This window comes from Calypte anna, chromosome 5, assembly GCF_003957555.1.
Source record: "Calypte anna isolate BGI_N300 chromosome 5, bCalAnn1_v1.p, whole genome shotgun sequence".
Classification (NCBI taxonomy): Eukaryota; Metazoa; Chordata; class Aves; order Apodiformes; family Trochilidae; genus Calypte; species Calypte anna.
This window is the reverse complement of record NC_044250.1, coordinates 3264027-3405981: the sequence shown is the minus strand read 5'-3', so window position 1 is coordinate 3405981 and position 141955 is coordinate 3264027. Positions and strand designations below refer to the sequence as shown.

Genomic DNA, 141955 nt, shown 5'->3' with positions numbered 1-141955 from the left:
TGGAAGTTCCTGTGCATTCAGTGTTACAGCTGTGCGTTTACTTACGGTGTTACAACTGTGGCTGGAATTAACACTCTTGGGTAAAACATGTAAGTTTCTACTTGTGTATAGTAATTAGTTTATGTCTGTAACCTTAGAGCAGGCATTACTGAGTATTTTGTATCAATGCATGAGTTGTTATATTTATGTAATAGAAATATCTATATATTCTAGCAACAGCAACAAAACCTGAAGAGCGAAAAACAACTGCATTCAAATCAGCCACAAAACAAAACATTAATTATCTATATTGACTTCCTTTTTTCCCCTCCAACAAAAAGAAGTTTCACTTTTTATCTCTGCACATACCTAATGGCAGAGATGGATTTGTTAAGAGTAAATTGGCATGAAAGCAAAACAGGAACAGGAATGGTAAGAAGGAAAAAAAGGAAAGTTTGCTGGGGAAGTCACCAAGTAGCCATCAGAGATGCTAAAACAAACAAAATGCCAAGTGACAAAAAAATCTCTGTTCTCTCATTTTTCTGGACCCTTTTGAGCTCTATACTATCCAAGATGGACAACATGAACAATCTAAATGAACCTCAGCTGAATTGATATTCTTGGATTTAAGCCCTAAGGGCTGTAAAGTGGATGTGTCCTACCAAGGTCTATCCTCACCCACAGCCTCAGGAGGACCCACACCTGCACAAAATGCCATTCAGAAAGATCTCACTGGGTAACCAGATCCCCAGCAACACCTCCTGACCGCTGTTCTTGCCTTGAAAGCAAAGCAGAAAGCACTTTTTTTTTCCCCCCTAAGAGGAAAAGAAAAAAAAGCACCCTTATTGCATCGGGAAATTTTTCATCCCCGCAGTTGAATATGTTTGGGAACAATCATGATCGCGGGTTTACCTCCACAAGTTTTTTGTTTGTTTGGTTATACGTGGCACATAAAAACAAAAGGTTCAAGTTTTCCCCGGTGAAAGACAAACCCCGGCAGGGTTTTTCCTCAGGGGAAAGACACCTCCACCAGTGCCTGGCCTCGGCTCCCCACCAGCCCCTGGAGAGGCGCGCACCCCTCTGTCCCAAAGACAATAATAAAATAAAATAAAATAATAATAACCAAGACCAGCAGCAGCAAAATCCACCCACCCCCTGGCTAAGCGCAGGCGGGGAGCAGGGGACGACTCCCGCCTCCCGCCTACCCCCGGGGTCTCAGCCCGCCCAAACCCACCGGGCCCTTCGGACCCACAGCCCTCACAGACACCCACGGGCCCCCGCACGCTCCCCAGAACCCACAGACATTCCCCCAGCCCCTCACAAACACCCACGGGCCCCTACAGGACCCCTGCACCCCACAGACACCCCCCAGCCCCTTACACGGATATCCACACCCCCCCCCCCCCCCCCCCTTGCACCCCACGGAGCCCCTCACAGACACCCACGGTTCTTCACAGACACTCCTCGCACCCCACAGACACCCAAACCCCCTCACAGAAACCGCCCTCGCACCCACAGACACCCACAGTGCCTCACACGGATCCACAGCCCCTCACAGACACCACTCGCACCCCACGGACAACCCCAGCTCCTCCTCGCGCCCCACAGACACCCCCCAGCCTCACAGACACCCCTCAAACCCTTCACAGACACCCCCCGGACACGCACCGTCTGTCACGGACACTCCTCGTACCCCACGGACACCTTCAGCCCCTCACAGACACCCCCAGCTCCTCACGGACACCCCTCAGACACCCCCCAAGTCCCTTACACACTCCTCAAGCCCCTCACAGACACTCCCAGCTCCTCCTCGCGCCCCTCAGACACCCCCCCCCCAGCCCCTCACAGGCCCCTCACAGACACCCACGGTGCTTCACAGACACTCCTCGCACCTCACACACACAGACCCACAGCCCCTCCTCTCGCACCTCACAGACACTCCCAGCTCCTCCTCGCACCCCTCAGACACCCCCCAAGCCCCTCACAGATACCCCTAAGCCCCTCACAAAAACCCCCCAAGCCCTTCACACAGATCCCACTCCTCGCACCCCACGGACACCTCCATCCCCTCAAAGACATCCCCCCCCCGCACCCCACAGACACCCCCAGCTCCTCACAGAACCCCCAGACACTCTTCGCACCCCTCAGGTACCCCCCAAGCCCCTCACAGGCCCCTCACAGACACCCCTCAGCCCCTCTCACAGACCCCCCCCCCTCACACCCCACAGACATCCTCGCATCCCACGGACACCCCCAGCCCTTCACAGACACCCCCATCCCATCACGCAGACCCGTCCCCAGCTTCGCACAACCCCCGTTTCTCATCCCCTACCCTAAGAAGTTGCGGCCCCGCCACCGGTAACCCCCCCACCGCGCTCCACGCCGGCGACCGGCGTGAGAGTGAGCGCGGAGAAGCCGCTCCCGCCTCAGCAGGGCGGGCGGGCGGGCGGAGCCGGCCCCGCCGAGGCGCGGTGCGGATCGGGACACAGCCCCTCTGGTAACCCCCCCACCCCGGAGCGGGACACGACTCGCTACTGCCGGCCCCTCACCGCCGGCAGAACGCGGAGTTCCGCCCGCTTCGGGGCCGCGGTTCTCCCGCTGCCGGGACAAACTTTCGCATCCCTCCAGCCAGGCGCTTGGCAGGTCCCCGCCGGTACCTGATACAACTGCTGCTGCGGCGGGGCTGGCGGCTTTTTGCGCGCTGCTGCTGCTGCTGCTGCTCCTCCCGCGGACCGGCGGCCCATGTGCCCGGGGCAGTGCAAGGGCCGCCCCGCACTCCCGGCTCCACCGCTCCGCGCTGCCGCCGCCGCCACCACTCACTCTCCCGTTACCCGGGAAACTGCCGCCCGCCCGCCCCTTCCCCGTTCCCCCTCCCTCCTCACATCGCCGCCCGCCCCGGCCAACCACAAGGGCGCCCACGTGGGGCCGGGGGCCCAATGGGAGGGTGGGGGCTGCGGCCGGGAAAGGCACCGAGGAGCCGCTTTGCAGGCGGGATCGGGAGCGGTGGGAGATCGCGGTCATTCCCCGGCCTCCGTTCCGGTGCCGCCCCGGCGGGATGCGGCTCCCAGCGGGGAGCTCCGCCTCAGAGCCCCGCGGCGGAAGATGGCGGTGGGCGGTACCTCAGACACCTGCCTGAGGCGGGACGGGACGGGACGGTGGCGGCGGAGGTGTCTGCCGGGGTTATCTGCCCTGTCCCGCTGAGGGGAGGTGATCAAATACAGCTTGATTAGGGATTTATGAAAAAAAAGCAAGACAAATAAAAACAAAAACCAACCAACCAACCAAAAAAACCCACCAAAAAACAGCCCCCCCCCCTCCAAAATAACAAAAAACCCACCCAAAACCAGAATAAAACAAATAAAAACTAACAAACAAAAAAACAAAACAGCCCCCCCAGTCCCCCGAAACAAAAAACAAAACAAAAACCAAAACACAAAAAACCAGAACAAAACAAAAAAACCCGCCCCAAAATAGTCCCCCAAAAAGACTAAAAAAAAAACAACAAAAAACCCACCCAAACCCAGAACAAAACAACAAAAAAAAAACAAACCCACAAACCCCTAAGAGTCCCCCACCCCCAAAATAAAAAAACAAAATAACAAAAACCCACCCAAAACCAGAAAACAAAACAAAACAAGAAAAAAAAACCCAAAACAGCCCCCCCCAAAAAACAACCCAAAACCAAACCAAAAAACAAACAAAAAAATCAACCAAAACCAGAACAAAACAAGCAAAATAACAACCCAAAACCACAAAACAACAACAAAAAAAAAAAGGCAGAAAAAGCCCCAGTCTGTGAACTTAGGTTGCCTGAAGTTTTGTTTAAACTTACTTGCAAAGTAAGAGGCCACAAACACCTGGGCAACTGGGGATCTTGGGACCTTAAAGTGTCCTGTCTAAATGCCACCTCTTGTGGAAAATGCCATTTCTGTCACCCCTTAAGTCCCCTGCCATTTCTCCTATCTGATCAATGTTTCACATGCAGACAACAGGAATGAGAAATTCAGGCAAATTCATTCTTTGCCAAATCCAGGTGGCTTTTTAGTGCAGAAAGAGATGGTTTGTAAGACACTGAAGAAGTTCTGCTTCTACTGCAAGATTTTTATATTTAAAAATGCCTTTAAAATACGTGGCTAGAGGTAGAAAAGAAGATTATTACAGCCTAGCCTGTCATAAAGGAAATTTCAATTCAATGGGACTGCTGTAAAGGCCCTTATTTATTTTTCTCAGCAGTTGCATTTTGCTTTTCACTGCCTTGCCTGCAGCTTTGGTTGCTGTGGAGGTTTTCTTCTGTAAATTCTTCAAAGTGATGGATTTTCCCTTTGAAAGGATGCTTGACTGTAGAGAACCACAGAAGTGTAACATTTTTTTTATTTTCTTCCAGTGTAAGTGTGATGCTGTGAGCTTTGAAAAGACAGGTGTAGTGCCAGCTCTTGCTAATCTGCATGCCAAGAGCCTGAAAAATTGCATTACTGGTTTCATACTCCTCAACTGAAAGCCAGAGGACTCTTTCCATTTAAAGGCCATCTGCAAATGCAGTTCAGAATAATGAGACAATCAGGATTTTACGAATCAAAGAAGTATTTTTATTAATTAAATGTTAAGGTTGTAGCAAGAAGCACCAACAAGTTGTTGCACTTGTTTCCCCTCACCAGTGCTTATGATCTAAAGAGATAAAAGTCAAGAGAAAAATCATCCTAATCTCTGTTTTAGGAACAGAAAGCTGTGGCACAGAGCTGAGGAGGAGGATTTGCCAAAACCAAGTCTCTCAACCAACATCAGCATCTTAACCACAAGCTACTCCACTTCTTGTGGGTTCTCCCCCTTTGATGTGTTCCAGCCTGCTTGATACATAAAAGTAATCATCTGTTAAGTTACAGGCTTGGACTATAAAAAGATAACCATCAAAGCCCAGGTTCTCATCTCAGTGATGAGAACTGAAACCAGGAGTGATCTGATTACTCCATTGGACATTAACACAGCAATAATTCTCTTATTTCAGGGTCCTTAGGAACAACAGGAAGCAGTCATTGCCCTATAAAAATCAGTAACCAAACACTTTAAATGCACAGCTTCAGTATGGGGATATCAGTCAAATCCCAATACAATTCCTATAAGAAAGCCTTTAGCATGTCTGCAGAACTCACCTGATGCTGGGGTAGGAGCATCAGCCTGGCACTCAGGACTCCTGAATCTGTCAGCTTTCTGTCCCCTAAGCCCACAACGGGCTCCTCTAAGCACACTGGGCTCCCACAGGATAAAATCAAAATGCCAGCCATGCATTCTAAGTGCTTTACATCAGAGATGGCCTTTTACTATGTATTCTATAGAAACTCTGACAAAAGGACAGGAAGGATATCGAGGTCCTGGAGCAGGTCCAAAGGAGGGCAACTAAGCTGGTGAAGGGACTCGAACACAGATCCTGTGAAGAGAGGCTGAGGGAGCTGGGGGTGTTCAGCCTGGAGAAGAGGAGGCTCAGGGGAGACCTCATCACTCTCTACAACTCCCTGAAAGGAGGTTGGAGCCAGGGGGGGTTGGGCTCTTTTCCCAGATGACTTTCAACAAGACAAGAGGGCATGGTCTCAAGTTGTGCCAGGGGAGGTTTAGGTTGGAGATTAGAAAGAATTTCTTTATGGAGAGAGTGATCAGACATTGGAATGGGCTGCCCAGGGAAGTAGTGGATTCTCTGTGTCTGGAGATATTTAAAAAGAGACTGGATGTGGCACTCAGTGCCATGGGCTGGGAACTGCAACGGGTTCAAGGGTTGGACTTGATCTCTGAGGTCCCTTCCAACCCAGTCAATTCTATAATATAATATAATATAATATAATATAATATAATATAATATAATATAATATAAGCAAAACGAGGCCTTGATCTTAGCTGGGACTTCTAGGTCGGTACCAAGTCCACAATAATTAAGCCCACACTAATACTGAGGGTGTTTTGGAGCTGTGAACTCAGCAAGGACAGCAGGATCTGCCCCACTGCATTTTAATTCCTCCTGCAAGATGAGGCTGAATAAATGCTGTGAAACTGCAGTGCCATAATCACAGTGCTCACCAGAAGCTGAGGTTTCCTTTGCAAGTGCCTATTTCATAGTGCTACAACATGTCATGGGGAGTTTAGTTCTAAAATAGTAAAAGACGCCTGAAAATAATGAATGTTATTATTAATATTTGGAAGAAATCTATTTTAGAGTGAGTGAAAAATAATTTTCATAATTAGAAAACAAAACACTCATAAACAGCTACATGCATCATCTAAGGAATTTAAATCACTTAATTTCAAATAACTCAGCTTTGATCCTGAGACTGTAACAGCCAACATTTCCTGAGGTGTTTTCACAGACTTTTCAGGACACTCTTGAGTTCATTTGTTTGTCTGTCTGCTTCAGGGTCTGGTAAAATATTGTGTTATGGAACTGGAGGCTGCAATGGAAAGGGTGGTTAGAGAACAAAAAATTGGGATGTTAAACTAAAATATCAAGGTTTCATGACTCTTTAAGGCTTTTTTATGTACCTTTTAGCTTTTGGCTGCAGCTAATCAAATTGAGTGTTCATATAACTACTGACTTAAGGCAATGAATTCTTAAAAATGTCTTATTTTGCATTTTTAAGATGTTATTGTGTAATGCATGTGCATTAAGAAAAGTTGTTGCTTTTGGGGACAGAATGCATCTTGAGAATTTATTTATCTCTATGAAATCCAATACAATCCTTGAAAGATTTACTCCTTAGGTAGCTAATATGTTTCCTCTAGGACAGCCAGAGGCTGTCATTCTTTGTTGTATGGATGGAAAATTGTTTTGTTTTTAAATATTAAAGATTTCTTTAAATAGAATTTCGTATTGGAAAACTGCATTAACTGCCCATTTGATCAATGGCACAAGACAAGTAGATAAAGTCCTAAAAGCTGCTTTACTTCTTCTGTGATCTGAAAACCATCAGACTAAAGGGGAAGTTCATATGCTAATAACAGTTAAAATTACAGTTTTGAAGGAGAAGGACAGCTGTTCTCTAACAATTATCTCCCCCCCTGTACCCCTACCTCTTCTTATAAGAAATCCATGATTCCTCACTCTCAGCTCATAAGGATGGAGTAAAAATAAAATTAAAAAAAACAAAAAAACAAAACACAAAAATGTCTCTGCAGCAGTTTTCCTGAGGTCAGACTTTGCTTCCCAGTTATTTACAGTGTAAATAAGCCCCTCTGTCAGCTCTGGTTACTTTTAGCTGGCATCTTTTTCATCCTCAGAGCTGTCACTCTATTTCCATGGCTATAACATGCATCTCCTCAGCTAACTTCATGCACAGGTTGTATCCAGGGCCAGCCAGCACCTTCCATGGCCACTCACTATGGCAATAAAAACCTTTGCAATGGTTTTTTTAGGCTTGTGGTGAGACATTGCCCTGAGGTTTTACAAGAACTCCACCTTGCCAAAGCAACCTGCTCTCTCCTTTAAGCTGTCTCCATGTACTCTCAGGATACCAGAATTTTTTAGGAAGCAGCAGCTTGCTACACTGTGCTTCTGTCACTAGCACTACTCACTTTGCACAGTGGCATCAAAATCTTGGGGTTGGCAAATGTGCTTTAAGATAAAGCAGAAGTAGAGAGAAGCAGCTGGGTGACACCAGTTCAATCCTTGCTTTGGGAGGTGAGGCTGAGAGCAGACCTCAGTTGTTGCCCTGCATTCCCAAGGTCTTCCTTCCCTTGCCATAATTCAAGGTTTCATCCCAAAATCCAAGATTTGAGGTGGTTGTTTTGTTTGAAGAGGACACACTGAGAGGGGGTTTGAGAGATCTGCATTCAAGGAAGTTCTCCAAAACACATTTTCCATGTCTTCTTTTATCTGAGTGGAGTCTGTCGTGCAAGTTAGTCCTGTACACTGCCAAATGCTGCAGACTGCATAGAAAGATCTTTAATGAAGCTGAATACTGCACACATAAGCAGCAAAAAAATATTCTGTTTACTTAACATTTATACACACTCATGTAAAAGCTTGTTAAGTGTGCTTGGCTAAGCTTGTTTTCAGACCTAGAAGGTTGCAAAAAATTAAATAAATCAACATATGCATAACAACACCATCATTCATGTTAGCATTCTAGTTAAGTCAGTGATTAATTCTCCTTTGAGGAAGAAGTGGTGGTAAAATACCTCTAGTCTAATATCTGGTAGCAATATTACCATCAACTCAAAATTCCAGATTGTATCAACACATTCATATGTACTAGAGGAGAAACTTTCAGAGACCAAACTTTGAAGAGAAATATGAATAAATATATGGTTACTTGGATATTTAAATATAGATTCAAACTCACTGCTCTCCACAATTGGCTTGGAGATATCTGCTCTGTCTGGAAAATAAAGAGGTCACTTGAGTTTCCTACTGACTTGAAACAGCTAAACCAGACAAGCAGGATAATGGCACAGCAGCAGCAGAAGGGACTAATTCTGAAATAAATTGTTTGTTGTCAGAAAAGTTCATATGAACTCCAGTATAATGGTATATTTTTAAAAAACATGACTGGCTGCTCTTTCTTGAACAATCTGGGCATCCTGAATGCTGTAACTGAGCTTTGGATGCAGGTTTGTTAGGGGGTTGCCCCTAACAGATAGGGTTTTCTGTCCTGTTTGTCAGTAAAGATTGCAAAAATACAAAGTATTACACAGGTGGGAGCCACAAAACTGGAGAGAAAATTGAAACCTACAAAAGGTTGGCCTTTCCACACTGAATCAGAAGGCAGGAAGCTGATGGGGATGCCCAGGATGGATTAAGAGGGCAATCACAAATGCCTGAGAAAAGCAACTTTCTATGGTTTTTAATTAGGAGCTACAGCAGAAAGGGAATTTCCTCTCTTAGTAGGTCAGGAGAGGAGGACTTTCAATCTCTGAACCAAGAAGGTGAGGAGCAGCCCTTATTTCCTCACCCTAACCCTCTCCTTAAATATGGAATACTCACAAAGTCATGGGCTTATCTCTCACAGGCTCATGACCAGCTCTTACCCTCTCTCTGATTTTCTTTGCAGGGAAAGTGACTTTGGAAGGTCCATGAACCATCTTGTGGCTACAGAGATAAATTGTTGAGATGGAAAACCCAAAAATTCCTGGGGTCCCAATAGTAACATCTGCAGCAGGTTTTGTGAAGGTTGTTCTGAGGTGTTGGGGGTATTAATTTCAGTAATTTTACTCAAAGCTTCCACAGGTTTTAGACTGTAATGGAAACAGAAGCAGCTGGGTTCATGGATAATCTAGAAGCTTCAGGTAGAAGTTGATAAGCTAAAATATTATCTGGATGAAGCCCTAAGAAATCTGATCTGACCTCATAGCTGACCTTGCTTTGAGAAGAAGGTTGGACTAGAGATCTCCTGAGATAATTTTAAGCTGAATTATCCTATCTTCCTGTGAAAATAGAGACTACATTTTACAGAAGCCAATGAAGATGTTAGGATGGAGAAGATGGTTCCCATCTAGAAAATCATGCATTTTGAAAAGACTGCATTATGCCAGTTATCTGACAGTTTCAAGTTACATAAATCTGATGGAGCAGCTTCTGTTTTCCTCCTAGAAGCCTGAGGAGAGAGCAGAAGGACTGTTTCAACACTGATGTAATCCTGCAAGATTCAGCTGGATTTAACCAGGACCACATTTTAATTGGGGAGCACAAAGACCATGAATGAAGATTAAAAACATTGCTAAGAAGTTTTTACATTAACTTTGTTAACATGAAAAAGATTCCTTAAAAAATGGGCATTTACAACATCACATTATCTGTAGATCAAAGGAAAAAGTGTTTGCCTCGATTCTCAGGTACAAAGATTTCATAAACAGGTGAGCTAAGGGAGAGAGGGTTGAGAGGTTATGGGTTCACATTTTTGCTTTAATATTAATATTTTGCACTTCTATAATCTCTTTCATCTAAAGATTTCAAAGCATTCTAAGGACATTAATGAATTAAGCCTCACAGCAGTCCTGAGAGAAAAGTTAATGATTTAAAGATTGAAATTCAAGGAGATGAATGATTATAAATGGGAAATAGCATGCTTAAAACTTCATGTAATACTTATACCATATGGAAAATCTCCTATTGTCCTCTTCATCCTATATCCTATGTGCCTTCAAAGAATCCACAACACTGGAAAAATTGTTAGGAAGTGTTTACAACTGCTTACATGCAGGCAGTTGTTTGGATACAATGAGAGGAGAATAAATGGGAAACGAATCAGACTGCAAAATAAGAGAATTGTTTTGAACATGCTAAACTTAATTTCAACCTCTAGAGGTGAAAGATTTTACAGAAGACTTCTGTATTGAAGTGGATTTGCTTTACAAATTACAAGTTAGGACTGTATGAAATAACCAAGAGAGTAAAGAAATGCTCTCCTGCTCAGACTCAAACCCAGTCCCTTAACCCAGAGGCCAAAGCAGGAGGAGGAATCTTGGCACTCCCTGGAATGAAGGTAAGGAAAACACCCAGGATACTGTATGTTAGAATGCACTTCAATTTTTAATAACCACCCAAACTCCTCTGCCTTTGCTAATCTGACAAGTTTTGTACACAAATAATGCTATTGCTTATCAGAAGTCATCTCAAAGGATGGATTATCATGTGCAATGACACAAACAGAATGTTTAGAAAGCAAGTGAAGCCTTTGATGTGTTGGGGACATAGCATTCCAGGAAGTGAGCAGGTAGTCTGTGAAGTCTTGCAAGTTTTCTTGCCCTTTTATGTTTCCATTGGTCACAGATGCATTTTCTTCTCAAGCATATTTGCAGTTTTCCAAGCTGTGAAAATTCATAAGCAAGACCCAAAAGGGAAGTGCCTTGTATCTTCCAAGGAGAATATGTCCTGTGATCATATAAAAAGAGATCTCTCTTGATGTACAGCTTTCATTCAATGCAAGAGTCAACAGTCATGCTAAGGGCATGTAATTTCCTAGCTCAGAAGTTCTTGCTTGTCCTGGGGCATTAGGAAATGAACCTTTTTGCAATTCGATTTCTTTTTCCAAGTTTTTTTTTTCCCTAATTGATTATTCGTACTTTGAACAGAGCTAGAAACTGCTTACAGTGAAAATAGCTTCACTTCAATCAAGAAAACTTGCAATTACAAATGGAAGCTCATTTCACACTCTATAAAAAGCAAACAAGACTCGAGTTATAATATATGCACATTAGACTTTATTTACAATTATGATAATGAAGCTTCAAGATAGACATCTAGAAGCAAATTTTTCTTCCTGCAAGAGGGCACTGTTCCAAGTCTTCAATTCCAAGAGCTCCTGAGTTGCTTTGGTAAGCAACCACTTGGTTCAAAAGAAGAGCATAATTTAAAGGGCATCCTCCCCTTTGCTTTGTGCTGCTACATGTCCCTGTCTTTCAGAGGGTCTGGCAAGCTGGAGAAATATCCAACCTCAAAACCAACATCACTATTCAGATTAACCAGGAATAGCAGCATTGTAGCAAATCCAGCTGCATCTCTCCCTCCAAAGCTACTCTAAGGTCTTACACAAAGTAAAAGCAGATGCACCAAGTCATGCCAAAAATCAGTTTTGTTCAGTGTCCTATCCTTAACAGAGCTTGGTAACCAAAATCACTGAAAAGATGTAAGAAGCAACCAAGCACAGAATTACATTTCAGCACTGTATACTCCCAGCTTCCAGCAATTTGTGGCTCATATCCTAAGCCAGGCAATGCCTTCTAGTTCTTGTGTTAGGAGAGTAAATGAATACTCTGTCTTCTGACAGGGGTAAGAGGAGCAGAACTGGGTAATCACAGTTTGTTTGGTCTTAGATGTGGAAATGCCTTTGGAGTCTTTAATGCTAAATTCTTACTTTTTGACAAGCTGTTTCCTTATCTGTGGTTTTTCACCTTCAAAATCTCTCCTCTAAAGCACTGAGGCAAAGGTGTATATATACATATATATATATTTACACTATGCATCTAAACTGAACAACGTTTGTTAAAAAAGAGACATGTAAGGAAGCCTAAGGACAGCCAAATCTGTCTTCCTTGACAGAAGCTACTTACATCCAAGTCAGTCTTCCCTTTGACAAAGTGCAATGTGTTCTTCCTATATTATTTGTTATTAAAAACAGTTTCAGCCAAATATCCAAATCCAAACATTTAGACACTGGGAAGATGAGATTTCCAGATTAAAACCAGTAAATAACAATTTATCTTGAGTAACACAAGTTCTAACTCCATATTTAATGTTTCTGTTCATTTATTCTTGAGACTGGCTTCACTTTGGACCAACACCTTTAGGGAGCTGCTGAACATAAGTTGGCTTTGCTTATATGATGGACTGATAACTAATGTTATCTTGTCATCTAATTATTTCCAAAACACTGACACGACCCAGTACAAATTTGAATACTGGTTCCTCTATGGTTTGGGTGCTCCAAACTGGCCAAGCAAACTCAGAAAATAAGAATAAGGCTAAAATCAGAAGTCATGTGGTTAATTCAGCATCTCAGCAAGGCAATCAGCTTGGCCACCCTGCTAACTGCATGCCCCTCCAGTGGCACATACAACTACCACCACCATTAGATGGAGGCCAAAGAGCATTTTAATCAGATTCACAAAAATCCCATGAGGAATAAAGGAAGCCTGTTTGCTCCTAAGACAGGTTTGCACAATATTGAGTTTCTTCTTGTTCATTTCTGCTGTTCTCAAATCAACCTGTTATGGTCTCTCCCTATTTGGCATCCTGTAAAACTCTACTTGCTAGTTATGGCATAGTGTCCTGTTTAAACACTGCACAGATTTTCATTGCAGTTAACAGGAGCTATCTTTACCTTTGTTTGCAAGTATCTGCTTCCATGCTAACTTAATCAGTTCAAGCAGTTAAAGGAGACTGAAATCCATCCTGATTATGGGCAAAATTTACTGGAGCACAGAATAAACCTGATAAATTCATTTCTTATTGGTAGTCCTAAACTGACAGCTGTAAAGACTAAATATTTTCAGAGGGAGGGGGACGTGGGGAGGAAAAAGAGCTGCAGATGAACCACAGCTGCAAAATCTGCACCTCTCACCTTTCTGTATAGCCCAAATTTTACCACAAACCAGGCAAGAAATATGCTGAGAAATCCCCCAGCTCTGCACTGCTCAGCTGCTGTGGATGAGCCAAGAGGCATCAGGTTGGGGGCAGCACTCACCTCAGCTGAACATCCTTCTGCTTTTTATACACCTCAAATTAAGCCAAAGAGCAGAAACAAGACCTGAAGACCCAATATCCAAGGTAACCACAGCTGGATAATATTAGTTTTGGCTAATTTCTTCTTTGCATTCAATGGCTGTTACACTGGTAATCTTCATTTTGTTTTTCTATTGCAATAGAAATAATACCAATGAAAAGTCTGGTTGGTTTTTTTTTTGTAATTTTACTTGAAACCTTCCAGCTGCTGCAAGTGCCTTGTAGGAGAAATTTCTCTATGGAAATTGTGTACAAAGAGCAGGTACTTGTAAAGAAAAATGTTCTATACCAAAAATACTGTGGATCAATCATGCAAATAAAAACGTGCTTCCCTTTCCTACTTCCCAATTGTGTGTGTGTATCTATATATATATATATATAGATATATTATTTTTTTTTTATCTGGGTAGGAAAAAGAGAGTTGAGCAAAGAATATTTTGGCTATTGACCTGACACAGTCTCCTGGAAATAATCTAACAGCAGGGAAGAGCAAGTCCTTTTCAAACCCAATGAAGCAAGAAAATGCTGTTGACCAAGCTATTGTGTGAGATTTGAGGGAGGGGAGAAAGGAAAAGTGAATGGAGAAGGAAGAGAAAAGATGGAACTATGCCTTGGACTCAATATTTCCTTGGGAAAAAACCAACCACATCTTTTCAAAGCCATCACTTTTCTGCCACGTCAACTGTAACTAACCCTTGTTCCAAAAAAGATGCTTGTTTTTAACAGCAGTCAGCCAGCATGGGTAAGCTTCTGACTGCAGGAGTTTTGCTCACAGCATGCAGTGCTAAACATCCTTGGAACATCCCTGATCTGTCTCTCCTTAGGATGCCCTGCAGTAGCTTTGAAAAACAACACAGCATTTCTGGAAACTTACTATCAGTTTACATCCTTCATCAGAGGGTTTATCTTTGCAGGAAAAGGTCACAGAGACAGGAATTCTGACATGTCCATATTAATTAGGAAAAAAAAAAAGCTAGAGAAAAACAAATAGTAAAAAAAAAAACCCACAAACAACCCCAAAACATATTGCCAGTCCTGATGAGATCAGCAGCAGCCAGCATTACCAGGGCCACTTTCACTGTGAAATGATGAGCCCAAAGAGAGCTGAGGATGAGGAGGATCTTGGGGTATGTTTTGTGTGTTACTCCAAGATGCTCCTACCAGCAGCTGTAGTAAAGCTCTCCCTAGGAACACAGACTTTGCACATACTAACTATTTACTTTCTGCAGATGCCTTTTCTCTGCAAACCCCCTTTTGTTTCTGAATTCCAATGGACAATATAGATGTATTTTTTCATCTAATATCTAATTATATTTAAAAACATAATAAAGTGCCCATGTGCTCTCAAGTTAACAATGTTCACCATCTCCAATAACTTAAGAAATAATGAGGATGAGACATGGTGTTAGAGAAACACCCCACTAAGGGTTTGGGTCTGGTTTTTGTGATCTTTAGTTCTTTTTGCTGATCTTTCATTCTTATTTCATTTACCTATATATTGATCTCTCAATCTTTTATATCATATACAGGCACACCAAGTATTTTCTCACTGAAATACAAACCCCTTAATGTTAATTCTTCTTTTGATTTAATCCATTTATATGAAAGCCAAGAGAGGGAAATTATTATTGCTGTGGACTGACAGTGAGGAGCTCTTCCTCAGGAAGCTGGAGCAGTGGATTTGACTTCTCTGGTTCCTCACCATTTTCCCACATCCAGTCTGCTAAGCTGAAGTGTGCATAAACAAGGGGGGGATATTGTCTGGGAATGTTTGGGAAGTCAAAACTGAAGATGTGGATGAACTCTGCGTTGTATTGATGGCATTTGGTGGTGAAATGGACACTTTTTTCCCATCACATCATAAAATGAGAGAGAAATCCTGCTCTAAACCCTCAGAAATCATCTGTTCTTATTACTCAGATGTGTGTAGCCACTGTTCACATGGGGCAATTTAATGAAGAAGTAAGTATTTACCTTTTTAACCATGATAGGATTCTTTTCACTTTCTCTTCACTTTAGGGTTCTTTTTTAAGAATTTAATTTTTTAGGAATTCCTTAGTTATTTCAAGTGAAAACTAAAACAGAGCAGGTGGGTTTTAAGAACTCTACATAGTTATCTTTATAGATTTATAAATTTATAACTACAGAAAATTCCTCTACTCTATATCAAAGACAGAAGCACAAACACAGACATGCAGAAAAAAACTCTAAACTATTGATGAAATAATGAAGACACTTTTCCACGTATTTAGATACCAAACAATTATCCAAGAAAAATAATGAAAGAATAAGGAAAAAACCTAAATAAAACCCACAGAAACCACCTTTGGGATGAAAGCAAGCATGTGTAATGCCTGGAAATGAAGGCTTAGAATGAAAGCACCTCTTCAGCCATAACTCCAGTGTCACTAACATGAAGCTATCATCTTTTTTCCTGTGTTCTGACTATTATCCAGGCACTGGGTGTCAGTTAAGAAGATGTAAGAGAGCAGAAATTATCAGTGGGGTGGAACTCTTCTGTCACCTGTTTTCTCATACATAGAAATGATAAGAAAATTGCAATTTTGTCATGGCTTTTAACTAATCTTTGGTTTACTGCTGCCGTGACAACCTTTTAAGGAGGTAGACTGTGAAATGAAATGATACTTGAGCACTCTCCTAGACTGGAATTATCTATATTTATTTATTTTTAAACCAAAAATAGCAGTTTCAATATTAACAGCAGAAAGGTTAAAGCCTGGATCTACAATGACAGTGGAAAAGAAGCAGCTATGTTAGCAAGAGAGAAAAGGCAGCAGTTCAAGCTTCTGATTTCCTTTTTTTAATTATTTTTTTTTAATTTTATTTTGACAGCTGGTGGGTAGTATGGAACTGGCTGGAGTCAATTCCTTTGCTTTATAAATTTTCTTATTAGAACCAGGAAAAATAAGCTGCTTGTTCAAGCAGGGAAGCTATAAATTGTCTTTAGGGACAACTTCTTCCCAAGTTGCTGCTATACTCAGGGTCTTCCACCTTGAATAACTCAAAGATCAGGTGCAACCCAGCTCAGCCATGCCTCATCTTCATTCTCTCCCTCTTCTGGCATGCTGACATACAGGCTGCTCAGCTGAGTTTCCCCAGTTAGAAAAGGTTCTACATACCCAGACATTTTCAAGAAACACAGTTCTCATTTTTCAAGCTATTATATCAGCAAATTACTAACACAAGTCAGTCTATTGCCCTTTAATACAGGCACTAGATTTCTCATCATGTACTTAAGAACCCAGTGCACAACAAGTAATCTCTCATCGACAGGACTGCTTATGGAGCAAAGTCATTTAGTGCTATTTTACATGGCTTTTCAAGGAACAAGGGTCTTGTCCTTTTCCATCTCTCTCCCTACAACTGGAGAGGTGATTAATGCAGGAAACAATTTTCCCTGTGTGTGGAGATCTCTTCAGCAACAGCTTACATAAGCTGAAGGACCAAACAAACCAATCCTCATTTGAGCACAACCATTTTCTCAAGGAATAGTCTGAATCATTGTTTTCCAGTTTTCAATCCGTGTAAGTCCTCACTCATCAGCACTCTACACCTCTTCCAGAGAAAAGAAATTTAAAATATCATCACTACAGTTTCAGCTCTTCTGATAGCAAGACCTAACTGCTTGTTATGCTATTGATCAGCCCTCAAAAGGCTTGTTGGGGTTTTTTTTTAGCTAACAGTAAAACAGAACAGTGAAGTTTAGGACCCCAAGTGTTCTCCTCCCAGTGTTTCTGTACTTTTTTTTGAGTTAACTAGAGAATAAAACACTCCAGGAAATCACTCAAGCTACAGTCATGCTGCCATGCATTTGGGTATCAGTTTCTGGTGCCTCAATTTCACACTTTGCTAGAAGCATGCACGAGCAGCAAGTTTCAATTACTCACCTCTAAACCACTTCTGAGCCTGGACTGGGGCATTTGGATCCCTGCTTCTGAAACAGACAGGATGGCAGTATCCTCAGAATTTTCTAATGGTGCCTGGTTATTATTTTAAACATGGCTTTCTGCATCCTAAAGAGATATTAAAGCAAGAATATGGCAGCTGACACATTACTTATTACAACTCACGTCAGTGTGGCAGCTTTTCTTACCAAAGAAAAAACATTTTTTTCCTTTAAACCCAGAAGAAATGAAATGCATCCCCTGCTGCCATAAGTAATGTCAGAAAGCAACCTTTTAAAATATTAAGTGGTTGCTCTATTTATTCATTCCAACAGAAATTACATGTTAGCTTGCCATGTGCACAAATGGTTTCTCATCTATAAATTGCAAGTAATTCAGTAAAGTTTACTGCAGTTCTGTTAACTCTTTGGTTTTTTTGGCTTGTCAGTTCCATTCCCATCACACCCATTGCCTCAGAAGAGGATGGGGATTGTCCTAAAGGACCATCTGAGGAAGCACAGTCACTTCAGGTATTACTACAGCAGCTCCTCAGTTGTTGCAGCAGCAGCAAACTAGTACAGATTTCCACCCTCAGGGCATTCCTATGTAAATATGGGTCTGAATTATTCCAGTCTTAGTTAAACTTCCTCTCTTATCTCACCCAGAAAGAGGTAGCATCCAGGAAGTCTTAAATCCAGGAAGCTTTTCTTTTACTTTATGTTCAGGAAAAAGAATAGCCATACTCAGTGTTTAGCAATCATCTATTTTCTCCCATTTGCCTCCATAATCCAGGAAAACAAAGAAACAATGAAACATATTTGCTGCTGGAGTTCACTCAACATTTATATAATTATCCCTGCTGGGGAACTCATTTTAGAGGAGGTTGTTTTTGTTGTTTGGTTGTTGGTATTTTTAATATTTTTCTTTTTTTCCACAGGGAAAACAGATTAATTCCTTGGCAACAAAATTCTAATTAATCAAAAACGTGGCTCTATTCATTCTTAGCTTCATCATGACAATAAAAATATCAGATGTTTGCTGCTGAAATTATAATTTTGATTCAATACAAAAATCAGGTGGCTCTTAAGATTTAATTATAAAAATAAAAATCAGGTTTATTGCCTCTGCACCAGTGTTTATCTTGATCTGTGATTCACTGATTGCAGAGATAAATGATCCAACATGAGGCAGGACTTTGCAGAAACAGCTGGAGGAACAGCCTTACCTCCAACCCAAGAGCTTGTCAGCCAGCCCAGCAAATTGTCCCCATGTCAACAGCAGAGAAGTGGCTTTTTACCTCTGAGCTTCATTCAAGCAATTACTAGAGAGAAAACAAAATATTCAAGAGCAATCTGGCCCATACATAAAGGCCACTTAAGGCACCACTTGTGCTGTCACCAAGGTCATTGCAAAGAAGTCCACTTTCCAGCATCTCAAGCTTCCATCTTATCTTTTCTGACATAAACAGGAGCTTTCCAAGCCAATCCCTCATCCATCATCTGACTCTCCTTCCTTTGTGAGCCACACCTCTCCTCTATTAAACTCCCAGAACTGGGAGTTTTGGTCTTTTCATAATTGAATGAACCTGACCCTGCCTTTTGAGTCCACCCAAATCTCCCATTCAAATCAAACCTTAACCCTGGTTTTGATTGATTTCCTTAAAACTCTTCTGTCAGTGCTACTTTGTGCACACTGTAATTTCTAAAGGGAAAATATTGAATCTTAACTTACTTGATATTGTGTCTCTTTAATCATGCTGCCATATGAAATCCAGCTGTTGAGAACTGAAATAAAAAGCAGCAGCAGTGCTGGCTTTCATTATTTTTCCATACATTTCTTGGATGTGGGGTCATGGAGATGAGGGATATATCTGAACCTTGCTTTTTTTTCCCCCCTGAGATCACCTTCACTTAATGTAAAGATAATAATTTGCAGAGACTAAGACAGTGATGGATATGCTGGCTAAATGCATCAAAGGGAAATATCCTTGTACCTACAAACTCCAGAGAGTGAAAAGCTGAGCAGCTAACGTGTTCAACAAGCTTCACCTTCATCCCTCCCAGGCCTCTGTAATTTTGGTTAGTAGCACCTTCCTCCCCCTCAGGATTTTTTCAGTCTACACCCTCTTCCAGAATTAAATATCTATGTCTGCTCTGTCCCACAGAATTCATCTTGAAACCCTTCCTAGTATAATGCTTGGAGTTCTTACCAAAAAATCCTTCTTTGTGTCTTTTGTGATTGTGAACAGAATATCAAAACAGAATCCTTCTTTCAGCTGATGCTGCTTGATCCTTCTGTAATGCAGATGAGAAAAAGCAAAAGCAAATTGGTGTAAAACCAACTGGATGCTGTCCCACTCTGGTGACAAACCTTCACTTCCAGTCTCCCACCACCAGGGAGGAGCTGGACTGGACATCATTTCACATGCCAAAGCTTTTTCAAGGAGTCTTGCCTTTTTTTTTTTGTTTAAACTCTCAAGGAAAAGGCATCCCTACCTGGAGAGGATGCACAGCAAGCTGCCTTGAGGATAAATGGCCCTTGGAAAAGGTACCTGCATCACTATTTACAGATTATTATGCTTCATCTCAGGAGTGCAGCCTGCTGAGTGTCTGCCCGGGTCCCTGTCAGGTTAATGGACAACTCAGCATTGTGGCTGAATGCTGCACCAGTCCCTCCAGGGGAAAAAAGGAGCAAACTCTGCAAATTGCCTACACCTGACTGACAGGCCAGCTTTTGGAGCACAGCCAGGAAGGGACTCCCAGCCAAAACCCCCAGTTCATCCTCATCTTCACTGGGTGTAAAAAATTTTCCCCACGTCTGATTATTCAGGAGGAAAAAAAAAAAAAAGGCTCTTTGTTAGAGCAACACACATTTTCCTGCATGCTCTGAGGGGGGAGAAACAAAACAGAACAAGATAGCTAAGAAATGAATATTCAAACGTATTTAAGTTCCTTTTTTTCTTCTTTGTGTCTTCACAAGAAAATCTCCTCAGAGAATAATCATCTCTGTGAAGAGCTGGCGAGCCTGCCAAGCAAAGCAAACTGGATTTTATTTTGATGGGCAGACTGCAATGTGTATTTATTATCCTGGGTCTCCTTGGAGCAGGAGTATTACTGATTTATATTGTCTATGCCAAGGATCTCATCTGGAATATTGTAATACCCAGAGAGTACCCTAAACGTATTTGCCTAGTTATTAGCCTTAATTACCAGGATTTCAGCAGGAATACAGTGAAAAAGTAATAATCACACGTTTCCTTTTATAACAGAGAACTAAAAGATATTTTCCCTCATATAGTTAATGTACGGTTGACTTCATATTTTTCTTCCCAATAAAAATATTTCAAAAGAGTGAGACCTGGGTTTAATCTTCTAGGAAAAAAAAACAAACAAGAAACCCCACTTCTGTTCTTAAGAATTTCATATTAACAGTTTTTCATCTCTTGGCCTCTGTGATATTTTAATCAAAACCTTCCTTGTAAGGGTTTGGTAAATGACATTTTACTGTCATTTTAGCTCACAAAAATTGTTAAATAACCACAAGGTTAAATTAAACCTCTTTGTACAATGAGAACTACAAATCAGTTTTAAAAAACAGCAGTTGAAGTATTTTGTCTACAAATTATCATATAACAGTTTGGGTTGGAAAGGACCTAAAAGACCACCAAGTTCCAACCATGTGCAAGGGACACTTCCCAGTAGATCAGGTTGCTCCAAGCCTCATCCAACCTGAATTCATTACTGCTAAGGACTGTGCAGCCACAATTTCCCTGGGCAAACTCTTATTTTTCAGTTATTTTATAAACTGAAACACAAATGGCTCAGGAGCCCATTGCTAGGGGGTGGCATATGTTTGAAAAGTCTGAGTCTTAGGCATCAATTTAGTAACTCTGTTTGCTTGCTCTCTTCACTCACCTCTGCCAGTTCTTCTAGTTAAAAGAACAGAAGAATTTAAACCAGAATTTTAAGCATTAAATGTTTTCTATCAATAAGACAAAGCTTGACAAAAAAGTCTTAGTCTTTTCATAGGTTATAATCACTTTCTAGCAGCAGGCTTCCAAGCAGAGGGGAAGCTCCTCTGGGATTTTAACTAGAAAATCAGACTAAAATTTATGAGTAAAGCCCCCCTGACCATCTTCTGCTTGCAAGACTGGACACGTGTCAGCACTTGCTATGCCAGCAAATGATACCTTGATATATTTATACAACAAGAGATTTAGTGAGAAAGTTATAATGAACCTCTAAGCTTATTTAAGGAAAAGCAACTGCCAGAGAATAAGGCCAGGATAATTACTGTTGACATGTTTAATCCCTTTGTGGCAGGTGAAAAAACTCAGCTTGGTTAAGACACTATATACAGAATATAGGGGGGTGTTTCAATAGAGATGGCATTTGGAAGAGAAGATGGCAGGTGCAAGGAAAGTTTATTTCAGGTATTATGGGCTTTGTGCTAGATTTACTGCATTCAAGCAGCATTCTCTTAGGAAAAAAAAAAGAGAAAGAGAGAGAAAGGTTATTTGTGCTGTGCTAAAAGACACAGGAAAAGTAGCTAGTGGAAAGAAAAGGCTGTTTTCAACTCATGACAGAATTTTGCTTTTAATTGCACATAGAAGAAACTCAGAATCCCCTATTCCCTTTATGCCATTCTAATGCTTGCCATTTCCAAGAAGGAAATTTTTATTAGCTATTCCACAATAGAGAATCCACAGCACAGACAAACCAACAGTCTGACTTGCAGATGTGCTTAGGAGGAAGATTGGATACAGAGCATTTGGTGCTGAGTACCTTGGAAAAAAAACCAGATTTCTCAGATTGCAGAAGGCCATTCAGTCAGTAATCCTTCCAGCTAAAAAACAGCAGAAAGAAGGAAAGAAGAATGCTGAATGTTCAATGCCCTCATCAGTACATCACAAACTTAGAAATAATTATGATGCATACACACATGCATCATGTGTGATGCAGCCCAGGTACCCATCAGACCTTTGCTTCAACCCACACTTTAGAGCTGGATCAGGAGATAACATCTCAGTGAAAAACACCTCCATGTTTCTCTTCAGCAAGCAGAATCCCTTTCCATTTTTCAATAAAAAATTGAATTCATTTAAATGGCTGAGTCTCAGCTCTTAGTAAAGATGTTGAAATGCTGAAAGACCAAAATTTCCATTAAATCCATGAAAATAACTCAGCTGCTATTAGCTGTAAAATTTTGGACTACAAAGAACAGAATGTATTTGAAGTAGAAATGGGCTTTGTACTGAGTACTCCAAACCTTAACTCTGTGTGCTCTGCACCAGTGCCCTGCTGAACCTCAGCAGTGTTTGATGGTGGGTATACCCACCTTTCTGTGCTGTTATCTTCTAATAACTCATCTAAACAGAAAGCCTGTACCCACAGAACTGAAGCACTGAAATACTGTCTCTCTATTTCTTTGCACTATGCTATTAATATTTTCCCAGTGTAGTTGCTGGTGCATGCATTAGTTTTTAATTAGCATTCTCTGAAATTACCATGCCTGAAAAAGGCATTTGTTTGTTTAGCAATCCAGGTTTCCACAATATTTTTTTTGTTTGTTGCCTCCCCAGATTTCACCTCAGAGTCCAACCAGCTAATTTGATTTACCTAATTTTAAAAGATAATGTAACAACCCAAAGCAAATCACTTGGAGTTAAATTCAATCAAGTCATTCAATAATTTGCCTTTCGTGTGATTTAATTTCATGCAGACTAATGAATACAAAATTAGGCAAGATTGAAGAAAGGACTCTGCAGTGCCTTCTGGAGCAGGCACTGCCACCTCCTGACCCAGCCACTGTGCCCTGCACCCACCCCACTGCTGCAGACACCAAGAGCTGCTTCAGCACCCAGGTTTTGGGGCTCCCCACCAGTTCTCCCTGCAGCCTCACCAGTTCCCAGGCAGGAGAGAGGCAGCAGTGACTCCCTGGGAGATCTGCATCCAGCAAAGGCTGTGTGTGACTCCTGCACAGCTGATCTCTCCGACCACCAGGGCTCTGTGGACTGCACACTGCTGTCTGCAGAGATATTGGGTGGAAAAAACACCTGAGATCACTTGTAGATGTTGTGGGGTTTTAGTTTACTGAATACTAACTTATTTGCTATTATTTCCCTATGGTGTATATTTAATTTGTTATTTTTTCTTTTTAATTTAAAAGCCACTTAGTGCTGTTATACACTGTAAAGAAAAAGGAAATTACACACCTAGCTTTGCTGGGTAAATAACAGGACATGAATACAGCAGCCTGCATGCAGACCTCCAGGATCTTAACAGCAATCTTGTAGACACAGTGGAGTAAAATAAGCCTGACCTCTAGTGAACCCAAGTGCTCACACCACTTCTGCCAGAGGCAGAGTCTCCAGTGATCTTCACACTCTGGAAAACTTTATTCTCAGTTCTGAGGTGAAGATACATTTTTGTTAGGACATAAACCAAAGTGAAGATGAGGACAACAAAAGGAGAAGGATTATAATCCTAATTATTACACAACTTGGAAGTGATTGGAGAGATGAACACTACAGAAGCATCTGAATAAGGAAAAAGCTGTGGGTTCTGACTGCTGAGCTGTACTTCTGAATCTACTCTGCCTTATTTTCATTTTTATGGAAGTAAAAATTTCATTACCTATGCTTAAAATTGAAGTATATTAAATATTGCAGCCAACTCTGAGAGATTTCTGAGGTATTTCAGGGTCTGCTTAGGTCATTAACTTCTTGGCTAGAAGTACACAGCTGCAGAGGGCTGCAGTTTCTCCTAGATACCCATCAGATATTAGAATTAAGGTATAATAAAAAAAGAGATATCTACTACTTTTTGAAACAACTTGAATAACAAAAACATTACAAGAAAACACAGCAGTGGAAAGTGAAGTATGCAATAAATAGCAGCACTTGCAATGTTTCCCACAAGCAGAGTTTCAACCATGGAACCAGGTACCTAACCTAAGGCATTTTCCTGCAAAGCTCCCCCAGGCCACTGTTGCTTTCAAATTCACAGCTCCAGTCATAGAAGGAGTACTCACAAACCAGTGAGGAAAGCAGCATAAAAGAGTCTGAACAAACAGGCAGCAGGGCCAAAAGCTGTGGCAAATTCAGTTTCCAAAGGCTGGAGATTCCACCACCTTCCTGAGCAGCCTGTAGGTGATAGAAATACCTGGGAAGAATTATTTCTGTAAAATTCTTCATGCATTTGAGCACTGATTGCAACTGCACTTGAGAGAAATACTGCATCACACCTCTGGAGCACACAAGCACAAGATGTTGAACCTTGATGCTTTGTGCTCCTGCTAAAACAAATCCCTTATTGACAACATTTCATTCAACAAGTACAACTCTGAACAGAGAGTGCAAAGCAAACCAGAATAGTGCTTTCTTTAGCATTTTCTTTAGCATAGTACATAGCTAATGATGCTGCATGAAGAGGAAAATATCAATGGATAAAATAAGGAGGCATGTTTAGCTAGAATGCAGACATGAGTTGATGTATTCTTGATGTATTTACCACCTTGCATTTAGTTGGAGATTATCAGCCACTGAATTTGACTAAACCACCAGGATATATCACACACACTTTTTTCATCCACTCAACGAACCTTCAAGTAACTCCTGAGCTGAGACAGCATAGATAAAATTACAGATCACTCTCCAGCACTGATTTCTGGCACCAGGTGATACCTTGATCCAGCACACTACTCAAAACTAGCAAATATCCCCCATGGGAACCATCATGTAAAAAGGCTCCAAGGTTATACATTAAAAGACCTATTGTTAACTTGGTGCCTCTGCTTCCCAGGCAAGGACATGCAATTTTTTAATCCTTATCCTTTCCTCTTTAAAAGGTGCCTAGCAGAGAATGTAAGGAGAGCTTCTTAGACCTGGGGCTACAGAAAGCAACTCAGGCAAGAGCAGAATGAAGCACAGCTTAAACTGATGGCTGCAACCCAGCACACCAAGGAATTGCTCCAGGTCTTTGTCATCTCAAAAAGGCAAAGGCAGCTAAAGACAACCACACAGGTTACCAACAGAATAATTATTTCAGTATCTGTAATGTTCTTAGCGATTCTTTTAACCTTTGCTTTAAAAGCCCTGATAGTGTCAAGAGGGACAGATAGGAGGGCTCACTTCCAGTCTAGCAAAATCTGCCCTGAGCAAAGGGCACAGGAGATACTTAGATGTGTTTGAACAAAGATAATGGCTTCTTGACTGGGGGATAAGGGTAATTTCCAAAGCTCAGCATAAGAAGTAACAGTTCGGAGGAAAAAGATTTTCTTTTTCCCCCCAATTTGACTGCTGAAATACATTAATGCATTTGCTCCTCATTTAATTAACCCCAATGAAAGGAAAATAGAAACACACCATTTTTTAGTGTTTACAATTGGGCCTCTTAAGACTCACACACCAACTGTGTTACAGAACCTTTCCATTACACCTCACAACTGTGAAAGAAAAACCAGAAGTCTCACCCAGCTATTGTAACAAAGCACAAACAAGGAATAAACATCCACCCAACCCTAAACCTCAATTATTTAAGGTGAGGCATGGAGATACTGCAAGAGAAATAACCTTTGGCTGTTGGGTGGTTGGTGGTGTCCAGGAGTGAAGTTTTCCTGGAATTCAGGGTGAAGAATTAACAGGTTTCCAGGTTACACTGTTGCACTGAGCAGTCTTGCCTGCACACCAATCCTACCTCTCGGATTAAGTAAAGCAGACCCAAAAAAACCACTTTTGAACCTCAAATCTTCCTACCTGCAACCAGCAGTGTCGCAACACCCGCGATAAGCAGCAGCACAGCCCCTCCTGCCCCGCACCTTATCTCGGGGGCACCCACACCCCCCGCCAGGTCAGGGCTCAGGCATCCCGCCCCGCAGCGAGCCACGCAATCGGTGAGTTAATAAACCGCCTCTTTTTGTTGTTTTTGCCTCCCTTTTTGATAAGGTTTTCCTCACAGCGAGGAGCACACGATTTGGGAATTTCCAGCAGTCCCAGCCCACGGCGGGTGATGAGAGAAGGGGCGGGTGGGTGCGGGAGGGACGGCGGCTTGCGGCGTTTTCCAGAGTTTAAAGGCCACGGGGCGATACGAACGGGGGAGCGGGCGGCGGCCCGTGAGGGACAGCGGGGGAGCGGGTAGGCGGCTTCTGACAGAAAAGGCTTCTCCAGACAATGAGCCCCGCTAAAGCAATTACCGCCTCTGGCCCGGGACCCCCCCTGCTGATCCCCTCTGAGGCGAAGGCGGGGATGTGAGGGGTGTGAGGGGTGTGCGGGGGGTTGCGGAGTGGAGAGGCGTCACGCGCCCTGCCCCGCGCGCCCCGGTTCCCGCGCCTCCAACCCGCCAAACCCCCCGGCCCGGCTCGAGCCCGCGGCGGGAGGAGGGGAACGGCCCGGGAACGCCGCTCTCCGATTGGCTGCGAGGCGCGGGGGGGTGAGATCTGATTGGCTGAGCAGATCCCCCCCCCTCCCTACCCCCCCCTCCCGCTTCTCCTCCACACCCCCCCCATCTTCTCTCGGCCGCTCCGAGGGTTGAATTCAAATCGCACCGGGAGCGGCCGCGCAGAGGGGCGGGAACCGGACCGGACCGAGCGGAGACGGTACCGATCCCGGTGTTCCCCGGCTCCCACGTCTCCTGAGGTGAGCGCCGGACGAAGGGCGGGAGGGAAAAGCAGCTCGCTGAGTGTAGCGGTGGCGCCAAATGTTTAAACCGGATCCCGGAAGGGCCCCGCCCGCCGGTGTCGCCCAATCGGCGGCACGGAGCCCTCAGAGCCCGGGGCGGGGCCCGAGCCGTTGGGCGGCGGGCGCGGGCCGGGCCCAGAGGCGGGAGGAGGCGATCGGACCCCGGCGGCGGCGGGGAGAGCGGCGGGAACCGGGCAAGGAGAAAAGGGGGGGGGATCCGCGCCGCCTGCCCGGTTTGCTGCTCGTCACGGGGAGAGAAGAGTCCCCCCGCCGCCTTCCCGGCTTAACGCTTCCCTCCTCCCTCCCGCAGAACCGGCTGGACCTGCGATGCGGAGCCCGGCGGCGGGCGGCGGTTCCTGAGGATACGCGGCGGGAGAATGCGGCAGGCGGGCGGGGAGAAGATGGGCACCGGCGACAAGGTAATTCCCGCTGCTTCGCCTCCCTGGGCAACCTAAAGGGCAGCCGGTATCGCCCCCACAAACCCCCCATCCTTCTCCCCCCAGTCCCCGGGGGCTGCTGTGCCCGGTGACAGCCCCCGGTGCCCGCGCTCAAGCCGTTCGCAGGTGGGCGGAGGGAGGGGACCGGAGCCTCAACGAACGCGGAGGGGAAAAAATCGTTGGATGGCGGCGATCGAGCGGCTCGCACCTTGGCTTTAATTCCTACCCCGAACGAAATCACCTCAAAACTTTCCCCGCCGACCTTTATCCGGCTGCTGGGTGAGGAGCTGTGCTGCTCCCCACCTCTTTTCTTGGTTTTTTGCCTTAAGAAAAGGGGTTTCCTTCGTCCTTTAGAGCTTTGTGCTGCTGATCGCCGGTCATCCTGACTGTATTTTCCCTAAAGGGAAAGAAATGAAAAAAAAAAAATTATCTTTAGACCACCACAGGCCCCGTGTCTTTGCTAAAGGCACCGAAAAAAAATGGTTTCAGGGAAGGGGTTTGCTGGTTCAGAGTGAGTCCAACCTTTGAGCTACCCTAAAAATGCAATTGGTATCAGTCATCATAGACTCCCAGATGGGTTTGGGTTGGACCGGACCTTCTAGATCACTTAGTCCAACCCCCCTGCCATGGGTAGGGACACCTCCCACTAGACCAGGTTGCTCCAAGCCCCATTCAACACTTCCAGGGATGGGGCAGTCACAGCTTCCCACAATGACTCTTATGAGCGAATAAATTCCTGTTTTTCTGTTTTTTAACATCACAGTTTTTCTCTTTCTTCCTCTGTAGGAAAATCATTCTTCCGAGCCATGCAGAAACCTACTGAAAACTCCTCTGAAACAAGCAGCTACCTCACTTTCGGTACTGACAGAGATACAGCCTGACTGTCAGCCTCTAACCACACCCCCAAAGCCTAAAGAAATCCCTCCAGCAGATCCATGGACACCTACTTCAAACCTGAAAATGCTGATTAGTGCAGCTAGTCCTGAGATTAGGAGCAGAGAACAGAGAAGGGAACTGTCAAACAACACAAGTGAGGTCCTACAGGCAAAACACTGTTTGCAGGTATGTTGTAAAGGGGTCTTCTTTATTTACTTTTTTTTTTTAAAGTTAGCTGAAGGCTGTTTATTCAGAATAAAAAGTTATCCATTAACATACCACGGTGTTTTTATAGTTTGGAATATTTACCAAACATAAGGATATTGCTTGTTTACATACAACAAGTAACACTTTGCTGGTTTCATTTCACAACCCTTGAGGACAAAGGGAGAACGTGGGGCTCACAGTGAGGCTGTTAAATATCTATGTGTACATATTGTACAAAAATTTCAACTTCTGTTTTTATTTCCATGTAGGAGCACTTATCAGGAGATGAATATGAAAAATCTCAACCAAGTCGGAAAGAGAAAAGTCTGGGATTACTGTGTCATAAATTCTTAGCTCGATATCCTGATTACCCCAGCACTGCAGAGAGTAACTACATTTCACTTGATGAAGTAGCTGAAGAGCTTAGTAAGTTGGTGTCTATGCTATTATGTGTTTCTTCATACAACTGTGCCAGTAACCATTTGCATTAATACATTTTTGCTCTGTAAAATTCTGAATGTTTGCTGTGTACTCTCAAACTTATTTAAACTCAGCTTTAAATTCTAAAGTTATTCTTTTAAAAAGCTAAAATTTTTTCAGTGATCTGAATTGAGAAACTTGGAACAATGTTTGATTTTAAACATCTAAATTATTGCCAATACTACAAATAACCAGGTGCAATTTTTTGGACATAAAGATGAAGGCTAAGATGAATTTTTGTTTTTTTAGCTGAACCCACAACTTCCTGTCCAGTCATGACATGAAAACAAGAAACTACTTTCTACTCTTTAACTTTCTCATTTTTTATCACACTAATGATCTACCAAGAGTCCAAGTTGCTAACATTAAACTATAGTTTTATTTTTATCAAGGTGCTATGAAATTACAATATTCTGTAGATTATAGCACTGGTGATAGTTATAAATCATTCTGCTAGAAATACATTCAGAATATGGGCAACACAGAAGAAGGGTGAATTTCAACTTAAATTAAATTATTTTTTTTTACTTTGTACAGAGTAACATCTCTTTTAGAAAATGTCCAGTCAAACCCAAGAAATTAACAGACAAAAGACAACAGGACAGTGTGTTAGTAGAAGAACAAATAAAAGCAAGTTACAAAACTGTTGTCTGCTATGAATTTCCAAGGATATTGAATGAGATGAGCTAAAATTGATGCAATGAATAATTAAAAATGCTTTGTTTTTTTTTTAAAGCTGTATTGAAACTCATCTAATGGCTCTTCTGGCAACAGTAAGTTTTATTTCTTAAGGAATGCTGTAAACCAAGTGTAACTGTGGAAAAGCAAATCCTTCTTTATCTAGAGAATCACTTTCTTTTCTTTGCTGGCAAGGTCTGCGAGGGTTATTTTCAGAAACCTTTGTAAGGAGAAAGAAAAACAACTTAGAGATACATTAAGAGGAGGAGAAAGTATAGGAAAGCAATCCTAAACATGACAAATGATGTTTAAATGTATGACAAAGCATATTTTAAGTAGCAGAGATGTCATGGTCATCATCTTTTTTTGTTTGTTTTCAGATGTTGAACGCAGACGCATCTATGATATTGTTAACGTGCTGGAGAGCCTACACATGGTGAGCCGCCTTGCCAAGAACAGATATGCTTGGCATGGGAGACATAACCTCTCCAAAACCTTGCAGGCTTTGAAAAAAGTTGGAGAAGAGAACAAATATACCCAACAAATTCAGATGATCAAGAAAAGAGAGTACGAGCACGAGTTTGATCTCGATGGGGAAAGAAACGAAGAAATGGCAAGACCTTTTGGCTCAAATGAGCATTCAGAAATGTCCTTTGTTGAGCTCCCAGGAATGGAATTTCGTGCTGGTAATAATTCTTTGTAATGCCAAGAACAATATGTGCTTGTAATGATAAATGTCTATGAATTTGGAAAAAAATTCACTAGACATCATTTTGTTTTTTTTTTCCTGAAACGACACCGCTTGACAGGCACCTGTGGTGAGAAAAAGTGCTCTAGATTCTTTCAGTTCTCGTTCAGTTCTTTCATATTTATTTTGTTTTTATAGTGCAAGAGCAAGAGGTCATCAGGTAAAACTATGAGACATACCTAATATAATATCCAATTGCAGGATTTGTTACCACTGAATATTGTAGAAGCCAAAACTACCAATTACTCCGTTAATCCATTTTTTTTATTTAGGTTTGATTCAGGAAAACAAGGTTAATTAGGGATTGTTAAATACATTGTATAGCCTTCAGTTAATCATCTTTCAGAGCACAAGCTGTCAGACAATAGGAACTGTATACAGAGGGAAACATTGGTCTCTGTAGTTAGACTTGGTATCCACCTAATTATCTCATTCTTGCCATGTAGAGACAGGATTGTGGAGTCCACATCAACCCTGCCTAGTTGCTGTGTTGTTTTTTGTTATAATGTGTTACTGACACATTTCTTCAGTGTTTTATAAATGTTTGTGGCTGGTGTGTCACTTAACACTTTAATCCTCTCTCCTGTTGCTGCAGCATCAGTAAACAGCAGGAAAGACAAATCTCTGCGAGTGATGAGTCAGAAATTTGTGATGCTGTTCCTTGTATCAACTCCTCAAATAGTAAGCCTTGAAGTTGCTGCTAAAATCCTGATTGGAGAAGACCAGTTAGAAGACTTAGATAAAAGCAAGTTTAAAAGTAAGTAAAATGCTGCTGTGGCTGTCTGCTTTTTGATCTCATTCTAATTTGCAGTATCTAAAAGGAATATTCTTGTACAAGTGGATGTAGTGTAAAATACCATTATCTTTTTCCATCCATAAGTAGATTTGAGGCTCTAAAAACACACAAAATACCTTGCACAGTTTTCAGTGCATAGTCATTGATACATAATGAACACATATAAGAAAAAGTCCATTAAATCTTCTTTCCTCAAGTAAAGTCACCAGTCTGCTAAGAATTTCTTTCTCTCTTTCCTCAAGCAGTCTGTCAAAGATTTCAGCATCATTTCATCAAAGATGTCCCAGACTCATGCACATCTGTCTTCTGGTTATCTAATTTCCTTGTTCAAAACCTAAAGAAATTGTGTCAAAGTCCTGCTAATAAATGACACGTGAGAGGAAGTGAAACCCAGTGCTGCAACTGCCAATTATTTCTTCATTCTTTCACCCTGCTCTCAGTTCCCTGCACACTTCCTCCTCTTGCTCTCCATTCAAATGAAAAGGTCCTTCTAGGGCTGTGTATCTCTAATAATCAAAAACATGCCTGCTCTTGAGGCATCAAGAATTAATTGTGGGTTTCATTGTAAATTACACCATCCCTTGATTCTCAGGCAGAATCATTTGGGGGTTTTGTTTTGGGGTTTTTTTGGTGAATTGTATCAATGTTATAAGAAAGCTGATCCTCACTGGTTTTAGTTAATAATATCCTTTCCATTGCATCATGGCCACAGAGAGAGGATGGGTAATCAGTAGGAGCTTTTTGTTTGTTTCTCATTTTTATTCCTCTATAACATCTACCCTGCAATAAAAGCATTTTCAGGGCATTCTGTCCATGTATCTGCATTCCAGGTATCACCTGGTTTACTGTGTTCCTGGTTAGGAAGCAGAGTCCTGAGATTCATGACTTGCTAGACCTGAAATTTTCAGCAGCAGAAGTTTTGACCTAAGCACAATACCAGTCCAGAAGTCACTTGACAGCTGCCTAAAGCTTTTCCTCAACCTGAAAACAGTTGAGAATGTGCAAAATGACACCTATTTCACAAAACTCTTCTTACAAAAATTTTATAAAGGTTTTTCCCTGAGGAGAGTGTTACAGTGTTTTTAACCTGATACATGTTAATTGGACTTGCTGTACTTTACATTTGTTATTTTTATTTCAGCCAAAATTAGGAGACTTTATGACATAGCAAATGTTCTCAGTAGCCTTGAGCTCATCAAGAAAGTTCATGTTACAGAGGAGAGAGGGAGAAAACCAGCATTTAAATGGACAGGACCTGAGGTCTTGCCAAATATCCAAGGTATGTGTCTTTTCATTCTGTTCTGTTGATGATTTTGATTGTTTCTTTGTTTTCTTAGTGAAATGATTTATTTTTTTTTTTACCAAAAGACAGTAAACTAAGCAGAAAGCCTTTGTTAGTCACATCACTGCCCTTGAAAGCACAGCAGCACTTATTCCCACAGAGTAATGTACTCATGCTGAGACTGGCATTTCCATTTTTGCTGCTGCTAGTCCTTGATAGTACTTAAATGGCTCAGATAACTGCTTTTAATTACTCAATCTGCATATCAGATGTAGTGACTCTAATTTTTTTCTGCTTTTAAGATACAAAACTTGAAGCAAATTCAACGACCTGTCCCCCACCAATTTCAGAGTCCATCACTTCCAAAGAGCAGTGTTCAAAAAACCTTTTTCCTTCAAAAGGAAAGCAAAACTTCACTCGCCATCCTTCTCTAATAAAATTAGTTAAAAGTATAGAGAATGACAGAAGAAAGATCCAATCAGCTCCAACCAGTCCAGTTAAAATCAGTACAAGTAAGTAGCTGAAAAATATCTTTCTGTATCTTTTCCTAAGTTTGCTTTTGACTCAGATGTAATTGTGCATTAAATACACAACTTGCCATGTTGTCACAGGAGATGTGGATGGCTTCTTACAAGAGAAGTGTCTTAAATGTCAAAAAATAAACAAGATGGGGAAAATGCATGTTTCCTATAAATCTGAGGCATTACAAGATTGATTGGGAAGGCAAAGCTGTGTTCAGCAGTTTGATGGACCAAATCCAGTCAGCTTGTGGAGTTGCATAAATGTAAATATATTGAGATCTGCACCAAATTAAATGCTGTAGAAAGCTCTAGCCTCCTCTTTCACACCAAATACACAAGAAGTGGGATATCACTATTTCTGGTTTAAGAAGAATATTAAATCTCTTTTTACCTATTCCTATTTTGACTTTGTGTGATGTCACTGGTTACAAACTGTGTAGTAGAGTTGATTCTCTGAATATTGGATCTCTTGCTTTGAACTGCTCTTAACCCTCTTTTGCTATGGAAACTTTGCCTTTGATCTTATTCTCTGAGCAGTTCTGTATTCCATAAAATTGCCAAAAATGAGCTATCAGTGTTCATGTTCTTGTTAGGTGTCCTCTTTGGAGAGAAGAAAAGGTTTTAGAATTTGAGGTAAGCTACTATCTAAATGACTGAACCAAACTGGAGCTGCAGCTTGAGAATAACATGGAGTCTTAGTGTTTTCTCATTAAATATTTGTGCCATGTTAAATATCACAGCCTTCCCAAGGTAGAATTTAACTTTTACATTTGATATACTCATATTTTGGTTTTGTTCTCCCCCTCCAACCAGGTACTGATCAAACTTTACCACCTTTTCCAAGCAAGGTGTCTCAGGTTCCAGCAATGGCTAAGCAGGAAGGACAATCAAAGTAAGTTCTACAAGTGTTAAGGTGGAAAGCTTGATTTTGTTACTGGCCATTAAATTAAAGCTCTGCTCAGTTTGAGTTGGGCAATAGTCTGCAAAAACCTGGAACCCCTGATACTGCAGGCTCTTTTTTTTTTCATTTATTATTTTCTGTTTAGTGGATTGAGAAGTACAAGTTCATGTAAAACCTTTATATTGCAGAAAATAATTTGTCAGGGCATTAATTTCCCTGCCAAGGTATTAAAATATGTTTGGGCTTTTTGTTTTGTGTTTGTGAAGGAAAGCAAAGGAGATGAAAATGAAATTGTCAAGATCTGCCTTGGAAGGTGAATTGCCCTCCCCTGAGGCAATCCCCAGGCCTGAACCTCCTCAGCCTGCAGCACCCTCTCAGCAGCCAACTCTCACACCACAGCTCGGGGTCTGTCCTCCCAGCCACAGTTCAGTCTCACCAGTAATTCTACCTCATACTCATTCTGGTGTTTCATATGCAATCTATCTGCACCCTTCCCAAGCCCACACTGTGACAACATACAGCCCCAGTTTCATGTTGCAGCCTCTGCCATGTGCTAATGTAACTGGAATTCAGAGTGTCAATTCAAAAGTATTAAATAAATTAACCACTGAGGAAGGTGACAATCAGATAGCAACAGATAATCCAACCAAATCCTTGACAGCTAAAGAAAGACCAACTCTAAAAGCAGAAGCTTCATCACAGCGGTGCCTTAAAAGATCACAAGCATTACAAGAGGAAAATTTAATTAAAAGGTGTAAAAGTGATGAGGAAAGCCTTGATACTTCTGTGGTAAGTTAAATTATTTTTATCCTGCCATTTTACAGCTTAATGATGTTGCCAACCTACTCATTTTCAAAGTGTCTTAGGAGCCCACCACTATGAGTAGGCATTTTAGGTAATGTCATGCTAGGGATGGCATTCATGAGTTGTGATTTTTGGGGGGCTGGTTTTTGCTTTTTTACATACACACATATATAAATATCACATCATCTTGTTGGTATTTTCAAAGCATCAGGGAGAATGCATAGCATGCAACGTAAGGCAGAAAAGTTGCTGGACAGGGAATGTCCCAAAATTACCTTCTAAACATTTCTATCCAATATTTTACACTTTAGACAAAATAATACAGCACATGAAGAGCCAAGGAGGTTCAGATACACTTGATGCATACAGAGAAACTGGGTCTAGATTGCTTTCTGCTCCCCAGTTGCTGATGGTTTCAGTGTCTCTGTAAATTATTGGACTGCTTTAAATTGTGATTGCCAAAACAGTTGTGAATTTTTATCAGGGTCTTCTGACAATGTGTGGTGTCAAACATCCAGTAGCTGTGAAGGAGTGAGGGGGCATAACATGAAACTGGTTGGCTTATTGATTAGAAATTTCTATAGCACAAACCTGGGGATCAGGAGAAAGAAGAAAGCTTGCTTTCCTATTATTAAATTGTACAAATATCATTGTAGACCTTCAGTCAAGGATATTGCATCTTAAAATGTCTGACTTTGGTTTTGTATGTACCTTTTTGAAAGGGAGAACCTGTTAAAAATGAAAGCCCACCTTCCAGTAGCTCACAAATCAATCACAAAATGGACAATTTTCAGGAAGAGAGACAGAAGCAAACTGAACCATTAGTTCAAAACACTGCAAGTTGTTATGATCAACATAAAAGAGAAGATATTCCAGAAGATGAGGACAAAATCAAAACTAAACAAGACATACCTGTAGCATTTGCTATTCCTGCTCCTGAGGTAAGCATTGCCAGACACCAAAGCACATCTTGCCATTCCCTGGGAAAACACCACTTGGAGTCTTTGCAAAAGATCTATTTGTCTTTGGCTGGATTATTTTTATTGTGCTTTTAGAACCTTATTTTGTAGCAATGTAGGACTTCTATTTCAGCATTAAGTACACAAATAAGAGGACATGAAGTGACTTTCAATTGGGATGAAGATCCCAACTAATACGAAGTAGATGAAGGCAATTTTGAGATCCCTGACAGACCCCAGTCCTGTGTTTGTGTATTTTTAGTCACAAATACTTTGATCTACAACATGCTCACAAGAAACTCTTCATCAGTGGAATCTGGCATTCTGCAGTTAAGACTTAATACTGGAGAGAACTCCCATCAAGAACAGTTCTGTTGACAAAAACAAAACCTGTAAATGCCAAAGGATTGATTTCCAATAATTGTCTTATGAAAAACAATCCAAGAATGAGGTTATGCCATGATTACTGATCCAAATGTTTCTTCTGGAAAAAAAAAAAAAAAACAAACTATGCAGTATCAGGATTTCTCTTTTGCTTAGTCTAATTGTACAGTGTTAATCCCAAATGTGTCTCCAGTTCCTCACTGAGGATGCCAGCTGACTTCTGCACACCAGGGCAGTGTTACTTGAAAAGGCAAGTCCTGCAGTCAGTTCCATCCCATTTCAGACAGAAGGTGGTAGAGGCATGGGAAATAGGATCTGGGAATATGGAGGATGAAGAGTAAACAAGGCAAGGGGGATACAACTTTAGAGAAGAACTTCATAACTTTTCTTCATTACGTGTTTTGTCTTTCTCTTTTCCAGACCTTTTTTCCATCTGGTTATCTTATTCCTCTCACTCAGTGCACCCATGGCAACAAGACAAGTTTTCCTGATACAGAGAAAGCTGCAATATGTTCCTTGCAGTGCACTACCTACAGCTCACCCATTGCTGGTGAGTATTAAATGACATAGTCTGGCTTAAAGGACTGTGGAGCCAGATTCATCCTACTCAGGTAATGAAATCACAACCCAATGGCTTGAGTCTCAATTTTTTAATCCCCTTCAACACTGGATTTTTCTGTTTCAGGTGTCATTCCAGTGACAACATCTGACCTGAAAGCAGTTAACATTCCTGCTTTTCAGATAACACCCTTGAATATCATGGTGTCACCAACTTCTCTAGCAGCTACACCTGTACTGAGCAACTCCTGTCTCAATTCAGGTGATCCCAGTTCTGCCCCAAATCCAAGTTCTTCAGTTCTGAACTTTGCACTGCAACATGTGGGACTGATACCTGCTGGTGTGCAAGTTCCTGCAAGTCCTGTTCTCCAGCACAAGCCAGTCTCAACACAACCTGAAAATGTCAGCCATAGCTCAGGAAATAGGAACCCTCAAGAAGAGAAGGTAAGTTAAAATATATTACAACTTCTTGACCGAGGTGGTCTGAGTGAGAAGAATAGTGCAGTTATTCCTTTATAGCAGATAAAATATTTAAGGTGGTTTTTTAAACATTTTTTTAAATCTTTATATGCCCACAACAAGCTGGGAGTGAAGGGCAGAGTAAGTACAATATAATGGAGGGGTTAGAAAGGAAGAACAAGTATCTTACTTGTTGTGGAAGTGGAACCAGCTAGAAGAAGTGAAGAGAGAACTGTTTCAGTGGAAGGACCTTGCATAAATTTGAGAGGATCTTTAAAGAAAAATGTTCATTTCTTACTTTATCTTTTCTTCTTGCTACTCTCCTAATCTACTCTCAAGTCCTTGTATTTAACATTAGCTTTTTTTAATAGGATGGGGTTTTAAAAGAACACTTTTTTCCACAGGCATTTTCTCCATATATTTATGTAATACTGTATTGTTTAAGATCTACTTGTATTAAAAAAGGAGATAGGATGGGTTTAGAGAAGCCAGCTTTTTATTCAGTTGATTTTATATATTTATAGCTATATCTAGGAATACAAGTGTGCTCATCTTGCTAAGAGTTAAGTTTTAAATTTGAGGACAAAAAACTCTAGTTTGCTAGCACCCTGCAACAATCTAAAACTAGATTTTTTTTTTTTTAATTCCCTTTAAATGAAAGTACCTTTCCCTCTTCTCTCTTCCAAAGGAATCTCAAGAGCCCCAGACAGTTACAGAAAACTTTTTCCGCACACCAGGGGGGCCCAACACGGTGTCCTCACTACCTGCACATCAAGATGGTACCAATAGGATCTCTCAAGGAACTCTCTATATCCCCCAACGAAAACTTGAAGTGTCAGAAGACTAATTTTAGGGTATCAGATTGCTGAATGTGTTAGCAAGCATAATTACTGGTAACACACTGCACACATCTCGGATTGTACGATGGAAACTGTGTGGTTTGGACATGTATTGGCAAGACTTTAATACTGGAATAGCCTTAATTAATGCTTTAGAATAAAAACTGGCTCTTAATGAGGAAGTTAATGTCTAATAATTTTTCCAAAAGGCTTACCTGAAGTATTATAGGAACAAATTTATGTGCCTAAGGTTTTTTTGTGTTGCTCTTCTGCTATGCAAAGTAAGCTGAAAGTGTCTTTGTACAGAAAGGTACAGTCTGTCAGTCAGTACAGATTTTGCACAAAGAAAAGTACTGTGAGAGTGTACATATTTTATGTCTTAACAAAAAGGCCATAGTTAAAATGTCTTGCTCTTATGTTAATAATGCTCTTTTGTAAAGTTAGTAAAAAAAAACCCAAAACAACAAAAAAGGAATTCTTAATCATTTTTTATATAAGTTAAGAATTATTTATACTGTATTTTTAAATCAGTTTGTTCAGATTAAACTTACATCAAACTTAAATTTTGACTTTTTTTGTTTGATCAAATTAAATTACCTGAGTTAAGTGATAACATTCTACATTCACTGACTTCTCCCTTTCTTTAGAAGACAAACCCCTGTCAGACAAAAAGAAAAAGGGTATTTCATCAGGAAGGGATTTAATTAACTCGATCCAAGTTCTGAACTTGGTCAGTAGAGATTAAATTTCCTAATAACAACAACTAGAGGAAAACATAGTTATAAAGTTTGGAATTCAGAGTATCCTTATCACCTCATAGTATTCTGGAAAGTGTTATCCAAATGTCACAGTGCTGAGAAGTGACATGGTTTGGGTCTCAAGCTACACAGATCATCTCAGCGAGGTCTGAAGATGTGCACTCCTTACATAGCCAAGATTCTGCAGTTTCTCCTATTTTGCAATTTCATATCAAACAGGTTAAGTCAAACCAACTGATTTTAAGTAGAGCAAGGTCTCTTCTAAACTGAAGGGAAAAAGATGAAGCCTCCTGACACTGCTCATGCTCTCCTTAAAAAAGGAATAAGTAACAGAGAAAAGGAAAATACAGTGTGCCTGCCTTCCCAGCTGAAACCTGCCTGGCTATCCTATGGTAGAAACAGTAGCAAGGCCCAAGATTCAGGCTTGAAGTGGGTTAAAAACCCATAATTAGAACAGCTGATAGAGTAAAACTAATTGGCTTACTTTTAATAATGCCACATTATTTTGTACTACAAAACACACCTGACAGAACAGGATCATTAAAATACTGCTACAGAAGGGGAAGGATAAAAGCTTGAAAATGGGGGGGATTCTCACTGCAGCAGCAAGTAGATTCTTTCTTCTCCCAAGTGGTGACTGATAAATCTTTCTTACACCTGTTACTGATTTCATTCTACAAGTACAAAAGCAAAGGTTTAGAGAGATTTGCATTACTCAAAGGCAACAAACCACAAACCTTTCATGTTTGGACACCACAGCTGCAAAAATAAGAAACTACAGTACTTAGGCTTAGAGAAATGGTCTTCTCACAAACAAGCAATGTGGTAGGAACTATAAAACTTTAATCTTTATTTCTGATCTCTTTGACCACAGTTAGGAATGCTCCTTAGGTGTAATCTGAGGGGCTGCATTGTTGTCCACCTACTCACAAGTGGACAGAGGGAAACCAAATGCCAGGCTTTTGTCAGAGGTTATTTTCAGCTTGGTGATAGCAATGGCATTGCTCAGATCCCTGAAACTCTCTCTCATTCCCCTCCCCTCCCAGCTTATAGGGCTGAGAGCAGTGGGCACTGCATTTAAAGAGTGCAGGAATCCCCTGTGTTCAAACCCTTCAAGGCCCAAGAAAAGAGAGAGAAACTTCAAGCGACTCAGGTAAGTGGAATAAATCAGGTTTTGCCAAGACTGTTTGATCAAGGGTTTGGGTATTTAGTAGAAACAGTTTACAGCTTGACAAAGAAAGTAGCTACAGTACAAAAATAGGAGTCCTACAGAGCTGAGAGGAATATTTTAGGGTTGGAGCAATAAACTGATAGGAGAAATCCTTGCTGGGCTTCTCAGCTTGTTTAATAGCTACTGATGTTACAAGAATAGGGCTCTGGGGACCTCATTAATGAGAGATACATTTTGGCTAAATGCAAGACTTGAGAACAGAAGTTTCAGAAAGCTTAAAAAAATGTTGCTGCAGAGCTATAGAATTGTTTTCCACAACTAGTTTGTCTTTGCACATGAACCTTTTAAAGGATACAAATTTCCATGCTTTCGTAATTGCTCAGATCAAAAGTATTCTAGAAGTAGAAATAAAAAAAAAAATCCTCAAAATATTTCATGTCAGTGATCAATTGGTTTTTTATCTAATTAGAAGAAAACTTCTATGCAGCCTTGAGAGGAAATGGCTAGATAGAAACAGAGAACAAAAGAACTCACACACCCATCACTCAAGCACTAAAAGACAGCACAGTTGGTGAAGTCTTAAAGCTCCAATAATTAATAAAAATAACAAAGTTATTTACTTTTAGAAGTACCTAAAGGTAAAACTATTTCAAACAGTAAAGCCTTGTATGTAGGTAAAATAAACGTCTGATCTCAATCATCACAGCAACATTTTACAGTCTGTGAGGGTTTTGCTTTGCACTTAAAAGACATGGTGCATGGATAAGGATTTAGAGAAAGATCTCATGGAAGGAAAACTGAAAGCTGATAGCCCAGGATTAGGTCTGGAAAAATGAACAGGCCATTTGTACAGCAGGATGCAGTTTCCAACAGCCACATGAACTGAACTCTGTGCATGTATGGGCGAGTGTATGTGTGGGGGTGTGGTTGGTATTAAGTCAGAGCCATAACCATGTACCTTGTTCTAGTGTCAGGGCATCAATTTCTGGAGGTGTAATCTTCAATATCTGCAACAGTGTGCTTCAAGGAAGCTTTAAAAGAAATGTGGCATTACTGTGCTAGAGGATAATAGGTAAATGGAAGGACACAGAGGTGAAACAAAAGACTTCAGACATAGGACTTTGGGGGTTTTATCAACTTTGCACATCACATGCTTCACATCAAGTTGCTTAAAATCTTTTGGTTCAAAGAATTCAGTAACTTAGAGCAACTCCTACCAGTGAAAAATCATATTAGCTTATTGAGTCAGTGTGGAAATTCCCATTCCTTGATCTCCATGTGTTGATTTATTGCAGAAATAAAGGAAACATGCCTGCAGTGGCATGAGAGAGAGAGAGAGATGGAGAGAGACTGCAGTGGAGGCGAAATGTATGACAGTAACAAACTTAAAATTTACCTGTATCCATAGTCCATTGAATGCACTGGAATATAAAGCCTATTATAATAACTAGATAACAACACTGCATCTTTCATTGCCTGTACTCACTCTTTGAACACAAACACTTTCTCTGTTGTGAATCTCTTCTGCTGGGAGAGAACACTTTCTGCAACAGAATGGATTTCAGCAAAACACCTTCAGGCTCTTTGAGAGGCAGTGGCAGGAATTGTGCTTTACACTGTAGATAAAACACCACACAGCAAGCATTACTTGCAGAAAAAAAAATCTACAGCATCATTTTATTGCTACTTTTATAAAGGAAGCTCTATACTGTTGTCCCCACAGTGCTGGTGATGCTTGTAACACAGCACAGTCACATCAGTCACTGGTGGTCACAGGACAGGGCAGAGGGGAGCTGTGATTAGATACTGCAAGTGAGGTCCTGGCTGCACTGGCATTTCCCACAGGCTTCAGCTGGGAAAAGAATTTCCAGTGCAGCCTTGATACTTGCAGTTCAGTGCAGACTGATTTAATTTGGTATTATTACTCTTTATTCATTAGATAAGGAATTGGTAAGCTTGTACTATTGAGTCTAGACTGAACAGCAAATAGAGAAGCAAGGCACATCCTATCCATTGATTCAGCTTTTCTACCACAATTTCTACCAGTGATCACAGGGAGGGATCATTCCCAGTCCACTCATCTCCTTCAAAGCCATCCTGTAGCACATGTGGCACCTTGAGATAATCCTCCCAGCCACACAATACATGACTTCTGCTTCAAACCCGAGCTCCAGACTACCAAATGGGTAAGCAACTAGAAGGGAAAAACTCGTTTAGCAAGGAAACACCAGAATTTCAACACCTTTTTTACCTGCACTACACTGCACAGCACTAGCACTGGCTTTTACTCCTCTGCATAGATTCATCAGGCCAATACTGCATCAGCTTCCCATCTAAATATATTCTTGGATTATATTTTTATAAATCACATTCCAATTAGAATGAGAGACACTCCCTGAGAGTTATGTGCCATCCAGATTTGTACAGTATGACTAAGAGCACAGGAGAAGACTGCTCACATTTTTTCATGCCTGTGCAGAGCACAGAAACCCTTCAAAGGTCTCCTTGCTCCAAGGCTAGCTGAGACACTAGTTTAACAAGCCCTAAATAATGAGAAGCATGTATCCTTGGCTGTACATCTGATGTGTAGAAATTCCACTCCACATAGTAGCTTCATTTTGAAAAGGAATGACATGAGGTGCTGAATGCTATTAGAGCAAGGCCAAGAACACTTCTCCACTTTGCAAGTAGCCTGAGTGCCTGCCAACATGCTGCAACATTAATACTCAAAAGTTCCCCTGCTGCATGGTCACTACATCCAAAGTGAGCCCACTCTGCTTCCCACTAAATCACCAAAATACAAGTGACGTGTGGTTAGCAGTCACTGCAGGATAACCAGATTTAGACAACAAAGTTCAGGGATTTGAAGGGGATTTAGATACTGACACCCAAGGAAATGAAGCAAAATTAAGATTTGAGGTGCAATTTTTTTTCCACAACAAATAGGAGACTGAGTTTTATTTGCACTTTGTAAGGGTGGAGGTTTATCCACTGTTACAATTCAGATGAGTAGAAAACTATGGATGCCACCCACCCTGTGGAATTTACTATGCAATGGTAACACTGCTGCACAGGCAGCATCCATAGGGATGGCCACAGCAGTTTAGCATTCAGGGAGAGGAACAAAGCAAAGACAGGAGGAGCACATGTCCTGGTAGCTCACCAGCTCTGGGGCTGCCAGTGCGGACACCGCAGCACACGCTGCCGTCCCGACACCACCGTCCTCCTGGGAATGTTTTTCCTGCAACTTCTTTCTCCTCCAGCTTCACATCAGGTGATGCCAAAAAAACATGGAAAATGTGTCTGCATGCCCAGTCACGTTACTATAATTAGCCTGAGGAGCAATGGTTCTTTTAAGAGCTCTAACCACAGCCCACAACAGCACAAGGTTCGCTATCGTGCATTATCAGACTTTTTCAGAGATTATTTTTTGCCTTCTGCTAATGATGTCATTAGAGTTTGGTTCCAACAAGCATCCCATCACCACAGACTGAGAGGCTTTGTGTGCTTTTGAGGGGAACTAGAACAGCACAAGCAGTTTTACAGAGACTGGAGCTGTGCAAACTGCTCTGCTCCAGTGCTGCTCCAGATGGTTCAGGATTTGACTCGAAACCGAATCTGAAAGGGAACATTTGGAACACAAAAATCTCATTTTTACCAAGTGTCACAAAAGGGATTTTTATCTCCCATCACTCTTCTTTTAAAATGTTTGAATCATTACTTGCATTATTTTCATATATATATAAAATGGTAGTGATAAAAATTACTTTAAAGATAGGAGAAAATACAGAATGGCAGAATGAGACAATAAGATTTTACCTATGTGAAAGATTTCTCCATGTTCCTTTACATCACCTTTAAAAGAAACAGAAAAATTATTTTATCAGGGGTAACAAAAGTCGTAAAGAAGATAAAGCCTTTACTGATTTAAGAAGAGATCAAATTCATCATCTGTTCTTTGTGTGCAGTTATTTTTGTTTATTTCAGCTACATGAGATTTTTTGTTCTTACCCATTAGATTACAGATAAAGAGAGACAGAGGCAAGCTGAGGTCTCTTTTCCTTCTTCCATCATTACTGTTTCTACCTGTCAGAGTAGGCTGGCTCATGAATAAGCCTCCCAAGAGAACAGACAGGGTCTGAAAGAGATGAACAGTGCCCTTGCTGTCTGACAGCAGAGGACTGGGCTGACTGAGCCGGGGAGCTTGTTCAGCTGAGCATAAATCAGTTTCACAAAGAGAGAGGTTGGATCTTGCATGAGGATGACAGGTGAGCTGTCTGCTGCAGGGAACAGCCACAGCAGTGAACAGGTAATTACATAGGGGTAAAGCTACACTAAAAAACCCAATACTAAACCAAAAATGTTTGGATGTGTATTGTTATCAAACACTGATTGTTAAAACCTGCTCTCCTTGCTATGTCTTCAGTGTTCTGCTTCAGCACATGCAGACACTCCTATGGCTGGACAAACATCTGTAATGTACTCCAGTGTGAGTTGCCATAAAGAATCCCTTTCACCTTCAGCTTGCAGAGCTGGCATGTAGAAATTTTTCATTTAATCCTGCAATTCAGGAGATAGAATACAGAAGTCACTGAGGTGACAGTGGAGATGGGAGGTTTGTATTTGATGTTGAAAACACAAGCTATGTGAAAGACCAGCTACGTTACATCACTGCTCTGGTTCCTCTCTCTCGCTTGACCGTGGAGGAAAATTCCCAGGCACGAGCCCTGATTCAGCATTCAAAATCCTATTCTTAACTGGGGATATCTCGTGGTGAATTTAATCAAACCCAAATACCACAAGCAGGCTTCAAAAGAACTATAATAAGAGGGTGACTTGGTTTTCCAAGAAGGATGGGGAAGGCGTGTGCCAGGAGCTGGAGAACAAAGCGATAGCGCAGCGTGCAGGTGACAGGATGACGTCCCAGGCTTTCCAGAAACGATGACTCAAACAAAAAAATCAGAAGGGCAAACCATGGGTTGGGGTTGTTTCAGATGTCTGATAGTGCAATCATCAGAAAGGGCACTTACTGAGCCTGCCATCAGGCGACCCAAGCTGGGCTCCTGGCTCTGAGACTTCTGTCCTGACTGACCTTGGCCATGTCACTTCAGTAGTAACTGGGATAGGAAGAACTGGAACAATAAGCACTACTTTTTGTTTGTTTGCTTGCTTTTAATCTCAGATGTTTCTATTTTTAAAGAAATCGACAAAGAAAAGCATACCTCCAGCACCTTAGGAACCTACCTGTTGTTACTCTGTAACAGCTGTGGCACCGATCTTGTTTTATGAGGAATGCAGAGAAGCAACAACTTGTTTCTATTAAAACGTCCTCTGAAATAACATCATACAGTTCTTAAGCTTCAAGGTGGAACTATCCAGGTGTGAACTGTATAAAATGATATCATATTGACACAGAAAATTGCCTTTATCCATGTCACTGAGGAAGCTCACGGGGAGCTGGATCGACCGAGTCCTTGGCTTTGGATAGATATAAAAACTATTAAATGATGTCTTAACAGAGAGATTAGGTAGAACACTGTTCTGTAGAAAAATTAATGCCAAATACTGTCCACACTTTTATTTAAATTCCAGTAAAGGTTCAAAGTCTTTGTTAGCCTCCATGACAATTTTCCTCACAAGCCAGATCAACACACTTAAAGCAAAAACTGAGAGGAAAAGGGATACAGGGTAAGGCAGGATTGAAATAAAGTAACTATTTGCTGGAAAATAAATCCTAGAGCCACTTCTCCAGAAAAGATTCGAGTGATCCTGGCACCTTTTAACACCTCACAGTCAGCTGACATATTTACCATCACAACCTACTGAGCTAAGGAACAGCCCTATTTGCAAGAACGGGTGACAGAGGACAGAGGATTTTGACTTAACCTGTCTGCCAAAGCACCAGATGAGCACCCTAAATTCACAGAGGACACATCCCCCTCCTGCAGAGGCAGGTTGGCTACTGGTGTGCCTCAAAACCCTGTTATACCAGCCAGTTCCCAACAGCAAGGAAGTCTCCCCAGATCTTCCCTCCTTGGTAGGGACAGCCACGTCGAGGTTGTGGGGACTCTCAGCCACTCTCTCATCTCCCTGATAGCAGATAATCCACAAGTACTGTGGTGTAATTCACACAAGTAGGCACTGGCTTGGAGCCACCCTGCTACAGCAGTTAACTGGACAGGGGTAAAAAAAAAATCAACAACAACAACAACAAAAAAATATAATCGAGCTATTGTGTTTAAAATAGTTCACTCTTGCTGTTGTATTCATTTATGTAATTTGATTTTCTAGATCACCCTTGAGCTCTAAGGATGCCAAACTGGGGAGGTGGAGCCAAATGTGGTGCCTGTGAAAAGACTGTGTACCACGCTGAGGAAATCCAGTGCAATGGAAGGAGTTTTCACAAGACATGCTTCCTCTGCAGTAAGCTGGGTTCACTTCACACTATTCCCACAGCTCTCTACAAATCAGAGAATTATAGAACAGTTTATGTTGGAAGGGACCTTAAAGATCATCTTGTTCCAACTCCCCTGCATGGGCAGGGACACTTCCCACTAGACCAGGTTGCTCCAAGCCCCATCCAACCTGGCCTTGAACACTTCCAGGGATGGGGCAGCCACTACTTCCCTGGGCAACCCTTTCCAGTGTCTTGCCACCCTCACAAGAAATATTTTTTTCCTAATGTCTAACCTAAATCTCCCCTCTGCAAGTTTTAAACTAATGCCACTTAAATCTTCCATTTAAAGCTACTAAACTTACTTTTATATTGCTCTGCTTCATAGTTTTCCCAGTTCAACATGTTTGCTCACAGGTCACAGAGGGTTTTAAACACTCTAAATAACATCCAGGATGAGAGAAGCAACCAGCATCAGCCTGAGTTGCACACAGGGCAAGTTTTGTAAAGCTTATGCATCTTACTTCTGGGAAAGTTTGAAGGAGAAGGCAGTCACATGTTAATCATCCTTCCTCAAGTACAGCACAGTGAGACTGATTCACTGACTCTGGTCTGGCACCCTCTAGAAACCTAAAGATAAAACCTTTGGTTTCCCATCCTTTTAGTAATGGAAGGATGGAAAATGAGCTTATCTGCTTTCAAAGCAGCAGCCACTTCCCTGAAATGCCAGTTTGCCCCTCCATGGCAGCTCTTAATAATCAGTTTTCTAGCCCTTCACTCTGAGCAATCTTTCTCTCAGGCTCCTGGTTTTTCTTTTTCCAAACATGCAGGGGGTGGTTATTGACAGGGACACTAAAGGTACTGAAGAACAGTAACCAGGTCCATCTCCAAGAAACTCAGTCCTCTGCCCCACAACATGGCATACCACAGGTTTCTTTCAAGTTAAAAAGTCAAGAACAACTGAACAGAGCTTGTAAGCTGCAAGTATCTCATTAGGATACTATAAAAGATGAGTACTTTTACAGTGAATCCCAAGATCAATGCATTTCAGACAAAAAAGCTTTTTTTTTTTTTTTAAGTGATTCTTGATAAACAACACATACCCATTAGCTCTGCCAACTCTTTGGTCTGTTGTATTTTGGAGCTTTTTGTATGGTTTTGGCTGGCTGGTTGGGGTTTTTGTGTGTGTTGTGGGGCTTGTTGGTTTTTGTTTGGTTTGGTATTGATTTGTTTTGGGTTTCTTGGGGTTTTTTGGGGGGTTATTTTTTAAATTTATTTTGCCTCTTGTCATCACAAGTCTTAAGTAAATTGTTAATAGGTCATATACTAAAATAAGGATTCCCAGCTGAGCTATGTTTAAGGTCAAAAACTAAAGATGCATCTGAGCTCTGCTGGCATATGAGAGGTATGGTAATTTGCTGTACTTTTCCTATGATTCACACTACTGATCAGGAGCTCTGGACAACTCAGTATCATGTATCATGTTCATGGGCTTTTCACTAAACCAATTACAGGATTTCATTTCTCCAGAGAAGAAAACCAATCCTCCCCAACATAATCTCAGGTACAGAAACAATTAACCTCTTTGGCTGAGCTTTTATATTTCTGTATTAAATATAAACATTTACATCCTACATTATATTTGACTAGACACACAAAACACACTGGTATTTTTCATCCAAGAAAGTTCAATTTAGGCAAAATGATTACCAATTCAAACCAGCCAGTTAACACAGTTAGAACCAGACAAGCTCAACTAAAAATCACACCCTCTCCTCTCCACAGTATTTCCCTTGAAAGATTACGAGAGAGAAATTCCTTTCCAACAAACCCTCCTTCCCATGCAGGTTGCTGTTTATCTACCTTGTTCCCTTGTCAGCTGTTACTTAAGCTGCAGCTGTGATGGACATTTGGCAGGATCTCACACCACCAACCTGAAACTTCTCCCTGCTGGCTGGTGAACAGAATCTGTTGGCAGATGACAGGTCTGCAAGTTAGTTCAACAACAGCACTTCAAGGGCTTTTGCTCCATCTGTTGTGGTGAATTGATACTCTATCCCTAAGGTGCCAGAAATAGATGCACTTTATCTGCTGCTGGAGTTTCCATCATCCCTTAATTCCCCCAGCAAACATAATTATCATCTCAAAGCTGAAGAGGCCAGAGCATGAGGAGATGGGGTTCACACATACACAGAATCCCCTCGTTTTATTTCTATTAACTATAAAAGTCCTTGCAAATGATTTTCCCCTCTGTGCAGTACAGTGATGAGATTAAAGCTGCAGAGGAACCAGTATCAGCTTAAATTCTCTGATGGGAATGAATTTTAGACTCACAGCAGGACCACTAAGATAAATATGGGGGAAAAGGGACTCATCAAACACTCAGCTCTTCTAGAGTCTGAAATTCTAACCACTTCCAATACTTGTGCATTTCAGAGGTTTCTGTTGCTTACAAGATCTCAGCAACTTCATTTTCTAAGGTATCACAGCCCATGCATGGCTGGAATTCCCTCTGTGGGGCACAGACTTGTTCAAGGGAAGTGGCAAAAGAAGTTTTTTCCCTATTTTTTGTTACTCTTATCAGCCACCGTTGATATTGTGAACAATTTGCAAGAGGTGTTGAAATTTTCATTTTTAAGCATACTACAAAGCCCTGGTTTTCTATCAGCAGTCTGAACTGAAGAAAACCCTCTCTGAATGGGGTGGGAGCTGCCTGATGCTGAGTTCCCAGAACAGTGCAGTCACTGAGCAGATGAGAACAGCTCCTGGGTTTTCTTTCCATGCACAAACAGCCAGGAGATGCACTGGACTAGTAGCAGAATTCAGTCCCTAACTGCTGAACCAGTTTCAGAAGAGAAAAAAGTGGGAAAAGAGGCATCTAGCTGCCAGGGCAATTCCATGAGATCAACCACACGTGAGGCTGCTTAGCTCTAGGTGTGGCTTGTGCTTCCCAAACCAGGGATACCTCCTTACCAAGATCCCCAAAGCAGTAGCTCTTGGCAATCATTGACTTTTGGTCCTTCCAAGTTGAGGCCAGGGCTAAAGCAGCACTGCAGAGGGTATCAGTTGTGTTCCACAAAGACATATCAAGCATTCCTACAGCATCATTCTGGTCCAAAAGTCTCCCTCACTTTGCCAGTGAGTTAAGCCATCTCTGTAGCCTCTCTAACACCTCATTTCCCTGTATTTTTAAACCAAACACTAGTAGCCATTATTCTGAACCACAGCCATTGAACCTGGAAAACACAGATGTTTATTTGTGCCTCTCTTTCCCTGTTCTCAGTGGCCTGCAGAAAAGCTCTGGACAGCACCACAGTGGCAGCTCATGAATCTGAAATCTACTGCAAAACTTGTTATGGGAGAAAATATGGTCCCAAAGGAATTGGCTTTGGACAAGGGGCAGGATGTCTCAGCACTGATACTGGTGACCATCTGGGCTTGAATCTGCAACAGTGAGTGAAACCCTCCTGACAGCATCTTTTTCTGGTACTATTTGTCTAGCAGGGTATTTTAGAGATTTTATCCTGTTTCCATAACAACAACTAGCACAAGTAGCAGAGCAGACTTTCCTACAACCTTTCTATCAGTGGACAAAGTAATTTACCAGTTTTTAATGATGTTCAGCCTCCTTAAGCCTTCTTTATGAATTATCTCCTCCTTCAAAGGGCAATTATTCTCCAGAAGCAGCCTTTATATGCCACCACAGATGCAAATATTCACTGCTATTTTCATTTGCTATTCACAGCACAGTGGTAAAGTCACATTCACTGCAGAACATGAGAACACATTTTTTTCCTCTCAGAGGTTAAAACACAGTTAAGTTTTACTGTTTGAGAAATAATCACACTACCACATACTGTTAACTCTCCTCTCAACGGAGGAAATAACATTTCTAAATCCTCCCTGTGGCTCGAATAACACTCACAAACACACTGAGAACATGTTTGAACAAAGGAATTCTAATGGGAAACCATCTTCCAAAAGCCTCAGCTGCACATAATTATCTCTGACAGAACATTTTTACAGTATTTTTCTACAATTCTCAAAGCTGTGGATTTCCAAATCAGCAATACTTTCTTCTGGTTTTACTATAGGGAAACCAATTACCCAATCCACTGCAAGAAAGAAAAGCTTAACTCAGGTATTTAAGTGGAGCTCCTTTTAAGATCTGAATCCATTATAGGCAGAGTTCTGTATCAAAAATTGTCATGTCCTGCAGATTTAATGACCTGTTGCAGGCCAATAATCCGATAATTCAGAACTCACTCTGTGAAAGGCTTTAAGCCAGCACAAAGACATAAAGCACCAGGTCCAGAAACACAAAGCAAAGCTACTTTTCTGATGTGCTTCTGAGCCAGGACAGCTGAGACCCCCAGTTCCCTGTCCAAATGTTAGTGACTAATGAAACACCTGCATGCAAAATCCAAGGTCTTTTTCCCCTGCTCACCACTGAGTACCAGCAGTTACAGAGAACAGAGAGGTCTTTTGCTTGTATTTCCCCTTCTTGCCTCTCAATAAAACAAAATTCTTTTTTATTTTCACTTCTCATTAAATATAATCTTTTCTCCACATGCCTGCTGTCAGCTCCCTGCATTAAGCCCAAACCAGATAATGTCAGCAGTTACAATATCAGCTTTTCAATCACACAACACAATTCAATAAAATACTTGCATTTTCTCTTTGTTCCCCCTTTCAGCATGTCCAGCAATATTGTGCTTTTTATCCCTTACCAAAAAAAAAAAAAGCATGACATCATGTTTCTAGAATGAAGATAACACTTTAAACAGTATGTTAAACCACTGGAAACTTCTGTTTCAGGGGTTCACCAAAGTCTACTCGTGCTTCTACACCAACCAATCCTTCAAAGTTTGCCAAAAAGATGGTAGATGTTGATAAGTGTCCCCGTTGTGGCAAATCAGTGTATGCTGCAGAGAAGATCATGGGAGGAGGAAAAGTAAGTAGTTACTCCAGCACTAGACACACAACACACCCTTCCAGTGGTGATAAACTATAACTAGTATGGCCTTGATCTTTTCCATTTTTACTCATGGTCTCCAGGAAGAAAAGACAAGGATGAATTTGCAGATCTCTAGATAGAGTCCAATGTTCTTCCAGGTTTAAAACCTTTTTGTAGGCTGCCTTCAATTTTTCTGCATCTTGTTGGTGTCTGAAGAACAACTATTGTACAGGCTGGCTCTGTCATTCTGCTACCAGCTCTAGGAATATTTGTAATTTATTTGTAGTGGACATTGCAGATACATTAAGGAAATTCTGTGACTAGAAAAAGAAAAGCCTGCCTCATATGACACTGCTCTAGGAACTCACACTAGAATATTACTTCTGCACATCAAAAAAGTGCCCTAAAACAAGAGTAGTATCTGAAGCTCCCTGCTTTTTACCAGGCCTCCAATCACAACAAGGTCACTATGTAAAATAATGATATGGGATAATAAAGTCATTGAAAATAGACTAAGACAGAGTGACTAAAAATAGAAGCCATGAGACCAAAAAAACAATTTCAACCTTTAACACCCCATAAAAAAGCAATAGTTCTTTGGTTCTTGTACATTCCATAATATACAAGGAGTTGTCTTACTTCCCTCAGCCCTGGCATAAGACTTGCTTCCGCTGTGCTATCTGTGGGAAGAGTTTAGAATCTACAAATGTTACAGACAAAGATGGAGAGCTCTACTGTAAAGGTAAGAGTTGTAATGAGATGAACTGGGGTACTGAGTCAAGATAAAATTAATCTTTTTAGACCTAGTTCTGTCATCATGACTTACCTTGCTGCATGCTTAACAACATCATGAAAATTCCTTTTTATCCTTTTAACAGCTTTCTGAGAGCAAAGGAAAGAGCTGTGGCTAACACTGCAGTTTCATCTTCTACTATTAGCTTTTAGAATTTAAAGCTGTAGTTCTTCTACAAATATGACATCCTTTCAGATCTGTCCTCAGACCTTCTAACAGGAACACTGGTCATATCTGTTGGGCAGACTCTTGTATCTGTGTAATCTGTCAGAAAAAGAAAAAATCCAAAACAGAAAAAACCCCAAACCACAAAGATACAGATCTTCAAAGGTCATATACTTATGCTCATGGTCCTAATTGGACTTCTTCCCAATAAGAGTTAAAAGACACTTCCACTACGTTGGAGGATATACAGAACACGTTCATGCTAAATTATACATCCAGATGTTCTCAGATCAAGAGAATTCAGATTTCACTCAACTCTTAGAAACAGCATAAAGGGGGAAATAGCCAAAAGTTTTATGTGCTAGGTTGAACTTTATGGAGAATGCTGAAGAAGGGTAAGTTCAGTTCTGTGACTTTGGGTGCAGTCTGACAACCATAAGTGATCAAATTAATGTATTTGGAGAAATATGGTGATCATTACTACTTCCTCAGCAGAGCTGTGATAAATAACTATGCACACTTAGAAATCTATAGGGAGAAAGTAAGAGTTCAAACTCCCATCAATAGTTTCTGGATTATGCCCTAGTTCTTCTAACATCCTTTGAAAATCCCTGACTTATTCTTCAGTCTGTATTACTCAGACAGACTGTTTTACTGAACACTTTCAGATAGAAAAACAACTGTAATGAAAATGTTATAGATTCCAAATACATAAATTTTCTTCAATTATTTTGGGAGTTGAGGTGGGAGTTTTGTTTAATTCAGTATGTGATTCCTGTTTTCCTCTCAGAACCTGTCGACTTGTCCAAGAAAGATGCTATTTCAGATTTCCTTCCTTTTATCAACTTAAGTTTAGAAGCAGTACTAAACCCAAAAGTTACTGACCTCTAGATGAAAACATTCAGAATTCCATTTGCCTCTCTCCTTCTTCTCCAGTTTGCTATGCAAAAAATTTTGGTCCCAAAGGAATTGGGTTTGGTGGCCTCACTCAAGCAGAAAAGAAAGAGGATGAATGAGCAGAAATGGATGCAACAGACTCAAGCTGCTGTTGGAAGCTGTCAAGTGAAGCACTAAACATCACATATTGCTACAAACCTAGGGCATTTGTTTAGTATTTCCCACCTTGCAGGCAAAACTTGTGAGCTTGTATCTTAAGAAGTTCTTAGAATGGCTTAAAAAGGTACAGGGATAAAACTAGATCTGTGTTTGCTTTAGAGTGAATAGAAGACAAAAAAACCCTCGTGAAACAATATTCATGGAACACTGTTTCTTAAACTATTTTTACCACACTTTTGAATGGAATTTTAAAGAGGCAGCATTCTGTCCCATTAAGATAGATACCTTACAGAATGTGAGAGCCAGAGGGTTCTGATTTAGGCTGTATTTTCCTTCATTCAGTGTTTTGCCATCTGTATTTTTATCTCCTAATAGCACTTTGACATTTTGTGCTCAGGCAAAGCAGGTGTTACTCACTTTCAGATAATGAAAATGCTTTGAAATTCTTCCTCTCAAAGGGAGAAACTTCTGAAGGAAAACAACATTTTATTAGAATATAGTGTTGTAAGTTTTGTAATTGTATGTTTTCAAGCTGCAATAAAGTACTGATATTGCTTCACGTTATTTTCACATTAGTTTTTTCTTTATGTTCCACAGTGACCCCTCATTTCTTATCTCCAAGAAATCTGTTGTGTTACACTACTTTACTCCTGTGTTGTCTTTTCTAGATGGTATTTCCCTTTAATTTTCTGATCTTGGTCTATTTCCCTGCTGGTTTTGCTTATTAACTACTTTGCCTTAAATTCAAAACCACACTGCCCAGTTGGCCACTCCAGACTGACACTGTAGCCTTCAGGAACATGGTTAACAGCTGAGGATAATTCCCTTTTTCTATATATATTGCTATTTCCCATCATTAATTTATCCATTTTCATATACTAATGGGCATCTACACATGCAAAACAAGGCTAGAAGTTAGGCTTTTTCTCATGGCTTTGTGCTTACCTTCCTTGAATACCTTACTTGTTACAAATCCCTTTGGGCTGTAAAAATACACTTGGAACCATGGCAGTTCTATTTTATTACATGTGACTCCTCCAAATACAAAGACTTCAAAAAGAGGCATTCACAAAAAAAGCAGTGAAATCACAGGGTAATCATAACATTAATTTTTCAAGTATGAGCACTCCCCTGAATTTCCAAATGTACCACAGTTTACAAAGAGTACCAACATGGTTTTGAAGTTCTGCTCTAAAAACTTACCTTTAAAAAATATATTCTTGGGTCATCTCATCACAGAAAACCTCAAATAGCTTCATCTCAAACAATATATACACAAAGTGTTTGTTCCATATACAAACCTGATGTACTTGTGCAAGGTAGATTTAATATTTAAAACAATACTAAAAATTAAAACAAGCAACTTCTGAAGAATTTGAAAAAATTAACAAAATACTCAGTTTTATTTAGCTTTCAAGTCACCACTTTTAGAAATCAATCAAAGCTTCATACAGAATGAGCATTTTTCTCCTTTGTCAGATGAAAAAGGTTGTATTGCTTGGTCCAGTCAACTACATTGGGTTTGAACATACCAAAGCAACTGCACTGAAAAAAGTCTGCAAGGTTCTGGAAGCATCCAAGACTGAAAATGAAAGAAATATCCATCAATAAACCTAGCAAAAAAATACTGCAGGCATCCAAAAAACACAGTCACCACAAGACTAAGACAGAAAGCTGTCAATGAAGACAGGGAGGAGAAATATAAGGTGGCTTTTCTGTTGAACATCATTCCTTTGCTGAACTTTTACAACCTGTATTATGGTTAATATTTCAAACCTAGTAACATCTTATCTGTTAAAACACATGACGAAACATTAATTTCTAGTGCTAGTATCTCTAGTGAGCTAAATAGTGCAAGAGAAGCCAGAAAGAGGGCAGTTCACACCCTAAGTCTCTTTCTGAACCTACAGAAGAGACACAAAGATTGATGAACAAATTAAAGGCCAACATCCCTCACCCCCAAACCAGCACCTACTGTGATTTTGGCACATCCTTTTCCTAGACACACAGCCATGTGGGAAGAACTTCACTAGCTCTTATGCTGGCAGGTTTATTAGGTTTATTTCCTACAGCAAAGGAAGTTCTCAGCAAGGAACATGAGGTCTGTTTTCTTCTCTTGGCACAACTCAGAACAGGCATGAGCAGCATGCCCACAGACTACTTTTTTTTTTTTTTTTTGCATTTATCAAGTAGTAAAGCAGATCAGTAGTGAAAATCCAGGCTTAAAACACACTATTAACAATTACTCACTTGTATGGAGTTCTCCTGAGTGAAACAGGATGCTTAGAAGTTTTTCTCTGTATCAGGAGGTTCATTCTTTCATGCCAGGTCAGTCCCAAGAATGCAATCTTACAGAAAGGAACATAAAAGCAGTGGTTAAAACATGAACCCCACAAATTGACACTCTGGTGATACCAAAGGTACTACTGAGGGGAAGAGGTTAACCATATCTAACAAACAAATAACTACTGCCATAATTAATGACTGAAATTTCTGTTTTTAAATATCACCTGGACTAGAAGAGAACACAGCAAGCTGTAACATTAGGTTTCCACTGAGAAGAGAAGCCTGAGATGACTGTAAAGACTGTACTTCTACAGATGTCTGTAGAAGTGTAAGAAATTCAGCAGTTAAGCACCTATCTCCTTGTTTTGCCTATGCTTTGACACAAAAATTGGTAGGAAAATTCCCCTGAAAAGACAAAGTAGTTACAGGAATGATTTCAAGACCATGACCCTGCTTTTAACATGGGAATGCTGAGTGCACAAGTACCCAAGAAACTTGAAAGAAGTATCCTGAGATTTAAGTACCTAGGTGTAAAATTAATCAGTTAGAGAAAGCAGGCACAACATTTTTATAGGAGCTAATAATCTAGGGAAAAGCACAAAAAGCAGCAAAATAATACCTGATAAAGCTGAACAGTTAGCCAGGATGAAGCCCAAACAGTGTGAAAACAGGCTATTGAGAAGATGTAGAAAACCCAGGGAGAACACTGCATTATCTGTGTGAAGTATGTCCATGCTCCATCTTGATCATAACTTGTCACACAATGGTCTGACCAATCTACCAAGATGCATAATCAGTTAATTATGTTTTTAAAACAGGACACTTAAGAACTGAACAAAAATTATGGCATAGAATGACAATTACATTGCAATATGCTCAAGAACATCATGCTTAATTTATCATGCTCCCACTTAAAAGCACCCACACAGCTATTCTGGCTGCATAATCTCTACAGTGTAAATTCATAATCCACTGCAGGAACATTCAAGGCACTGCCTTGGTATTTTGTTAAAGTTAATTAATGACACTGAAGTAACTCATCTTCTCTCACTGTCAAGACTTCTAAAATTTAGCTTCATACTCATTTGTTATTTTAGGACAAGAATTTGTCACTTATCTTAAACACATCATCAACAAAAGAAGACATCATGGTGGCAATGCCAAGAATTTTACCACTATTAGATGTAAAATGCAATGTCCAGCTTCTTGAGATACATCTTTACCCTATAAAACCCCCAAAACAACTAAAAGAAAAGCAACATTTTGCCTCTATGCTAGCAGAAGAATAAGGAGGTTTTCCTCCCATATTCCTCCACTGCCATTGCCTGTTACTACACACTATATTAAATATTGATTTATTTCAGGACAACACAAAGTAATAAAAAATAAACTCCCTCTGCTTTTTATTTAAAAGGTTAGTGCTATGTTAATTCATCCTCAGGACCTACATTATAGGGACACTCCTCTTTCCTCCAAGAAATGTCTTATTTTTCAAAGTAATGGTTTAGATTTATCAATGAGATATACAGTTCTCTTTTCCAACTCATCACAAGAAACTTTTGCAAGTATTCAATATGGGTATTTCCAAATAACAAGATCAATAAAACCTTTCCAGTGTCTTTATAAACTTATTTTCTACTGCAGTAAAGGTTATCCAGACTAGAACCTGTGATCTGACCTCCTCCATGTTTTCCCTGTTTCACCATTTCCAATGGACCTCCCACTAGAGTTGGATCTTAGTTTCTGCTCCAAACAAGCACTGTCAGGTATTTGAAGCAAGACTTGGATAAGATATATTTTCATTTAAAGAGAGAATTACATGACAGCATCATTACTGAAATATGGTATCATTTGCACAGGTATAATTATACTTGTTGGAAAGTAAATGCTGAAAAATTAAGAGGATACACAGGCATCTTTGAAAGATAAATTAAAATAAATTCATGGATACATACACAGGAGAGTTCCATAAAGCAGCCAGACACCAGTCATAGTCAGGAAAGACAGGAACAACAGGTAGTAACGATGGTTCCCAATGCCTGTATTTGTGGCAAAAAAACCCCAAAACATTTGACATTTTTAAATTCAGCAGTATTTTTATTTCCCCATAAGTTAATAGAAATAAAAATAAATCAAAACATTATTATTACTACTGCTATCCTCAAGGGGGTCTGATAAGTCTTTATCAACTTTCTCCTGCAAGCCATCCCAATTTATATGGTAGAACAGTTCCAATAAAGTCAATCATGATTTGTCTCTTCTTCAGAGCATGCCTTCAGCTGTTTTAGCTAAATGAGAACTATGCTATGGAATCATAATTCTCCCCACACAAATTATAATTGTCTCATATAACTGAAAAAGCTAAGCTATTCAGTTTAATTGTGTGACCTTCGTATGCTTCAGAATTGCAAATATGCATGAAAAACCCCAGACTTCTGTCAGAGAAATGGTTTCATGAAAGTATGTATTGTTTTTCCTTTAATTACAATCACCCTTGCTCAAAGCTTTGAAACAATGCAGAGGATGTCTCACCACCATGTAAATAGCAGACTTTTTAAACACATTTCCAAGGCTTTAACACTACAAAAAAGCTATTGGTAAAAGAATATGCTAAAAATATAATGCTATAGGTGTAAAGCTCTAACCTTCCTATCTTGAGCATCACCAGTAATGAGGAAGAAAGCAAGAAAGAGTTTCTCAAAGGACACAGGAAGACAAAAACTGCCCTACAGGATTATCTCGCTGGTCCTGTTGCTCCTCTGTACTGTCTCTTCCATCAGTAACAACAGGAAACATTATTCTAGGGGGACAAATGAGCCTGGGTGCTTTCTAGAGTTCATTCTCCTTATCCACAGCTACTGCACTGTTCATACTTGTTAAGTTCTTTCAGCATTTCCTTTTAGGCATATGGTCCCAAAGTCTGTCTAATGCCTTTCCTGACCTTCTGATACTGCCTCAATCTGGAAACCCTTAAAGCAGAAGGCTCAAAAATGTCACTATGTGACGTGTAAAGATCATTTTATCTTCAACAATTTTCAATCTGATTGCAATTCTCACTAAGCCTCCCCTAGTTCTATTATGATGTGCTTGGCAAATAACAGTTCAAGAGTTCTGCATGCACTTTAGCTGCTATCTTAATTATATTTCTTTTCTATATGTTTTTAAGTCTTGATCTAAGTCTTGATCCCAAAGGAAGAGTCTCAGGTTCTTTGGTCCCTACTCCTAGGGAGACCACTTCATCCCTCTTACCATTTTAGTAGCTTTTCTCTCTGATATCTAATTAATTTCCTTCTGGCACCTATCAGGAAGCCCTTCATTATCAACTGTGCACTCTCCAACAACTTTCAAGATAAATGTTATTTCTGCAACTTTTAAAATAGGTGCTATTTTCAAATTTGATAAAACAAACTCTCACCTATGCACTGTCCAAGCCACAGAGAATGTTGATCATATCTGGCTACACATGAATTACAAGCAAAGCAATGCACTGATCTCAAAGGTTTCCTTACCTAGGTGAGGGTGAAGGAAAAGAATCCAGTCAGATAAAAAGCATCCATTTTGCTCAAAGATTAGAGCACAAACTACTGTATAACAAAGCCCACAAAACAGAATGTGAGAACAACACAACTTCATTTTGTAAATTGAGGTGGCATTAATATTATTATTATATTATTTATTAATAATAAGAATGCTTTCTAATTAACAGAGTCCAAGGATCTCAAAGCATTTGAGCTTTTGTCACCATAAAAAAAAAATAAATCTAAGTGATAGAGAACAAACTCTGCATCTAACATTGCATGACAGGCAATGCAGAAAGATGATTTCACAGCAGAATGGAGTAAGAGCCAGGTTCAAGAAAATAAAACAAAATAAACCAATCAAAGCTTTACTTACAAGACATGACGTACAAAATGTTCTGAAGTCCAAGCAACCTGCTTCTGCAAGAGCTGCAATGTTCTGAAAAATAAAGCAGTTTGTGACAGCATTTGGATCACTTTTTCAAGGAGATGTAGGAAGATTTTCACTTTAGGTTTTTGCAGTTTGTATTTTGACTGCCAGTCACACACAGGAATAAGCATTGTATATTTAAAAAGGTCCAGGAGAAACACAAAACTAATGCAACTGCACTCATGCAGGACTATTCAGCAAAGTCTCTCTGTGTTGCCAAAAGAAACAAATAAGGTGAATGAAATAAACCTAAAAATGAGATGGTATTAACATACAAGGTGCTGCTATTTACTGCTCCTTTATGAATACCAGATAGACCTTTACTAGTCCATTTACTTGCAGTTTATTCTCCTTGGCAATCTGAAGAAATATAACCTCATGGAGAACAAAGAGATGACAAACAAAATGCTTTCCTTAATGCAAAGGTTGGGAGACCAAAACTGGAATTCCCTACTCAGTGACTTCTTGTGGTTTCTTTTTGCCATTCTAAAACAGAACTGGGGAGTTGCATGTGACTTCAGCACAAAAAAAATCAAACCATTACACACATCCTCAAGGCATCTGATAAAATTTAAGCCATTTCTAGCCTCTCCTTTGTTTTATGAGCATGGAGAATTATAGGAAAGCACTAAAGAAGTCTCTTCCTAACTTTAAATAACAAAGTTAAGTAAAGGTCTGTGTGAATTTATACCACAGATAACACCAGTGGAGTGGGTCTGTATGGTGCTTGGCTACAGCTCACATTGCAATGAGAAGATGGAGACAAGGAAATTATTGCAGGATTATGAAGATAAGGAAACTAGCAGTAATAGGAGAAATTATTTGTGATCTATGTTATTCAACAAAAAAGATAAAAACCCTTAAAAAGTGTGTTTCACTGCCTTCAAGTTTAACAAAGCTGCACATAATGACAAACAAATCAACCACGTAGTTTGATTTATTCACCTACCTCTTTTCTTTCTTCTTCTGAAGTCTTAATATATCCAGGATCAGTTCTCCAAGTTTTATAGAAATAATAAAGAAAACCCACCACACTTAACATGACAGTGATTTCCAGAATTATATTGCTTACATGTAATGTTCAGGTTAAGGAATATATTCTTAGATGCATTCTTATACATCTTTTCATACCATTGCTGTTTGTCAGACAAAATATTCTAAAATTAGTTTGTTTTTTCCAAGCATACACACACTAAAAGGAGAAGACAGACTTTCACTTCTTTAGTAGGAACCTCTCTGTCTTTCAGAGGCCATCCTCTCAGTGTGAATATTCTGTCCAGTTTAAAAGCTGGAGAGAAGACTTACAATACAACTCCCTCATCTTCATTACCAGAGTGCAGACTTTTGCTTTTGAATATTTAACAGAAGGAAAATTAATTCAATTTCTTTTTTTCCCTCTGAAGTTTTTCTGTTTTAAGTAACACCAATCAGACATCCATAGTTCTTAAGCTTCCAGCAGCTGTGAGGACTGCTGCACACAGTCCTAACTCATTGAACAGGCTCCTACTCAGACTGCATGCTCAGTCTTATCCTCTCATTTGTTCCAGTTAAAACAACAGAATAAATTTAGATAGAAAAAATCAACTTCAGTCTTATTGGAAGTATCTTTGTCATTCAAAATAGTCAAGCACACATTGCTAAGAACTTCTGAAGATAATGGAGCAGCTACTGAGTAGTCTAAAATATACAAAAAAAGATGATGATGAAATGACAAATTTCTGCCCTAATCATACACTCCATGTTATTAGGAACATGATTTCTACATTATGGACTAAAACCATCTGTATCAGAGTTTTAATTCAGACAAGCATATGCATGTATTCCCCAGTGGGAACATACTTGATCAGCTCATCAAAGTTAATCCTGATAATTCCATTAAAGGCATCTAAATTGGGAACAGTACAAAAGAAAACACCACTTAAGGAATGAAACAAAAATTCATTAAAATTTTGTAGCAACATATTATAGTTGGTTTAGTATAAAATGATTTACAGTTCTATGTATCTCCCTACAGGCCTTTTCACAAAACTCAAGTCCATAAATCAATAGATGCCCCCCGTGTAACAGAAGAGCAGGGCATTGAAAAGTGAGTGTAAAAAACTAAAATGTTTTTGTACTCTTCAAAGACTCTTCAAAGAAAGTAAGGGGAAGGTGGTCAGTGATGTCCTGTACACTGAGGATGCAGCATAACTTGTGAATGAAGACAGATATGGATATGGATATGGACATGGACAAGACTGGATGATCTATTTCAAATGGACAGGGAGCAATGTGTTCCCTGTTTTTTTTGGGGGTGGGAGTGTTGTTTTTCTTTTTAAAAGCAGAAGCATGGACACCACTAAACTGTCAAATCCTTGTGATTTCAGAAAGAAAAGATGCTTTGAAAACTATTATTAATGTATGTGTTATTCACTTCTACAGCATGCTAAAATACATTAATGTAGAAGAGTCTCAATGAGGTGGACTGAAGGGGTCACATGGAGGGGTAACAGAGACAATGGAGTTTATAACAAAGATGTTTTCATTGTACATAAGAATTGTACACAACTATCAGCTAAAGGTAAGGGAAAGTAAAGATTTTCAGTTCATATTTGACTTAAAATTAAACCCAAAGTTTTTTCATCCCTTCCTGATGCAAACAGACCAACTTTACCAGACACTAACAGTCATATGGAATTATAAGGGACAGCTCATTACTGTCTGCATGACCAGGAATGGATTTATTAGGAACAGTAAGGGGAGTTCCAATGCATTGCTTGATTATAAAGGATATCAGGCAGGAACCAGAAAAACCAGGTTATGAACATCCAAAAAACTGAACTTAGCAGAAATGCTGTGGGAAGGTATCTTAGATTCTTGAGGCCTACAAATTGCCTGAAATAATATTAAAGGAAAAAAGGATTTTTTAACAAAATTAAAACATAACTCAATTAAAAAAATGTATTTAGAACATAACTCTGTAGGGTATAAATTATTTGGTTTGTTATTTTTAAAATTTCACACTCACAGCATACAGCACACATACATTCACATGCCCGTGCAGAAGGCTGGATGTTGATGATCTTTAAGGTCCCTCCCAAACCTATGATTTCAAGCCTCTCAAATCAATCAAGAACTGTCACTCAAAAGCATTCTTTAGCCAGATGTGTAGAGGGTTAACAATATAAATATAACAGTCAAGAGTGCTCTGTTCCAGCCTAATATTACACACCAGAAGTCCTGTAGCACATGTGAAAAGTGCCATCTCTATTTGCACACTGATAGTATTGCAAACTGACTGTGGTAGCTGAAGAAATCAGGAAACCTGCAGAACAGCTTAGGATAACACTGGGAGGTCTGGGGAGCAGAGAGGGAGGGAATGGTTCACTAAAACTCCCCCTGTGTCACAAACACAGAAGGAAAAGCTGAGATAAAGCACGTATCTGAGTACTGTGAATAGGTATCTCAGTGTCTACCAGGTGTAGACCTTCAATAACACTCACTTTATCATTACAATTAGCAAGCAGACTACTTAAACAATTTAGTTGGGTTTTTTACCAAATCTTTCAGAGATAAGGAACTATTATTTTGAACACCTAAAGACACTCGATTTCCATGGTCTTTCTGAAAAGTAAATATATTTAAATCTTTCACACACTGCAACCATTTCTCAGGAGGTATTTTTTATGCCAAGTGAGACTAGACTGAAAAACAAGACTGCATTAGATAGTCTTATTTGGCATCTATAACAAATAAATGCATATTCATAGAGAAAAAGCCACAAACCTCACAAATATAGTCATCACAAAGAGCAGCACAAGAAGCAGACCTCCTTTCAAAAGCCAGGAATCAGAACTTGAGTTCATTATGTATCCTATGGCCCACATGAATGTCAAAGAAGATGCCACCAGGAGGAAGAGCTATAAAAATTATCACTGTTAAAATAACTATGCAAGCAGGACTTAAAAGTATTCAGATAATGTAATAGCAAACACCAGAAGACTGGTGTCACATGAACACACCATAGGGGCAAGGAACAATGTGACACAAGACCCGCCACCCCCACCTAAATGCTTTTAAAGGATTTTACTTCTGTGCACCCAATTTCAGAAACCTTTGAAGACCTCCTTGTAAAGATAATCCACAACTTAACTCTTTTCTAAACATGGAATGCTGTAGCTCTATTCCCATTAGTTATTCCTGGTGAAATTACCTCATATTTCTCTATGATTTTCAGCACCACACTACTTCTTCTGTTTCTCATCCTTTCTTCTTCTTTTACCATGTAAACCATGAGGCGATTGGGGCTTTGATAGGCAAGGTCAAGTGGTGTTTCTCCCTTTAACAACAGAAATGTTTACTTCTTAGTGCACTTAAGACATAAATGCTTTTCCTTTTTAACAAAAGGAAGGAATAAATAGAGCTGAAATAAAAATAACTTGGCAGTTACTTCCTCTGCTCTTCTTTTTCTCAAGGCAAGGGGAAGCTAAAATCAGTTTCAATGTGCTTAAATCAGTGCTTTGTGCTTCTGTAAACTGATACTTGCAACCAGATTGCATCCATTTGAGTCCTCTTGGACTGCCTCCAATAACCTGAAACACTAAACTGTCTGCTAGAATATTACATGCATACTGAAAGGGATGGTTTCTTGCTTATGTTAACTTTGTAAAACCAAAGAGCAATAGCCTAAGATTCATACATAAGGATAAAAAGAAACAGCAGATTGAAAATTTACACAGCTTAATGCATAAACACTGAATAATTAACTACCTGGTACAAACCTATCTCTATAGACACAGAAATGGACAGTTTCAACATTTATACTTCTCACTATCAGTTTTTAAACAAATATTAGGGTGAAGACTGTTGTATTTAGCCACATACTAAATGGCCCATTTGAATGTGCAAAGGCATTGTCAAACATTGTTTTTCACAGAATGACATAAACACCTTTTCAAAGTCTTAAAAGAGTCTCATTGGACAACAAGGCACTTATAAAAAAAACAGAAAAAAGGAGAAAAAAGAAGAAAATGAACATACAAAGACTTTCTGTAGTCATACTTTGTGCTAACTCCTTTTGAGAAAGAATAAGAACATCTGCTTTTAGTCAATCCCCATTCCAAAGGATATCCAAAGGGGAGAGGACTCAGGTTTTTCCTTCATATGCATTTCACACATTCATGCCACATGGAATGAAGTATCATGAAAGAAAATTGTACCTTGACATTTTTTATGTCCAGGCTTGCACCAGCTTCCAGTAACAGATCCACTGCACTGGTATTTCCTGATGTTATTGCCCAATGCAGTGCAGTATTCTTTTGAATGCTGTCTACAGCATTGAGAGAAGGGTTAAACTTTAAGAGAAACCTCATGGGTTCTGGTCTAGATGAAAATAAAGTATAAAAGTTAACACAATATAATCTTCACAGGAGATGAAATTTTTTAACACCTTATAAAAATCACTGTTCCCATTTGTGATACACACTGCATCATGTCAGAACAAGCTCATCAACAAAGCATACAAGTTGATAATTCAGGACCTGCCCTGAAGGTTTTTCTCCAGACTCTGTTATTTTACCATTTTAACAAACACAAGGCATATAGACAGATTATATCTTTCTGAAACACCATCTATAAACTTAGATCCCCACATTTTGCCTATTCTAAATGCATTTTGCTGAGTCCACCTTTCTTTTTTTCATTTCCAAAACCCACAATATTGCCAGCAGCTCAGCTGCAAACCTAAACTTCTTTTAGAAATTGTTTTTCTTCCTTTGCTATATTAAATTAGCTACTTTGTAGCTCCTGATCTCTGAAGTACTGCACATTGCAGTACAACTAAAACAGAAAGAAGTGCCAGTTTAACACGACGTTTTCATATGAAAAAATTGACCTCACTGCTTCTTGGGTACAACAAAATAGATTATTTTTAAGTTATTCACTACTTACCCAAAAACTTTTTGTGCTGATAACATTAAGGGTGTTTGTCCATTGAAGTCTGTTGTGTCTATGTTCTAAGTGTAAGAAAAATATAACAAAATATAATATGTAAGAAAAATATAAGAAGCAACTGATTACCAGTGATTTCAGGAAACAGAGAGATGGTCAGATTCAGAGGTATAGAAGAGATTTAGCTATACTGCAGTACTGGAAAGAAATCAAACTCTCTATTTTAAACAATTTTCCCCCTTTTGCATGTCACCTCTTCAGAATAGGCTGTCTCCAACAAGGATATTACTAAGAGAACCATGAAAAGTCTTTTTCTTGTCCTCTTTGGCACAAAATTACTATAAACAGTATTTACCTCAGAAAGCAATGCTAACCATCTTCCTTGAATAAACAGAGGTACATAACAGATTGTCAAATACATAAAACTGGTTAACTAAAAAATCAAGAAAGGATTCTATATCTTAATACATAATTGTTTAAACAGCTAAATTGCATTACCTAATCCTCCTCCTCCTTCACACTGAAGATTTCCCTCCTCTCCACCTCCACACATCATTACACTAAAATAGATTTACTTAAAAGGAATGTTTAATCACTTGGATTTTTAGTAGATGATGGGTGGGCTAAAAACTAAGTTTGTCATATAGACCATCTATACCTACATTTCAGAAGTCAGCTACTCTGAAGAGCTATATAAGAAAAAAATTTAACAAAATTTTAACACAGTATTTCAAAGAACCAGTCTAGATTGTGTAAGAACTCTCCTATTACTTTTATCTAAATATATATTTTTAAAATAATCTAAATTTCTCTGGACTTACAGCACAGGGAAATAGTTGTCAAATACCTTCTTACCATCTAGAAAACAAAAGTTAACTCTAAAAAGTGTTGTACACAGAGGCATTTACTCATGAATAGGTAACAATACTTAGGACATCACCAACATACCTGTCCTTTTGACAAGAGGTAAGCTACAATGGGCATGTGTTGAAACAGGACTGCCAAGTGAATGCTGCTGAATCCCTCCCCATCAATAAGACTGGGATCTGCTCCACATTTCAACAACAGCATGACCATAGGTAGGTGTCCTTGTCTGTAATGATATAGAAAACCAAACTATGAAGATGACCAAAAAAATGGAAATTTTAATGCAAGTGGTACCTTAATAATTCTCACTAGTAACTGTCCCCCTCCCCAAGATCTTTTTCTCTTTCAAATTCTTGTGTTTTTATTCAAGAAATGACTTTTTTTAAAATTAATGTTTGTATCAGAAAATTATATATATGTTTAATAAATATATAGCTCCAGCAGCCAGTGTAAGAAAAACTTAATTAAGAATACAGTGGTTACTCTGCAGTGCTTTCTCCTGTGAGTAGTCTTAGTCAGAAGTATCATCTAACTTTGTTAGGCAGAAGGCTAAGATAGCCCAGAGGAAAGCACTGATTTTCCAGTGTGAGGAAAACAGTGACCACAACTTTTTCAGATTTAAACTGTGCCTTAATAAGCACTGAAAGCTAATTAGGTGCCCTAAGGCAGGTAAATTTTTTTTGCCCAGTAAGGCAGAACTTGTGGGGCCAAGTCTGAACAGTTTCATCCTGAAGGACACTTCAGAACATGAGTCTAAGTGACTGAAACACAGATACACACACACAACACAACTTTGTGGCCTGCAAAGTTGCCAGGAATCAGAGAAAAAAGATTTTGGCATTATTAAGGACATGCTGTGGAATTCCTTATGCCTTATAAAAATAACCATAGCACAGAATTTAAGGTGACCACTGCTGTCCTGCACAAAATGCTACTATAACTGTTAATACCAATATTTATAATTAGTAGTTGCAAGCAGCATACCTAATGGCCCAGTGAAGGGGAGTTGAATTCAAATCTCCACCAAGCTGATCCACTATTGCACCTTTAGAAATATAATATCTGTGTGACAGAAACACAGTAACATGAAGAATAGATATAATGAAATAGTAAAACATTATACTAAGGATAACATAGCTCTAGTAGTAAATAGCTGATAATAAAACCCAAAAACATCACTAGAGAAGCAAATGGACATGAGCACTTTTGCAGTAAAGGATGCTGTTTTGAGAAAATGTTTAAGGAAAACATAATAATTAGTAAGACACAAAATCAGATTTAATCTTTGTTAACCAAACCAAACCCAGAATGTACTACATGATTACACATATATATAAAAAAAACCCCAGCAGCTTCCTGTTTCAGTGACATTTTCACAAAGGTAATTGAGTTAAAATTTTAATCTTATGCTTTTCTTCTCAGGCAGCATGTGCCTTTATTTTGAAATACAATACCAACAACTGATTATAAATGGCAGTAACAGAACACTTGTGCTACTTTCACAAAGACTTTAGAGCTTACTTAACCAGCTCCTGTCTGTTGTTTATTGCTGCCCAGTGAAGAAGGGTCACATTTTCTTTGTCTGGTTGTCTAACATCATATCCTGCTTCTACCAGTTCTTTGCATCGCTCTATGATTCCATACCTTAAATAAGAAAACAAAATGCATTGATTTACTTAACATCCATTTGTTAAGAATCCACAAGTTAAGATAACCACAAATGAAAGAAAAAGTAAATCTCAGGATCACCTGGCAGCTCCTTACCCGAGGAAAATCCACACTGCCTTAACTTAAAGCTTTGCAGAAAGTTAGGCTGAGCCTTGATGAGTAAAATTTTGCAGCTAACAAACCTGGTTGAGATACTACTGTTTGTGATAAAAATATTTACAACAGTACTTTAAGTGATTTTTTTTTTCTTTCACTGTAGGGAGAAAACGGGACTAGATTAAGATTTTTCCTCTGTAAAAATATCCAACCTGGGCTCACATTTGAGGACAATCTCATCTATTTCAACACTTTGCACACACAGAACACATACTTACTGTGTAGCCTTGACTATATCACAGGTGCTGGGGTCTTCCACGATGGGGTATGGTCCTGGCAGATCCTTATCCCCGGGGGCACCGTGACTGTTGTGCAGATGAGGTCGATGTGGCCCATGGCAATGGTTTTTACACTGGTGGTTAACACAACACCATCAAAAAACATTATTTATACACTGTAAACCACATCTCCTCCCTCTATACCCGGCAGGCACGGGCTGTACTTTCCAAAAGCTCTGTTAGTTAGGAGATTTGAAATTAATTTAAAGCACAGTTAAAGCCACTTTGACAAGTGTCTAATCGTGCAAAGGGACAGGGGAAACCAGACGGGAGATGGTTAAGGTCCCTCAGGCTCTCCACACAACCTCACCCCCAGCAATGTTGCTACAACCAGCCAGGACAACCCATGTCCTTGAGCACGTTTTGAAAGACATTTCAGAGCCACAAGGCCTGGAAAAAGCAAAACAAAACAAAACAAAAAACCCAAAACAAACCAGACTTGAGGCACCAGCCAAGGCAGGACACGGAGCTCCATTTGCGGAGCTCCCAAACGCGGGAGCCGGAGCAGCCTCCGGAGGACACCACAGCCCCACGGGCAGCACCGGGGACACCCGTGGGCCTCAGGAGCCCCGCTCACCCCGTGTCCGGCTCACGCCGAGGCACCCCCAGGGTCCAGGCCTCCACCCGACCCTCCCGGCCCGGTCACCCCGATCTCACCCGAGAGCTCTCCGCACCCCCTCCTCACGGCTCCTGCCCCAAAGGCTCAGCCAGCGCGGTACCGAGCACTTCCCGCGGACCGAGGGCAGGGCCGCCCCTCAGCAGCCGCGCAACCCCCCTCACTCCCTCCCTTCCTCCCTCCTTCCCGGGGAGCCGCCGCCGAGCTTCTCCTCACCCCCGGGCCGCCGCCCGCCATGCTCCCGGCCCCTGGTTCCGCGCCTGCTCCCGCTTCCTGGTTACGGCCCCGCGGAGCAGCCGCGCCGCCTCAGGGGCGGGCCCAGGGCCGGGCACACACGGCCCTGGAAGCCGCTGTAGGCGGAGAGGCTGCCGGGCCCGGGGGTGGAGGTTCCGGCAGCTCGCTGGGCTGGATAACTGGGAAAGCCACTCTCCGAAGTGGTACCGAACCCCTTCAGCTCGCACAAGCGGATCAACGGCTTCGTGTTTCTCCAGCCCTGCCCCAGACTCCTCCTTTCCTTTTTACAGGCGCTCATTCGGTGCGTGCTTCGCCTTTTCATAGAATCATAGAATCGGCTGCGTTGGAAGGGACCTCAGAGATCAAGTCCAACCCTTGATCCACTACCGCCGCGGTTCCCAGCCCATGGCACTGAGTGCCACATCCAGGCTCTTTTGAAATATCTCCAGACACGGAGAATCCACTACTTCCCTGGGCAGCCCATTCCAATGTCTGATCACCCTCTCCAGAAAGAAATTCTTTCTAATCTCCAACCTAAACCTCCCCTGGCAGAACTTGAGACCGTGCCCTCTTGTCTTGCTGAGAGTTGCCTGGGAAAAGAGACCAACCCCCCCCTGGCTCCGACCTCCTTTCAGGGAGTTGTAGAGAGTGATGAGATCTCCCCTGAGCCTCCTCTTCTCCAGCCTGAACACCCTTAGCTCCCTCAGCCTCACCTCATAGGACTTGTGCTGGAGTCCCTTCACCAGCCCAGTTGCCTCTTTTGGACCCGCTCCAGAACCTCAATCTCCTTCCTGAACTGAGTGGCCCAGAACTGGACACAGGACTCGAGGTGTCCTCCCTTCCCTCCAAGTTAAGGACCAACTTCTTTTCTGCTTGGGGGGCTGTGCCAGGGAATGAACAGGTTGGGCTAGAAGCCATCCAAGTCCCACACCTTTCCTACAACAAACACCCTGAGCAGGGTTATCACCTGTCCCACCCTTGCCACCTGGCACCAGAGGAACTGCCGAGAGCATGCTTGGAACAGGCACAGAGTTCTGAGGTTGACAAAGCTGATATGAAACCACGGGAAGGCGTTTCCAGTCCTTGCAAAAGCTGTAAACATTTGGGAGACTTGATAATGATGGCAGCAAACATTAAGAGGATGAAAGGTTACCACAGAATTCTCAGCACACATCGAATAAAAAAAGCACAGTGCCCGATTCCTGTCTGCTCGTGTGCTGGTGACAGGAGGGCAGGAGAGGAGGAGGAGGGAACAAGTTGGGTCATGAAGAGTTGTACAGCACTGGGACAGAGTAAGAGTCACTAAGGCGATCATAAATCCGTTCTCAAACATTTGATGTTGCAACCCTCATAGCAGTTGATTAGCAAGTCTTTGGATGCAGTTTTCTGCAGCTATTTTAAAGGGGGTGGAGTATTTCCCCTTTTGTACAGTCATAGCAAGGCTCTCATTTATTATTAGAATGACAGCTACCAATTTAGTCAAAAAAAAAAAAAGCCCCTCAGTACACAGCAAATGGCCAAAAGAAGCTGTTAGCAGCCATCTCAAGAGAATTCAAAGTGTTTGCTGGTTGTGGGCTGGTGTCAGCTGTGAGATGCCCTTGTTCCTTCCTTCTTTCTTCAGTCCATGGAAAATTTCCCTCTCAATGCAGTGCCAGATGATGGAGATCTGAAGAGTTTTAAATTGTGCACAGGGATTTATTTCTGATGTGCTAAGAGAAAGCCTGGCCTGGCACATCATGTATAGTGTCAGCTCAGTGTTACTGCCTTGGAGGTGGCATCTTCATCAAGTGCTTTAAGGAGTTTATATCCTGTTAGCCAGCAACCAAGTTTCTCTGAGGCATGGAAGTTTTCCTTAAAGGACAGAAAATTTCAGATTAAAAAAAAAAATATTATTAACTGGTTGGTTGCAAGAAACAAGAAACTCTTCATGCAGTCCTTGGGCATGTCAGATGTCAGTCTGAAACAGTAACAGCATTTCAAAAAAGTCACCAGGTAACTTGCAGAAAGAGTAGCTATCAAAATGTTTTACAGCCATAAAAGCTGCTGGGTTTTTATGACTGCTGATAGTACCTTGTACTTTATATAATCTTCAGCTGAGATTTTCAATCATTTTCAATGCGTCAGTAAGCTGTTTATGAGATAGGCAAACATTGGACTCCTCTCATATCCTTGGCATTTACTTGTTTTCCTGCTCTTCTCTCTTTTCCAGTAACTCTCAAGGCTTTGTCCTTCTGCTCTTTTTTTTTTCCTCCAGTCCCAATCCCTCTCTCATCCTCATTTGTTGTCAGGATAGAAATGGACACCCACATTGGGAATCAACAATAACTGCTGAAAAGAAAGCCCAGAGAACCATGTTCCAGCAATCCCAATGTTTCTGAGCATGCTAAATCAATATACAGTAAGCTATTCCTCATCAAGCTCTCTATTGCAAGGTTATTTCTTTGGCCTGTGCTGTGCTCATTCATGCAGGTCATGCACCCACACCTGCACTGCCCTAACTCTCCTCTGACCCTGCATAAGTGCAAGCTGAGCACTCAGAACTGGAATATCTTCAGCTGCACCATTTAGGCCCCCAAGTTGACCAAAAGAATAAAAATAATTGTTTTTTCCACCATCAGAGAAAAGGCTAAAAAAAAAAAAAAAATTATCTGCCATAGAACATATTTAAATCCCCAAAGAAATAACAGCTGCTATTTGTTGTTGTTTAAATCAGCTTGAAACTGTGTCATGGCTTTCTCAGTTAAAGATAGTAGCTTAAGGAAGCAGTTCTGAGAATGCCAGGGGCATATCTGCAGTCCTCCATGGTTACCAACAAGTAGGTGAATAATAAAAACCTGATGCAAAATGCAAAAAATACTCCTTAATTATTTTTATAAATAGTCACCTGCTATTATCTGACATCATAAAGTGACAAACTAAGCTTAGACAGAAGCATTGCTGAACTATTTGTGGACAGTAAATTGTGGCAAAACTGAGCAGTTTTTTAACTTTTTTCTGCACTTTGTGCCATTAATGCTGCACTGTTAAATATCTACTTTATTTATACTCTGTGAGTAAGTTTACTCAAACTTCTTAAGTGTTTGCATGAGTAAGAAGAACTCCTACTTGTTCACAATCCTTAAGAGACTAAGACTTGGATTAAAGTGCATTGTCACTCAAAGACACAAGTGCCTATACTTGTGATTAGGGTAATTTTGTTTAGATAATGGTAAAGAGTTGTGTTGGTGTTTAGAAGCTTTCAAGTAGCATTTTGTATTCACATCCCTGGTAAATGACAAAGAAGCAAGTATAAGAAATTGTCATGAAATCAGATCAAATTATATGAAATTTGAAATATAAAGAGTATAATGCTTCTTTATTTATTATAGCAAAACATCATATTATGAGTTTCACATTTTCCCTCATTGCTTTTGATGCTGTTTTATGAAGTACTATAAATAATAATATTTTGCCCATAAGGGTAATGTTCTCTGAAGAAGTTAGAGGGCACAGATAGTGTTGAATTTAATTCTGGAAGCTACTTCCTTATCATCTCTCCTATATCTTCCTCCAGTTCTGCTGTTTTTATGAAACCATAGGAATAACAGCACAGCCCTGCCAACAGAAGGATCATTGTAATTCCACCTCCATCTACACCCCTAAAATAAAGCCATCAACTGTGCCTGTGAAACTTGAATAAAATTAGTTGTATGTATGTCTTGTATGTTTGCTGCTATCTTCAGAACTACCCAAGTTCCTTTTCTGTATTATTTGTGCATAGCCAGAAGTGGTACAGGGGCACTCAGATATGAGACAACAACTGCTGTACTCCAGTTTGCAAGTTCTCAAAGTCCAGGAACACTGCCCAAGAGTTTTGCATTGCTACTCAGAACTCCCAGCTACGTGGGAAGGTACAGATTGCCTGTGCTTATGACTCAGATTTCTTTTCAGTAAGGATTTCTAAACTTAGGCAAAAAATTCCTGAGGAAAGTACAGTTTGGAAATGTATGCATGAAGCTGAAATACATTCATTATATTCTCAAAATGTTTAGTATGTAACTCTCTCTCTCTCCTAATGTAAATGAGAGCACAGAACAAAAATACTGATTTTGATTAAGCTGTTATCTATAAAGTAGTTAAAATCCAGGACACATTCAGTGGCTCTCAGCAAGTAAGAAAGAGACAGACAATTAGTAAAAGCACTCAAGAAAATGAGATACGTTGACTGTATGTCCACACAATGCTCAACAACACAACTGGAACATACTTCTTTCTTCATTTTTAGATTCTCAAGACTCCAAGTTGCATTAGAAACATGATCCTTTAGGGACTTGATTTCTTTTTTTTATTTTATCCCCAAATACAAACTTGGCATGGGGACAGAGCAGTACTTGAGAATGGAGGCATTGCATATTAATAACATTGCCATATGGCATGAGATTAAATTCAGCAGTCATAAATTTCAGTTCATATCCATGTCAAAACTGTATCCTAGATCTTGGCATTCTTTGAAAACACAGAAACATCAATTCATTTCATGCAATCAGTCTCCTGGACTTTACAATTGATGGCTGATAATGCAAAAGGGAAGTTCAGGAAGTGTTAGTGTAATAAAAACTCTCATGTGCTTGTCCTGAAACCATTTCTCTCTTCACTGTAACAGAAGCAGAAAACCAAAACCATTCTTTTCTCTCTAGCCACTGCACCTGCCTTAAACATTTCCCCCAGCACTCCTGACTCCCAATAAACAAGGGCACTAAACATTTTTATACTCACAATTGACATGTTTTTACTCAGCTGCTAACTTCAGCTATTCATACTTCAAGAGACATACATCTGCAAAGCATTAAAAAGAAACCCAAGGCAGAAAATAAATGACTGCTCAATTTCCTATTAATATATACAAGATAAAAAAACAAATAAGTAGTATTTTTATTACCTGTCCAGTTGCTGTGAAGTAGGTTCATATCTGTGATCTAAAAAATAATTAAAAAAGAGTTTTTTCTCTGTTTTGATTTGACACATATTTAGGCTTTTTTTTTCCCTGTATGAGTTAAAGCAGAACAACTATTCCAGTTCTGGTTTTGATTGCACATGACTTTTAACCTTCAATGAAGCCAGCACATCATTGGAAAAAAACAAATAGGCTAAGGTTAGCACATGATTGGAACCTAAGACTGGTAATTCAGAGCAGAAAATACACTGTGGCTGCCACCACATGTCAAGAGCCTGTACTTCTGCTGTCATTCATGTCTCAGCAAAACTGAAACTGAGCAATCACATTTCACTACATCCCATTAGTCAGAGTTACTCACAGGTGTAGATTATTAAAAGGGAGTTTGCATATTTCTCAACACGTTTAAAGCCTCAATGCATTATCTATGCTATAATCCACCACTGAATTGTGCCAGGGTTCTTGTAGGTTGTACAGGAATAAACTGAACTGTAGCTTTGCTTCAAGAGTTCTCAATGACTATTGGTCTTTCGCTGGAAGTTAAAGCTCAGTTTTCAGGAATGTCATCGTTTCGTGATGCCCTCTAGTGACAGGGGCTGCAAATGTCGTAAAGCATCCTTCCTCCTTCCCTATAGGAAGTTCCCTTCTCCCTCCCCAAGTGTAGATTGAATACTGGCACTCTGTAGCAGTTATACACTAGAAAATTGTGGCCTTTTATTATTTTTTCCTCTCCTCAGGAAGATCTCTGGCCATCTGTAACTTCCTTAGCCTGTTGTGCCCTGCTCAAGCAGCAGTCTATTTTCCTCCAGTGAATGCAATAGGCACTGATTTTCCCCACACCCATCCCCATTTCAGTATTTGTATTCAAAGTCCCCTTCACTGGGAGGAGAACAAGGTTGAAATGTTCTGCCACAGCAATACATCTGCTGCCAGTGAGCATGCTGTTACTGTGGCCATCATTGCCCTTCAGTTATTAACAGCACTGTAGTGCACTGAAATTGTTACCTGCAAAATGGTGACAGCCCAATTATGAGGTCTGCAACAGTACTGGTGCTGCAGTTAGGTTTATAAGAACTTTCTCTAAGAAATCATCTCTATACATGCTTGTACTTTCAGCTCTGAAACAGACAAGCTATAAAATACATTTGTTTGCTAGGTTTCTCCTGCAAAAAACATCTTTGCAGGGACTACTGCAACAAAACCAAAACACACACACTCACCAGCACAGCTCAGTCAAATCTGCTCTGAGGGATCAGTGCATTCAACAGCTCCTACAAACAAATAAAAAAAAAAGACAAATCGACACAATTTACAGTTACCTACTTACTATAAAACTAACTTTTATATTTTACACATAAATATACAAAGTCTTTTAGTTTGAACATAACTACCAAGCTTATCACGATGTGTGGTTAATACTATGATCCCTCTTCCTTTTTGTTTGTTTCTCCTTTATGCTTTCTTGAAGCAGCTCTCAGAATTACTCTTGGAAGAACTCCTTTTGAATCCAGTAACTTGGGAAGTTAACTATGTAACAAGTAAAGAGATAATTGAAAAGAAAATTAGCAGGTTTTTTTTTATGTCTTGAAAGCAAGACTTTATTTCTTAAATTTTTACAAACATTTTATACAAACAGTAGAGAACCAAGCTTTCTATCCACATTAAAGGGCTCAACATATGCTCAGAATCTTCACAAGACAGATTTGATTTCTGTATCAAAATAATACTCAGTTGGTCATGCACCATATTTCCCAGGTGCTGTAAACTAACCTAACTTTTGAGCTACACCAATTTACAGCAGCTTTCATAAACATTTATTAGATTATAACAATCCTCCCACACACCACTTTAAGTCAGGTTCCCAGTTCAGCATTTCCCCAGTTAACTTCTTAAAAAGGAACAAACAATAAAACCTCATTTGGGGAGTTTCTGACTGTAGGTTATGACTGTCGTGAGTCAAGGGTCCAATATATGCAGCTTTTCTTCATTTCCAGGTTAATTTTGAGAGAGCAGGGGGAAAAAAAAAAAGGTAGTTCCAGATAAAAGAATCTTCTAAAAACCCAGGACATTCCAGTGCTTCATTTCACTCACAGTCTGCCTGCATGCATCTTCCATAGCAAGGATTATTATCCAGCCAGCTCTCTTCAGAACAGTATAAGGGTCCTTCACGAAGTGTTTTTGCTGGTTTAACTATGTGGATAAACTCTCTTCAACTCTGAAAAAAACAAAGATTTCTTTTTTTCCTTCCCTGGGATTCTGTGTTAGCTTTAGAACACCCCTGGCACGAGGCGGTAAGGCACAGCAGCAGTGTAGCACTTCCAGTCCTTCCCATATTTGCTGAAACACCTGTGTTCATCCCTAATGCAACGGTGGGTGAGCAGGATGGTCATATAAACAATGTAGAAGTAAGGCAAGAGGTGTTGAAACCCACAAGCCAGGCAGTAGGCCAGGGAGCCCATCAAATCCCCTGTGTAGTTGAAGTGGCGTGCCCACCCCCAGAAGCCTGAGGTCAGCAGCTTGCTGTAGTACTTGGTCCCATCCACAGACATGTAGGAGCACTCAATATATTCTGTTTTTTTGCCCCAAATTTTGCAGTTGCCGTTGGTCCGACGGAAGAGGTCCTTCTGGTGGTTGGTCATTCTGAAGATGTAATAGCCAATCAAGCCCAACATCAAGATCCCTACAGCATTAGCTGTGCACAGCTGGACAGGGTGGTAAACCAAATACAAACCCTGGAGGGCAGAAAAAGAGACAATCAGTGACTAAATCTATGCTCAGGATGTCAGACTAACTCCTTGACTCAAAAGTGGAAGAACAGGGAAACTCACCCTACCAGAACAACTGTAGAAAAATTTCAGAAAACTCTGCATCCTACATTTTATTTCTCTCTCTTCAAAATTGTGTTTCTTACGTGGAACACAGAGAGGAAAGTTGCAAGGAGGCAGAAAAATCAGGAGAGAAAGAAACCAAAACAAAGCCACCGCCCACCAAAAAAATCCTCAATATGGAAGGAGCACAAAAAGAGATGGAAAGGATTTAAGCAAAATATACAGACACAATAGACAGTGGGAGACAGGGCACAAAAGAAGGGGAGGAGAAGAAAAGATGTTAATTCCATGGACAGACAGCAAGCCTTCCTACAAGTGAGTTGTTACAAAGGATGTTGTGAAGGTTACTCAGTATTCACATTAGGAACAACTGAAGACACAAATCAAACTTCTGAGCAGAAGGTTTCTGGAAAATTTCTCTCTCTTTAGCTCAAACATGTATTGTACCCCATTTTTACCTGCAGAGTATAAAGGTAAGGCAACCAAACACAGTCTCCCCAGCCCAAGTACCATCCAAAATGATCATGGCAGATATCAATGGTCTTCAAATACCAGGCTTCATTCCAGAAGAAGTCCAAAACATAAATACCCTGAAACAGAAGAGTTTCACATTAATAACAAAGCACAGACACATCTGTTTAACAGCATCAGCCTAATCTTTCTGTGCTGTCTTTTTATAGGATCTCAAAACTGACCTGTGTTTTTAACACCTCAAAAAAAGCAGATTAAGAGGAAAATATCACACAAACATACTGCTTCTATATAGTTAAAGCAGTAATAAGTAATGCAAAGCAATACTAACCAAGATAATGAGGAAAGGTGTGCTCCTGCAAGGATACTTAGAGATACACAGCACCTGACTGGCTCTCCTCAGGTTTGGAGACATCTGTAGTTCTGCACACCTCACACACACTCGAAAGAATTGGATGCAGAAAAAAAAGCCCAATCTTGCTCCATCTAAAGCCATGGAATTCATCATTGTTCTCTTTGGACTCGAGATCAGGCTATGCCTGTTACCAGAATATAGGTTCAGAAAAGTATTTATCAACTTTAGTTTACACTGAAATCTGCTGCTGTAGACATGACCATGCCACTGGTGGCACGCTGAATAAATACAAGTGTTCAAAGAAAAGAATACAAGTGTCCAAAGAAGCAAGTCCCAGTGCATCACCACTGAACGAGGCTGTGTTCAGGCCAGAAAAAAACCTGTGTAAGTTCAACTTCAATGCAAGAAATTTTTTCTTCTTTGATATTAGTCTATTTCCTAACTGGTTTCCTAATTTCCTCCTCTGAATTTACCTGAAGGACATTGACAAGGATCATGGAGTTGGTTACTTGACCATAGAGCTCCTGCTGTTTTGCAGCATAGGAAAGGTTAATTAGAGTCCAGGCTACAATACCAGGGCGCCCGTTGAAGAACAGCTTGAAATCAAACCACTTTCCTATTCGAGGGTTAAATTCAATCCCCATCATGTAGTCATAAAAGAAGTTGCCAGTGAATTTGCTAGAAAATTAGGAAAGTACACAGTTATCCACAAATACAGCTCATTATTATTCTGACAACAAATTTCATCTTCACGTCATGACAATAAATATCATAAAACCATACAATATAGTGCAGGATAACACAAATTGACCCAAGCAAAGCATTACATTAGCAGAGAGAGATTTTAGCTTCAGAGGTACCCTAGTTTATTCTTGGTAACACTTTTGAACAGTCCAACTGTAACCTGGCTTCCATCCTATTTGTGACAGCTGCGTATCTGTGACACTGAGGCTGCCAACCACATGACATGGAGCATGACAAAAAGGATGGTGCTGATGAAGCAAAGAACCACAGTCATACATTGCCCCATCTGTCTGTGCCAGTAGAAAACATTCTGTCATTTAATTCTGTGCAGCATTCAATTTATACATCAGATTACCTACTATGCTCTCACCATTAACAGCCACGTACCAGTCTTTGGCATTGGTAGGGAAAAAGTGTCCTTTAATCATTGCAAACGTGGAAACTGCATATCCCAGAATATTGGCACACCACAGGAGAGGAATCCAGTTGTCAAAAATTATGGTGGGAGAGAACCAGTGGAAGTAATAGGCATTTGCAAACCAAAGCACATGGGTAATGATCCAAGCCTGGAGCCCGTTGATCTCATACTTATTCACTGCACCTTAAATATGGAGAAAAAGTTGAAAGTTAGTGAGAGTGCCTTTGAGCAGCTTTTTATTAATAGGGATATGCATACAGCATACAACATACAGAAGCTTAATCAAGTGTTCATGAAATGACCTCACTCTCCTCATTAAATATCTTGTTACACTTCTCTGAAAGTTTCATTAGACTCTGATGCAGCAATCAGGCTTTAATAGACTGAGTTTTTCTCTTCACTCTCACTTAAGGAAATGGTGAATTTGGAGTCTCCCCTAAAACTGACTAAGGTAGCAAGTTGCCCTTTGCCACACTTAGTTCACATCACAAATTTGTTCAAGTCCCATGGGTTAACAGCTTCAGTAGCTGCAAATGCATTGACTAATACAGTGGAGCTGTAAAAAAAAAAATCTACTGCTGATTTTAATTGCCAGAATTATCAGTCTGTATTCTTCCATTGCCATTGTGGTTCCTGTCATATCAATAGTTTTACTAATAGTAACACAGAAATTCTACCATTTGTTCTAAAAGATGATGTAGATTGGTTTTGGTTCTTTCTTTAACATATGAGGAAGGTGAAAACATTTCTGTTTACATTTTCTCCAGATACAATCTTCAATAACCAATGTTACAAATAATATCCTTTTAAAAGATTGTACAGTGTGCACACACCTTAAGGAAGAACTTACCAGCAGGAGTGACAGCACCTTCTTGTACACCTCCTACATATCCAGGAAGAAATTTATGGCAGAAGTCAGGAATGAACACGTACAAACACACCTAGAAGAAAGACAATTTATTAACAACAAAATGAGACAAGATGAAACCCCAAAACACACCATCCCTTTCATACATATATCAAATATAACAGATGGCACATTCAACTAAGTATTGGATAAGCAAATATGTCAAGATTGAGCTGTTGTGTTTTCAGACTAGTAACATGTTCAGGAAAGAGGTACTTAATGTATGGTTGTCATTCTTTTTGGGAGAGAAGGCTGGGCAGTTGGTAGCTGTCATTCTTTTATTTTGAAGTTAATCTGTGTTATATATAAGCTGCTTTCTGAGTTGGAAAAAATTGGAAGAGTCTGGTAAGTTTCATGATATTTTACAAATATAAGTAAGTTATTTTTCATGTCAATGTTCTTTCACTGTCTGTCTATAGAGAATATCACCCCTTCTGCAGTGTTGTTTAATGATATATGTAATATTTTACAACAAATGGGTATTTTTTTTATACAGTTGCTTTTCTAAAAATATTATTAAGGCATGTGTCACACAAGGAATATTACAAGGGGAATCTTTGTGTATATACTCCTCATATTTATATTTCAAGTGCATAACCTCTGTTTGGATTCCAAAATGACACAGAAAGTGATAAACACCAAAAAGTAAATGCCAGTGTGACATTCCATTATCCTTTGTGTAAAAGGATTCATCAAGCAACTACTTGGAAAAAAAAAAAAACAGCCACTACATTTAGATCATAAATCAAGAAGATACCTGGAAAGTGACCCAAAGGGTGTAGATGCCAGCAGCTCTATAGGTCAGTGTAGGAGTCTTGTTCCAGATGTCAGACAGATGTTTATTCCCCGTGAGCAAGTCAAAGAGTGGATCAATCAGAGAGCACTGGTACTGGTCACACGACATTATAAAGTAATAAACAATAAGAGGGGCAAACATAAGCAAGAAAAGGATGCTTGCCAAGGAAAACCAGTCCACCTCCCTGTAAGACAAAAGAGAGCATTTTAATTGTTTTTTCTAACAGCTTTCAGCTGGAAGATTGGTTTGATCAAGTCATGCAGTTTTTTCAGTGGATCTTCTCAACTAATCAGATGAGAATGGAAAATGTTTTCAGGACACTTGCATGTCTTTAGGACAAGTAGCTATAAAAAACCTTAGCTTTTTACATGCTTTACCACAAACTGTTAGAAAACTATGCTGGTTTATCAGAGCAACAGAACAGATAGTACCTGTCCTGCCAGAAGATGATTACTATTACAGCCTTCATGGTTTTTGTGGCAATTATGGTTGTAACTGATAAAGCATTCAGTTGGAAGTGGTAAGAGTCACAAGACTATTATGCAAAAATTGGGAAACATGGGAAAGAGAGACCTAGCACAGTCCTTAGCTGAAACCCCTGGAGCACAAGGTGTCTGCAGTGGCAAGCCACATAAACCCATGGCTCTTCCCAGCTGCAATAAAATACTCTACAAATACTTGCTCAACTCTTTGAGAACAGGGAGATGAGTCATAAATCTTGCTACAGCAGAGGACATCAGCTGGCAATATCACAGGTGTTCATTCACCTGTTTGCCAAATCTGAATAAATTTTTAGTTCAGCCCTTGAGGAAACTACAAATTTTACTGATTTTTATTATTTGTTTTCCTTATTTGCAAGAAGAGTGTTTTAACCCGAGCCAGCTGGCAAGGTCCCTGTCTTCAAAAGAGGAGAATTCCTCTTTGGCATCTGTTCCTACAGATTGTTATCTATGAGCTCTCAACAGAAGAGCAATGTAGCAATCTGTAATTAAGAGTGACATTTAAAGCATCTATACAAGTAAATGTGAACCAATCTGAACCACAATGACTAATTAAGGTCATCAGCTTCTCTCACCAGGCTCTTCCCCACTGGACTTGAGACGTTTGAGTACCATTTTGGGTGTTCTTGCCTTTTCTTTCTGCAGAAGGGTTTTTCTCCCGACGAGCTGCCATGATGTCCTTCCTGTATGAAAGAAAGTACTCATGGTATTACTCCAGCTGGCTACCAGTAATTCTTAAGGCTCTACAGAAGAAAAATACAAATAAACATTATTAAAAACTCTTATGTAGCCTTCCAATTAGAAGAAATCTGGGGGAGAGTTGGAGGAAAAAAATCTTTCATAACTCCTTGTGATCTTGTATTCAGCAAAACATAACCAGAACACTGATGTCAAGGTAAGCCACTAAACTTGCTGCTAGCTGGACCTTTCTTTTAAGGTATACTGTATAATATATGTCTTATTACCTAAGATGCTAAGAGAAAAAAATCTGCTCTGCTATGTCCTTACAAACCTCTGAAAATCAAGTTCTGTAACTGTCTTTGCTTAATGTTGTAACATTACAAAAGCAGCCAAGGACCAGTACCCAGACTTATCACCTGACCTTGGGACACCAAAGAAAACAAGAACACTGTTCATAATCCCATCTAAATTAGAAATCACTGGAAATGGAGAACAATTTATTATGCAGCACCTAATGGTCTCTGTGGAACATGCACTATAGCTTAATTTGGCTTTCTCCAAATACATCTTTTGTTAAAGATCATCATCCCATAATCTGGGCATCCAATAAAGAAACCCTAAACTGAGAATTTTCATGGTGTAGCTTTGTTTTAGACTCTCAGGTAGCCAAACAGTTCATCCAATTTGCAGAGCTCAGCACACTAGGTGTGGAAACTCTGCTTGGGTCTACTGAGCACTGATAGAAGCCTTGCTGCACCCCAAACGCTGCTTTCCCCAAGCCTGAGTCAGCTTCTTAAGAAGAGCCTGGAGCAAAAATGACAAATCAAGGATCACCTGCACAGGGAACTCCTGAGATTCACTTTCCCTCTGAGTCCAGACTTCAGGGTTTAAGGATTAAGTACATCACCCTGCTCACAGGTAAAGGGAAAATGACACCAGCCCCACAATCCACTTAGAAACTCTTCCCACTTGGTGCCTGAGCACAAATCTGCACAATTCACACAGCAAAGTTCACATCAAGTCCTTCAAAGCAACAATAATAAAGGCATTTGATGCTTTTCACCAGCACACTCTGGACTCCCTGCAGAAAACCTGTGAGTGAGTAGAAATGCAACAAAAAAACCCCCACACTTTTAGATTTTGCCCTACAAAAACAAGGCAAGAGCCCTGGTGGTGAACATATATTTTAAAAGAAAATCCTAAGCTGACATCCAGCATTCCTCAGAGCCTCCTCTTTTTCACAGGAGAGGCACAGAGCAAGGGGGTGCCCAGGAGGCTCAAGAAGCCTCATGCCTTCAGCTCTTACCCGGGCAAGGTACTCGGGTACCTCACCGAGCCGGTAACACCGGGACTTCTCCCTCCCATCCCCGCTTCTCGACAAGGCCCAACACTGCTCTCACGCACCCACCACCACCGCTCTGTAGGACTCTGCCCGCTAACCCAGAGATGGCGCAGGTGGAAGCTTACCAAGAGCAGCCGGTCGGTACCACCAGCCCGGTACCGGTACGCGGTACCACAGCAATTCCCGCCTCACGGACACGCACTCCCGCAGCCACTCCCGTTACTGGGGACCGCGCCCCTCGCCTCAATCTCGGCCACGCCCCCGCCCCTCCGCGCTGACCAATCCCCGCCGCGCTCCCCTCCCCTCCGCGCCTCCCCATTGGTGGAGAGCGCTCAACCCATGGGCTGAGGGGGCGGGGCAGGGCGGGGCGGGGCGCGGGGGAGTCCCGCACTCCCGGCAGCGGCGGCAGCGCTGGTTACAGGCAGAGGTACAGGTAGAGGCAGGGGTAGACGCACAGGTACAGGCAGAGGTACAGGTTTTGCACAGAGTGATTTTAACTGCAAGGGGATGCTGGATAAACAGCTGGTGGTAGCAGCGGTGGCCTCAGGAGTGGTGGGTTCAGCCACCACGCAGGAATGACTGCTAGAAAGAATGAAGGCTTTGAAAGAAAGGGAACGTCCAAGGAGCCAGTTTAATACAGAATAAATTCCTAATCCCCCCCGGCAAGGAGGCTCCTGACAGCCCAAGATGTGAGGGACACGAGGCAGGAAACTCGGCTCTAAGTCCCTGTGGGGTTGGCACCCTGGGAGCTGCCTTGGTGATGCAGAATCATAGAATCGGCTGGGTTGGAAGGGACCTCAGAGATCATCAAGCCCAACCCTTGAACCACCGTTGCGGTTGCTAGACTATGGCACTGAGTGCCACATCCAGTAATTTTTAAAAATTTTTTGTGCATTCGTATAGGTGGGCTTTAATAATGAAAAAAAAAATCTCACGTTAGAATGATTAAATTAAATCTCTTGCTATTAATCACTAACCATTTGTTAGTACGTAAAATATATTTAATTGAAAGCAAAACATCAAACACCAGACTGATGAAATTCGAATTAGGCACAGAACCTTGAGTCCTGCTCTCGTTACCTCGCATTCTGAACTTGTTTTGAGGGAAGAAGCCGCAGAGACGAGAAAAAAAATTAAAAAGAAAAAGAAAAAGAAAGGCTGTATTTGCATTACTGTGAGCTCGGAGGCTGCAGAGTGGCAGGAAGAGGGTGGGAGGATGTAGCAGGACACGCAGCAGCTCCCGGCACGTCCAGCACTCACTGAGCTCCAGGGGCGGGAATTCCTCAGCCCCCCCGCCCAGGGGAGGCCCTCGCCCCCCGGTCAGCCAGTGGCGGGCGGCGGGAGGAGCGGCCCGGGCAGCCCCGGAAGCGGCGGGGGAGGTGACGGAACCGCCATGGGCCGGGCTGTGACTGTCGCCACCTGCGCCCTCAACCAGTGGGCCCTGGATTTTGAAGGCAACCTCCAGAGGATTTTCCGAAGTGAGTGGGGCGGTGCCGGTGCCGGCAGCAGCGGGTTGGGACTGGGGGATGCGGTGCGGTTACCGGGTGGGCTGGCCCTGAAAGCCCAGAGGGTGTTTAATCCAGTCTTTTTCCAGGTATTGACATCGCAAAGAGCAAAGGAGCCCGGTATCGGCTTGGTCCAGAGCTGGAAATCTGGTAAGAAGGCTTTGTGGTTCTGTTTGGCGTCTTCCCTGTTAATTACTGAGAGCAGTCTGGACGCTGATGCCCGAAGTGTTCAGCAAGGGATGTCGGTGCAAAGAGGAGCAGGTTGTTGTAGGTTTTCTTGAAAACGTGACTGGAACTGGTAATTTTTTACCGACTTCAGGGAAGCTGTAGCACATGGAATCCTGCCTAGGCCCAGGCTGCTGTCCTGGAGAGGAATATCATAGCAACACCACCAAATTTTCAACTTTGATGGGGTGATGTTGGCACTGCTGCTGCATGTTCTGTATGAATTGCCAGTGTGGGGTGAGGTGTTCCTTGTCTGAAGTAGCTTTTGTGCTCATCTGTCTGAATTCTGTATTGCTTCTTTTTTTATATGCAGTGGTTATGGCTGTTCAGATCACTATTATGAGTCTGACACGCTCCTGCATTCGTTCCAAGTTCTGGCAAAGCTTTTGGAGTCTCCATCTACACAAGATATTATCTGTGATGTGGGAATGTAAGTTCTTGTTGTGTTCTTCTGGCAAGGGGGTAGGTCTGTAAGGAGCTCTGCCTTTGCTGTGCATCTGGATAGTGAGAACTCTGGGCCAAACTTCTTAAAACACATCTTAGGAACTCCACTACTCTTAATTCCATTAAGTAGGACTGCAACATGCAAAACACTTCCTTAAAGATAATCCTTTCTGGTGGTTGAGCCCTTCAGGAAAAGAAATTGGAAAATTACAGTTGTTTGGAACACTAATAGGTGGGGCCTATTGCCATGGGTAAGATTTTGTGTGTTATGTGTAACACAAAAGGCTTTATAAATCGACTCTCTTTGAGGACTGTCAGGGATAACATCATTTGTTTTGCCTTGCAGACATCTTTAAGCAGCATGAATGGGTATGTCAAAATCACTGAAACTGTTATAAGTTACACGTTGACAGTGAACAGTGATAACTGTGAAATTAACATCTCTACACCTACTTGTTAGTATTGATATAAATCCATAAAGCTGGCTGCATTTTGACTTAGCCTGCTAGTATTACAGGAACTCGTGTTTAATTAAAACAGTCAGCCCCAGCCAGGGGTATTCTTCTGGTCTGCTTCTGTTTCTCAGGCATGCCAGTGATCTGGCAGCAGTTGATGTATCTGGGACTGGCAGAATGGTCAGGAACTCTGATTTTTGCAAACAACTATTTGAATTAAAAAAAGGCTAAACTTGATATACTGCTTTGATTAATTCCCTTCAGTGATACATTGTAGAATTGTTGTCATAAAAATAGTTTTCATGCAGTGAAGTTGATTCTGCAGCTTTTTAGAGTTCCTTTAACAAGCTTTGCCCTTGGTAATGTTGCTTCTTATTCTCACAGGCCTGTTCTGCACAGAAACGTTCGATACAACTGTCGAGTGATCTTTTTAAATAAGTGAGTAGTTCTTTATGCATTTTGTGAGACAATAAATTAGTGTATCCTTTCAGAGACCTGTTTGGCCTTCAAGAAAGATTCTTCAGTGCTACATAAAGTGATAGAGTTGTTTTCATGCCTTCTAAACTTCAGAGACAACTAATGTTTTTCATTATTTCTTTTTCCTTTCTGAATTCGTAGTAAGTAAATTTCCACTGCTTTGTGAAAGACTCCAGAGAAAACCCTTAAGACTGCAAACAGAAGCCTTAAAAATTATTGGAGTTGTTTAATGTACCTCATAACAGAAAAAATTAATTAGTATTAATCAGTGTTCCTACTTAGTTTTGTTTGCCTGTACAGCAAGTCTTAACTCACCCTTTCTGTTTTGTTTTATGTTTTAAGAAAAATTCTTCTGATCAGACCAAAAATCTCATTGGCAAATGCAGGAAACTACAGGGAACTTAGGTGGTTTACCCCGTGGAATAGAGCAAGGTAAGCTGGCTACCATTAAAATTGTGTTCCAAAATACAACTTGCCTTTTCAGCCACAGCAGGACTGAAATCTCTATAGGAATCCATCAGTGCTGCTACAGGGTAAGCAGCAAGACAGAGTTAGATACATAATAGAAGTTCAATTAAAAAGTTTATTAAGTACAATCAAACTCTGAAATGCTGAGCTAGTAGGAAAAATGTGTTTCAGTGTATCTGAAAGCAGGGTCTGCTTTCTAAATATCTGCTTTTCATCTGCATGCTGTTCAATATTAATCTGAAAACCAATGTGAAATGGATGAGCTCTCAGAATTTTAACTCCTGCAGAGGATAAAAGCTACATACCTTGTGATGCTGCAAAATCCACTTGATGCTCATCTCTGATGCTGTGGACTCATCCTGTAGTCAGAGAATGGTTCTAGCTTGGTGGTCTCAGTAAATTGCACCTTAGCCAGCCCCTGAGCATTTGTCCTCTTAACTCCAGTAATTCCAGTTGTGTTCTGAGTTACTCATGTAGTAACACTGCAAAAAGATAAATATTCATTTGGTCTTGCTCGTGCATGTTGTGTTAGGTCTAGTTTGTAGCTGGGATGGAGCATTGTTTACCATGGATTTCTGAAGCAAAGTGGGATGTTTATGATCATATTTCTGATTTATTTCACCAAAAGTGTGAAGGTCTTTTTTTTTTTTTTTAAATATACACAGCCCTGTACAACTGAAACACAATTTCTTTAATCATTGTTATCAAGTGATAGAATGTGGGGATTAGAATCAGTTTTTATGGTATGATTTACATAATGGTGTATTTATGACCCATACATACAGGCAAGTGGAGGAATATTTTCTGCCTGAGGTAATTCAGGAAGTGACTGGACAGGTAAGTTTTTTAAGGATTTTTTTCTTTTAAAATTTAGCATATTCCAGATTCAGCAATTTAAGTGAATAGAATTTGTGGCATGAAACCATAGTAGACCAAATTCTGTTGTCAGTCATGTTGGAGATTCCTAGGTTTCAGTGGTAGTTTTCAGTTACATTAAATGAGAGCATAATTTAAGCTTGTTTATGTTTGTATTTTACAACATAACAAGTGAACTTTAAATTTACTTTAGTTATTTATATAATCAGGATCTTGTCCTGAATATATAAATATGTCCTTGAGCTATTTATATATTCAGGTTGTCTTATTTTGCACACTTCTGGTACTGAGTTTATCTGTGCTGGAGACTAGAAATGAGTATGTGTTTGAGAGGAAAAAAAAAAGGAAATGAACTTTAACCTTTTTTATTCAAAAGGAACAAAAATGTAGGTTATTTCCTGCTGAAATGTAAGCTTGGTTCCTAGCAAAAAGCAGTCCCTGCTTTAAGGATTGTTTTAATTCAAAAGCAGTTGTCCTGTGGCAAAGTATTGTATCCAAATATTACTGAAATTTCCACTCAAAATTTCTGTACTTTCCAGAGATCTGCAGCTTAGAGCTGATTTTTTGCTTGCATTTAATATAAAATGAGGGAAGGTGTGATGTGATTGATACTGTGTCTCTCATTCCACATTAGTATTAATTTTTTATAGTTTTTCAAATACTTGTAGGTAACTTTGAATTGAACAGATTCTCAGAAGTTCATGTGTGTAAGAGTGTTCTTGTTTTTTTCTCAGGAAACTGTTCCTTTTGGTGATGCAGTGCTAGCAACCAAAGATACCTGCCTAGGGGCAGAAATCTGTGAAGAGCTCTGGGCACCCAACAGGTAAAGGAGAAGAAGAAATAAAAAGTAAACTAACACTTAAACTGGACCTGCTTAAAATAAGTGTTTGGGAAAATCTGCTAATTGTTATTCTTCCAGGTAGTATATCTTATAGAAAGTGCCAGTAAGCTAAAATATAATTAAATCAATAAATACACCATGGAAAAGATTTCAGTAGGCTAGATGCAGAATGACAAAGATGTTTCTGTTTGTCAGTGATTTCAGATGATACCTGCAGGATTTCCAGTTGAAGTTTTTTCTGCCTCTTGCTTTGACAGCCCTCATATTGAAATGGGACTTGATGGTGTGGAAATTTTCACAAACTCTTCAGGGAGTCACCATGTGCTCCGGAAAGCTCACACCCGGGTGGATTTGGTGAATTCTGCCACAGCAAAGGTATATATAAAAAAAATAATGTCAGAACAGCCTCCTGTCCTGTGACAGGACACAGGATTTCTGTCAGCTCTCTGGTCAGTGGAGCAGTGGACTAGAAGAGGGGCCATTTGGTATTTGCATGGAAGTAGAGGAGATCCAGACCTACCTGTGTGTGGGGAGAAGCCCCAGAAGGAACTTTGTATGGGAGCTGTTATTGTAGAGTTTTGTACTGGCATTCCTGCTGTATAATCTGTCCTTCAGAGATTTAACTCCCAGCTTTGGAGACTGATGCTCCAAAAATGTATTTGATATACAGCTGCTTTGTCACTGTCATTTAACAGGCTTGGGTTCTATTTAACAGTATCAGCTCTGTCCTCAGATACCCAAACACAACTTTTGTCATCATCTTTTCTCCTTTTCTCAGTCTGAAGTTGAACTTAGAATTTCAGTTTAGAAGTAAAGCCCTCTCTATTTTGCCTAAGTGGATTACTCTTTTTTTCAGTAACAGAAAGCTCCTGTCTTCCAACAGTGTGAAAAGGATAGAGCTCACTTATTACATTTTCTTGTGTGATTATTTGTTTCTGTTGTTTGTATCATGTACAAGAGTCTTAGCCTTGAGGTATTCACAATGTAGAAACAGAAGAAGGACAGGAACAGAGAAATAACATTTTGTTTTCTCTCAGGTGCTCAATTCTGAAAAGCATTTTTTTGGTCTTTTTCTCCCAGAATGGTGGGATCTATATTTTAGCTAACCAGAAGGGCTGTGATGGTGATCGTCTGTATTACGATGGCTGTGCCATGATTTCCATGAATGGAGAAACAATTGCACAAGGATCCCAGTTCTCCCTTGATGATGTGGTAATGCATTCAACCTATAGCTGCTACTTATAACAGAAATGAGTATGGCTTCATCTAAGCTCAGCACTTCCCAGGCATTCCAAATATTAGGTCCATGTCTCTAGACTAAAACGATACATTTTTTACTATGCTACTCAACTAGATCCATTTTTTTTCCAAGTTAAGTTGCACAGACCCTATATGTGGTAGCTTTCTTGCTTTAGTGAGTGAGGAAGAGTTGTCAAAGTGACAAAATACAATGAAAATGTTTGCATCTGCAGTCACCATGTTTAGGAGACACCCTGTTAATTTGTATTTCCTTATCTAACAAAAAAAAAGGACATAGTTAGCAGTGTTCTAATTATGACCTGATCTGTTAAACAAAAGGTTCTGTAGGTTGAGCTTTACTTGAAAGAGTCCTTTCTCAGTAGGTTTACCACCAAAGCTGTTGGTTTCCTCACATTCTGTGCCAAATTAATCTCTTTCCCCAGTATGAATCTTTGTCTTTGCCACAACTGATGGTCAATCTGTTCAGCCATCTGACAAGCACTATAAATTTGTGGTTTATGAGTGTCCTTGTGCATTCAGTGAAGCAACCCAGCTGTGCTCTCTTTGTAATCTGAGTCAGAAATGACTTGGGGAGAGAGCTTCAAAATCCATATTGAAAAATGTTGCATGCATTCTTCTTCCCCAGCTTTTTCTTTCTTGCCCAAACCTGACAAAACATTATTTAGCAGTTTGTGTAGAATCTGATGTTGAAAGCCTTTCCACAGGAGGTGCTGGTTGCCACTCTGGACTTGGAGGATGTTCGAAGTTACAGAGCAGAGATTTCATCTCGTAACTTAGCGGTGAGCATTCCTTACAGAGGTTATGTTTGCAAACTCTGCCAAAATTGAATAGTTATTATGGAATTTAGAAAGTAGTAGCATGTCTTAATTTTCACAATATTCTGTAGGTGTGATGTTTTATAGGTATATGCTGCATTAAAAATTATGTCTTCCCAATTCTTCTGCCCTGTTGCTTAGGCAAGTAAGGTGAATCCTTATCCAAGGGTAAAAGTGAATTTTGCTCTGTCATGTTCTGATGATGTGGCTGTACCTACTTGTATGCCAATCCAGTGGAGACATCATAGTCCTGAGGAGGAGATCAGGTAAGCACATACCAAATCTGCTGCTTGAAAACTATTTTGATTTGAAAAAAGGGGGGTTAAAATCATATGTTGACACGCTTAAGTCATGACACTTCCATAACACTTCTGGAATAAGCATCTTCTGTAATTTCAGCCTGGGTCCTGCGTGTTGGCTTTGGGACTACCTGAGGCGCAGCAAACAGGTAAGAACAGCTGGTTTTGCTCTTTGCCTTGGACAAGGACAGTGCAGATTGCTATCCCATGCTGCTCCTAATGCAAAGTCATACTAGTCCAAGGTGCAAGGTTTGAGTTTTTCACTCATTCAGACTTAAAATCTCTATGTAAAGTGTGACTTCAGTACACTCTTCAGACCTTTCCTTAGGAATCCTGCTTTCTTTGAAGGCAACACTCAAGCTTACCTAACAAAGAGTATTTCTTTTTCCTTGAAACACTTTTTTTCCATAAGGAAAATTGACAGGCTGGCAATTAAGCAAATTACAATATTGAAATGGCATAATGGACATGTTTAAATCAAGCAGTGAAATTAATTTCTTCTAGCCAAAAGATTTACACTGACTACTTGTTTGAGTGTCCATTCAAGAAGAGAGTTAAGAGGATTTACTAGGTCTAGTTTGTTTGTTTGTTTGTTTGTTTGATTGTTTTTTTCCCCAGTAGAATATAAGTAGAGTCTAACAATCCATATGTCATTCTTATACAAGAATCATATTGCTGAATGATACAAGATATTCCAATTTTGCTATTTGGAACTTCTTGCTCTGTTTTCAAGGCAGGATTTCTCCTCCCCCTAAGTGGTGGAATTGACAGCTCTGCTACAGCTTGCATAGTGTACTCCATGTGTCACCAGGTTTGCCTGGCAGTCAAGAATGGAAGTAAGTAGATATGGTGGTTATGGACAAATTAAAATGAGCTGGGTGCCAGACTGGACTCTTGCCCAGTTGCTCTGATAGAATCCTTTGTATGTCTTCAGAAATGTGGGTACAAATTTCAGGTTCTTTGAATTTGCTTAAAAGTTTTCATTTTGGGTTTAGAACTCCAACTAGTTTCTGTCTAGAGTGTTGTTCAAGATGTTGGCTGATGTAGTTTGGGGATTTCAGTTACTATGAGAATTTTCTCCTATTAAATTCAGCACTACAAAACATGAGTAGGAATGGATCAGGCTCTTAAACTGGCTTTAAGCAGACTATATGCATTTAGCTAAATCCTTGTACATACTGAATCATATTTTCTATGAATTTTTTAAGGCATGGAACAAAAGGATTTAATAGTTCCATCTTCAAAATTGGAAGCAAAATCAGTAATTCTTTTATTTGATATATGAAAATATGTTTGCAGAGTTAAATGATGGAGTCATCTTATCTCTGAGGGACAGTGCAAAGCTCCATTGGAATACAAGATAGTTGAGTATCCTGGATAGCAGGAGTGCAACAATTTCCACTCTTGTTCTATTTTTTTTTTCTTTGCTTTGTCCTCAGATGCAGATGTGCTGGCTGATGTGCACAAGATTGTGCATGATGAGACCTACATCCCTGAGGATCCTCGGGAATTTTGCAAGAGGATCTTTACCACTTGCTATATGGCCAGTGAGAACTCCTCCCAGGATACTTGCAACAGGGCTAAACTTCTGGCTGAGCAAATAGGCAGGTACAAATTGAGAAGTAATGGAGAAAAAAATGTGTTCTGGCAAAGGCTTTCATAGAAAGCTTTCAAACTGTAAAACAGGAAAAAATAAGAGGAATGGTAGGTGTGTTATGGAGGAGTATAACAGACATGGTTATTTAAGGGTGTAAATATGAGGCAAACTTAGAAGCATTTGTTGAAGGACATAGAAATTTGGAAACAGATTCCATAAAGTGTTATTCTTCATAGCAGATCTGAAATAGTAGCAGATGTTTGATGGGTGTTGGGGTTTTTTTACATTTTTTTAATGCTGCTTTATATAGTCAGATTATGCAAGTTGAGTCACTTCTGCTTGAATTCTTCTCAGCTATCACATCAATCTGAACATAGATGCAGCTGTGAAAGCCATTGTGGGGATTTTCAGCATGGTGACAGGTCGTACTCCCTGTTTTACTGTCCATGGAGGGAGCAGCAGAGAAAACCTGGCACTCCAGAACGTGCAGGTGTGTTTCATGTAGGCTGAACCAGGTTCAGACCATTTGTTTTATTTTTGAAACAGTACGAAATAGTAAAATAGCAAGGGAGGTTTTGTTTGCATTGCTGTGAAAAACTGAACCAGTGGTGTGTCCCTGAAGATTCCTGGGCTTCCAGTAGGTGATGGTCTGCAGGAGAAATCTGCAATCCTATGTAATACAGGAGAAGAGCAAGATACCTTTTGTTTGTGATTTTTACAAGATGGTCAGGAGGAAATAGTAGATTCCTGTATCATCAATAGGATTTGTGTTTAGAAAAGTATCCCAACAGAAGGGTGCCAGGTCAGGAAGATGAGCAGCAAAATATTCTAATAGATAGGTCTTAGTCCAGTAGGGTTGTGGCAGGTCAAGACTCAAAAGTATTGCTGATGTATACTAGACTTCCCTCTGATGAATGTCAGCAGCCTTTAAAGGCTCTGTGTGAGATGTCAAGCTTTCTCATTACAATTCCTGCATGTCCTCCATTTAAGAAGGTAGAAAATAATTATTAATTTTTTTTTTTAATCAGAATATATTTAATTTCCAGTAGGCTTATAAAATGCTGCTCAAGTTCACATTTCTCATTAAGCATTTTCATTGGTAAATTATTCTGCTTTGTAATTTTGCTTTATTTTTCATTTTGCTTTCCAGGCTAGAGTAAGAATGGTCCTTGCCTACTTGTTTGCTCAGCTGACACTTTGGACCCAAGGGATGCCAGGGGGACTTCTGGTGCTAGGATCAGCCAATGTGGATGAAAGGTTGGTGAAAGTTAGGAATGTAAAACCAGGTGAACTGGGGAGAGGTTGCTGCATTTCCTTACAGCTCAGTTTGTTACCTCTTCTGAATAATGATCTGCACTGGGATTTGGCAAAGATAATACTGGTAGCAGTGAAAGTAATAGAAGTAGTTAGAATCATAGAATCATAGAATTGGCTGGGTTGGAAGGGACCTCTGAGATCATCAAGTCCTTGATCCACTACTGCCACGGTTACCAGACCATGGCACTGAGTGCCACATCCAATCTCTTCAAATTTCTCCAGGGATGGCCCTCCTTGCATCCCTGAGTGTTGGAAACTCTATTATTTTGTGATCACCGTGTCCCAGATGTCCACCAGGCACAGCAAGTCATTCACCTGCTGGCATCGCCCACAGACCCCACTCACACTGCCCTCTGGTGCTAACACCAGGCTCAGACACTCTACACAGCCAGAGGCCTGAACAGCTACGTCCCTCTTGCTGTCCCTCTTCAGGGGTTCTGTCTGTGTGCACACACCCTGTGTCTTAACAGCAACAGCTTTTGCTTTTTGGGAGACCATTGCTCCTTCAAGAGAGCTGGGAGGTGGCTGTGCCTCTCCTGCTTGCCCCACCCACTTGCCCCGTCCACTTGCCACACCTGCTTGCTTGCCCCTCCTGCTTGCCCTGCCTGCAGGAACTGCCTTGCTAACTGTTGTGCCCCGTTCCTGTTCACCTGCTCCTGTTCACCATGCTGTTTTTTGAATTTTTTTAATTGATCTGAAAGGAAAATCCTGTGTTTTTCAGAAGTTTAGCCAAAGTATTGCCACAGTTTTCCATTAAGCTGCTGTTTCAGTGGCCAGGTTAACTTTTTAATCCGTTATCTGTTGCATTTTCCATTACTGTAATAGGAGTTGAGTTGAACTTGAAGTTGGAAAACAAAAATAAAATAGGAAAATAGTTTTAAAAATCTGGAGTCCTGTTGTTAGAGCTGGCTATATGAAGATTAAAGCAATCCCCAAAAGACCATGGGATTGTTAAATTCAAAAGCTGGGAGATTCATGTGTGCTGATTCTATGGATATTTTGGAGTTTGTTTTTCTAATTAGTCAGGACAGTATTCTAATTTTTTTTTCACCAGCTATATTATGTTAACATGGGCAGTTTTGAAGTGCTTCATAAATCTGTAAAATCTCCTTTTCCTCCTGGCCATTTCATGGCTTTAGGATAACCCTGTTGCAGCTCTACACCTGTTTGCTCATTACTTATAAATTTGTTAACAATATGCAGTCTGTTTCTCTCTGTCTTTATACAACACGTATGTTCTAGGTAGTATAAACTATAATGTATTATAATAATATTACACCCTTCTTTACTACTCCTATATAAAATTTCCTCTTGCTCAGTCTCCGAGGGTATTTGACAAAGTATGATTGCTCCAGTGCTGATATCAACCCCATTGGTGGAATCAGCAAGACTGATCTGAAGAACTTCATACAATATTGCATTGAAAATTTTCAGCTCACAGCCCTCAGAAGGTGAGTAGTGAAGCAGTGATATTTGATGGCTATTGTGGGCTTCCTGGTTGGGTTTTCTCTGCCAGCAGAACTAAGCTGCAGGAATATTGTGGATACTTATAAAGAAAAGTTTTCTGCACATCCCTCTGTTTTTAAAGGGTTTTATAAAACCCTTAACAATGTAACTGTCTGGGTGCTGAAAATGATACCAGTCTGAAGAGTTATTCTATGCTAATATTTGTGGGTTTAATTCCACTGAAGGAACTGTTTGAAACAAGTGTTTTATGGTTTAGGTTTAAACTTGGAACAGCTTGCAAGTACCACTTCCTTAGAGTTACCTAGTCACTTAGCATCTTATGCCCTGAAAATTTTTTGAATGAAGCATTTGATTTTCCAACAAACCAGACTGACTGTTAACAACATGCATGAGACTGGTTAGACTTCATGTTCTTCTTTATAAATTTTCTTTACAGTATCATGTCAGCTCCCCCCACTGCAGAGTTAGAGCCCCTGGTGGATGGACAAGTGGCTCAAACTGATGAGGTAATGGGCAGTGACTTTAAAATTCTCTGGTAAGCCTTATCCCAAAATTTGGTTTTTTTGTCCAGTAACTGTTTTTAGCTCTTGTGTGTATCCATGCTTAATGACAAGCATGTTGTGAACATCTTTAAGCCACTGACAAGGTATTAGTATCCCACACCAGCCTTATGTATATTGACAACAGTTTACAAACCAGCAAATTAACTTTTATGGAATTATTTTATATTTTGGGCACTTAGAAGGATGGGTGGTCTGACATTCAGTTTGTTTAAAAGTTTCTTAATAGAAAAAAAAAAGTCAATCAGGGCCTTACTGCTATTAAAAATAATTGGTAGCAAAGCCCCTCTATTGTCTTTGTTATCCACTTGATAGGAGAGGACTGATAAGCCTAACCACAACCTCTGAGGCCTGTTGGATGTTTAACTCCATGTTCTCATAATTAGTTTGATGATACAATAAAGAATTCCTGAATTAGACTGAGTGGTTTTCTTAATTTGGCTTTGCTTTACTGATATATACTACAATTAAGCTACTAAGTTTAAGCTCTTAAATTTTCACCAGCCAACTCAAATATATTAATGAAAGAATTTCAAATCCCCTATTTTGGAGAGATTCCATGTTTTTTTTTTTTTCTTCTGCTCATATTATTATCTCTTAATCTTTTTATCATTGGCTATTCCATTTTGGTGTTTTTTAGATTAAACTGGGTTATAGTAATTGCTCCATAAAACTCTTAAAACTATGAATTATAATTTGCATAGTTGAGTTTTTCAGTGGCTTTCTCTTTGTGTGTTTTCAGGCAGATATGGGGATGACATATGCAGAGCTCTCAATCTATGGCAAATTAAGAAAAATTGCAAAGGCTGGACCTTACAGTATGTTCTGTAAGCTGATTAATATGTGGAAGGAAATTTTTACTCCAAGAGAGGTAATACACACACACACACACACACACACAAAAGTCATGTCATGTCTTTGCCAAAATAGATTATGTTTGGAGAAAGTTCCTTTTAACTGAAATGGAGAGTTTAATTATTCCATGTTTAGAGGTTATTCTACAGTTGTAGAATATGCTGGGAAAAGTGGTATGCATCTCTTAAATTACTGGAGCTTGTTGTCTGTGTTGCAGATTGTTAGGAAAGTAATTGGGTCATTTGAAAACAATTACTTAAGAACTGTACCTTCAGGGGAAAATTATTCTCTGAAATACACCTGGAAGCCTTTGGTTATGTATTGGCTCTTATTTTGACAGACTGTCTACACTGAAGAGGTACTTGCTTTGCTGCTCTGCAGTTCTTCCTTTCTTGTGCCTAAAAGAAAAAAGTTCATGTTAGCATCTGAATTTCAGAAACTAGTGCTTACCTTTGGGTTCCTTACAAGACACTTTGTAATTAGTAAATGTTAGGTGCAGAGCCTGAGGTGGTGTCTGAAAATGGTCTTAAATGCCTCTTATATGTAGGGACATCCCCAGTGGTTCATAAGCAGTAGTGGTAGATAATTTATGCAAATGTTCCTGGAAGAAAATGGATGTGTAGAGCTCTAGAACACATTCCCCTTTCATATGTAGAATTGTCTTTTGATTAAAAGCTATATTTTTTTGTACACCAGGTGGCATCAAAGGTTAAGCATTTCTTCAGGATGTATTCCATTAACAGACATAAAATGACCACCCTGACTCCTTCCTATCATGCTGAAAACTACAGTCCAGATGACAACCGATTTGACCTGAGGCCTTTCCTTTATAACACCACATGGTCCTGGCAATTCAGGTGTATAGATAAACAGGTAAATGCCCTCTGCTTCTTCTGTAGTTTTATGTTTAAAACCCTTGCAAGTTCCAAGTCCAGTTCCAATGAATATCCAGCAACAGACAGATAGCATTTAGGATAATATTATTAATACAGAAATAACTCTGACTGTTGTTTTCAACAACTGTTAGGCTAAGAATTCTCTGGTTTCAGTGTAGGCTGGGGTTTTTTCTTTGTTTTTGTTTTTTTCATTGTTAAGCATAGCTTGTGGCATTGCTAGGAAAGCAAGAATAAAATGAAAATAAGGAAAATATATGTACTGAGGCCAGAAACAAATAAGTGAACCCATACTCATGAAGTCTTGCACTAATATGGAAAACAAGCTTAAGTGTTTCAGTTTCAGTTCAGGACCTGTCTGAAGGGATCTGTTTAATTGCAGGATTAAGCCTTGACCTACATCAGTGTGGGAAAAGGCAGTAAGAGGCAGCAATTAATTATGAATGCTTCTCCCACCCACTTCTGTGATACCTTTTTTGAACCTCGAGTCAGTTGACTCGAAACTTCTTTGCTCAAATATAGCAACAGTAATGGTACAGTGCTTAGGGTGGGCACTGTGAGGTTTGGAGGGGCTCAAACAACCATCAGGAGTGTTCTTAGCTTTTTGTAGTTTTTAGTCACACCTTCAGTGTTATTTTAATGCTTTTTTTTTTGCTTGCAGAAGTGCTGGGCTGAAAAATGTTAGCACCTTGGTGTTTTTTCTGCCAGAGATTTTACACCTCAGTTGCTTTTAAGAAGATGTTTATATATGTAGTAAAATATTAATTCCCTCATCTGTAAAATGCCAGACATGCTGTAATAGGGTTTTATTACCTTGAAACCTAGGATAAAAGCTGCCATATGCAGTGATTTTTGGTAGGCCTGCACGATGGGTTTTTTTCCCATAGTTCTGGACTTTTTCCCACTGAAGTTCAGGACAAAAGTTCTTGTGGCCTCAGTGAGAGTTGGGTAAAATATTTTTGTAGGGTCTGGACCAAAATGTAATTATTTTATGCTTACAGTAAATGTGGTTAAGATTATTTTAATGATCCAGAATATTGTTACTCTCTTTAACTAGATTTGTATGTAATAGCAGTTGTGATGTGCAAGGCTACAGGTCATTGCAACTCTTTCCTGAAAACTGGAAGTCAAGTTTAGGGAAAAATCTGTTATTTAAACAGGGTTTAGAGGGTGGATGGGAAGAAAGTTTGACTTTCTCTTTAGACTGCAACTAACAGTTCAGATGTCTCCCAGAGCATATCCCTCTGTCAGTTCCTGATAAATCTGAGCTTTACACTGTTTTGTGATAAAGGTCTTGAAAAGACAGGAGACATTAAATGCAAACTTATTTTGACTATTGAATCAGTTTCCTTTTTACTTGCAGGTGTCCAAGCTAGAAAAGAAGGAAGGAATTTCTCTAGCTGAAGACTTGGACTGATTTAGATATCTTGGTTAACTGTGGTAATTAATTTGCTAAGGAGAATGTTCAAAACTGGATTATGCTGTGATGATAAGAAAAAATGAACCAAACAATTGTTGAGGTGAACATTGGAATTTGTAATCGAGTCCCTTTTTGTTTTTTTTTATTCACTCCCTGTTTTGTTCCCAATATAGATAAACTGTAGTTTGGCTAAGGAATCATTTATTAAGGATTGTCTTCAACTACTTGAGTTAATTACCTTTAATTGAAAATATTTGGATAAGCCCATCAATCACAAACAAACACAGTGTAGTCTTTTGTGAACGTGTGTACACATACAAATACTGAGTTTGGTTCTAATAATTGGGGATATAATTTTTGAGTAAGATCCATCTGAATGTACAAAATTTTAACAGTTCTGGCATGTGCTGTTGAGGAGAAAAACTCATTTTACTTTGCAATAAACTTGTGATTTTATAATGCTAATTGACTCTGTTTTTATTTTATGTGTTTTTAACTATCTAGCACTGGCTGTGCAGACTGGTCCAGTGTTTTCAATAGCCACATAAAGTCTAATTCAGCAAGAAATTGGAAGAATGTCTAACTTGAAGCAGATGGGTAATCTCCTTGTTAGCAGGATCTGAAATAGAGCTCAGCTTCTTGGTTTGCATCTATTTTCTCTGTAACTTCTGATCATTAACTTTAAAATCTCTGACTTTAATTTTTTTTTGAGAGGAGTAATACCTACTTCAGGATGCTCAGGGACTGTTTATGTTCTTGCTTTCCAAGACCCTCAGCTGTATTTTAATGATTTTGAATAAAGCTGGCATGGTGTCTTTTCCCTCCTAGCATTTTTAACGTGTAAGTGTAGCTTGTTTTACCTGAAATAAGAAACATCTTGTGGTGCATTGCATTTTGAATTGAGGAGAACACAATTATTGTTTCCATAGTCCAGTGCTGTGGAACAATAAAAAAGGTACAGGGATAGGCTTGCTCCTTCACTTGAGTCCCTTATCTGCTTGTTCTTTTAATGTTTGGCCATTTCTGTTGCTTTTTTAAAATTTAATTTGAAAGGCAAATTTTAATAGGGGAAACTAGAAATGCATTTCTGAGGTTCTGGGCAAACAATACTGTAACTGTGACAGCAGGGGAGATCAGACCAAGGGAGACTTTTGTTAAAATGTTTGTACATTTTGCTAATGGGAAATGTCTGCTAAAGGGCATGTTCTCCACATTGGTTTTTCATGAAAAGCGGAATTGATTCACTCAGAATTAAAGATGCTGCATTGTTCTTGGTGGCTTTATTATATGGTATTTGTTTAAATACATAGCTAACTTACCTTAGTGGATGTTGCTCATGCTAAGGGTGTTTATATTTGTCTGACAGAAAATCCCAGCTCAGATTTGCCTTCCTCCAGCAGTTGGGGTCTTAAACTTCCCATTTCACCCCAAGTGAGAGGATGAATTTTAAACAGAGCTTCAGGAATCCATTGTATATTTGAAGGATTTTTTTTTTCCTTCCTGAAGTTATTGATTCTCTTTCCTGACAATCACAGAAGGGTAAAGAAGGAAACATTTCATTCTGTTCAAAGAAAAAATAATAGCAAAAAAGGTTACATACATTCCCTGTTACTAAAACTCCCTAAAATTTCAGACTTGGCAAAAGGACACTCGTGTTTCTTAGCAATTACATTTTATTTCATAGAATCATTTCCTGCTAGTGCTGAATACAGATGGCACCAGTGCTCCCCTGCTTTCCTTTCACTGTACCTTTTCCATCTGCTATCTCTTGTTCACCTATTATTACCAATAACTCCAACTGTATCACTGCTGTCTGCTGAGAACGGGAAATTAATGTCCAGCTGCTGACGTTCACTTTTTACTTGTGATGAATATTATGGTAAAGGCAATATTATGAAGCTTTCCTTTTTATCTTAGGCTCCCTCAAAAGGCTGGCAACTGCCCTGATGTATTTAGAAGTCAGTATAAAACTGTGACCCGTGAGTTTGTGCAGCTGAAGGCAAAAAACATCCCATTGCCAATTGAAGAATATAGGATGGACCTACTTTTATTGCTCAGGTTGGGATACCAACCACGGGCTTGATACACTTCCCTGTGTATCTCACATACTGCTCCCAGTACGTGGCAGGGAATACTCCAGAGCTGTCCAGTTATCCCAGCATGAACCCTGTTGAAGTTTCTTACAAAATGGAGCAGTGAAAAGCTGTATTAAGGGAAGGGACGGGGGAGTAGCAGAAGTGAAGCATCTTTCCACAGTCAAAGTAGCATAAATTAATCTCCTGGTTGCTTCTGGGGCGCCTGGGTGGTTAAATACAAATTAAGTACCTTCTGCTCGGGCTGTCAATGATTACTCCAGAAGGTGAATACAAGGAGGAAGCGGTCATTGATAACCTGGCTATGATGTTACTGAGAAGTCCTCAGCCCAGCCCCACACGCCCGCAGTGCTGCTCCGCAGCTCCCCCTGAGGCAGCGACCCTGGAAGAGAACCCAGAGGTCCCAAAGCCGCAACTCCTCAGGAGGGAATTTATTTTTAAAAACTGGAAACGACCTCCGGGATCCTGTTTTGAAGTTCAGGTCAAGAACCAAAGCGTTTTACCAGAGATTTCCTCTCACGTCTTCTCATTATTACCTGAGTCCTCAGCCGCCGGACGTTGGCGGGGCGAAGGGCGCTGCCCTATTTGCTTCCACACCGCTCCTCGGTCTGGACCCAACCCCGGTTCCCGGCGGGAAGCACCGTGCGGGAAGCGGCGGGAGGAGCTCCGCACACTCTCAGTTCCCGGCGGGCAACACCGTGCGGGAAGCAGCAGGAGGAGCCCCGCACGCTCCCAGTTCCCGGCGGGAAGCAGCAGGAGGAGCCCTGCGCCCTCCCGCCTCCCGCCGCCGGTCACGTGCAGAGGGCGGGCGAGCGGGCGGGCGGGCGCAGTTCACTCCCCTCAGCTCCACCCCTGGTCCCGTCCTGTCCCGTCCCGGCGGTGCCACGGAGGGTGCTCGGTGCTCGCTGTCAATGGAGGTGGGAGTCGGCGCTGAAGCGGAGCCTTTGTTGCCCCGGCGAAGCTGGCGAAGGGGACAGGGGCTGTGGCTCTCCGGGAGCGGTGCCCGCTCCGCCGCAGAGGACGGTGAGTGCTGTGAGGCGGGCGGTGGGGAGGCTGAGGGTGCCTGAGGCGGGCGCCGGACACCCTCGCCCTTTTCCTCAGAGCTTCCCCTCTCCCGGTCGGGCGGGTGGGCCACCGGAGGAGACCGGAGGAGGAGGAAAATCCCCGGGTTGCCGAGGGGTTGGGGCTCGGTTCGGGGTCTGATTCCCCGCCCGCGTTTCGGTAGCGGCCACTCCGGGCAGCTCCTCCTGCGGCGACCCCGTGGGCTGCAGGAACACGGCGAGCCTTGCACTTGATCTTACTTTATGTGTTTTTCTCAGTTTTATTTTTTGCGGTGCTGCCAAGTTGGGTTGTTTTATTTTTTTATTATTATTATTATTTTATTCTCAGTACACGTTGGATGTCTGACTTCTCAATTCCCTCTGGAAAGGTTCCTTCGGAGACCTCAGGTCCTGTGTTCTCAGGGTACCGCATCACTGAAGCGAACCTTCTCTTGTCTCCTGTTCCGTGTCAAAAGTGCAGCGGGGTCTGAGAAATCCTGCACGCCCAAAGCGAGCAGTGCTTTAATCATCACTCCTGACTAAGTGTCACTTGCTGTGACTAAGAGTTGCAAAATAAATTGGGTATCCTTGGTAGTGTGTATGGAAAATGTAGAGTTCTTGTTGGGTTTGGTTTGGTTTGTTTTTTTTCCGAAAAAAAAAAAAAAAAAGCCAGCAACCCCAAAATTGTTAAAGTAAACATTTATTAGTAATTTCTCTGTTTTATATTGAGAGCAGTTCCTCATATTCTGCCCTTTCAAAACAGTGGGATTAAGGCAAGGTTTTGTGCTGTGTGCTCCAGGATGCTACAGCTTTTGCTGTCCTTGCCATCCTTTTCACTAATCCTGTTCCTTTAAACAACTTTATTTTTATCTCCCTGGTGTGTCATGTCTTCGGAAAGATAAGATCTTGCATGTGCCCAGCTCCTCCCTTGTTTATGCTCAGTTTTTTTTGTACCACGATTCATGTAAGAATCAGGACAAAACCGTGTTGTTGCTTATACTGAGATAAACGGTGACATTTAAAAACTGTGTTGCAATCTTTGTAGAAAATTAGTGCCACTGAATCATGTGGAACATAAAATCATCTGGGCCCCAAGTCAGTGGTATTTCTGGCATTGCTTTCTGTCTGGTGAGCCTTGTGCTAGCACTGAGACAATTCCCATTGTGTCCTGTGCTGGGATTGCTGTCTCCAAGGAGGAGGGGGTATGAAGTGCTGCTTGGGATGCTTGGCCCTGTCAGCTTTTTCTCCTAACTGCCTTTGTCTCTCTTGCTGCCTTAATTGCCAGGTTAGTTACCATAGGTCCTAATTCAAGTGAAAGCAAGGGATTGTCCTTTATTCGTGTGTATAGTTTCAAAGGGATGACTTAGTAATGGCTTTTGAAATGTTGCATGGTAATTAATTTGGTGATGCTTTGTATACTTTCACTCCTTTCTTTGTCTCGACTTCTGATCTGTTTGATATGGCAATAATAACTCTTGGGACAAATTTTTAAAAATGACCTAATTTTGTTCATTTGTTGACTGGAGGTTTTGGTTGGTTTTGGAGAGAACAAGATAAATCTAAACCTCAGTTTTTTAATTAAACAACAGTAAAAATGCCTAGAATGCCAGTACCTGATCTTTGCAGCTTCATTTGATAGTGCACTTTGTCACAGAGCAATTTGATTGCAGCTCCATTAAATAGAAATGGATTTTTGCTGTCTCATTTAGGGGTGACTTTCTTGAGACAAGACTGGTGAGGCAGTAGAGGCAAAAAATAGTATTACTTAGAATGAGCCTCTGTATAGAAATCCCAGTCTTGTGACAGCTATTTAACTCCTAGTATATAGAGCTACTTAAGCTAAACATGAGAAAAGCTTTTCACAAAATATACAAAGATGCATGTTGTGCTTGAGACTTTTATTATTTATTTAACTTCATGCACAGTGCTGCTGATGGAACAAACGTGGCAGCAGCTGTCTCTTTACTTTTTGTGGGTGTATTGTGGCTTTTTAGTATGAGAATCACAGTTGTGTAGCTTCTGTGGAGCAAGCTGTAGGCTTTATGCAAAATACAGCAAGTAAATCTTATTTCTTTTTAACTTCATAGGTACTGGAGCTGATAATGACCTTTATATAAACCAAGCTATAGTATTCATTGAAGATGCAATACAGGTAAATATAACGTGTGTTAGCTATTATGCTTCCTATGCTGGATATTTGTCACACATTCTGCTAGCTTTTAAGTTTTTATGTGTTCAGGAAACCTCCACATAACATCATCTCAAGTTACAAAGGAAAATCAGAATTCCAGATTCCTGTGGTATGCAAGTTTCAGTCAGTTTTGGCCTAGGAGAAAGATGTTTTCCCATGGGATGAAAAAGAGTGTCTTCTTTTCAAGGCTGTCAAAAGGGATGCTGATTTGTGGAGTAGTTTTGGTAGTTTGGGTGGGGGGTTTTTTTGGGGGTGGGTAGATTGGCCTGACTGCATAGAGAAACTATCTGAGCAAACCCTGTAATTTGCCTAAATCTGACTGCTTGCATAGTTTGAGAGCTGGTAGAGTTTTAATGAAGCTTCAGCTGATAAGCTGGAACTCTTGCTTCAGCTGAATTTAGTAAGTCTTGATTTTCTCCCTGTCTCTCCTTGACTGGCCATTGCTGCATATTCCCAGATCCTGTTATCTCCCAGTCACTAGTGGAAATGCTGGAGGGAAATCCTTGAGCTCTCTTTCTGCTTTCAGATGGCTTTTTGTTGGGGGATTTCTGGGGATCAGATACATTTGAGGCATGCACACCTTTCTGAGAGTGGATGCTTCTCAGTGGAGGCAGTGACAGCAGCCCAGGAGCAGCTGCAAGGGGTGGGCTGAGATGACAGGCACCTTCTCAAGAATTAGGGGCCTTGAACTGAAAGCATGTTTTATTTAAAGCTGTAGGCTGAGGTCTCTCATATTCAGAATTAAATTGTTGGCATTTTATGGTTTTTTGGAAGAGAAAGACAAAGGAAGGTAAACTAAATGGGTGGAGTGTTTTGGTGAGTAGATAAAGTAGGCACTGAATTATTAGAGATGCTCTTACTTGTGATGATAAGTGCCTGACACTTTAATAATAACTTCTACAATAATTATCTTATTGAGAATCTGGAATTGTCTCAAGAGTTGAACTTTGTTGGTTAGAAATTGATTTATTTTGGTAGCTTGATCTTCAAGAGAGCCTGAAAGTAATGTTTGAATTATCCTTTGTGCTTTCTGCCTGCAGTATCGATCTATAAATCACCGGGTGGACTCCAAATCCCTGTGGCTTTATAGATGGTACTACTCAAGAACTTGTCAGTGGTAAGAACTTGGCATTCTTTTTGATTTTTCATGTAGGAGTAGGTCTTTAAAAAATAAAAAAAGAAAATTACTCTTCCTGTTTAGTTAAATAATTAGATAATTGTGCTTTCGTTCCTGCAAGGATTTACTGTAGCAAGCAAGTTCAAAAGAATGCCACCTAAGGTTATTTGATGGTCAGCAGTTACATTTTTAGCATGCTATTAAAGTGATGTGCTGTGGTCAAACCCATTTGTGTTAAATATAGTATTAAAAAGCTTGGTTTACTTGCAAGAAGTTTGTTTTACTGAGAGTATTTTGTTATTCCTTTGACTCATTTTATGGATTTGGTGCTTTTGGGGATGGTTATGTTTGTTTGTTTGTTGTGCCTGGTTTTTTGTTTGGTTTTTTTTAAATGTAATCTGTATCCAAACAGGATTTTGAGTTTAACCATTACTGTAATCCTGGTTTTGGCTTTCATTGAGAAGCCTTCCTCATTCACCATCACCTCAGATGTACGATACCGTGTTCCTGCGTGGAACCCTCCGTGTGGCCTGACAGAAAGCATTGAGCTGCTTTGTTTTCTTGTCTTCATAGCTGATGTATCTGTGAAGGTGAGCATCACAGTCACCTGGTGCTGAATGAAATCCTGGGTGTGTTGGGCAGTTCACTATAGGCAGTATGGTTTCTCTTCATTTTGTCTTTTTGGAAACGTCCTAGGACTGTTATTCAAATCTGGGATTTGGATTATGAGAGTGTTGTGTTCTATTAAAGCCTTGCTTTCAGGAGAAATCAGGGCATATTTTCTGGTTAAATATTATACTGGTTTTTGTTTGGTGTGGTTTTTAACCTAAGAAATAGAAATTCTTGTTTTTGTGGAATAATGCCATAGATTTTGCTGAGAATAGAGTGATTTTGGCTTAGCTGCTTGTATTAGACTATAAAAAATGAGGTATATAGTAGTCAAATGTATGCCACTTCATTTAAATAAAACAAAAAAATAGTGAGAAATTAAACTTTTAAAAAGATGTCTCTCTATGCCTATTACATAGATATTTTTCTGAATTCAAAGGGTTTATTGTGCATGGTCTGTGTGCATCTCTTGCTTTTACAGACCGTTATTTAGTTCTTGTAGAAAAGTTCTCTGATCAGTGCATTTTTGTTTGGATTTCAGGGAGCTCATTATGAACACCCATGTAAAATTACCCAAACACCCAGTAATTGGTTCTGGGTGTTGGAATTCAATATTAAAATAAGTTGTTCATTTGTTTTCCTCTCCAGAGTTACTTAATTGGATGGGAAGAATTCTGGAAGAATAAATGGCTAATGGCTTATATACTGACATTAGTTGTTTCCCTTACTGATTGGGTTGTATCACTGAGTTTTTTCTGCACAGAGGTAAGAACTGCTTTCTGCAGAAACAATCAGCTGGGGAGAGTGGCAGAGGAGAACAACCTGCTAAGGGGTAGTCAGCAGGGTGGATGTGTTGGAGAATTAAAGGAGGAGGGTGAGATAGTTTATTTTTGGTTTTGGATAGCTGGATGATACGCTGAAATGCAGAAGAGGTAATACAGGGATTCTGTTTGATATGTAACATAAGATGTGAATTCATCAATAAAATTAAATAAATCTTTGTTATGGTTGAAAGAGTATAGAGAAAACTTTAGTTGCATAGCACCAGTTTTCTCATAGAGTTGCAGAGTTGTGTTCTTAACTGGATTCAGTGATGGAATTTATGAAGGGTAAGTAAAAGGTAATTGCATTGTTTAGGTAAAAGCAAGCTGTATGGTTTAGGTAAAAGGTAATTGTCTAGTTTGATAACTGCTGTGTTGTGTTCCAAACAACTGTGTTCTGAGAGGAGTGTCTTAACTTATATTTAGAATATTTGTGGCATTGGTCTTGCAGGAACTCAGTATCTGACCTCTTGTTTTGGGTTTTGCAGAATGTGAGAATAAGAAGAATTCTTCGCCCTTTCTTTCTCCTTCAGAATTCCTCTATGATGAAGAAAACATTAAAAAGTATTAACAGCACATTGCCTGAAATGGCAAGGTGGGTGATAGCATAAAGAACATCCTTTTACACCAAGAGTAACTCCACCAAGGGTCTTCTGGCATGTGACATCTGAGTAGCTTCCTTCTTGTTGGTCTAGCTAAGTGATTGGTGAGATCAGGTAGCAATGGATGAATGTTGTGCTAACTTCTTGATTCCTTTAGTCTGTAAAATTTCTTTGGAATTCATGTGATATGACTGTTGGAGGTTTTTGATGCTTGTTGAATGGGGTTTTTTAATTCTGTGTATGTTATGCACAGTAAGGAAGGACAGAGGCATCATCTGGGCAAAGGTCTACTCTGTGTTTCTCTAAGGTAGCCTATTAGATATATGGGTAGACACAGTCTACCAGTCATGAGTGCTGCACAAAAAGATACCTTTCTTTACATCTTTTGAGTGCTTTACTTCATCTTTTTCTTTTCTAAATGGCTGTAGCCATGTATGTATTAAGTTTTACTGTCATTAGAACTGTTCAACTGGAATCCCCACTGGTGAAATCATAACCAGACAGCTTGATGCTTTTTGAAAGAGATCTACCTCTTTCTCTGACAGGACTTGCTGTCCATGCCTGCTACTTCTTAACTAAGAGAGTCAAAGGTGTATTTGAGCCAAGATGTTGTATTTTGATCAGAGGTATAAAAATGGTCTCTAACTTTAGAAAAACAAGTTAAAATCTCATGGACTTCACAAGTCTTAGACTTCTCATGAGGAGTCCTGAACAAGTGTGATTCTTATTCTGAATCATCTTCTCTTAACTCCGTGTAACTTCTTAAAAGTACCCTTGGTTTTCTCTAAATGGCATCCTCTTGTATTTTTAGCCAAGGACATTAAGAATGAGATAAAGTTGATATTAACACATATCATATGCTTTTTTTCTGACAGTGTTGTTCTACTGCTAGCTGTTCATCTGTCTCTCTTCACCATGTTTGCCATGCTGCTGTTTGCTCGAACAAAGGTAACCCATTGTTATTTATGCTTTGGTAGACCTCAGTGGTTTTTTTTCTTTCTCTCATCACTGCCACATGTCTGGTTTTATAATCAAACTGGTGAAACTTGTTTCCCCTGAACAGATCATGTTACCTTGTCAGTCTTACTGGGATGAGTGTAAAGTCCATTTAGAGAGATTTAACGTGTTCATAGTCTCTGTACAGTGCTGTTTCTCTAAGTGTGCATTAGAAGGCCCCTCAGAATAGCATTGGAATCTCTTCAGCCTCCAGTGAATTTTTTCCAGACTGTGCTTTGTTTCTTAGCTTTGTTTTTTTCCTCTGTTTTTTTTCTCTTCCTTCTTCCAAAAAGCAAATTTGAAATTTTGTGGTTTAAATCATTTTGTGTTCTCCTGCTCTTGGTATGTTCTCTCTTTCCTAAACTTCCTGTATCTTAATGTAGTTATTGAGGCCTTTTTTTTTTTTTTTTTTTTTTTTTCCCCCTCAGGAAGCTGTTTTGTGTCTGCTCTTAAGTACAGACAAGATTTATGTTAATATTGCCCTCAAATTATATTATGCTTTTGGACAATTCCTGAAGTACAATCCTGGAGTATACAATTCAGGGTGGTTAGATTTCTGTCTGTGCTGAGAAACAGCATGCTGCAGCTGGAATAAAAAAAAAAAAAAGCAGCTGCTATTCTATACTGATTTTTATAGAGCAAGTTGACATTGAAGATGGTTTTAGTCTGTGTTTTGTTTTGATTTTATTTTTTTTTTCTTTGAATAATTTCTAGGGAATCCTTTTAGCTTCAGATTCCTATGCTCTGTGTTTGTGATGTTACTGATCTTCCTGGGTCTGAGTTTCTAGCTAGATATAACTCTTACTTTATGCTTCCTGTGTCTGTTTCAGCTTTCTGATCTTCCTTACAGTTTGTAATGACCATGAATAAGTGAAGTGATTGCACTGCAGTTTTTATGCTTGTCTTGTGCTTTTTCGTGTCACTGTGTAAGCAACTGTGTATTTTTTATTTATTTTTTTATATTTATTATATATATTTGTATATATTATACATATTTATTTTTTTCACCTTCCTTGCTAAAACATTCTTAGTAATTCTTCAGTGTTTCTCTAAAAATGAACATCTCTCTGACTAGGATGGGCAGCAGGATAAGGAGTGGATGAAATATTTCCGGAATTTGCCAGATTCGCTGACATCGCTGCTGGTCCTGCTAACTACTGCAAATAATCCTGATGGTGAGCAGTCATTCAGAAATAGCTTCTCTTTTCAGAGTATAAATGAGTAAAATTATCTTCAGACTCTAACCATTGTTTCAGCTGATAGTGATCAGTAGAACCAGAGGAAGGTTATTTTAAAGATTTTTCATGCCTTTCGCAACTTGATTCTTGCCTTTCCTTTGGTGTAATTATAAATGCATCTCTGAAGTGGAGCTCTGTAAGAGCTTTTACCAGTTGTCAAAAATTAATAGAGTTCTCCACTTTTCAGCATAGGCATTAAATTGTTACTTCCATTTTTGTTAAATCTGACAGTGATGATTCCTGCATATTCGAAGAATCGAGCATATTCAATCTTCTTCATACTCTTCACTGTATTAGGTAGGTTGCTTTTTGTCTTAAGTGATTTAAATGCAGTGTAACGTGCATACCAGCTTCAGTGCATTATATTTTTCTAGGAAAATTTAGTAATAAACTCTCTCCTTTTTTGTACTATCTTAGTATCTTGCAAAATAATTTTCATGAAAAGCACTTAGGGTTGGGTTTTTTTTTTCAGTAACATATCCTAGGGAAATGGATATATTACAGTATATTGAAACATTAAAATATTTTGCAACTCAAACACAAGTAATTTTTCCAACCTTACATTTGATACACTGCATATATTGTAACTCTTTGAGAAACAAATGTATTTCAGTAAATCTCACTCTGTTTTGCTCCAACAGGCAACTTGTTTCTGATGAACTTAATTACAGCAATAATATACAACCAGTTTCGAGGATACCTTCTGGTGAGTAAAATTCCTAATTTTTCTGTTCTACCATAATCATAAAACTGTGAAGCCCCAAGCAGTAAAATTTTCAAATGTGTTTTAAACACGATGCCCATCCTGGTTGTAGATACACTTTTTAAGATACTAAAGTTTTACCATGTCTGGTATTTTTTACTTAATCCTCATCATGGTTGGTGGTGTAGTATTAGAATAATTTGGACAGTTTGTTGCCTACTAAAGGATGGCCTTGAGCCTTTTGGTTGACTTGTACCAGAAGCAGTTACCAGTAGGCATAGTATTTATTTTTGGTAGTATTCAGTCTCACATAAAAGGAACCTGTGTATGTTCTCTGTGCAATGCCAGTTCATCCATGCAATACTTCCATGTGCTTCTGGATGATGCCTGTGGAATGTGAATCTGATGTGTAGTGTGAGGACCTTGTGACTCATATGTGAAACCTGGCAAAGTGAGTGCACCTTGGAGAACATGCAAATCTGTGGTGATGAATAAATCTGTGGTGATGAGATTTTTCTTTCTTTACTATGCTTTGTAAAGCATAGTAAAATTTTTCTCTCAGGTCTTGAGTTTTGTCCTCAATGGTTTCACTTCCACTTGTCTTTTCACTCTCCTCTTGCATATTTTTTTAGAACTTCATAGCTCAACAGCAATGTTTTTATTAAAGGTGAGTCAAGGCTATGCAAAAGCACTGGATTCTTGGCCTTTAGGTTAAGCTTTTTTTCCTCTGTGCTAGTATGATGATGGCCTTTCTAGCTTGGAATGAACAGTGGTTCCTGCTTGTGTATGAGCCAACTGTTTCCTTTGTGTTGGGTGGCAGTGGCAGGGGAAACTCAGTAACTTTGATTTTAGGTGTGATTTCCCCTTTACATACAGTCTTGTGCTTCCTTCATTATTTAGTTCCCCCTTCACTTACATATTTTATTATAGTTTCTTCCTCTTACATAGTTTTACAGTTTATTCAGCCCTTCAGAGAGGTGGCTTTGAGGGCTTAGGGGGAAAAGTGAAATAATAGCTGCAGAGAGAAGGTCAAAGTTGTTGGCTAGTGAGCCTTAGGCAGTATAATACAGAAGGAATGGCCCCCAGGTGTCTAAATGTAATGTATGCAAAGAGGAGTTTTTTCTTTCCCTGCCTTCTGCTGTTATTTCCCTTCTTTCTCCATTTTCCTCTTTCATGTGTGAGGACATGGCATAATCTGGCTCCTGATGAAGCATGAAAACCACTCTCTTATTTGAATAAATAGGAGAACAGTTTGAATATCCAAAGTTTGTAGTTGCTGCTGTCTCCAGAACAGGCTTGTGCCTATGGAATCCAGAATTAAAAATAAACCATGACCTTGATGTTTACTTGAACTTCAGAAACTTGTTTCCTCACTTCCTTCCTCCTTGTGCACAGAGTTCTGGAAGAGAGCAAGGCCTAGGGAAGTCTTCTGATCACTGATCTGGGCTGTGTGCCACAGGATCTGTAAACTGTCTAACCCTAGGACATAGCACTACATGAGGAACTGGGTAGCCCTGATCTTCCCTGATCCCTTCAGGGATCATTTCACTGATTCCAGCCTATGATCTTTGTGGTATTCCTTTTAAACTGTGGAGTGTCTGTCTGGTTAAGGCTGAGTAGTTGTATGAGTAGATCTGGGGGCTCATTGTGACTTCAGTGGTGGCAGAAAGAAGAGAGTCTCTTGCCTGCCTGAAAAATTATTTCAGGGAGACATGGCCCTTTTTGAGGCTTGCAGTGGGTTTTCTCTAAGGTCTGGGCAAATAACTTTCAGGTCTTGTTTAAATGAAATCCAACTAAACTACTCAAATGTAAGCCAATTGTCTCTTCTGGTGTTTCTACTCTCTAGAAATCAGTCCAGTCCTCCCTCTTCAGGAGGCGACTGGGGATCCGGGCTGCTTTTGAAGTGCTTTCTTCCCTGAAAGAAACTGTTGCTAATGCACAACAGTAAGTAAATAATCCTGGAACAGCTCCTAAAAGAGAGGATTTTTTGTTGTTTTGTCTTGTTTATTATATTCACTTTTTGAAAATGGTAGTTTGTTGCTCAAATCTAATTTTTTTAAATTTAACTGGTTGCTTAAAACAGCTTGGCAGTCTTCTGGGGTTCATTTTATTTCTTTCTACTTGGAACTTTACCTGCTTTTCAAAAAAAAGGAGGAGGCACGAATGCATTTGAAACAGCAATTTTTTTTTTTTTTTTTTTGCCATCCAAAGGGTTGCATGGTTCAGCCTTTATCCTGTTTTGGTTTAATTAGGTCTTATGTCAGTGTTGAGGCCTTACTGAGAGTGGTGCAGAAAGTGGACATGGATCATCGCTGCAAGCAAACCATCACCAGAGTAAGGACTGCTTTTTTCTGGTCGTTCTGTTGGTTGCTATCAAAGCCTCTGATGGGACAGCTGTGGAAACTGAAAATCCTTTAGCCAGACCATGAATCCAGGAGCAGTAGTTTTCAGCTGAGCTTTTGTCACTCTTCTTTCTTTCAGAGTGTGAAGGGAGGCCCAGCTCAGTGTCTGGGGTTTTGGTCTTTGGGGAAAAAAAATAAAATCTCTTTGGTTGGTTTGATGAGGAATGCATTCACCTGTAGAGAGGTGTAGAGTCATGAGAACTCTTGTTTTGCAGAGCTGATTTTTTTTCATTTGCTTTCCTTTCTCTCTGGAAGTAAAGCATTTCCCACTGTGGTATAGAGCTGCTGTTTATAGCAGCTTCCTTCTACCATTTAAAAATGTGATTTTAGTTGTGCTGCTCCCTTTAGGTATCAATACTTGTATTAGGCTACAGGGAGAGTGATTTTTGCTTGGCTAAAGATTTAATGTTGCAGTTCATGCCATGTTTTTCAGAGATTAGAGAAATTACTGAGCTTTAAATCCAAGTTTTCAGTTTGGTTTGGTTTTGGTGGTGGGTTGTTCCTATTTCTTTTGTTACTATGTGTGCTACAGTTGCACCTAATGTATGCTATGGAAGTCTCCTCATTTTGTTGCAATATGTAAAACAATTCTGTCCTTCCAGGTATTAACTTCTGCAGAAGTGTGATAAATGGCATGGTATCTTTATTCCTTGGATCATAACATAATAGTGCTAATATTAGATGAGACTAAAAATTTAAGTAGGTCAAAAGAGCAGCATGCTTATTCTTAAGCAACTTGTGATCCCAGAGAGGGAAAATAGAAAAGGCAGTTTTGTGTTCAAGCAATATTGAAGCTCACCCTAACACCTTGATGTAGGTTGTATCACATCTCTGTTCCTGGACTTGTAAGACAGTAAGAGTGTGCTGGCCCTGTTTGAAGATGCAGGTCTTGATCTGAATGTTTCTTTTTCATGTGAAGTCACTCAAAATGTGCTCCTCTGACAAGCTGTCAGCTGCCCAGTTTCAGAAGTTCTTTGAAGAACTGGACAAAGATGCCATTAAACAAGTATGTATCTGACAATAATTTACAAAATGGCATAAATTGTGTGGTCTTGCACACAAAAAAAGTGATAGTATTCTGCCAGAAAGCATATAAACAAACAGCACAACATGTTGAACACAAGGCATGCTGAAGTGTCATTGATTTTTAAATTGTTCATGGACTACAGTTATAGTCAGAAATGGCTCTGGGGGGTTTGAACTTAAGTTTGGGTTTGCCAGGTAGTGTTATATACAAAATGCATAGTGGTTTGATCTGTCAGAATTCTTAAGCAATTTTTCCAGACAAAATAGGTGAGTGCTCTGTATATTTTTTTAGTAAGAAGATTCATTAGATTAGGAAGAGCTTGGATTATCTCCCTTCATTGCCACTGTCTTGTGTTGTGCCATAATTACCAACCCATTTGCTAATTAGAAATGATTTTTTGCTGCTAATAGCCAGAGCTTGAAAGCTTGTTTTTATTGAAATGTTAAAATGAGCAGGTGGCCTTGAAAAGTTTTGCTTTGAAAGAGCAATTTAATTAATTTAAACTGAGATTGGGTGTGGTTTTCCTGAATCATTATTATAAAAACTTAAGCTTTGTGTGTCAGCAAATCCTTTGTGTTCTTTTCAGCATCCTCCCAGTCCAGAGTACCAGTCTCATTTGATGCAGAAGGTGCAGTTTGCCTTTGGCCATCCCTACTTCGGCTACTTGGGGAATGTTGTAGCCCTGGCAAACATTATTTCTATCTGTGTAAGTAGAATTTTCTTTATTTGGTGTTCTTTTGTCCCTGCTGCAAACTTCAGTTCTGGTTTTGTTCTTTAGTCTCTGCTCTGATAACCTCTTTTTGCAGCAGATGTCTCTGTTTGGTATCCTTTAGTCATGCAAGGTTTTAGGAGAGAATACCTGCAGTTAAAAATATTCTCTAAGCTGCCTGAAAAGGTCTGTGCAAAGTGTCAAAGACTGTGTTTTGGTTTTCTGTTTAAAAATCTGTTTTTTTCAGCAGTAAAGTAGTGGACTGATAAAATAATTCTTGTTGTTAAAGGTGGTTTTGGTGATGGATGCAGACAAACAGCCTTCTGAAAGAGATGACTTCTTCCTGGGGGTAAGATGCAACAGCATTCTCAGATATTGCTGTTCTGAGATGTCAATAATTCTAATTGCTGCTCTTATTATTTCTGGGGGGGAGTGAAGGCTATCAACTGCTTCTTCATCCTCTACTATCTGCTGGAAATGTTGCTGAAAATCGTAGCAATGGGCTTGAGAAGATACTTGTCATACCCAAGCAACATATTTGATGGACTCCTGACAGTAATTTTGCTGGTAAGCTTTTTGTTAACTTCTGTATTCCTGAGTTTGCTGATCAGTAGGATTAGGAACTGCAAGAGCCAATGGAATTGCTTTATGTTCAATGCTAATATGCTGAGTTAAATAGCATGAGACACTGGTGTTGTTTTCAATGGCTTGAGCATTTTGGTGGCAAATGGTTCTCCTAGGGTCCCCGTTCTGGAGTTCAGCATTTTTACACTGGTGGGAAATGTTTTCTTATAAGCAGCCTTGTTAATGTTGTTTGTCAACTTTCAGCTCTTGGAGTAATTATATAACTAACTCTGTTACACTGCTAAAAATCACTTTGCTTTTTAATTTAAAAGTGATCATTAGATTAGAAGTATTTGATTAGATTATCATTGTTTGCTAAAAGCCTGAAACTGGTATGGCAGATGAGGCCAAATTCTTGGCTGATGTAATTCATTGTATGTCCTTATATTTGTCACTGATGGATGATGTGCATACATGGGAATAACCAGTCAAATAGTCAAATATGACAACTCCAGAGTTTTAAAATGAGACAAATGAGTGGATTAAAGCTCTTGGAAATGTTTCCTGTCAAGGAATTTACATAATCTGTGAAATTTGGGATTACAAAGTGAGGCTCTGACTATTTTTTTTTTTTTTTCCTTCCTTAACTAAAGATTTTGGAGATTGCAACTTTTGCTGTGTATGGATTTCCTCATCCTGGTTGGTATGTAATCTCCATGAGCTGTTGCACTTTGCTCAGTGCTTGGGGTGGGTCAGGGGAATATCCACACGTGTTCAGGCACACTTGTGCCATTACACTCTGCTTGTCAGCCCAGTCTGGCATTTACCAAACCAAACAGAATTTCCCACTCTTGTAGTCATTAGAGGCCATCCAGTATGGGCAAGTGAAAGAAAAATGGTTTTGTTTTTTCACAGAATCTAGAAATCTGTTTAGCTATTCTGGGAAGGATGCATTTTTATTGTGATCTGATGATCTTTGCAGTCCTACTAAGGCTGCAGGAATGGGAATCTGGGATAACATATGCAGTCAGTGACTAACTTGGTATGAAATTGTTGTAAGTCAAAGTACAGGAATTCCTAAACAGCTGGTGAAACCCCTTCAGCCTTATTGTGGATCAAAGTCTGAATTTTCTTTTGTGCTGTAAAATTTAGTTGAAGAATTCCAATGACTTAAACAATTTATCTTTACTGGAATAGCAAGCAGTTGTATTTTTATTTTTCTGAAGTTCAAGCAGTACTTAGATAACTATCTTGATCTTTGTTCATTATGAAAACCCTAAAAATCATAGTTTTTTGTCCCTTAAGATTTAAAAACTGCCACCAGAACAAAAGAGGAAAGCAAAGGACTTCTTGAAAATTTTTGAATCTTTCTGGGGTGATGATAAAATGCTTTCTCATTCTTTCTTTACACAAACTCATTCTCCTCTATACATATACACAAATTCATGTACTCATGGTACATAGAACAGTGACTTTTTGTCTTGGGCTGTTCCTCTGATTTGGTATTTATTTTTTTTCCATCTTTCCTAGGAGACCTGAGATCATGGGCTTGTTATCCCTGTGGGATATGGTGCGACTGGTGAACATGTTCATTGTGTTCAGGTTCCTGAGGATTATTCCCAATATGAAGGTGTTTATTTACCTCTCCACACTTCTGATTTCTTTGTGGGCCAAACTATACATTTTGTTAGAGCCTTACAGAACTCCATGGAGTAGATTGCAATTCTCTTGCACCTAAGTGGAATCACAACTCAGCTCTGAGTGTCCAAACTATTGCACAGCACCACACAAACTGTCTCTTAAGGTGGTTTTTTCTGCAGTTTATGCTGGTTTTCTGACCTCCAGAAACATTTGTACAACTTACATAGTGCTTCAGCCTTAGTAAGATGAGTGGATATGATATCCTTGGAGAACTCTGTATTCAGGGGGTGATAGACTTGTTTTCACTAGATCCTGGTAGGCATTTTCATCATGCAGAGTTACCTGGGACAAATCCCTGTTTCCACTTTCTGGTATGGGTATTTCCATCTCACTACCTGTACTTGAACCTGAAATCACTTTGAGTTGTTTGATTGTTATAATTCTGCATTTAGACTTGCTTGGAAGCCTAACCCAAATTATTGTCAGGTGCAAAATTTGTATCTTAGTTGAATAAATCATAAATATCTATCAGGATTATCAGAGGTCATAATGTCAGTGGAAATTGTACACTAGGAATGATGTGGATCAAACATGAAGCAGTCAGTCTGGAGCTGTGGGACACACATGGTTTTTTTCCTGTTCTAAACACATAACCCTTGAAGTCCCAGTTCCTATGCATTTTAAAACCTTATCATAATGTTTGTGTATGAAAAGGACAAAAGCATTTGTCCTTCATTTTAAGTACCTCATGGAAATCTCACTGTGTAAAAGATGATCAGCATTTAGATATATTTCACCTTTGTGGTTGGTATTTCTTTATCCTTTTAGTAAAAGTAATTTGATGCCAACTGGAATTGTGGTGAATGCCATGCATAAGAAATTTTGCTTTGTTTCAGTTCATGTCTTTGGTTGTTACAACATTGCTGGATCTGGTAAAAAACTTGAGAGCCTTTGCAGGAATCCTTGTGGTAAGTCACGATGCAAGACTGTAATTTTCTTTCATATAGTAACCAGTGTGATAAGGGTATCTATCTAACAAATAAATTAGGTTCTTTGAGCAACAATCACAATTAACAGTAACACTTCACTTCAAGCAGCATGTTTTTTCTCCAGGGCATGTCTTGCAAAGCTGCAACACACTGCTGTTGTTGTTATGGGCTACACACAGTTACAGTGCCTCATTTATCAGTTGGCTTTAGGGGTGCCTTTAAAAGGTTATTTAGAACCTCATCAGAGTGCTTGCCTCAGGCTGGATACTCTGCTTTCAGATAAAAATTCATCTGATGCTAAAAGTAGCCTATTTCCCCTTCCTCTGGCATGCTAATGTTAAGGTAAATAGCAAAACAACTTGATTTTTTTTTTTCAGTTGAGGTCTTCTGATAGCATGTTTGAACATGGCTTTTAAAAGCCTCTGCTGTCCATTGTTAGGTGTGTCTGTGTCAGATTACATACTCTATAAACATGTAATTAAAGGACACATCACAGTGTGTGATGTCCATTACATAAATTCCCCATTTCCCAACTCTTGAGTTGATACAGCTTCAGGCAAAGCTGAGTTGGTAACAGCTTAATTGTGCTGTACAAGTTTTGCTTGCCACTGGAAGCTGCTCTGGAAACTGAGAAGTGCCTTGGGACTGCACAAACTGGGAAGTTTGTTTCTGCAGTTCAAAGTAATGCTGAGGAGCCTAAAATCCCATCTTGCTTATGATAGGAACAGCTTTAGTATAATGAAAAACTCCAGATTACTCAGTTTGTTACTCAATGTAATCATCTGCCTAAGGGCTAATTGCATTTTGGGTAACTTTGCCAGTTTGTAATTAAGTACCTACACTGTGCTTCACCCCTGTCAGAGGTTGGGAGAGTTGGGTTGTGGTTGTGTTGTGCTGCTCCTGGGTGTAAAACTTAATGTCTAAGACACATGTGTAAGACTTTATGTTCCTGGAGGAGCTGAAGTGTCTGCTGCTGATAGTTCCTAGTGCTGGGAGTATGAATAATGGTTTTTACACCAACTGTGAGGCAAATCTGCCGTGGGGTTTGCTACTTGCCTTAATTTCAGTGCCCTGATGCTGTGTGAAAGCTGTCACTGAGCTTCTCTTGTAGTCTGACTCCACTACCTGATGCAAAACATCTTTCCTGATGTTATCCTGGAACACCTGCTGCTCAAGTAATGCAATGGATTAGCTGATTTATCAGGCAGTGCATGTTTTGGGTGTACCTTTTGCAAAGAATAAAATGATCTTTCTTGTTGCCAAGCCAGATGCCCCATCTTCTGGCAGGCTGTGGAATTCCAGCTCCAGGTTATTCCAGTAGAGTTCAAAGTGCTGTGGTTCCCAAGTCAGAGCAGTTTCTCTGCTGCTTCTTTCAGACTTCCCTCTTGAGTCTATTTTGTAGTCAAATACAGAAATCTGACTAGATTATTCCTTATAAATAAGCATATTGGGGGTTTTTTATACTTTAAGTTGCTATTCTGCAGCATTAATAGTTAAACATCAGCATTCTGAGACATAAAAATAAATGGTATTATAAATGGAGTTTTTTAACAGCTGAAAGTTAACTAGAATATTAAAAAGTAAGAACAGTTAAGTAATACAGATGCTGAGAAATAATTTCACTGTAGTGACTTTAGGAATTTTCTTGACCAGATTCCTTTAACTGTAGGTACTAACATGAATTTCATGCTAATTGCATTATTTTCTTATTTGATTGACAGATTCCAAACTAATACTTGCTAAATTCCTTCCAGGTGGTTTTCTATGCATTTGCTCTAACTGGCATAATGCTATTCAAAGGTGCTGTTGTTCCCTTGGGAAATAGCAGGTAATATGCTCAACATTATTACTCAGAAATAACCTGTTTTTCAGAAGCCTCTGCAACACGATACTGCTGAGCTCTTTGTGGTTGCTGTAGGTTTTTCCTCCCTCTTATTCTTAGAGCCACCCTTTAAAGCTAAATCATACAGACAATTTTTTTAATCTGTTGCTCCTTATTATTCTTGCTGTGTTGAGATTGCAGGAACATTTATCCACAGCTTGAAATTTTACTGAGCTTCAATATCTTCTACCTACTTCCCCTGTTGTCTGCACATAGGAAATACTTAACTTTCTACAGGGCACTCAGATTGTTGTTTTTAAGTTATAGTGTGTAGCAAGGTGTGCTCACATCTGCCTGTAATTCTCTTCCAGTGCTGTCAATACAACAGATGACAACAGCACTCAGCAGTGTGGCACCTATGAGCAGCTGGAGTATTGGTCAAACAACTTCGATGACTTTGCTGTGAGTCTGATCACTGATGGACTCTGCTCCTCTTCCCCTCATTTTCTAAGGCTTAAAGGTGTGATAAAGTCTCTTGACTCCTCTTTTACCCATGTTATTCAGGCAGCAGTGGTGACCCTCTGGGATGTGATGGTGGTAAACAACTGGCAAGTCTTTTTGGAAGCATTTTCAAGATACTCAAGCCCGTACGTAACAGTAATAGTACTGAAAAAGTCACATACAATTGTAGTTTATAAACTAAGTAGGGATTACACACACAGCACAGTTCCTTCCAACTAGGCAAATAAGTGCTGCTTATCTTTCTTTTGGGTCAGTTCAGATATCTGGGAAAAATATTTCATGGCTGTTTGTTAACTTCTGTTACTTAATGGTTGGTCTGGCACTTGGTGGATGCCATGAAATCCATTTAGAAGAGATTGGAAACTGGCTTCATAGTTGTTGCCTTCCAAAAAAGAGTGAGTGACTTAGGTGGATTATAAACAACCTTGCACTTATTGTGTGGGTGGCTCACCGTGTAGAGCCTGTCTCAGAGAAGTGAGATATTGGTGAATTTTGGGCTGGTTCTGTATTTTCCCTGTGAGTGAACGATTTTTTCCTAGGCTTAAAGCCTTGGATGTATCCTTCATTTGTACTTAATTACTTTATGGGAATATTTTAATGAGCTGATGGCCTCCAGGTTGAACTGTTCCTGTCATCTTTAGCTAGTTAGCCCAGCAAGTGGAATGCTCTATAGGTTGTTGTGTCGATAATGTGGTTTGGTGAAGACCAAACAAGTAATGAAAGAGAAACCCACTGGGGTCTGCAAGGAATGGAAGCTCCCTCTAGCTCAGGAAATATCTGAAGTGCAAATGAGTGGAGACTGGGAGAGCATTTAGGGGTAATAGGTATTTTATCACAGGTATTTTGCCATGATTTTGCACTCTTTGCTGTGCAACTTCTGGGTTGCTTTTCTGGCCTTCTGGCTCCAATTAGGTATGCTAGGTGGAGGGAAGCAAATCTGTTTGGCTAACTTAAACCTCCCTTTATCTTTTCATTATTTCTATTGTTTTGTTCCAGACCTCCTTTTACATGTAGAAAGTAGGAGTCTTACCTTCCAAGGATAACTGTGATTTCATGGCTCTCCTTGGCCATTTTCAGGCTGAAGTTATTGCCAGCACACTTCATTTATTGTCTGTTAATCTGATTTACAGGTGGGCAAAGATCTATTTTGTAGCCTGGTGGTTGATCTCTTCTGTCATCTGGGTTAATCTCTTTGTAGCTTTACTTCTAGAGGTAAGGAAGTTTCTTTGGTATTACATCCTGAAGACATGTTCTGATTTGTGTGGGAAATGAAAAGAGCTCTGATACGTTTTTGGCAGAAGTGTCTTGGCTTTGTGTGTGTACACTTAATCTTTCTCCTTGGTCTCCTTGCCCTGAGATGTTGAGGAAGCTTTTTATTTTTACTGGACAGTTTCATTTGCAACTTTAACACAAATCTGGTTATACTTCAGTGGGTGCATACACTTGTCATTACAGCTCAGTCTCTACAAACATGAAAAATCTAAGTATTATAAAATTGCTTGTCTCTTGTGTATTAGCATTTAACTTTGGCATTAGTTATTCAAGCTGCAGGCTTTTTGCATTTTGATTTATCAGCAAATGAGGTTAATGCTTTAAAATTTACATTTTTATTAGATTTGATTGTCCTGCATTTCCTTCTACCCCAGTTTGAATTATTATCCTTATTCAATGCCACACTGGAAGAGTGGGACTGATTACTTATTTTAAATCAAGATATTTTATTAAGCAGCTGTGGAAAGTTAGGTACCAAAGCAATGTCATGAGGAGCATGTAGTTCTGCTGCTCTCTCATGTATGAATCCTTCTCTGCAAAACAAAATACCTTTTGTATTTTTTGATGGTGAAGGACACAGCATCCTGGTCCACACCATAAAGAGGAAAATATTCTAAGCAGGTGAACTGTTGGAAGCAGTTCCCACAGTCATCTTGAGGAGGCAGTCCTTGCTATGAGTAGAAGGCAGCAGGGCTGTTTTCTCATCAGACACTGAAAGAAAAGTAGAGCAGAAAGTTATTTCCTTCCTGAACGAGCTTGAATCAAGTAGTGACCTACAGCCAATAAACTTGCAGATGCTTTAAAAATCACTGCTCCACCAGTCTGTGAAAAAAACAAACCTCAACCCCTCCCACAACTTGCCCCTGTAAATGTATTAAGCTGATGTAATCTCTTTTCTAATGTCCTGGAAGCAGCCTTTAATTTTTTTCTTGTTCCTTTTATGTTCCAGAACTTCATTCACAAGTGGGACCGTCGCTGTCACCGAGAGCCTGTTTCAGATGTTGAATACCAGAGGACAGTTGAACTGATGTTCAGGTGAGCTGAACTTGGCTTGAAAATCAATCTTAGTTTCTTCTAACCCTCTGCTGCAAAGAAAGTGTGCTGGCTTACAAGAGGGTAAAAAGCTTGTCTTGCTCTGAGGATATCTGTTCCATCTGATAGCTTGGAGAAATTCAGTTTTTGTTAGGCCTGCTTTAAGCTGCTCTGCCAACATAACCTTTCAATGTTTTCTCCACCATGGTGTGGTGGGAGAAGAGGTGTTGGGGGCTTGGGTGGGGACTGTGCTGAGAAGGAGAGAAAAAGAAAAGAAAGAAAAGAGGAGAGAAGGTGAGCAAAGTTATGTGTGTTCTTGGCTTATGGTGAAATTGTGGGTGGTGAGTTGATAGTTGATCCTACAGGAGTGGGAGTTGTGGTGCACATTGGCTATTCAATAGTAGCACTGGGAACATGTTGTCATTTGGGAGTTTTTTCAGGAAAAGCAATGTACTGACCTTCAGTTGTATTGTCCTGTGTGCAGGAAATTGCTTCCCTGCTTCTTGTGGGAAAACAGCTGCTGGTTTCCTTGACACATCTGTAAAGGATGGATCACTTGCAAGTAGATGCATCTTTAGGGAGCATCATCTTATTATAAGTTTAATTCCTTGTTTCATTCATGAAAGAAGCACACATTACCTCTTGGTCTGTGCATTGCAAAAAGAGAAGCTGTCCCCTAACAACTCCCCCTTTTTCTTTGTAGAGATGTTTTGGAAGAGCCTACAGAGGAAGAGTTGATGGAAAAGCTGCATGAGCATCCCCACCTGCAGTTATGTAGGTGACTGGTGGGAAGGACTGATTTATCTGGACCTCTGTTTTCTTGAGGCTGCCATCAGGAAGGAACTGAATGGATTTTCTTTGAGGTGCTGTTAAGAGAGAAGTTTGTAGGACAGTGTGTGAGGTTTTGCTTGGCAATTCTCTGCAGAAGGAAGTTTTAAAATTTTGGTTCACATCTTTTTTTTTTTGGAAAAAGATTTGAATCTTGCTGTTTTGACTTGATTTTAAGTTACAATTTTAGACGATTATTTCAACTGTTATTTTTATAAACTGTTGAGATTGGGAAGTTTGGTTGTTTTTTTTTTTTTTAAGAAGGGAAAGTGTGTTTAAAATGACAGTGCACTTTAAAACATGAACTTCGTAACCACTAAGCCTCCTACTTTTTTTCAGCACAACAAAATGGAACTGCTCTTTGTGGTAGGTGAGTGGCAAGGGCTGTGCCCTGCAGTTCATGAGTGGATTAGGCAGGAGCAGAACCAAATCCTTAATCTTTTTGTAGTGAGAGTTGAAACACTATTTTTATTGAAATATGACACCAGCATATTTACCAAATTTTCAGGAGTTAATTGCTTCAGGACACAATCAATTTCAACACAGTAACAAGGAGTGTCTACTTTGCACATCCCCTCTGTTTCTTTGTTTGGATCTGGCATTCCTGTGGGTTGCATCATGCTGGTAAATGGGAGCAGTTATAGCTTTGAATGGAGCAATTGCACTTGTGGTTTTCAATGTGGTAAAATGGAGCTCTCTTTTAGCATAAATATCCTCATAATACTTTTTACTGAACCTCTTCCTTTTACTTTCTTCCAAGTCCTGTTCTCTACAGTGTCATATTCAGTGAAAATGCTGTGGGGAATGAACTTTGCCTGGAATGTAGCACCGTGATCACTGCAAGTCTCCAACAGAAAGGGGGGAGAAAAGAAAATGTTGAAAGGGGGTAATAAAAGTGCTTAGCAGTTTTAATTTCATTCACATTGGTGGGAACTGAAAGTGCTCAACCAGCATTGCAGGCTCACATTCCTTTATGGCTTAATGACCACATGCTGTATCCTTGTAGCTTTCACCTGGGTAAAACTTTTTGGGCAAATAACTTTGTCAAGAAATCTAAAGTGGAGAATTAACAATAAGCCATGTCCATGTGCTTCTCATTTTCCCTTACTATTCCTCTAAAAAAGGGTTTTTGTGTGAGTCTTTGTGACATCACTAGTAAATCAGTATGAAGAATAGAATCAACCCCAGCAACTGTTTTCATAAAAATGAAACCATCCTTTTGGGTGCTTCCTTGGCATTGAGACACTTCTCACCAAAACAGATATTGTTGCTGCCATCTCTGCATTGACAAAATCTTGGAGAAAATAGTTGGCCATATGATACTGCTACTATTTATAAGTTATTTGATCCTTTTTTTAGATAACAAAACATTTTTGAGAAGTGCCAAGCAGTCATCCTGTGTACATTTCCTACTCTATTTTTAGTGATTCCTCCTTTCTTTCCTGCACAAGGGAGAGGAATATATCTGGGATGATAGTGCATTTGAGCTCAAAAGCATTTCTGAATTGGTGTTTCACTGTTTAGAAGCCCCATAATGATTCTTGCCTATTTCTTTATCTTTTGCTTGTGTTTTCCTTGTGCTGTAGAACAAAATATGTGTTGTAGCTTGCAAGAATGTGCAGCACATCTGAACTGAGCTCTGAGCCACTCCAGCAATCTTTCTTTACTGTTGTGATCTTGTCCCTGTTTGGTCTCATGTCTCTTCTCCAGAATAATCCACCCAGTAACTCACTTGCAGTAGTTTCAGTGGTGTTCCCATGCTTAGTTTCAATCATGCACTTTGTCTACTTGCTATGATGTGTGTTCTAAGGCATTGGCACGCAGCCTTTCTAGATTTGGGTTTGGTTTATTTTTGTATGTTTTGATGTCAGGATGGTTTCTGCTCCTTTGAGCATGATGTAATCACTGTCACCAATTTATTGGCATTTAATAAAGGAGGTTGAATACTCTTATTTTGCTCTTTCCCCCCTGACTTCTGAATCTTTGGAGAAGTAGCTTTGCCTTGCCAAAGAGGAAGTGGTTCTTATCTGTCTGCAAGTTTAAATTTTATTTTTTTTTGTCTCATAAGGTTGGTTCTGGTTTGTTTTGGGTTTTTTTTTGTCATTACAGTCTTCTACAAAACAACCCAGCTTGGTGTGTGGTTATCACAAACATCACAAATGTCTTCATTATGCAGTGTTTGCATCTGGACAACGTGAAGAAGTCTTTCTGTAGGAAATGTTCTTGTTTCACAGTTGTGTAGTTGACTCAAAATGTAATTAGAATTTATTACAAAATTGTGATACCTGATGTCACTTGTACAGAAAGATGTAAATGCCAAGTCTAAATGCAATAATTGTATAAATCATGGAAACAAATGTATGTAACTGGGTACAATTTGAGGTTTCTCCTATTAAAAAAGTCACTTCTCCCTCTTAAAATATGAAAATTAGGGTGTGGAAATGATTCTTGTGGTTTGTTTTTTTCCCTTCCCCCTGCTACTGATTTCTGTTGTGCTCAGCATCTATACTCCTGTTATTTTTACTAGTTGGAGGCTGGGGCCATAGAAGAGTTTTCATGCAGATGGGAGCTAACAGCCTGGTTTCAAAATGCAGGACCTGATGTGTGCTGCTGTTCTTCTGTTCTAGAGGCAAAAAATGTCATCTCTAGGTACTTGATATGCTTAATTTTTATGCTGAAACTTTATGGGAAGTGATCACTGAGGGCATTGAGCAGCTTGGCTTCCATTTCCATTTCAGTCTTTGCATCTGCATACTAGGATATTCCTTCCTCTCTTTTGCCTAAAACAAGCAGTGCAATAAGCATTCTCATGGCATTTCAGCTGGGACAGGTTTCACATAAAATGTAGCAGAATCCATGGCATTCTTTGAAACTGGTTCAGGCTTTTTAATTCTTATTTTTCTTTTTTTTAAGACCAGAAAAAAATTGTACTGGGTCAAGCTAAAGGCTTCCATTTTCTAGAGTCTCTGATGATGACTGTTCTGTTGGGGATTTTTAGGTGAAACACGTGAAAGCTAAAGCAAACAGGAGGTCATCTTGCATTATAGAATTGAGCTCAGATTTTTCCAGCTTCTGAAGAAGGCCTTTAATCACTAGAATGCTGGCTCATTTGAGACTCCTTAGGTTTAGTTTTTCTTTCCTGATTTGCTATGAATTTGTATTTAATATGAATTTGTACCTCAGGATTTAGGAGTAGAGTGAAAAGATGGAGGTTTTCTTGTTAGGAATTGCACATCAGTCTTCCAGTGTGAAACCTACCCACATGTGTAAGACTTCAATATTCCTGCAGGAGCTTAAGTGTCTGCTGCTGATAGTTCCTAGTGCTGGGAGTATGAATGGTGGTTTTTACACCAACTGTGAGGCAAATCTGCCATGGGGTTTGCTACTTGCCTTAATTTCAGTGCCCTGATGCTGCATGAAAGCTGTCACTGAGCTTCTCTTGTAGTCTGACTCCACTACCTGATGCAAAACATCTTTCCTAATGTTATCCTGGAACACCTGCTGCTCAAGTAATGCAATGGATTAGCTGATTTATCAGGCAGTGCACGTTTTGGGTGTACCTTTTGCAAAGAATAAAATGATCTTTCTTGTTGCCAAGCCAGATGCCCCATCTTCTGGCAGGCTGTGGAATTCCAGCTTCAGGTTATTCCAGTAGAGTTCAAAGTGCTGTGGTTCCCAAGTCAGAGCAGTTTCTCTGCTGCTTCTTTCAGACTTCCCTCTTGGGTCTGTTTTGTAGCGAAATACAGAAATCTGACTAGATTATTCCTTATAAATTAGCATATTAGCTTTTTTTTATAACAACATTTCCATTTAAAGATACCTCGATTTCAAGTCATCATAGGGAAATGAGTCTTTATGTAGAGGAGTGAAGTTGTAATTTATTTCAAGAGCAGTCTTTTTAGGTTAAAAATCATAAAATCATCTGGGAAACTGCTGAAGGGTGTCTCTTTTAAAAGAGGTTTGCTTTTCTAACAAGTAAAAGAGAAGTTCTAAAATTCTGTCCTCTGGGTTAATCTCTTTGTAGCTTTACTTCTAGAGGTAAGGAAGTTTCTTTGGTATTACATCCTGAAGACATGTTCTGATTTGTGTGGGAAATGAAAAGAGCTCTGATACGTTTTTGGCAGAAGTGTCTTGGCTTTGTGTGTGTACACTTAAATCTTAAATATTTCTCCCTCTTTTTCTAACCACAAATCTGGTTATACTTCAGTGGGTGCATACACTTGTCATTACAGCTCAGTCTCTACAAACATGAAAAATCTAAGTATTATAAAATTGCTTGTCTCTTGTGCATTAGCATTTAACTTTGGCATTAGTTATTCAAGCTGCAGGCTTTTTGCATTTTGATTTATCAGCAAATGAGGTTAATGCTTTAAAATTTACATTTTTATCAGATTTGATTGTCCTGCATTTCCTCCTGCCCCAAGTTTCAATTATTATCCTTATTCAATGCCACACTGGAAGAGTGAGACTGATTACTTATTTTATATCAAGATATTTTATTAAGCAGCTGTGGAAAGTTAGGTACCTAAGCAATGTCACGAAGAGGGCTGTCTTCTCATCAGACACTGGAAGAAAAGTAGAGCAGAAAGTTATTTCCTTCCTGAACGAGCTTGAATCAAGTAGTGACCTACAGCCAATAAACTTGCAGATGCTTTAAAAATCACTGCTCCACCAGTCTGTGAAAAAAACAAACCTCACCCCCCTCCCAAAGCTTACCCACTAAACATATTAACCATGTAATAAATATATTTTCTAATGTCCTGGAAGCAGCCATTAATTTTTTTCTTGTTCCTTTTATGTTCCAGAACTTCATTCACAAGTGGGACCGTCGCTGTCACCGAGAGCCTGTTTCAGATGTTGAATACCAGAGGACAGTTGAACTGATGTTCAGGTGAGCTGAACTTGGCTTGAAAATATATCTTAGTTTCTTCTAACCCTCTGCTGCAAAGAAAGTGTGCTGGCTTGCAAGAGGGTAAAAAGCTTGTCTTGCTCTGAGGATATCTGTTCCATCTGATAGCTTGGAGAAATTCAGTTTTTGTTAGGCCTGCTTTAAGCTGCTCTGCCAACATAACCTTTGAATGTTTTCTCCCCATGGTGTGGTGGGAGAAGAGGTGTTGGGGGCTTGGGTGGGGACTGTGCTGAGAAGGAGAGAAAAAAAGAAAAGAAAAGAGAAGGGAAGGTGAGCAAAGTGATGTGTGTTCTTGGCTTATGGTGAAATTGTGGGTGGTGAGTTGATAGCTGATCCTACAGGAGTGGGAGTTGTGGTGCACATTGGCTATTCAATAGTAGCACTGGGAACATGTTGTCATTTGGGAGTTTTTTCAGGAAAAGCAATGTACTGACCTTCAGTTGTATTGTCCTGTGTGCAGGAAATTGCTTCCCTGCTTCTTGTGGGAAAACAGCTGCTGGTTTCCTTGACACATCTGTAAAGGATGGATCACTTGCAAGTAGATGCATCTTTAGGGAGCATCATCTTATTATAAGTTTAATTCCTTGTTTCATTCATGAAAGAAGCACACATTACCTCTTGGTCTGTGCATTGCAAAAAGAGAAGCTGTCCCCTAACAACTCCCCCTTTTTCTTTGTAGAGATGTTTTGGAAGAGCCTACAGAGGAAGAGTTGATGGAAAAGCTGCATGAGCATCCCCACCTGCAGTTATGTAGGTGACTGGTGGGAAGGACTGATTTATCTGGACCTCTGTTTTCTTGAGGCTGCCATCAGGAAAAAACTGGATGGATTCAAAATACGTGTTTGCATGAGCTAACAGTATCTGAAAGAGATCAAAGGAAAATGGCTCTGCTGGAATTTGTAATAGTAATTCCCTTTAGGCCCCATTTTTCCTGTTTTGGGAATCCTAACCCCTAACACTCATGCAAGTACACACTCACCTGAGGACACACTCACAGGAGTATAAATGCTCTGGAGTGAGCACACACTCACCCAAGTACACACTCACTGGAGTAAGCCCCACCATTCCTGCTTTGGGCTCTGCTTTTGAAAATAAAAATGCCTTGGGGGAAAGCAATTTTTCTGGACAGTAACAGTGGTCTTAAAAATTTGAAAGTTTTTGCTTGGCATACAATTGGAAGGAAACAAATTTTTCAGGCAAATATTTTTAAAGCAATATTCACGGATGCAAACTGTTGAGAGGAGCAAACTCTTTATGTTGTGTAACCTCTGTGTGCTGAGTATAGAGCAAGTTGTAGTTTGCATTTCAGCAAAATACAGAGTGGCCAGGTATGAGGGATGCTTCCTAACTCTGAGCACTGTACTCCGGGAGGTCACTTGAGTGCCCTTGTAGGAAGGATTTGACATTCACCTGCTGCAGCTTTGTCTGGATGTTTGTGAACCTGCCCCTGCTTGGTGATGCCTCAGCTGGTCCCTCAGATCCTGTCCCGCCTACCCCTCACTAGAAGGAATTCCCATGGCTGTAACAAACCTTGCTTTTGTTGTTACAGCATGTGCAGTTGGTTCTAGCTAATGGGTTACAAATGTTGACAGCCTGCAAGTGTTTTACAAGTAGGGATAGCATAAGTAATGTGCTCCTTCAGCTTCCCATCATAAACAGGAAGATGAGGTTTAGTTGTATCTGTCCTCATGCTAATACTCAACTTGCATCCTCTGGTTCCTGGATTATCTCCCTGTAGTTCCCCATTCAGTTCTTTCTGCTGAGTTCCCTTTAATCTTGTTTCTACATCCCTTAACTTTTTGGCCAAGAGGAGGAGCATGCTGCCTTTCTCCCTGTTTGTGTGTGCTCACTGGCAAGCTGAGCTGAGCAGAACTTGATTTTTCCCTCAGTGAAAATATTTAATCTGTGGATTCAGCTGTACTTGCTAGGAGTTGTCACAAACTATGTGATGCTTACATCTTTGACATGTTAGCTCTTCTAGCAAGCTTGGTTTATTGATGCTGATTTTTTTTTTTTTAATTCAAACTGTAAGTTGAAGGCAATTGCAGCTTGTCCTTTTCTCTAATGCTAGGAATTTCCTAGAACAGTCTCAGTCATCTTTTTTCCATTAAGCTCATTCAGCAGGTGTTGTCTTTGTTCTGTATGGATACTTCCATGGCCCCTATCATTTCATTATTTGAGTGCCTCCCAAGTACTTTCCTGAAAACATCCTGCTGGGATAGGAAAATATTACTGTCCTTATTTTGTAGATGATCAGCTGAGAAATTTGGTCATCTGCCCACAGCTGAACTTGAAATCCGTGGGAGAGTCAAGAATAAAACCTGCAGTCCTTGCTCCTTGCCTTTGCTAGCAGACAATGCTGCCTTCACAGCAACAGCTGTGAACTTTAGATGTATGTTTAGAAGATGGTGTTGACATTTCCACATCAATTGGTTTATAATTTTGCTACTGCCCGTTCCTGTGTGTGTAACTTTTTTTGTTTACTTGGTTTTCAAATTGCAGAAACATCCTGGAACCTCTAAACTTCTAACCCCCCTTGTTTCTCACATTGCCAGGACTGGAGGAAGAACTATTACTGATTTGCCCTCTGATTTATAAATGCATAGTAGGGATGATCTGAGGCTGGCACAAGTGCTTGAAGTTTAGTAACTGTAAGTAAACTGGATTCCAGTAATTAAAGTACTTTACTAGCTGTATGAAAATACAGCAAGAAATATAGGATGACCATCCTAAAGAAGCAGTTATTTGACAGCTAGTCACTAGTTCCAAACCTGAGATTCACTTCAGGAATGCTTGAGTTTTACCACTGGCCTCACCTTCCTTTGTACTGTTTCTATTTTGTTCCTTGAGGTGAGTGAAGGGTCCCACTTCTTGGAGCTGATGGGTGCTGGCAATGCCATCCTGAATTTGTAAGACTGTTCAAGAGGCCAATTTCTCTGTGTGATCTCATTGACAAAGGATCATCAGCATTTGAAAAAGAGGAAGAGTGGAAATTCATGTCAAAATAGAGAATGAAGTGCATTTTTAAGATCAGGCTCAATTATGAAGCAGGTGTGTATCTGTGTAATACAGAGTACAATCTCTGATACCAATACAGGTTGCCAGGCTGGACTAGAGAAATTACTGAGTCAAATTTTAAAGATTGTATCATGCAGTCTGTTAAATCAGGTAAGCATAAAAATCAAAATCCCTTCTGCTCTTAAAGTCAGGGTTACAGTGTAGGATTCTGGCTGAAATCAGACTGGATTCTGCTAGCTTCCTGAAAAGAATTACCATTTTGTGTGTGATGCAAAACTGTAACACTATAGTAGAACAATGACCTTGTACAATGAGCATCTACAGAGGTGAGCAGGAAAGCCAGTCTAGCCTGTATTACTTTATTATGTGAGGCCTTCTTGCTTTTAGGAGTGAATTGGTTACATGCATAAAATGCTGAGCTGTTGCCAGTGTTCTTTTTTTTTATTAAGTAATGATCTGAGAAGGTAAAACTTCAATCTTTAATGTGTCTTCCCTTACCTCTTTAATACCAGTGAAAATAATCTTGTATTTCACCAGAACTACCAGTGTTTAGTTTCTATCATCCTGGATAATTGGTGGTTTTTCTGAAAAGACTTGAACAATTACTTGGTATAGAAAAACATCCCTAAAAAAGTTCTCTGATAAATCAAAGGTGAATTTGTTAATCTCAGTCAATAAAACTTAGATCAAAGTAGCCAGCAGAAGGGGCCTTAAGAGGAGCAGGTTGTCCTTTAGGCTTACACGTTGTGTAAGGTGTTACCTCTCTCTTTCTCTAATCAGATTTCAGGAATAAAGCAAAGCTGTTCTTTCCTGCTGTAATTCAGAGCCCTGGGCTAGATCAGCAGGAAGAGCACCTGCCTCACTTGCTTTAAATTTGGTTGATAGACCCCAGCTTTTGATAGGAGTTGGTTAATCCATAACCCAAGCATGTGGCCACAGCAGCACCTGCCATGCAGGTGAGCTTTTAGCCTTGTTAATATCAAAATCTAGCATAGATTTTTGTATTAAACATGTACACATACACACCCAATTGTGATTGTCATAAGTAGGGGAATTTAATAAAATGAGATCATAAATGTCTAATGTACTTTTTGTTGGGTAATAAACTTGCCCACATGTTGTAATTGAGGTCTGTAGTTAACTTGCTTTGCTGGGGCCTCTCTAGGGTAGATTACATAGACTAATAGAGCACATGAAAAAAATGTTTTTCATGCTCTGCTTTCCCCCCTGTTTTGTCTGCTAGCTTTTCTTCCTTAACTCTCTTTTGGGTTGGTGCCTGCTGTAATATCTGCTGCCATCAAACTCAGCACTTAAAATTTAGGCACACGTTTGAAACATCTGCTTGATTGAGACCCTCCACAGTGACTATTAAGCTTTTGCCTCTGACATTTCCCAAAGTCCTTGCTTTTTTTTCTGTGCTCCTGAGTGACCCCAATACAGCTCTCTGGAGATCTGTAAATCCAAATTGGGAAGTAAAGCATGGGCTGTAGGTTTGGGTTCAGGCTTAAATTTTCTAAAACTCACCTCCATTGTGTAGGTGGCCACTGTTGAAATTTAGGTCTAGAGCACTGAACATTCAGAGTGCCCCAGAGTTTCAGGTGTGTGATTTCTGATTTGCACAGAGAGGTGTTACCTGGCTTTTCACCAGGCATTCAGGAACAGGTGTCTGGGGAGGGCCACATCTGATTGACTGAATGAGGAAGGGTGGCATTAAATCCCATATGGATAAGATGGTGGCTCAGATAAAAAGGGTTGTGACCCCCCTAAGACTCCTGCTGAGAGGAAGTCAATTTCCTTGTATAAGAGAAAAAGAATTCCACAAGGTTTGTGCCAACAAACAGCTACATTTTCTGTGGGCACCAGTGTCTTAGTATGATAAAAACCTGACCAGAAAACAGAACTAATGTGTTACAGAATGTTGTACTGGATCATTTTACAAAACAAACTCTTGAGGGAATTTTGGCAAGGATTTAATTCTGCTATTACATTGCTACAGTTGCTTTCACCCCTAGCAAAATTAAACTGGTTCATGCCCTTACATGAGACTCTCAAGGGGTATTATGGTGCCCTGTGGCCTTTCTTGACACTGCTTTTCCATGGCTTTTGGGGATGGCTCCACTGCTTCATTGTATGATTGAGGAAAATAACTTCCTGTGTTCCAACAACTCTTGTATCCTTAGATCTGTCCATCTTGTACCTTGTGATGGTGTTCATGCTCAAGTAAGGTGTGACAAGAGGTTTTGAAATCTCTACTTGTGATTTTAGCCTGTAGAGGGAGTCCAAGACCTCGTTATAGACTGACCGTGCAGGTTGGGCTGTATGAGCAGCACTTCTGGGTGCACTTCATGGAACATACTCAGTTTAGTTAAGTGCTGGGGCCTAAATCAAGGGCTTGGAATACAATCAGGTTTTGTTTTTTATGGCTAAATTGTAAAAAGGTTTGTTTAGAGGCAGTGAGTTATCAGTTATTCCCATCTGTTTGTACCAAAGTATTTGTATCTAGAAAACTTCTGGATTGTGCTTGGAGCAGGAAAATGGAAGAGTAAGAAACTGAAACTTCTTGCAAACTGCCAAATCCAGCTTCATTGTCCCATCTGAATGAAATGCAATTAATTATAATTAACTGCTAATGAGTCTCAAACCAAGCTCTGACTTTTGAGAACCCCAGAGAGCAGCAGAAGACAAAATATTTTTAAAATAACCACTATATTTGAACACTGTGATCAGATATTCTTGTAGACTGTTCTTAGTAAAGAAGTTAATTCATCCTTCTTTTAGGTTTTTTTGTGCACATTCTGGTGTATGTTCTGGTGGCAGGAACACCCTGCTATCTCTTATGTGGCAAGACAAGAATAGTAATGAAATATGTGAAAATAAATGGAGGACTGCAGGGCTTCCTTTAAACCTACATTTGTGGCTCCTCTGTGACAGTAAGCTCTCAGCTGAACATTCATCCATTGAGCAGTCAGGGTCTTTTGATAATTAAAAAGGTAAACCACATTTCGGAGTAATTAATTGTGGAAACTGGTCTTGCAAATGTTAATTTATAGTAATTTGAGCAGCTGTACATGTTGCTGCCTGAGCAATCTGGACACATTCCTCAGAAGTGAGCAGCTTGTTCTTGTGTGCAAATACACATTGACAAAACCACCCTTGGTAATTTGGTGAATTTCTTTAAATGGGCATTCTGCAAATGTACATTTTTACTGCAAGGAAAGCTGAAGAGTTTGAAGACTTAATTATAGGTGAGGTGAAGCTCAAGATACAAGTAACAAAATTTCCCATGTTTCCTTAAACCCGATGGGCTTTTAGACTATTGCAACCTTAATTTAGACATAGTAGTAAGGACTAAAACAAGTTGTGCTTTGTAAAGAGACCAAAGAAAGGAACTGAACAGTCCCTGAGTGAAAACAGTGAAGGGGAATCAGCGTGTCTGGCATTGACATAATGCTGGGAAATCAATGCTTTGATCAACTATAAAGCATAACAGCTGTGTGAAAGGTTTGCTGTGGTTAGCTGGCATTATCACTTGTGTAAAGGAAAGTACATTGTAAACCAGTAAAAATTAACTGCCAGAGCACAATGATGGTTTTGTGACTGGGAATTCAGATAAAGTTTTGCTTCTGTTGGCAGGATGATAAAAAGAACTGGAGTCCATTTGCATACAGGTGAAGGGAGGCGGTGATGTCCCGTGTTCCACATTGGCCAAGGCACCCCAGGTATGCAAAGTACTCACCTCTAAGTGCTGCCTTTAATTTAACTTGATTTTTTTTTCTTTACCTGCTCGAGTTATTGAGTGGGAGGGAAGGACCTTAGGAAATACCAGGGAAAGTCATTGGGTGGCAGCAGAGCATTTACCACGTAGCGTGGCACCCCAGCAAGCTAATGACAGAAAGGACTGGAGTGCTCACAATTTTGATAGAGGAAACTGGAAATGATATCTCAGGATGGTATCTATGGTGAGAGAGTGCTCTGTGTTTGAGATTGGAGACTTCTCTCCAGAAATGTCTTTGCATGTCTATCCTTACATATGTGTAGGTATTAAACCCCCCAGATCTGTTTACAAATATATGTATATCTCTATTTATATGTACATACAAAACCTGTATCTGTGTGGCATCTGTAGGTTTTACCTCTGTAATAGAGCAGTGAGGAGCTTTAATGTGATTACTACAACTACCAGCTCCCATATTAGACCCCCTGTCCCTGACAGTTCCTGTAATAGTATTAAATTACTTTTCTGCTGGAAGGAGTCAAGTGGCTCTGTGAGTGTGACCAGTAGTATCCACTTTCACCAAAACTGCTAATTTTTATTAGTAGTATATGGCTCCTTGAAACAAAATTAGAGAAATAGGAGGATTAGTATTTATCATCCTTTTAGGAAGAATTTGACCTCTCCGTATTTATTCTGCAAGGTGAATATTGAGTCTTTTTTTTTTTTTCTGGATAATTTGGATGGTGCTTGGAGGACTTTTTTAACTAGCAGCTAAGTGTATTTTGTGTCTGTCATTTCAGTGAAGAAATAGAGAATTTGTTTCAATTTGGTTTGTGTTTTCCTTTCACATCAGCAGGAGTTGGGGGGCAAATACCCACACCTGGGGAACTTGAGGGAATCTTAAGAGACTTCCCCCAGGGATATCCTATAGGCATCACAGACAGGCTGGCTTGAGGGTTGCATGTCCTGCAAGAGAGAAGGATTTCTGGTCCACAGCTCCTGCTGAGCACTGAGCTGGATGAGAGCTACCAAATCCTTACACTCTGGGCTCAAGCTGTTGCTTCGGTAATGCTTGGTTTTCCTGAACTACATTGATTTCTGTTTGGTTCAGGCTTAGATGGAGTTTTTAAATGGATTTTTATTTCCCAAAAAAGGGGGAAAATGTTCCCTCATGCAGTGCTTCGTATTTACTTCCATGCTTTGTGTTAACTTTTGCAGAATGTTAAGGTGTGGACTGAAAATGGCAGAGTAATGATACTGAAGGTCAAGTGCACAAACTCCTCTGATACCTCTCTTTGGCACTAACACACAGGCTTGGAATGCAGTCATCTGTGAAAATGTGATGGTAGAAACATCAGTGAGCTTTTTATCTGCAGAGAATTTATTTGAAGCCACTTTGGGATTATGTCAGCCTGTGGTGATGAAGAGAATTGGTGGGTGGTACAAAATGGAGGTCACTAATGGGAGTGCTGTCAATTTTTTGTTTGTAGTACACATAGTACATGTTTTATTTTCTTTTGGATAAAGACACTAGCTGAGCAAAGAGGCTTATGCCTGAAAAACTTATAAGGCTATTTATTATAAATCCATTAGAGCTGTTCCAGTACTGATGTTTTATATCCTTTTCAAGACTCTGTGCTGCTTCTGTCTCTTTGAGGATTCAGCTTTCTAAATCCTAACTTTGTTAACCCTTAGTTAATTAATAGTTTTTTGGGACAAACTGCCCCTGACTTTCATTTTCTTCCCATTCAGGGATTTGTCAACCTGATCACAGAAAAAACACAGTGCCTATTGTCCTGTGCCTGTTTTACATGCTGACAATGGAAAACCTTTTTTTCCCACAAGCTTGCAATGACATTCTCATCTTCTCTAGGGGTTACTTCAAGAGGATAACCACCATTTCCTCTCTGTTAAGCTTCCCTGTGTCAAAGATATTTGATAATTTTCCAGTGGGTGGAAAAAGGCTGTTTGCAGGCTTGTAATTGCATGTGTACCTCTGCAGGCTGTTGCAGAGGGTGCTGTCTTGAGGCAGATCTCTAGGAAACATAAAAACATCATGTTACCAAAATAGAAGATCTGTAAGATAAGCACTGCCTGGTGTGGCAAGTCCCACCACCAGCCCTGGTGACTGCAACCAAAGGTCAGGTCTTCCAGTAATGCCAGCAGGAATTCCTGAAGGTTCCCTTGGATCTGCCCTGAATTCAACAAAAGTGCACCCAAACCTCTCAGATTTAAAAGGGTGATTTTTTTTTTTTAGGCTCAGTGTTTTTTTGCCTGTTGTAATGAGAGTTCATGTAAGCTGGAAGGTTTCAGACTGTGTAATTAGGAGAGATTCTACAGACATTCTTTACAAAAAAAAAAAAGGAAGGAATGTATTGACATTTTGAAGAAGGGCAACCTGAGTCATCAAAGCATTGATTGAAAGGGAGACAGGAAATCAATGCTCATGTGACCATGTGGGCAATAGTGACATCTGACAGCTTGAGGTGCCTTGGTGTGCAATTATGTGTAGTGTCCTCATGGTTGAAAGATTTTCCCAGGAAAATGGAAATGTAAAAATTGTAGAGGAATTCTTTTGATTCTGCACTCAGTGAGAGCTATAATGTTGACAGGCAATGGTGCAGTTGTCTCTGTATGTGGTAAAATAGCTGCTTATAATTCATGTGGTCACATTAATACCATGAATTCTGCTGTAAAACAGTCTTGGGCATTCCAGATGAATTTTTATAGATGCCCAAAGAAGCATCTGAGCTGCTGCTTCTTTAGCACTGTGAACGTTCTTGTTTAAGTCCTGACTCATTCCCCTTGTTAAGTGGTTAACTGGTGGCCAAATTACAAATCAGGGTTTTGTGCCTCTTTTCCAGTGTACAACAGACCTTTGGCATTCCATGTGGTCTGACATAAGAGGAAATGAATGATTATGTATTATTTATAAAATAGCCTTTCTATCATTTTGTCTGTTTCCTCTCAATTCACCAGCAGAGCTGAAGGTTTTATCACCTGCTTAACTTAGCTTAAATTAATAGATAAACTACTCCAACTCCTCTCCTGGAAGAATTGTTCCTGCCAGGTTTTGACCATAGATCTAAACCACTCTGTGCTTTCAGAACACATGGTGTGTACTGCACACCATCCAAAGCCTCTCCAGATCTGAGCAACGCTCACAGCAAAAACTTCAGATGTCCCTTTTCAAGAATTATGGCATTTTGAAGCATTATTGTATTCCTTCTGAGCTGCCAAGTGCATGCTATTCTGGAATGTGCAGTTTTAAGCTTCTTATATCTGCCTCATAGTTTCTGGTCTGTGTGGGGGAGATGTTGAGATAAGGTGGCTGTAATGGTCCAGCTTGATCTGAAACATCTCTTTCTCCAGCAGCCTTGGCTGACTGCTCAGTTCACACTTAGGGAAGTTCTTCCACTCTCCTTGTTGCATGCCCTGCTGAGTTGGGTTAAAAACAGAACTTTGTATTCTGAGTATGTAGCCAAAGGTGGAAACTTGAGCTTCATGGGAAAGAAAACAGATCCTTTTGGCATCTTAGAATGGGTTAGTCCTTGCAATAACCCAAAACGTTTTTCCTAACAAGAAGGTTGAGACTCTGAGTTCCTGCTTTCTTACGAGTTGTAGAAATTCATTTGCTACTCAGCAGAATTTGTGGTTTAGTTACTTCTGAGCTGTTCTGCAGAAGAGGGAATTATTTCTTGCTTCTAAGTCCACTGAAGAGTCTGAAAGATTTCCACTGGTTTCAGTCAGACATGTGATGTATTATGAAAACAGCAGAGAATGTCACTGTGGTTTTTTCAGCCCTAAAGGCAGATTGGCAACATACCTATAGCCCAGCTTCTCATATTTTCCAAGTGCTTTGCCACTAAGAAAATTAAGTAAATGATTGCTATAAAGTTATCAGTATAAAAATATTTACATGCTGAACACGTTCAGAAACATTTTTCAAAAATGGTTTCCTGGGTGTCTTCCTGAGTCTTTTGAAATTCTTCTGTATCCAAATCTGGTTGCTCATAGGACAATTTTTACAAATTGGAGGTTTTCCTAATTGTATCCAGGAAGTTCAGTGAAGAGAAAGGAGTGACTACAAACAGGTGTGAACAGATACTCCTAAGTACCCTGAAAAGATAAATGAGCAAGGCTTGAAAAAGCACAGCAAATTTGCTACCATGGTTTAATATTTCAGGGATGCCTGGAATAAAAGGGATTACATTGCATGCTATAAAATTTGTTTGAAATGAATGTTTTTGAAAAGAATTGGTGACTTAAGTTCTAGAATATTTGGCGTGTTTCTTAAGTGCTTTCTGGAGTTCCTTTGGCGAAGATGGATAAATATGATTGATATCACTCTGGAGAGCATTTACCCAGGGCAAAGGCAGTTGCTTTTTTATTCTCAGCTTCTTATGGTAGTGACTAGAGACTGGCTGGGTAAGATTTGGGCTTTGTTGTATTAGTTCATGGAATAATAAATCACCTCTGTCTTAGAGAAAATGTAATCTACAGCATAAGGAAGGGACATAAAGAGAAGTAATGATATAATAAAAATTATTAACTTCAGTGTTTTGGTGAGGTGAGGCATCTCCTGGGGGAAACCAAGTGGATTGGTGAAGAAAAGGAGCTGGCTGAACCTGCACAGGAGGTGAAAAATGATGGAATGAAGCTGGGATGAACTGAGAAAGGGGAGGAGAAAAGGCAGCTCCAAAAGGGGTGGGCAGTGCTGTCAGAATGTACAAATCATCTCTGACTGCTGATCACTACTCTTTCTGTGGAGAAGTGTTGAGTGGTTTTTATACATTTGTAAGTATCTATGCACGTGTGTGCTCAACAGCAGACATCTGCCTGCCTGCCCTTTACCAGGGGTTTCCCAAGGAACCATAGCTCTAGGAATATTTAGCCACATTCTTACCATTATGCTAGATTTTTATTCTTGTCATGGGAAAAGCATGAGAGACTGAATATCCAGGAAACATGTTTTTTTTATCCTGACAGTGCCTCCTTAGTGCATCCTATGCTGTGGGTGCAAGGTGGTAGCAATGGCAAAACTCCAGCATGGTCAGTGATGGAATATTTCATGGTTTGAGAGGAAGTTCTGGCTTGGTGTAAGGGAATGAGATATTTTATTGCAATAGTTTCAACACAGATACTAGAAAACCAGCTCAGTTTTCATGTCATGGCATTCAGCAATAAGTTCCTGAGATCTCCAAATCCTGTTTCAGGCTGTATACATACACCCCATTCAGAAATAAACCTGGGATGTAAGGGTTTGTGTTTTCAGTATCTCAAAAGTGTTATAGAATAACCTCAACATTTTGATTAATCTCTTCATTCACTGATGAGGAAAATGAACAGCTAAGCTGAGAATTTGCTTGGGTTTCAAGAACTAGAGCACACAAGGGCCTATTCTCTTTGCAGAACCTCTGCTGAAGTGCTCAGAAAAAAACGAGGGCACGAAACACTAGAATTTAGGGGGTTTTCTGCAGATTGGGGATGGGTTAGGAGTTGTTTTTGTTCATCTGGGGAAGTTGATTATCCTTAATAATGCTACCTCTAATGTTTCATTGTGATCTTATTTTAAGGAAATGTTTGAGCATGAAGCATTTTTCCCACAGCACTGAAACAATGTACCTTTCCCTGCCAAGGATCACATTAACACATACCCTACTCGTTCCTGGAGTTGGAAGGTGAACTTTGGAATTTTTCCAATAGCCCATTTACCATCACTGATCACTATCAGGAGCCATTGGACTGAGGTGTCTGATGTATAGGGAAGCATGTTCTTGGCAATGTGTGATATGGAAAAGCTGTTTCAGATCTTGGGGTCTTGTTTGTACTGGTTTATGGAAGGCTGAATTTCATAACTGGTTGTAGTTTGCTGAGAGAGAGTCCCTACCATATAATGAAGTTGTAGTACACTGATCACTTGGTGTGTGTGTGTGTGTGTGTGTGTGTGTGTGTGTGTGTGTGATGGGGAGTGTGAGGGGGGAAGAGTTTGCTGGCACCCACACTATAAACAGAACACCTAATCCTCTTCCTTGGCAGTCAGTGGAAGTTCATCTATTGAATTCAATGAGAGGAGGTTTGTGCACTGTGCTCTTTTGACTTGATAGTCAACTCTGTGTCCCCAAAATGTTACACTATCAATTAGGGAAGGTATTATGAGATTGTGGGAGTTGCATTTAGCATAATCCTCAGAGAGCTAAGTAGGAAAAAAAAAAGAAAAAAAAAAAAAAAGAAGAAAAAGTCTAGGAGAAGCTTCTCTTCAGCTGAAAACAAATCAGATTTTTGTCACATGAAGGTGCTTTATATTATTTAGGACCTGAGAATTTACCAGTGAATTTGCAGGAACTTGTTACCTCAGAATGATACAGAAGATGCTGTAAATGTTCTGGATGCTGATTTGAGTCGATTTCTAAAACCAAAATTTCATCACTAGTGAGACTTTTTTTTTTTTTCCCCTGTGACAACCAAGCACTTTAGACTCAGCATCACACTTTGAATCATTGCCTTATTTCAGCAGTGTAGCTAGTACACTGAGATATAAAACCAGAAGGAATTTGAAAAATTCAGTTGACCTCAGTATCTTATGGTCCCTCTCTTTTGATTTAGTGATGCTCCTTTTAATTTGAGTTTTTCAGTTCTTCATTGTTAGGATTACACACACAGCACGTGAGAACTTGCCTGAAGATAATTTTTATTGGAAGTAAAATAAAAACTGGAAACCTTTGTGTTATTTTAAGGCTTTATAGCAGCCTGTTCGTACAAAGTCTAAATGTGGAGCCAGGTTTGAATTGTCCTCTAAAACAATAATAGCTTTAGAACACTTCTAATAAATGCTGGTGGATTTGTCAGTGGTCAAATCATTTTGATGATGCTGGAATTGTTTGCCTCACCCTGGTGAGGTTCAGGCTAGAATATCTGGGTCCTCTTTGTTACTTTCCCAAATAGCTGATCATTCAGCATCACAGCAGCTCATAACTGTCCATCCTTTTCCAGCATTTTCATAATCTAGTAATCATTTGTTAACCCTTTATAAACCATTTATAAATGTACCCGGAAGAAAGAAGTCTGACCATTCAATTTTTTCCTTCAAGTTTAATATTAAAGGCAAGTCCAAGGTCAAAGATGGGCACTGGGAGGCTTTAGGGAGCTGGTGTAGTTTATATTTTGGCCAGTCAGCTGGGGAACCACGTGGAACTAAAATTAGTAAAGTGTGTACAGTGAAGAAAGTTCACACGGTGTAACATGCTGTGGGCAGTATTAACGTTGATTTACCCAATCTGTTAATGGTGTGGTCTGTCTAGACCTTTGGAACATTCCTCAGCTCCTTATTTAATGTAAGAGGAATCATTTCTGAAATTAGCATATAAATTGTCCAGAGTCAGCA

General features: G+C 40.1%; 6 protein-coding genes across 10 annotated transcripts; 4 read left to right on the top strand and 2 right to left on the bottom strand.

Annotated features, from left to right (window-relative positions):
- The first annotated feature begins 26993 nt into the window (after positions 1 to 26993).
- E2F8 (E2F transcription factor 8) lies at positions 26994 to 37754 on the top strand. Its single transcript, XM_030451297.1, has 13 exons — positions 26994 to 27177; positions 27982 to 28257; positions 28548 to 28704; positions 29817 to 30122; positions 30780 to 30941; positions 32122 to 32283; positions 32580 to 32774; positions 33597 to 33675; positions 33951 to 34473; positions 35211 to 35429; positions 36252 to 36381; positions 36517 to 36833; positions 37510 to 37754. The coding sequence occupies exons 1-13, from the start codon at positions 27136 to 27138 to the stop codon at positions 37693 to 37695; spliced, it is 2754 nt and encodes a 917-aa protein (XP_030307157.1). The 5' UTR covers positions 26994 to 27135; the 3' UTR covers positions 37696 to 37754.
- A 1789-nt stretch (positions 37755 to 39543) lies between these two features.
- CSRP3 (cysteine and glycine rich protein 3) lies at positions 39544 to 53378 on the top strand. The gene is made up of 6 exons (XM_008504794.2): positions 39544 to 39598; positions 45908 to 46039; positions 49294 to 49462; positions 50829 to 50964; positions 51616 to 51709; positions 52862 to 53378. The coding sequence occupies exons 2-6, from the start codon at positions 45928 to 45930 to the stop codon at positions 52939 to 52941; spliced, it is 591 nt and encodes a 196-aa protein (XP_008503016.2). The 5' UTR covers positions 39544 to 39598; positions 45908 to 45927; the 3' UTR covers positions 52942 to 53378.
- Positions 53379 to 53989: 611 nt separating this feature from the next.
- On the bottom strand, positions 53990 to 69221 carry ZDHHC13 (zinc finger DHHC-type containing 13). The gene is made up of 17 exons (XM_030451427.1): positions 68945 to 69221; positions 68053 to 68186; positions 67532 to 67654; positions 66995 to 67072; positions 66092 to 66236; positions 65144 to 65208; positions 64414 to 64576; positions 63408 to 63533; positions 62981 to 63114; positions 61989 to 62089; positions 60165 to 60289; positions 59162 to 59224; positions 58683 to 58776; positions 57223 to 57306; positions 55887 to 56044; positions 55232 to 55329; positions 53990 to 54563 (listed from the first exon to the last, which is right to left on the bottom strand). The coding sequence occupies exons 1-17, from the start codon at positions 68963 to 68965 to the stop codon at positions 54428 to 54430; spliced, it is 1848 nt and encodes a 615-aa protein (XP_030307287.1). The 5' UTR covers positions 68966 to 69221; the 3' UTR covers positions 53990 to 54427.
- Positions 69222 to 75952: 6731 nt separating this feature from the next.
- Positions 75953 to 84089, bottom strand: DHCR7 (7-dehydrocholesterol reductase). Of its 2 annotated transcripts, none has more exons than XM_030451178.1 (8): positions 84018 to 84089; positions 81490 to 81597; positions 80376 to 80598; positions 79562 to 79652; positions 78681 to 78894; positions 78023 to 78227; positions 77182 to 77313; positions 75953 to 76627 (listed from the first exon to the last, which is right to left on the bottom strand). In XM_030451178.1, exons 2-8 carry the CDS (start codon positions 81585 to 81587, stop codon positions 76163 to 76165), a joined length of 1428 nt encoding a protein of 475 aa, XP_030307038.1. In that variant the 5' UTR covers positions 81588 to 81597; positions 84018 to 84089; the 3' UTR covers positions 75953 to 76162. The 2 variants fall into 2 exon arrangements, with proteins under 2 accessions (XP_030307038.1, XP_008503018.2); XM_008504796.2 differs by lacking the exon at positions 84018 to 84089 and adding an exon at positions 83063 to 83169.
- A 177-nt stretch (positions 84090 to 84266) lies between these two features.
- Positions 84267 to 99172, top strand: NADSYN1 (NAD synthetase 1). 3 transcript variants are annotated; one of them, XM_030451465.1, is made up of 21 exons: positions 84268 to 84415; positions 84532 to 84592; positions 84981 to 85097; positions 85951 to 86004; positions 86386 to 86475; positions 87297 to 87348; positions 88122 to 88210; positions 88486 to 88603; positions 89309 to 89440; positions 90193 to 90267; positions 90445 to 90569; positions 90703 to 90751; positions 91336 to 91438; positions 92042 to 92210; positions 92554 to 92689; positions 93350 to 93456; positions 94836 to 94967; positions 95420 to 95489; positions 96286 to 96414; positions 97095 to 97271; positions 98655 to 99172. In XM_030451465.1, the coding sequence occupies exons 1-21, from the start codon at positions 84331 to 84333 to the stop codon at positions 98706 to 98708; spliced, it is 2124 nt and encodes a 707-aa protein (XP_030307325.1). In that variant the 5' UTR covers positions 84268 to 84330; the 3' UTR covers positions 98709 to 99172. The 3 variants fall into 3 exon arrangements, 2 of the variants coding, with proteins under 2 accessions (XP_030307326.1, XP_030307325.1); XR_003987620.1 differs by lacking the exon at positions 98655 to 99172 and having other exon boundaries at positions 84267 to 84415; positions 95420 to 95518; positions 97095 to 97113; XM_030451466.1 differs by lacking the exon at positions 96286 to 96414 and having other exon boundaries at positions 84267 to 84415; positions 98655 to 99163.
- A 2437-nt stretch (positions 99173 to 101609) lies between these two features.
- Positions 101610 to 125352, top strand: TPCN2 (two pore segment channel 2). 2 transcript variants are annotated; one of them, XM_030451475.1, is made up of 26 exons: positions 101659 to 101827; positions 102194 to 102268; positions 103932 to 103996; positions 105076 to 105152; positions 105565 to 105742; positions 106410 to 106526; positions 107071 to 107177; positions 108060 to 108132; positions 109256 to 109355; positions 109650 to 109715; positions 110060 to 110124; positions 111968 to 112065; positions 112374 to 112455; positions 113443 to 113529; positions 114137 to 114256; positions 114549 to 114608; positions 114698 to 114826; positions 115477 to 115526; positions 116354 to 116453; positions 117361 to 117432; positions 119208 to 119281; positions 119647 to 119737; positions 119840 to 119922; positions 120928 to 121009; positions 122019 to 122104; positions 122805 to 125305. In XM_030451475.1, the coding sequence occupies exons 1-26, from the start codon at positions 101716 to 101718 to the stop codon at positions 122881 to 122883; spliced, it is 2328 nt and encodes a 775-aa protein (XP_030307335.1). In that variant the 5' UTR covers positions 101659 to 101715; the 3' UTR covers positions 122884 to 125305. The 2 variants fall into 2 exon arrangements, with proteins under 2 accessions (XP_030307336.1, XP_030307335.1); XM_030451476.1 differs by lacking the exon at positions 102194 to 102268 and having other exon boundaries at positions 101610 to 101827; positions 122805 to 125352.
- The last annotated feature ends 16603 nt before the right edge of the window (positions 125353 to 141955 follow it).

What these genes read in the sequence shown, in the direction of transcription:
- TPCN2 (XM_030451475.1), top strand. Translation starts at nt 101,716, where the DNA reads ATGGAGGTGGGAGTCGGCGCTGAAGCGGAGCCTTTGTTGCCCCGGCGA. An exon ending in TAGCTGATGTATCTGTGAAG is followed by an intron (nt 105,743 to 106,409) that starts GTGAGCATCACA and finishes TTTCCTCTCCAG; the next exon opens with AGTTACTTAATTGGATGGGA. An exon ending in GGATTATTCCCAATATGAAG is followed by an intron (nt 116,454 to 117,360) that starts GTGTTTATTTAC and finishes GCTTTGTTTCAG; the next exon opens with TTCATGTCTTTGGTTGTTAC.
- CSRP3 (XM_008504794.2), top strand. Translation starts at nt 45,928, where the DNA reads ATGCCAAACTGGGGAGGTGGAGCCAAATGTGGTGCCTGTGAAAAGACT. An exon ending in CTGGGCTTGAATCTGCAACA is followed by an intron (nt 49,463 to 50,828) that starts GTGAGTGAAACC and finishes CTTCTGTTTCAG; the next exon opens with GGGTTCACCAAAGTCTACTC. An exon ending in AGATCATGGGAGGAGGAAAA is followed by an intron (nt 50,965 to 51,615) that starts GTAAGTAGTTAC and finishes TACTTCCCTCAG; the next exon opens with CCCTGGCATAAGACTTGCTT.
- DHCR7 (XM_030451178.1), bottom strand. Translation starts at nt 81,587, where the DNA reads ATGGCAGCTCGTCGGGAGAAAAACCCTTCTGCAGAAAGAAAAGGCAAG. An exon ending in AGGTGCTGTCACTCCTGCTG is followed by an intron (nt 78,895 to 79,561) that starts GTAAGTTCTTCC and finishes TCCATATTTAAG; the next exon opens with GTGCAGTGAATAAGTATGAG. An exon ending in CTTACCTTTATACTCTGCAG is followed by an intron (nt 76,628 to 77,181) that starts GTAAAAATGGGG and finishes TCTGCCCTCCAG; the next exon opens with GGTTTGTATTTGGTTTACCA.
- E2F8 (XM_030451297.1), top strand. Translation starts at nt 27,136, where the DNA reads ATGCGGCAGGCGGGCGGGGAGAAGATGGGCACCGGCGACAAG. An exon ending in GTGTCTTTTCATTCTGTTCT is followed by an intron (nt 32,284 to 32,579) that starts GTTGATGATTTT and finishes CAAAACTTGAAG; the next exon opens with CAAATTCAACGACCTGTCCC. An exon ending in GGAACCCTCAAGAAGAGAAG is followed by an intron (nt 36,834 to 37,509) that starts GTAAGTTAAAAT and finishes TTTAAATGAAAG; the next exon opens with TACCTTTCCCTCTTCTCTCT.
- NADSYN1 (XM_030451465.1), top strand. Translation starts at nt 84,331, where the DNA reads ATGGGCCGGGCTGTGACTGTCGCCACCTGCGCCCTCAACCAGTGGGCC. An exon ending in CTGGCTGAGCAAATAGGCAG is followed by an intron (nt 92,211 to 92,553) that starts GTACAAATTGAG and finishes AATTCTTCTCAG; the next exon opens with CTATCACATCAATCTGAACA. An exon ending in AAGTGGCTCAAACTGATGAG is followed by an intron (nt 95,490 to 96,285) that starts GTAATGGGCAGT and finishes GTGTGTTTTCAG; the next exon opens with GCAGATATGGGGATGACATA.
- ZDHHC13 (XM_030451427.1), bottom strand. Translation starts at nt 68,965, where the DNA reads ATGGCGGGCGGCGGCCCGGGG. An exon ending in GCTTTATGGAACTCTCCTGT is followed by an intron (nt 56,045 to 57,222) that starts GTATGTATCCAT and finishes GCATCTTGGTAG; the next exon opens with ATTGGTCAGACCATTGTGTG. An exon ending in CTCAGGAGAACTCCATACAA is followed by an intron (nt 54,564 to 55,231) that starts GTGAGTAATTGT and finishes TTTCATTTTCAG; the next exon opens with TCTTGGATGCTTCCAGAACC.